Below are 117,482 nucleotides of genomic sequence, written 5' to 3'. Positions count from 1 at the left end.
TTGTAATGGTTGCATTAACTCCCTGCTAATTTACAGTTATTTCTATGCTAACAGACAAATCACGAATCTACAGCCACATCTAATGTGCTTCCTTGTGTCTATCATCAGGTACTTACATTTACTGTCTTTTTGTTCTACACTGAACAAAAATATTAACGCAACATGTGAAGTATTGGTCCCATGTTTCATGAGCTAAAATAAAAAATACCTGAAATATTCCATATGCACAAAAAGTTTATTTCTCTCAAATGTTGGACACAAATATGTTTACATCCCTGTTAGTGAGCATTTCTCCTTTGCCAAGATAATCCATCCACCTGACAGGTGTGGCATATCAAGAAGCTTATTAAACAGCATGGTTATTACACAGGTGCACCTTGTGCTGGGTACAATAAAAGGCCACTTTAAAATGTGCAGTTTTGTCACACAACACAATGCCACAGATGTCTTAAGGTTTGAGGGAGTGTGCAATTGGCATGCTGACTGTAGGAATGACCACTAGAGTTGTTGCCAGAGAATTGAATTATCATTTCTCTACTACAAGTCACCTCCCAACACCGTTTTAGAGAATTTGGTAGTACGCCCAACCCGTCTCACAACTGCAGGCCAGGTGTAACCATAACGCCCTTCGGTGGGGAAAAACTCATTCTGATTAGCTGGGACTGGCTCCCCAGTGGGTGGGCCTATGCCCTCCAAGGCCCACCCATAGCTGCATCCCTGCATGCCAATGATTGTTTTGAAGGACTAACACAGTTGGAAAGCCTTTAACCAAAAGTTAAAGAAAGGGCAGAACATGTCCCATCATGCTTCGCCCAATACTCACCATTGGGGAAGGCATTTCTTAATTCCATTCCTTTACTTTTGATGTTTGTGTATTGCTGTGAAATTGTTAGATATGACTGTTAGATATTACTGCACTGTTAAAGCTACAAACACAAGCATTTCTCTACACCCGCAATAAAATCTGCTAAACACGTGTATGTGACAAATAAAATTAGATTTGATTTGATTTCAGGACATTATCAGGAAGCACTGGTACGTTATTGATACTGACCCACAATTGAAACCCATTTTTAAATATCCCCCACCTATGGTCCCCAAACGTGAGAGACTTTGTGGTTAAATCTGATTACCCTCCAGAGAAAAAGCAAACTTTCTTGGACAAGGTTCAGGAGGGTAATTACAAATGTGGCCAATGTGCTCAATGCAGCTTCACGTACAAGTGCAACTCATTTACCCACCCCAGCACAGGACAAAGATGTAAGATCAAATGTCTGATTACCTGCATATCCACCAATGTTATTTACATGTTGAAATGTCCTTTTGGTCTGTCTTACATAGGGAAAACCCATAGAAGCCTTAATAAGACACGGATCAGTGAGCACCACAGCAATATACAGACAGGTGAGACAAAACATCTGGTTGCTGCTCATTTTGTATAAGCTGGACATCCTGTTAGTTCTCTGAGATATATTGGAATAGAAATGGTCAAGATGTCCCGCAGGGGAGGGGACATTGAGAGGAAACTTCTTCAAAGGGAATCTTTCTGGATCCACAGGCTGAACACACTGTCTCCTCATGGCCTTAACGAGGAGTTTGACTTGGAACCGTTTTTATGGTTTCAATATGTCCAAATTGTTCATGTTTTGATCCTAATTGAATATTGTATGTGTATGTATATTACTGTAAAGTTTGATCACATTTCTTCTGTATGATCATATATTTTGATACATTGAATGTTAATATTGTAAAAGTATGTTATAGATTTTTTTACCTCCTGTTTCAGGAAGGGATGTCACTGAGTACTGCCTCTATATATAGGACCTTCCACCCCCACCTGGGATATGGATGCCTGATGAAGACCTAAGAGTCTAAACGTTGAATCAATAAAATCCCCTGGGAGCCTGAAGAGCAGTGTGTGGCGTTTTCCTTTCTGTTTTGCATCCCTGCCCAGTCATGTGAAATCCATAGATCAGGGCCCAATGAATATATTTCAATTGACGGATTTCCTTATATGAACTGTAACTCTGTATAATCTCTGAAATTGTTGTATGTTGTGTTTATATTTTTGTTCAGTATATTTTTGTCATCGTGCCCAGTCTGATATTGACATGCAAGCGAAGAATCTCGAATCTACAGCCATCAACATACGTGCATACCTGCATACCTGCATATCTAATTTGCTTCCAATAATCACCAATCAACTGGGACCGCTGGCTGTACAGTCCTTTCTTTAAAAACAAAACACAAGAGTGTTAGGAAGTACAATCATGTCTGTTACAATGGTGCTGAGACCAGTCTTCTTCTCTTCCCGGGACATCTGTTACATGTGCTCCATTTGAAGTAGAAATTAAACCTTAGGAAATGAAACAAAACGTTGAATAATTTTGAGACTACAGGAGAAAGGTTCACTGCTATGTCAAACAACAGTAATGGTTATTTTGATTGTCAACAGCCTTTTGGCTATTGTAGTCTTCTGATTGTAGAAAAACAGGGATCTCAAGTTGTTCAGGCAGGCAGCATGCGAGGGAGGGGCCTTACCTGGTGGGTCTGGAACGCACCCTTTTCAGTACACATAAGGGAACAACTCCCAAAGAGCTCGTTGCTCACCGGTGTAAGTTAGGTCTGAATATCAAATACTGAAAAGTGCTTAATTCAAAGCGTGTAGGAAAGGCATACACTTCCTAAGTCTGAATCAGGCCAAATGTAAGCAGGAAGCTAGCTGCGGTAGTATTTTTTTCCCATGGTACCCTTGCAGAAGGCCTTCCCTGAGCTGGCAAGGTGGAGAAACCTGCTGTGGTGCCCTTAAGCAAGGGAGTTAACCGCCAACTGCTATGATGCTGAATAAGGCAGACCCTCCACTTCTCTGATTCAGAGGGGTTGGGTTATTTGTGGGAGGCACATTTTGTTTTCATGCATTCAGTTCAGTTGTGCAACTGACTAGGCATCCCCTATTTCTGTTGTAGGAGGGATGAAAAAAAGGTTTCTCACAGATTTTGTATTCCTCACAGGTTTTTTTGTAGTGTGTGTGTGTGTGTTCAACCTGTTGGTTTTTCATCCCTGCAGGCAGAATCTCGGCCACCTTCACACAGACTAAGTACATCCTGCTCCCTTAGGTGTGCCAGTTTGTGCTTGCTCGTGTCATCTCTTACACTGACAGTTGCAGTAGTGCATTCATAATGTCATATGATATATAAAAATGGTGTCATTTTTTTTATGACATTCAGATCATCATTATGAATATGGAATTCATACATGGTAGTTGTGCCCTCTCTCTCACAGCAAGTGAGGTTAATACAGAAACAATATGCACTCATATTCATTAATAATTGATGTAGCTAACACAGTTGTAAGCTCTTAGATCTCATTAGGATAGAGAAGCATCCTCTTTCTGTACTGGCCAGGAAGAAGCCCTTGACCCTCTTCTTCCCAAGCGTGTTGCACACTGCCGTCATGGATTTAACAATGGGCAAAACTCCCTCCAGCCAATGCTTACACCAATTCAGTGTTTATAAATCTACGACAGGGAGTGTGCAAGTTTGGGGGAAGTGTGAAAAATGTAGATGTGCCGCAAGTGTCTGTCTCACCTCAGAGGACACAGGAGAGTTCTGGATGAAACCAAACATCCAGGTTCCATCATGTTGTTACCCTCTTATCTCATTTGTGACACTATAAACAATTTGGCAACATAACATTTTAAGTCCGTACCCACATATTTAGCTGTTGACATTGCTGTGAGAATTTGTGTGTTGCACTTGAAGATAACAATGTTGGGGGTGTTCTGGTGGCTGGGTAGGCATGGACCAGTGACAGTGTTGATTGTTAACACTCTGCTGAACACAGAACACAGGCAGCACAGAGCTACTGCCCAGTTTGCAAAGCCCTTTTCTCACTCTTATAATAGGCTATATCTCACAATACAAGTATTTTTGTTTGAGTTCTCGTTTACAGCAGCCTAACCTTGACTCCTAATTTGCCACTATGTTGTCCAGTCATATTGTCTTTACCATTTGTCATGTTCCTAGCTTTCCACATTACATTGAATATCTGAGTTGGAATTGACTGTGCCAGGAGAGAACTGCTTCACCGTCTGTATTTGACTCCCGCTAAGGCTTCAGGCTAAAGAGTGGAGATCAATAACTGAGAGTGCTCAATGGTTCATGTTTGCACAAGTAGTTTATTTGGTCACAGACGTCTTAACCGCAGTAGAACGGACTCGATCCCAGGATCCAAGCAGCTTCCAGGCGGTCACATGGGGAGGGGTTCTCCGAGAATTCCGTCCCTATGCGCCACGCCCCCGCGCTTGGCGCTGTCCAACACGCCAGGGCTGAACGCTGCTGGTAGCGAGCAACCAGTAACTGCCTGCAGCGGTGGACTGACTGCACGTAGTGCTGCATGGAACAGCGACAGACAGTCGGCAGATCTCACCGGATACTAAGGTGAAAGTTCAGTAGACCCAGGTTTATTCATGGTGGAGACATCGGACAAATATGTGACAGCTTTTTGATTTTACCAGACGGGGGCATTTCATTTTTGCCTTTCATTGATTTGCTGTCACACATGAAACTCCTGAACCATTCGGTGGTACAACTTGTTACCACCATGATTTTGTATATTTTATTGACTTACTGTCTCTTTGTTTTTGGATATAAAACGGATGATCGACTGCCTTTCTTTCATGGACATGTATTTGAGAACTCGCCGAAGGCATCAAAAGTGAATGGACTAAGCATTCCTGTGAAGCGCATCAACGCGCAAAAATGGTGTCCAGAATCGGGAATGCACTTGAAACTCTATGGGAATGGCAGCGAGGATTTCCACGTCTTTGCCCACCACAAACGGGGAAATATATTACTTAAAACTTCCAGGATTTTGGACAGGGAAGAGCGCTTCGAATACCTACTGAGTGTAAGTTTGTGTTGCCAAACATGCGTATCAGCGGGCCATGTTGTCTTTCAGGTTGCGTCGGTGAAAGTGGATGTTTTGGACACCAATGACCACGAACCCACTTTTCGCAATGCAGACTTGAAATTAACTTTGAATGACGCGACTCCACTCCGGTCTGTGGTTTACACGATGGAAGCGCTTGATGCAGACAGTGGAAAGAACGCAGAGTTGACGTACTTCCCCGTTCCCAAAAACGGCAGTTTCTACGTGGTACCAAAAACTGGCGAAGTTTTGCTGATGGACTCCCTACTGGGCCTCCCATCTGTAATCAAGTTCTATGTTTTTGCTAAAGACCATGGTTGGCCCTGCAGAATCAGTAAGGGTGTTGAGTTCACGGTTACCCCACGACAGTGGTGCCCACTGCGCCCAGGCCAGACAGGGGAGTTGGGCAGCCTGGGCAGGGCAGGGCGGATGCATAGGGCATTGTTGGACTCTGGTAGCATGGTCTTCCTCAATGTCTCCGAAGATGCAAGCATCGGTTCTGTCGTTATGAGCCTGAGCCCAGCCAGGTTTCAGGCAGCCTCCTTTGAGCTGGTTTACCCGAAGACAGATATTACCCCAATCAACGTGGGCAAGGAGAGTGGAGATATCGTGATAGCCATGCGCCTGGACAGGGAGACTGAACCGTTCATCGAAATCACTGTCAAAATACAAGATGAACGAGGTGTGTACTATGTACTAAATCTGCACTTAACTGGGTGCATGTCTCCTGTGCGATATGTGCAGAGTGGTAATTCCTTCATTTAATGGAAAAACGGCTATTACGCATGCATTATATGGCGCTTAATAGCGCAGGATTTTACGACCATCTGGATAGCTGAATTACAAGTCTCCCTGCAGTCACCATCCCTCAGTAATGCCCCAAGAGAGCATAATATACATTAGGACACTTACACTGGTCAGAAAAAAAGCTTTTAGAGCCGACTAGCTACAATACATTCAACAGGTACACATGACAAGGTATGACATTACCTGCTTCAGTGTGAGGAATGTACACAGATTATTTGTCATTATGACATGCTCATACATTGATATTATGAACCTCATATTTATGTATAACTCTAACAGCTATATGAACTTTTAACAGCTATTTTAATTATGGCTAAATAACTGCTGGGTATAAGTGTCTTTTTCATTGATTTCTTAAATAGACTCCAGTCAGCAGAGAGTTATGGCCTCCATAGACATACTCTACGTAGACTCGGCTGTGAAGTTGTTTCCAACATTAATCCTTTTGGATTGGAGATCCAGTGTGATGTCTCTCTCTCGCTCCCTCTCTCTCTCTTTCTCTCTCTCTCCATCTCTCCATCCATCTCTCTCTCTCTCTCTCTCTCTCTCTCTCTCTCTCTCTCTCTCTCTCTCTTTCTCTCTCACTCTCACTCTCTCTTTCTCATCTGCTGGCATTTAATCCCCCTCTCATTCGCTCACTCCCTCGCAGGGATTTGGAGAGGCACTGCATGCCGCACTCAGGAAACAACCTCTGGCATTCTTGGAGGGAGAGAGAAATTATATGAAACCCTGCAGTGTAATTGTGTTGACAGTTGTTTTGTGGCCCCTAGTGTTAGGGCCCCTAGAGTTGGGGCCCTTACAGAGATGATGTTGGAACTTGGCACTGTGGCCAATGATTTGCTTTGGTTTTATAGTGCCAGTGTTTGATTGTGATGCACAGCAGCGTGTGAGAGTTGTTATTGCTTCCAGTGTTGGGACAGGGGCCAATAATAATATATTTTGGTTGTAGTGCCAGTTTTCCAGTGTGCCCAGTGTTCAATGATGTTCATGTGAAAAACTTGTAGGGATTTTGTTTGAATAGCCTATTGTTGTTCGATGCACAGCATGTGTTCATTGATGTGTAAGTGTCTGTATGTATGTATAGGATGGACGCATATTTGTACCAAAATCACAATTCTTTCTTGGGAATGAATAATGTTCATGCAACCCGATGTTTTCTGAGAAAATCAATTCACAATTCTTTCTTTCTTGAGAACATATGAATACTCTTATATATTGATGTTGTGAGGCGAGGACTATTCATTTGCCATCTTGTCTCTGCCTGATTAAAGATTAGCAATTTCTTATGACTAGCTTGCCAGACAGTTCTGTCTGCTTCTTTTGTGGGCTGGTCTTTTTATTTCTATCCTTTCAAAAGCAGACTACCCATCAAACATACCTCTTTTTGTGTTTAAACACATTTTCTGCTGTATTTTATTTGATGTGTGTTTTGCACCAACAGTCCTTCAACTTTATTATTCTGTACCGCATGTGGTTTGCTTTGGTTTGCTTTTTCCAATATGGCTGTGTGGTGAAACAAGTAGCTATAGCATGGAGGCCCATAGGGATATTAGGTGACCGGTGTGGCTGAAGTTAGCATGTGGCCCAGTGGCCTCTTGTCTACACCCCAGACAGCCCTATGAGATCCAGGAGAGAGTGAGCTGTCCATGGTACTGTAGTCTCTCTCTGTCACCTCTACACCAGCAGCTGTGGAATCAGCAGAGGGAGACTGCAGGAGAAGCCAGTGAATTAGGTCATCATGATAGACACTGGTAGGTGTCGTGTTGGATAGAGGCGAAGGGAACTCTGCATTAGTCCTGTCTAAAGATTTTGTTTCCACAAAGGCCATCGGCATTAGTAGCTTAGTTTCACAGAACAGAATGTATTAGCTGATTCTCTTTGACTAGGACTTGTTCCTGCCCCTGTGTTCGAATCTGTTTATCATATTGGAAGGGGCAGGAGATTTGAGAAATATTGAGCAAATTGGACTGGAGTGATTCCCCTGCATTTTTTATATTTGTGGGCAGGGTGGTAGTGGTTTGGAATGGAGACGTGGAGCTGTGTTTTAGCTCATAGTAATCACATGGGCTCCTATTTATCAAGCGTTTCAGAGTAGGAGTGCTGATTTAGGATCAGTAATTCCTTCTAGATCCCAATGAATAAAATTACATGGACAGCGAGGGACCTGATCTGAGATCAGCACTCCTTGATGCTTGATACACACGGCACCTGAGCTCAGCCTTTTTGTCAGAAAACTCGAGTTCTCTAGTTCTAGTCATCCTCTTCCCTAGTTGCCTCAGGCTGTATTTAATCCAATTTCCCATTTTCTCACTGCCTCTCCCCCAACTAAACATTAGCATATTCCCCCTGTGATGTGAAATGAATTGGAATGAGACCTGATCTTATTTCATGTGTAATTTGTGAATCTGGGGCTGTATATTTAATATGGAAAACAATTTCAGAATGCCATGCCATCTGCATTTATTCAATTTGTAAAGAAACTCCAGCTGTGGCTGGTGTGTGTTGTGTGTGCGTGCGCCGTGTGCGTGCGTGTGTGTGCGCATGACCGTGTGTGTTCGTGTTTATGTTCACCTATCTGTGGTGGGCCATAGTTTTCACATTCATACCTCCTTTCTGCTTCAAGTACATTGTCAATGCATTCATAAGATCCTGTCTATTGTTCAATTTGTCTAATGTTCTAGCTATTCATGAGAAAGACATTGCAGAGCCACAACCTCTATCTGTCATTCCAGAAATATCTTTGTTTACTGAGTTCAGTTTCGCCTCAGCGTCACCTAAACATAGTCCCTGTTGGCGTTTCCCCTGTAGCGTCACCTTAACATACTCCCTGTTGGCGTTTCCCCTGTAGGCTAGAATCGATTTGCTGCTATTGATTAAACAAGCATTCTTCTGTTATGTTCCAATCCCGAACATCGCTGTAGCCCTTTCCTGCAGTCAAATGACTAGTGGCCTCATGGGTGGAATGTTATTAATATAAAGGACTGGGGAGATTTTAAGGATAAAAAATAAACGGAATGGAGCTAAGCACAGGAAAAATTCTGGTGGAAAACCTGGTTCAGTTGGCTTTCCACCAGACACTGGTAGACAAATTCACCTTTCAGCAGGACAATAACTTTAAACACAAGGCCGAATATAAACTGGAGTTGCTTACCAAGAAGACATTGAATGTTCCGAGTGTCCTAGTTACAGTTATGACTTAAATCGTCTTGAAAATCAATGGCAAGACTTGAAAATGGCTGTCTAGCAACCAACTTGACAGCGCTTGAAGAATGAAAAAATGATCATGCGCAAATATTGTACAATCCAGGTGTGCAAAGCTCTTAGAGACTTACCCAGAAAAACTCACAGCTGTAGTCGCTGCCTAAGGTGCTTCTAAGATGTTTTGAGTCAGGGGATGTAATACTTACGTAATCAAGATATGTTAGGGCTTTATTTTTCATACATTTGTGAAAGAAGAAAAAAAGACAAGGGATGTGAATACTTTCTGAAGGTACTGTATCTACAGCATATTGTGCTGCGTTTTTCTACCTTTTGCACCATTAACTGACCCAATTAACTGAGGATAACAATGGTTGTGGCTCAACCTTCAGCCCCTGAGAAGAGCTGATAAAAAAACACGACACAGGGTATAGAAACAGCTCCGGAAGTTTTAGTGTTTGTGGACAAAGAGATGTTGCTGCAGAGAAATGGCTGACAGTTGCTGCATGAAAAGTTTTAATAGGAATTTCAGTAAGGGCAACAAAAATATATAATTGCAGTAATTGGGTAACGTGTTGTGTTGTAAGGGACTTCTGTCAGAAGATGAAATGGCAGTTTGATTGAAGATTGAAGGGAGATATTTGAAGCTGGCTCAAAGTCTGGCTGGTTATCAAAACAAAGCATCACTAGAAGCTATTGGCAGCACAATGAAGGTACTGGGAACTTGTCTCAGTTTGAATGAGAGGTTGTTAAAACCATGTCCATCAAAGGGTGTAGGCATTGATATTATCAGAGTAGGACATCAACGTTTATTGGTCACGTACACTGTTTAGCAGATGTTATAGTGGCTGCAGTAAAATGCTTGTGTTATCAGCTCATAGCAGTGCAATAAAATGTCACACAAATAATCAAATCATAAAAAACTATAGACAAGACATAAAAAATGTCAGAACGACTACAAATGTAATATATGCATAAGCAATAAGGCACGAGGGGGTTTGTGGTATATGGCCATATAATCCACAAACCCCTGAGGTGCCTTATTGCTTTTATAAACTGGTTACCAACGTAATTAGAGCAGTAAAAATAAATGTTTTGTCATACCTGTGGTATACGGTGCTGTAAATGTCCTGGACGGCAGGCAGCGTGCTCTGGGCTGACCGCACCAGCCTCTGGAGAGCCGTTCGGTTGAGGGCAGTGCAGTTGTCGTACCAGGTGGTGATCCAGCCCGACAGAATGCTCTCAATGGTGCAGCTGTAGGAGTTTGTTAGGGTTTTAAGAGCCATGCTGAATTTCTTCAGCCGCCATGCTGAATTTCTGAATTTCTTCAGCCGCCATGCTGAATTTCTTCAGCCGCCATGCTGAATTTCTTCAGCCGCCATGCTGAATTTCTTCAGCCGGCTGAGGTTGTAGAGACTGTTGCGCCTTCTTCACAACGGTGTCGGTGTGGTGGGACCATCTCAGGTCTTCACGGTTTCAGGTTTGCTATTGCTAGATATTGCTGCACTATTGAAGAAATAAACATTAGCATTTCGCTGCACCTGCGTTTTACTAAACTGTGTACATGACCAATAAACGGTGATTTGACGTGCACGCCAAGGAACTTGAAGCTTTTTACCCTCTCCACTACGGCCCTGTCAATGTGGATGGGGGCATGCTCCCTCTTCTCGCCATGGTTCCACTTGACACCGGAGGGCAGCAGAGACCATCCTAGAGATAATTATGACACTCAGGTATGTTCTATTACTCATTGTGATTTCCCCTTTAACCTCTTGCATCTAGACGTTCCGCTAGCGGAACCCCGTTCCGCCAGCGGAACCCCTAGCCAACAGCCAATGGCATCGCATGGCGCGAAATACAAAACCAACTAAAATACCACAATTCAATTTTCTCAAACAATCAACTATTTTACACCATTTTAAAGATAAGACTCTCGTTAATCTAACCACATTGTTCGATTTCAAAAAGGCTTTACAGCGAAAGCAAAACATTAGATTATGTCAGGAGAGTACCCAGCCAAAAATAGTCACACAGCCATTTTCAAAGCAAGCATATATGTCACAAAAACCCAAACCACAGCTAAATGCAGCACTAACCTTTGATGATCTTCATCAGATGACACTCCTAGGACATTATGTTATACAATACATGCATGTTTTGTTCAATCAAGTTCATATTTATATAAAAAAACAGCTTTTTATATTAGCATGTGATGTTCAGAACTAGCATACCCACCGAAAACGTCCGGTGAATTTACTAAATTACTCATGATAAACGTTGACAAAATACATAACAATTATTTTAAGAATTATAGATACAGAACTCCTTTATGCAATTGCTATGTCCGATTGTAAAATAGCTTTTCGGCGAAAGCACATTTTGCAATATTCTGAGTACATAGCTCGGCCATCAAGGCTAGCTATTCAGACCCGCCAACGTCGGGGCAGCCTAAACTTAGAATTACTATTAGAAAAATTGGATTACCTTTGCTGTTCTTCGTCAGAATGCACTCCCAGGACTTCTACTTCAACAACAAATGTTGTTTTGGTTCCAAATAATCCATAGTTATATCCAAATACCTCCGTTTTGTTCGTGCGTTCAGGTCACTATCCAAAGTGTAACGCGCGAGCGCATTTTGTGACAATTTTAAAAAAAATAATCCATTACCGTACTTAGAAGCATGTCAAACGCTGTTTAAAATCAATTTTTTTTTCTCGTAAAATAGCGATAATATTCCAACCGGGCAACGTTGTATTCATTCAAAGAGTGAAAGAAAAAAAATGGTGAGGTCTCGTGAACGCGCACAAACAGAGCTCCAATACTTTGCCCAGAGACAGCAGACACCCCAATCCACTTTCTGGCGGCTTTAGAGAGCCAATGGAAGCCTTAGAAAGTATCATGTAACAGCACAGATACTGTAATTTTGATAGAGAGGCAACAGAAGGACCACAAATTGCCAGACAGGGCACTTCCTGCTTGGAATCTTCTCAGGGTTTTGCCTGCCATATGAGTTCTGTTATACTCACAGACACCATTCAAACAGTTTTAGAAACTTTAGAGTGTTTTCTATCCAAATCTACTAATAATATGCATATTCTCGTTTCTGGGCAAGAGTAGTAACCAGTTTAAATCGGGTACGTTTTTTATCCGGCCGTGAAAATACTGCCCCCTATCCCAAACAGGTTAAAAGAGGTGTGTTCTATTACTCATTGTGATTTCCCCTTTAACTTCTCTTGGGTATGTGGGACGTGACTGTCCCACCTGCGGGACACACTCCCAACAGCCAGTGAAATAGCAGGGCGGCAAATTCAAAACAACCAAAATCTCATAATTCAAATTTCTTAAACATACGACTATTTTACACCATTTTAAAGATACACTTCTCCTTAATGCAACCCCATTGTCCGATTTCAAAAAGGCTTTACAGCGAAAGCAAAACATTAGATTATGTTAGCACACCACCTAAACAAGAAAAGCCACACAGCCATTTTCCTAGCAAGGAGGGGCGTCACAAAAACCAGAAATACAGCTAAAATTAAGCACTAACCTTTGACGATCTTCATCAGGTGACACTCATAGGACATCATGTTACAAAATACATGTATGTTTTGTTCGATCAAGTTCATATTTATTTCCAAAAACAGCATTTTACATTGGCGCGTGATGTTCAGAAAATGTTTGCCTCCCAAAACTTCCGGTGAATGTGCACATTAATTTACAGAAATACTCATCATAAACGTTGACAAAATATATAACAATTATTTAAAGAATTATAGATATACTACTCCAACCGCTGTGTCAGATTTTAAAATAGCTTTTCGGCGAAAGCACATTGTTCAATATTCTGAGTACAGAGCTCAACCATCAATGCAAGCTATACAGCTACCCAACAAGTCATGGCATCAATAAAACTCTAAATTAGTGTTATAAATCTTTCCTTACCTTTGCTGATCTTCGGCGGAATGCACTCGCAGGACTCCCACTTCCACAAGAAATGTTCATTTGTTCGATAAAGTCCATCATTTATGTCCAAATACCTCCGTTTTTTGTTGGCGCGTCCAGAACACTATTCCAAAGGCACGATGCGGGAGCGCAAATCAATAGACGAAAAGCTCAAAAATTCAATTTCCGTTTGTAGAAACATGTCAAACGATGTTTACAATCAATCCTTAGGGTGCTTTTAACATAAATAATCGATAATATTCCAACCGGACAATAGTGTATTCATTACAGAAGAAAAATAAAAAATGCTAGCCATGCGTGAATGCACATGAAGTAACTACATGACCTCAGACAGTCCACTGCTTGAACCGGCTGTTATTCCCTCAAAATTCACAATAGAAGCCTCAAACAACTTTCTAAAGCCTGTTGACATCTAGTGGAAGCCTTAGGAAGTGCAAAATGACCCCTAAGTCACTGTAGTTTGGAAAGGGTTTATTATTATTTTTTTAACTACAGCCTCAGATTTTCTACTTCCTGTTTGGATTTTTCTCAGGTTTTTGCCTGCTATATGAGTTCTGTTATACTCACAGACATCATTCAAACAGTTTTAGAAACTTCAGAGTGTTTTCTATCCAAATCTAATATTACTATGCATATTCTAGTTTCTGGGCCCGAGTAGTAGGCAGTTTAATTTGGGTACGTTTTTCATCCAGCCGTGAAAATACTGCCCTCTACCCAAGAGAGGTTGAAAGAGGTGTGTTCTATTACTCAATGTGATTTCCCCTTTTAAAAGAGGTATGTTCTATTACTCATTATGATTTCCCCTTTTAAAAGAGATGTGTTTTCAGTTTTTCTTTGCAGAAGCTTGAATTGTTTAGTGTGTGCGGTCGTTTCCTGAGTGAGTTGTCGAGACTTAGTGTTTGTTTTTTGATTTTTTCCGAAGTGTACTGTGATCCTGCGGCTAACGTTTCTTAGTAAAGTATTATGTTTATCTTTAACCACTGATTCCTCGTCTGGTCTCATCTCTGCCCCTGAGTCCAACCTCACCACGTCACACTTCTGTCTCCTGTAGTCCACCATCAGCTCCTGTAGTCCTTTTACGCTGAGGAACAGGTTATTTTCCTGGCACCGCTCCACCAGTGTGTGTGCGCATGTGTGCACAGAGAGAAGGAGAGAGAAGGGGAGAGACCATGGTGATGTAGCCTACCCACATGCAAGGCAGCTGTTTGAAAGACTATTTGTGTCTGCAGCTGACTGCTTAGCATTCCGTTTGTTGTATCGTCCCTGAAGTTGGAGCACATATTATATGCTTCTGTTATGGTTTCCGTGTCTGTGGTCCGACTACCTCCTCAGTGTGCTTTGATCCCAGTTTAACCGTGTGTCTCTGCAATGTTCTCATCACATGTGAACTTCTCTATGGAACTAATGGATGTGGTCCTCTCCCTATTGTCAGTGTGGGGGTACGGCTTAATGCTGTGGACTAATAAGGACACAGTCTGGTGCACTGAGAAGGAGGATGGGATAGTGATGATGCTGGAGTCATTAGTAATGCTAGAGGTCACACACACACACACACACACACACACACACACACACACACACACACACACACACACACACACACACACACACACACACACACACACACACACAGTACAACTAAGCTCAGGATAGAAACCATGAGAAGCCATTTAAATGTACTTTTCCTCTACGTCAACATTGTCGAGAGGTTGAAATTGTTTCGCATTGTGACTATTTCACAAGATGTGTAGCGTTTAATTATTGTGTCCTTTGTGCCCCAGGAAGCTAGAGCGATTGCATTTTAATCAACCGATCTGAATCATTAATTGCATGAATGCATGTTAAGTTGCTTATGATGGGTTTCTCGGGTGCGTAGCACTGACTGCATCAGTCAAATCCTTAATTTAGTTGGTAAACATTTTATGGTCCTTAATAAAATAATCATACGTGGTGATATTAAAAAGGGAATACCAGACACATTTAGATTTTAGTTCATTACACACCCCTGTTAGTGCATCAATATTGTACTATGAGATACAGGATAATCATAGATTTGGGGAATTAACTCACAATATTAATATTTACCATGTAAATAAGAGAATCATAGATTTCATTATTTTTTTTCAATGTCACACTAATGTAATCATACAAGTTAGTGATCAGGGGTGTTAAAAGTCGGTTGTTAATACTTCCTCCTCGCTCTCCCACTGTGTGATGAGCAATGATCTGGTTTAATCTCGCTGGCTTCCTGCTAATGCAGATTTGGATGTGTGAGAGGCAACGATGGTCCACAGCAGAGGCTGTTCACTGGATTACACTCAGAAAATGGAGAGGTTTATCCTCTCCTTTACCCATTAATAACGCTTCTACACATGCTGCTGTCTTAATGTGTGTGTGTGTGTGTGTGTGTGTGTGTGTGTGTGTGTGTGTGTGTGTGTGTGTGTGTGTGTGTGTGTGTGTGTGTGTGTGTGTGTGTGTGTGTGTGTGTGTGTGTGTGTGTGTGTGGGAGGGGGGTATAGATAGTGTGTGTGTCTGAGCTAAGTGAGGCATTGAAAGGGATGAGAGGACAACAGCATTATTTCGCAGCTCCGACACATTCTGGTTCTGTGTATACTCTTGCATACCAATCAATTCAATTGTGTAACGTCATTATATACTATGAAGTGTTACACTCAACACTGTTCCTTATATGCAGTACAACAACAGCAGGCCCAATAATGATTGGTCCTTAGAATCTCTCCTACTGTGGCACAGTCAACAACGTCAACCCAGATTCAGGTGTTGGTGATAGATTAACACTGTCTCAGGCCATACTCTTAGAGTTTTCCCATTAAGCCTGCATGGCTCTTCAGTGGCTCCTGCCTGGCCCTGTACACTCTGGGCTGGGGAGACGACTGGGCTTCCTAGACACCCCCATCAATCACCACCACGCTGGGAAATGGAGAGAGGGATAGAGGAGCAAGAGCTCTGGAGCTCTGATTGAGCTCCAGTAGTGTGTTATACACTGAGTAGACAAAACATTAAGAACACCTGCTCTTTCCATGATATAGACTGACCATGTGGATCCATGTGAAAGCTATGATCCCTTATCGATGTCACTTGTTAAATCAACTTCGATCAGTGTAGGTGAAGGGGAGGAGACAGGTTAAAGAAGAATTATTAAGGCATGAGACAATTGAGACATGGATTGTGTATGTGTGCCATTCAGAAGGGGAATGGGCAAAGTGCCTTTGAACAGGTATGGTGGTAGGTGCCAGGTGTAGGGCTGTGACGGTCATGAAATTTTGTCAGCCGGTGATTGTCAAGGAAATATCTGCCGGTCTCATGGTGATTGACCGTTAATTAACAAACTCATTTAGCATCTCCTGGCTTCCACACAAACCTTACAAGCTACTGATGCAGACCTTTGGAACAATTTAAAAAGTCCAATAAATCCATGTAATATAGCCTACACCTTCACAATAAATCAATTTATTTTAGACAGGTCTAAAGAAACATGATATGAAGAAAATGTAGTCTGTTTCAGAAGAACAGAATAGCATACTCTGAGTTGTCCTTATGTTAGGTCCTGATCTGGCTATGCCATATGGCTGTGGGCTACACTAGTTAATTTCGCAGCCAAGATTTGCTTAGAATTCCACATGAAGAATACAATTGAACAGAGCTGAATAAAATAAAAAGGATATTTTCTCCAAACGATTTCCAAGGGAGTGCGCACATGCAGCTATTCTGTGTTGAGTGGTTAGCAAAGAAACGGGTCCTCCTATATGCTTCATTTGGAGTTATTTATGCAACTTTAGTTGTGATACAGACTTTGGGCTATACACTGCCTTCGGGAAGTATTCAGACCCCTTGACTTTTCCCAAATGTTGTTACATTACAGCCTTGTTCTATAACGTATTAAATAGTTTTTTTCACTCATCAATCTACACACAATATTCCATAATGACAAATAATAATAAAAAAAGGCTTTTATACATTTGGTAATATATTTAAAATAAAAAAAATATATATTACATTTACATATGTATTCAGACCCTTTACTCAGAACTTTGTTGAAGCACCTTTGGCAGCGATTACAGCACTGAGTCTTCTTGGGTATGACGCTACAAGCTTGGCACACCTGTATTTGGGGAGTTTCTTCTCTGCAGATCCTCACAAGCTCTGTCAGGTTGGATGGGGAGCATTCATGCACAGCTATTTTCAGGTCTCTCCAGTCTTGGCTGTGTGTTTAGGGTTGTTGTCCTGTTGGAAGGTGAACCTTCGCCCCAGTCTGAGGTCCTGAGCACTCTGGAGCAGGTTTTCATCAAGGATCTCTCTGTACTTTGCTTTGTTAATCTTTTCCTCGATCCTGACTAGTCTCCCAGTCCCTGCCGCTGAAAAACATCCCAACAGCATGATGCTGCCACCACCATGCTTCACCGTAGGGATGGTGCCAGGTTTCCTCCAGATGTGATTCTTGGCATTCAGGCCAAAGAGTTCAATCTTGGTTTCATCAGACCAGAGAAGCTTGTTTCTCATGGTTTGAGAGTTTTAAGGTTCCTTTTGCCAAAATCCAAGCAGGCTGTCATGTGCCTTTTACTGAGGAGTGGCTTCGGTCTGGCCAATCAACTATAAAGGTCTAATTGGTGGAGTGCTGCAGGGATGGTTGTCCTTCTGGAAGGTTCTTCCATCTCCACAGAGGAACTCTAGAGCTCTGTCAGAGTGACCATCGTGTTCTTGGTCATTGACCAAGGCCATTCTCCCCAATTGCTCAGTTTGGATGGGCGGCCAGCTCTAGGAAGAGTCTTGGTGGTTCCAAACGTCTTCCATTTAAGAATGATGGATGCCACTGTGTTCTTGGGGACCTTCAGTGCTGCAGAAATGTTTTGGTACCCTGTCTGTCTCAGAGCTAGCCATAGGCCTATGGGCTAGGCTACATGAGGTGTGGGACTATGATTTAAAAAAATATATCATTCACAAGTGGTAGGCTAATTGTCACCCATCAGACTATTTAATATTGTCTTTACATATACTAAATAATATACACTGCTCAAAAAAAATAAAGGGAACACTTAAACAACACAATGTAACTCCAAGTCAGTCACACTTCTGTGAAATCAAACTGTCCACTTAGGAAGCAACACTGATTGACAATAAATTTCACATGCTGTTGTGCAAATGGAATAGACAACAGGTGGAAATTATAGGCAATTAGCAACACACCCCCAATAAAGGGGTGGTTCTGCAGGTGGGGACCACAGACCACTTCTCAGTTCCTATGCTTCCTGGCTGATGTTTTGGTCACTTTTGAATGCTGGCGGTGCTTTCACTCTAGTAGTAGCATGAGACGGAGTCTACAACCCACACAAGTGGCTCAGGTAGTGCAGCTCATCCAGGATGGCACATCAATGTGAGCTGTGGCAAGAAGGTTTGCTGTGTCTGTCAGCGTAGTGTCCAGAGCATGGAGGCGCTACCAGGAGACAGGCCAGTACATCAGGAGACGTGAAGGAGGCCGTAGGAGGGCAACAACCCAGCAGCAGGACCGCTACCTCCGCCTTTGTGCAAGGAGGAGCAGGAGAAGCACTGCCAGAGCCCTGCAAAATGACCTCCAGCAGGCCTTAAATGTGCATGTGTCTGCTCAAACGGTCAGAAACAGACTCCATGAGGGTGGTATGAGGGCCCGACGTCCACAGGTGGGGGTTGTGCTTACAGCCCAACACCGTGCAGGACGTTTGGCATTTGCCAGAGAACACCAAGATTGGCAAATTCGCCACTGGCGCCCTGTGCTCTTCACAGATGAAAGCAGGTTCACACTGAGCACGTGACAGACGTGACAGAGTCTGGAGACGCCGTGGAGAATGTTCTGCTGCCTGCAACATCCTCCAGCATGACCGGTTTGGCGGTGGGTCAGTCATGGTGTAGGGTGGCATTTCTTTGGGGGGCCACACAGCCCTCCATGTGCTCGCCAGAGGTAGCCTGACTGCCATTAGGTACCGAGATGAGATCCTCAGACCCCTTGTGAGACCATATGCTGGTGCGGTTGGCCCTGGGTTCCTCCTAATGCAAGACAATGCTAGACCTCATGTGGCTGGAGTGTGTCAGCAGTTCCTGCAAGAGGAAGGCATTGACGCTATGGACTGGCCCGCTCATTCCCCAGACCTGAATCCAATTGAGCACATCTGGGACATCATGTCTCGCTCCATCCACCAATGCCAGATTGCACCACAGACTGTCCAGGAGTTGGCGGATGCTTTAGTCCAGGTCTGGGAGGAGATCCCTCAGGAGACCATCCGCCACCTCGTCAGGAGCATGCCCAGGCATTGTAGGGAGGTCATACAGGCACGTGGAGGCCACACACACTACGGAGCCTCATTTTGACTTGTTTTAAGGACATTACATCAAAGTTGGATCAGCCTGCAGTGTGGTTTTCCACTTTAATTTTGAGTGTGACTCCAAATCCAGACCTCCATGGGTTGATAAATTGGATTTCCATTGATTATTTTTGTGTGATTTTGTTGTCAGCACATTCAACTATGTAAAGAAAAAAGTATTTAATAAGATTATTTCTTTCATTCAGATCTAGGATGTGTTGTTTAAGTGTTCCCTTTATTTTTTTGAGCAGTATATGTGTGGAATTTGTTTTGATTTAGAATGGACCATTATCATTATACCCGTCTCGAAACAGGGGCAGGGGAAAAAAAATATGTCATCTATGCACTTAAATACCTGTCACGTCCTGGCCAGTATAAGGTTAATTGGTATTGTAGTTTGGTCAGGACGTGGCAGAGGGTATTCGTTTTATGTGGTTCGGGGTGGTGTGTTTGTTGAAGGGGCATTTGATTTAAGTATTCCGGGGTTTTTGGGCACTGTTTGGTTTTCATGTATTCTATGTTGAGTCTAGTGTGTCTGTTTCTATGTTTGGTTAATTGGGGTTGGGACTCTCAGTTGAAGGCAGGTGTTGTCTACTTGCCTTTGATTGAGAGTCCCATATATTAGGGTGTGTTTGTCATTTGTGGGAGATTGTTCCGTGTTTAGTGTATGTCAACATTACAGGACTGTCAGTTTATCGTTCGTTCTCTTTTGTTATTTTTGTGTTCAGTTTGGAGTGAATAAATGTTCAAAATGAACAACCGCATGCCTGCTGCGTTTTGGTCCTCCTTCACTGTCGATAAGCGTGACAGAATCTCCCACCATTCCAGGACCAAGCAGCAGAGGAAGGAGCAGAGGGACTTCGAGTTGGACTGGCGGGAGAAATGGACCTGGGAGGAAGTTCTGGACGGGGCCGGACCTTGGCACCAGGCTGGGGATTATCGCCGCCCGCAGTGAGAAATTGAGGCAGCCAAGGCAGAGAGGCGGAGGTACGAGGCCAAGGACGCGCTGAGGGAGAAGCACGAGAGGCACCCCCAATAATTTTTTTGGGGGGGGCACACGGGTAGTTTGGCTAGGCCTAGGAAGAGCCGGAAGCCAGCTACCCGTGGTTATATGGAGGAGCGTATGGGGTGGAGAGCGCCATAGTGCGCTCCTCAGCGAAACATCTCACCCATACGCACGCACAGTCCGGTGCGCGTTATTCCAGCCCCTCACAGGTGCCGTGCTAGAGCGGGCATCCAGCCTGGTAGGAGGATGCCTGCGCAGCGCATCTGGTCGCCGGTACGCCTCCGAGGACCAGGCTACCCAACTCCCGCTCTACGCACGGCTACCATCAGGCCCCTGCACAGCCCAGTGTGCCCTGTACAAGCACCCCGCTCGTACAGGGCTACTAGTTCCATCCAGCCAAGACGGGTTGTGCAGGAGGTAAGATCAAGACCGACTGTGCGCCTCCATAGCCCTGGGTTTCCAGCTCCTGTCTCTCGTGCGGACCCGGAGGTGCGTCAACCCAGTCCGACTCGTCCTGTTCCCGTTCCCCGCACTAGCCTTCAAGTGCGTAAACCCAGCCTCGCCAGTCAACAGTCGTCGGAGCTGCCCCGCCAGTCAACAGTCGTTGGAGCCGCCCGCCAGTCAACAGTCGTCGGAGCCGCCCGCCAGTCAACAGTCGTCGGAGCCGCCCGCCAGTCAACAGTCGTCGGAGCCGCCCGCCAGTCAACAGTCGCCGGAGCCGCCCACCAGTCAACAGTCGCCGGAGCCGCCGGCCAGACTGCCCTGAACTGCCGGAGCGGCCAGACTGCCCTGAACTGCCGGAGCGGCCAGACTGCCCTGAACTGCCGGAGCAGCCAGACTGCCCTGAACTGCCGGTGCGGCCAGACTGCCCTAAACTGCCGGAGCGGCCAGACTGCCCTGAACTGCCGGAGCGGCCAGACTGCCCTGAACTGCCGGAGCAGCCAGACTGCCCTGAACTGCCGGAGCGGCCAGACTGCCCAGACTGTCCCGAGCCGCCAGACTGTCCCGAGCTGCCAGACTGCCCAGACTGTCCCGAGCTGCCAGACTGCCCCGACAGCCTGGAACGGCCAGAGCCGGAGCCACCTCCAGAGATAGGTGGGTTGGGGAGGGGGGGTGTAGCACAGTGCCATCGTTGACGGCAGCCACCCTCCCTTCCCTCCCTTTAGTAGGGGGTAATTTTTCTTTTGGTGTTGTTTGGGGTTAATTTTGTTAAGGTGCTTCCGGGGTTAGCACCTTTAAGGGGGGGGGTACTGTCACGTCCTGGCCAGTATAAGGTTAATTGGTATTGTAGTTTGGTCAGGACGTGGCAGAGGGTATTCGTTTTATGTGGTTCGGGGTGGTGTGTTTGTTGAAGGGGCATTTGATTTAAGTATTCCGGGGTTTTTGGGCACTGTTTGGTTTTCATGTATTCTATGTTGAGTCTAGTGTCTCTGTTTCTATGTTTGGTTAATTGGGGTTGGGACTCTCAGTTGAAGGCAGGTGTTGTCTACTTGCCTTTGATTGAGAGTCCCATATATTAGGGTGTGGTTGTGTTTGTCATTTGTGGGAGATTGTTCCGTGTTTAGTGTATGTCAACATTACAGGACTGTCAGTTTATCGTTCATTCTCTTTTGTTATTTTTGTGTTCATTTTGGAGTGAATAAATGTTCAAAATGAACAACCGCATGCCTGCTGCGTTTTGGTCCTCCTTCACCGTCGATAAGCGTGACAATACCGAATAGAGGACGCTTTTCCCCATGGTTCATTTTCTGTTGTAAAGCGAAGCATGTGCTTAATATTAGGAATGTTGAGAAATAAATATACTGAAGTAGACCTTGCCTATAGAAAGCTGATCCTTCTATTTTTAATAAAGGCCATCAAAACTCTTGTTTCTCACACAATTGCACAGCCTATAGAAATGTTGCTCAACATAAACTCATAGGCTCTCATGAAGTGCTTGATTAGATTTTCCATTACATTTGCTTTGATGTCAGAGTGATAAGAGGGACAACAGAGTGCTGAGTACCAGGCAGTTAGCAAGTTTGGTAGGCTACTAATGACCATCAGCAGCATCAGAGCTTGGAGAAGACTAATTACCGTGACTAAACGGTCCTGTGGAATTTGACTGCGGTCATGACTCGTGACTGCCGGTGTGGCGGTAATACGCTCACCTCACCATCCCTAGCCAGGCGCACCGGTTTGTGTAGAGAACTGCAATGCTGTTGGGTTTTTCACGCTCAACAGGTTCCTGTATGTGTCAAGAATGGTCCACCACCCAAAGGACATCGAGCCAACTTGACACAACTGTGGGAAGCATTGGAGAAAACATGGGACAGAATCCCTGTGGAACACTTTCAACACCTTGTAGAGTCCATGCCCTGACGAACTGAGGTTGTTATTTTTTTTGGGGGGGGGGCAACTCCATATCAGGAAGGTGTTCTTAATGTTTTGCACACTCAGCATATATTACCGAGTCAAAGATAAAGTTATAGTGTGCATCCGAAATGGCAGCCTATTCCCTATGTAGTGCACTACTTTTGGAGCACTGGTCAAAATGATTCTACTATATAGGGAACAGGGTGCCATTTGAGACACAGAGTGTTGCTCAGCCTCACTGTCTTCCTCAGTAGGGTTACAGTGGGCTTAATAATGAGCGTGTGTGAATGGGAAATTGAATTAATCCGCTGGCAGCCCCCATAAATGTGTAGCTATCATGCATTCCAAGTCATATAATGAGTAGAGCTGAAATAATTTCACACACCATTAAGGAGCACAGGAGGTTGGTGACACCTTAATTGGGGAGGACAGGCTCATGGTAATGGCTGGAGTGGAATGAGTGGAATGGTATCAAACATGGTGTTTGATGCCATTCCAATTTGCTCCGTTCCAGACATTATTATGAGTCGCCCTCCCCTCAGCAGCCCCCTGTGGTGAGGAGTGAGAAGATGAGTCTTTAAACAGTTTGACCTCATAGTCATCACTTGACTTAGTTTAATAGGATTCGAGGTAACCTGGTCCCAGATCTGTTGGTGCTCTTGCCAATGACAACTCCATTGTTTGGCATGACAATGAGTGACAAGGAGTTGGCATAATAGCACAAACAGAATCAGGATAGACTCTAAGTGATGTATCTATCTGATAGTCACCATGAAGATGCTCAGGGCCCGAATCCTAACTTGAGATAAGTGTGCGGAATTACAACCTCTGAGTAACAGAGGTCTTGCACTGATGTCAGTGGGAGATGTCTACGGAAATATTGAGTTAGGTGCGTAGCTCAAGTTAGCTACGAGCTAATAGTTAGCTACTTAGTCCTTGTTGGACTAAACAGCTCCTTTCTCTCTACCTGGCACAGTCCAAAGGTGTAGATATTAGCTAGCGATCCATTTTATTGGTTGTTGTGTTGGTTAGGTAGAAGCAGAACTACCCACTAGGCACAGATGTCAATTCAAAATCTATGTAATTTCACTGAGGGAGGCTATTCAACATCTATGTAATTTCATTGAGGGAGGCTATTCAACATCTATGTAATTTCACTGAGGGAGGCTATTCAACATCTATGTAATTTCACTGAGGGAGGCTATTCAACAGCTATGTAATTTCACTGAGGGAGGCTATTCAACATCTATGTAATTTCACTGAGGGAGGCTATTCAACATCTATGTAATTTCACTGAGGGAGGCTATTCAACATCTATGTAATTTCACTGAGGGAGGCTATTCAACATCTATGTAATTTCACTGAGGGAGGCTATTCAACATCTATGTAATTTCATTGAAATGATGTGGAAAGTCTCTCCCAACATCTGTGACCAGCTGATGCATTTACGGGATATTTTGGTTCTGGGTTTCCGAGATTAAGGCAGAACATGCTAGCTAGAGCCCGTTGTGTTGTGTTGGTTTGGTAGAGGCATAGCCTCCCTCAGTGACTCAGAGGTGAGAGAGTTCCAGAGAGTTCCAGATAGGCCACATCTGCTTTTAGAGCAACCCCATTACTCTCCAATATGATCCCATTCTGGGCCTGAGGACACTGCTGAGAGTGGCGCCTCCAAATCGGCCCCATACTCATCACTATCTTTCTGTAGCTACCACCACCATCATAACACAGAAATGACCCCTTCCTCCCTTCACCACAGCAGCACTACCACAGCACAGAGAGCGAGATCCTTCTGAAAGCCTCTAACACCAACTGACAGCAACAGATAGAGATGAATGGGTATATGAACAATACCCCTGGTTCTGGTTAGAAAGGGGAATAGCTAGCAGGAAATATGGAGAGAGAGAGCAAGAGAGAAGTGGAGAGAAACTAGAGCAAGAGAGAGAGAGAGAAAGGGAGAGAGAGAGAGAGACGGGAGTGGAGAGAAACTAGAGAGAGAGACAGAGAGAGAGCAAGAGAGAGAGTGAGAGAAGTGGAGAGAAACTAGAGAGAGAGAGAGAGAGAGAGAGAGAGAGAGCGAGAGGAGTGCAGAGAAACTAGAGCGAGAAAGAGAGATGACTCTCCTTATAGCCGCAATCCTCTGCTGGCTCTCTGTTGTGAAGTTGGGAAGTGGTTTTCAGAGTCTTTTCTTAGAGTTGAATAGTGCTTCTACGAACTCGCCATTGTTCCCAATCCACCTCAGGCCCAGTGTGGTGTTAACAGCTGGAGGGATGAGAGAGCCTGGGGAGTACTACTATCGCCTTACTGCTAGTGTCCATTCTCCTCTCAACATACTACAGTAAAGAGAGCCTACATAGAGAGAGCAGGATAAGCCTAAAGAATATTTATGACTTTACATTAGATTCTCTCATAGCGGATAGTGTAGTGATATATTCCATTTTTAACTAGGCAAGTCAGTTAAGAACAAATTCTTATTTACAATGACAGCCAAACCCAGACAACGCTGGGCCAATTGTGTGCCGCCCTATGGGACTCCCAATCACAGCCAGATGGGATGCAGCTTTGCTTTGAACCAGGTTCTGCAGTGACACCTCTTGCAATGAGATGCAGTGTCTTAGACCGCTGCACCACTCGGGAGCACAAGCGTGAAGCTATTTAGATTAACTTCCCTGCCACCTAGTCAGCAGTACATTGCATTTAATTGGTGTGTGTGTCTGTGTGTGCGTGCATACGTACGTGTGTTTTTGTTTGTGTGTGTGCATGGGTGCAATTGATTACGGTTAGTGAGTGTGTATGTGTCTGTGGATCTCTGTGTGTGTCCGAATCTCAGAAGCCTTGAGCCTCTACAGTACAGAGTGTGCAGAGGATGGATCTTCCAGTTAATAGATTTCAGTCGTCTCAGCTTTCAGTGTGTTGATCCTATGCTGACTCACCGTGCTTTAGGCTCACAGTGGGGGGATTTAAAATAGTGGCCCTTTAACACTGAAAACATTTGGTTAATGTCTTCATCATACTTCCCTGCTGCGCTGAAATCCATTTTATACCCATGGACTGCTAAAAGGCACGTCTCAAAGGTATGTTGTGCCATCGGGTATTTATATTCATTTGGTACCCAATTGAAATAGACTGAGTGACAAAACATTAGGAACACCTTCCTAATATTGCGTTTGCCCCCCTTTTGCCCTCAGAACAGCCTCAATTCGTCAGGGCATGGACTCTAGAAGGTGTCGATAGCATTTCACAGGGATGCTGGCCCATGTTGACCCCAATGCTTCCCACAGTTGTGACAAGCTGGCTGGATGTCCTTTGGGTGGTGGATCATTCTTGATACACACGGGAAACTGTTAAGCAGCATTGCAGTCTTTGACACACTCAAACTGGTGCGCCTGGCACCTACCTACCCCGTTCAAAGGCACTTTCTGAATGGCATACACACACAATCTATGTCTCAATTGAATCAAGGATTAAAAATCCTTCTTTAACCCGTCTCCTCCCCTTCATCTACACTGATTGAAGTGGATTTAACAAGTGACATCAATAAGGGATCATAGCGTTCACCTGGATCCACCTGGTCAGTGTCATGGATCACCTGGTCAGCTGGTCAGTTTTGTTAACTCAGTGTATTTGTTGCATGTCTTATTTTCCCACAATGGACTCGAAGAAACAGCAGGCAATTCCGCGTGGGATCCATATTATGTAAAGCCTTTTAAATGAATTAGATGTTATATCTCAATACAGTTCTCTCATTTGCTGTTCTGCATTGTGTACTATGCACAGATCCCTGGTGTGTGAAGGCTTTGTCATGCAGTATTTTGTTATGTGTAGTCACTGTAGTGCCATAGACTGCTTAGGCTGTACTGTTCCCCTTGTGCTGCTCTGTTCTCTTACGCTTCTCTGCCGTGCATTGCACATAATATGCACAACTGAACACACACATCAAGATACACACACACACACACACACACACACACACACACACACACACACACACACACACACACACACTCATTACCCCCCCCATGCTCTCGTACCGTGGGCAGTCTATGAGAAAAGCACTTGAGAAAACGTTTTATACCAGCAAGCCTTTATACTGTATAGCTACTACCCAAGGAGAGGATTACCAGCAGAAAGCGACAACAACATCCCTGCAGGGATACAGGGGAGGGAACAGCACACAATGACACTCCTTCTATCCAATGTATCACATTACATTTCATTACAGCCATTTAGCAGATGCTGTGTTAGATACTTAAGCAATAAGACCCGAGGGGGTGTGGTATATGTCAATATACCACGGCTAAGGGCTGTTCTTACGCACGACGCAACGCAGAGTGCCTAGATACAGGCCTTAGCTGTGGTATATTGGCCATATACCACACCCCCTCGGGACGTATTGCTTAAATATACCATATTCATCAAATGGACCTACAGTAAATATTTTGTATGGGCTTTTTAAATTCAGAGGAGGCTTAATTGATTCCTCTCACAGTCATTTGATCAAAGCACTTGGTGTCAGTCAGGTGTGACGCTGTCAGACCAGTTTCAGCCTGGGTGTTTTTATCAATGCCCCTTTGTAGCTCCATAGATCATAGGAGCCTCTCACACACACGTCGGCTTTGACAAGCTCTTCATTACCATTCTAGTCCTGATGGTCTGTAATCATGTGCCTTGGCTTTGATTAGATGCTCCATAACAAACTAATTAAACCGGCCTTGCAAAATCATCACCACCATTCCGCTAAGAGACATGACGGGGAAAGGCACAAACCTGCAAGAGCACAGCCTTTTCTCCCCTCGCTTGTCACAAAATAACACGGTTGAACTAAATGTTAAGTGATTTGTCCTTGACAGAGCGCCTCTTAGACCTTCTATAACAAATACATATCTGTGATCATTACTCAAAATAACTCCATTTTTTTATTTCTTTTTTACAGCGCTGCAGCTAGCGCAGACTGCCTCTGTCGACATTTCCACAGATACTTTCAAATGTTCATTAGTTACACCATTTTGATATTGAACGCTGCACTGTTTGGTAGGGCTCGCAAGTTAATCATGTCACTATTCTTGTGCATGCGCCAAATCAAACTTGAAATCTGAACGTTGATGAGTTTCTCTGCCCCCATGACACTGTCAACGGTTATCCAAATGAGCTATCGCCTGGTCCGCGATAACTTTCCCCCACAAACAGACTTCAAAGTGAGGCTAGCAAAGCCAGATGAATTCTCTCCTCTAGCCTCTGCCTCTGTTCTATTATACCTCTAACAATCCGTTTATGAGCTGTCACACAGGTTAGAGCTATTGTGTTTCAGTAGAGAACACTCCTCAGCTAGCTTCTCGGGATGCAGCGCATTCAGTTTTTTCACAGAACACAGGCCAGCTAAACCTAAGCCTGGTAAAGAAATGGGAAATTGGTTTTTTAAAACATTTTCAGCATTTATTTGGTTTGTGCAACCCCACAGATAAAACTGTATTGACTCTCATATGTCGAGGTGTATTACAATATGAGAAATATTGGTTATTTTTGGTGCACTGGAATTTGACATCATAGAATATAAATTGATCATACAGTAAAAAGAATTAGTTGAAATGTCATTATAGTGACATAACTAATATGTCACTACAAGGGACATATAACTAAGTGCACATGCACTGAGTGTACAAAACACCTTCCTACTATTGAGTTGCATTCCCCCGTTTTGCTCTCAGAACAGGCTCAATTCGTCGGTGGCATGGACTCTACAGAGTGCCGAAAGCGTTCCGCATGGATGCTGGCTCATGTTGACTCACAGATGTGTCAAGTTGGCTGGATGTCCATTGGGTGGTGGACCGTTCTTGATACACACAGGAAACTGTAGTTCTTGACACAAACCGGTGCACTCAGCACCGGTGCCCTTAAGTGACATCAATAAGGGATGATAGCTTTCACCTGGATTCACCTGGTCAGTCTGTCATGGAAAGAACAGGTGTTCTTAATGTTTTGTACTCTTAGTGTAACTACTATGGTTAATTGTCACTTTCACCAGTGATGGTGAAAGACAGTAGCTACTTCCTGTTTTATTAATGCATCAGTTGTTTAGATTGTCAAAGAGCAGGAGGCACGTTTATAGCCCGAAGTCAGACATACTGTAGGAGTGCAGTTAATAGGTTTTAGCCAAATCTTCTGTTGCCTTTGATGTCAAGGAAACTTGGGTGGGAATATAGCTACCTAACCTCGCTAAGGTGAAACACAGAACAACTGAGGAGACCGTCAATATGTCAATATCCTAGTCTTATATCTCAATATCTGTAAAAAGTGCTGAGCCTTCAAACAGTTTCATTTCCTGACAATGGCATAGCATCCTTGAGTCTATATTCAGCATACCCATTGTTTGAATGTGCTGGTCTGTCTAGTCTCAGTTTCAGCCCCCTTCACATCTGTATCTTGCTTCTCTCTCTCTCTCTCTCTCTCTCTCTCTCTCTCTCTCTCTCTCTCTCTCTTTCTGTCTCTGCCTGTCTCTTTGTCTCTCTCTGTCTCTCTCTTTCTCGCACGCGGTCTCTCGCTGTCTCTCTCTCTCGCTGTCTGTCTGTCTCTCTCTCTCGCTCTCTTTCTCTCTCTCTCTCTCTCTCTCTCTCTCTCTCTCTCTTTATCTCTCACTCACTCTCGTGGTATTCCTCCCTGCCGCGGTGAGAGAGCAGGTGATAATTGGATTGCAGGAATCTTCTTATTCACTACAGTGTGGCAGGAGCATGGCAGTAGCAGTGTGCAGGTGACAATGCGCATTTGGTTATGTGGCGTTATCTCCATGCTCCTGAGCAATCACAGAGGCTTTGCTGGGCCAGGGAAGATCATTTGTCGCCTGGCTGGGCTACTCTCCCAGGGGAGGCAGGGTGTCTGGAAGTATGCTGGGCTGGCATCTCTCCTGGCGTGGTAAAAAGCCTCCACACCCTGGTGGGATTGTGACATCTTGCAATCCCAGAAAAGCCTTCAGCCATGTAGGGCAAGAATCCCTTAGAGAATGGTATGAGTGATATTGTTGTTATTTAACCCTAATCAGACTGCGCTCATTTTGGTGAGATTTAGAATGATTGGAATGGGAATCCCCGTCAATTTCTCTATGATGGGTGGATTGGTGGCCGTTTTGAGTGTACCCATAATAAGGAAGTAAAGTAGGAAGTACAGTATTCCATTTCTATGGTCTAGTCTCTTCTATTGACTCACTATCTCTCTTCTTCCCAGGGCCTGACTGGTACCTGACCAAGGTGAAGCTGAGGGTGACAGATGTCAACGACAACGTCCCCGAGTGGGCCATGGAGCCTTACCCTACCTGGCAGTGGTGTCCCCCGAGGCCTCCCCTGGGGAGCTGGTGTACCCGCTCCACGCTCGCGACGGGGATGAAGGCAGTAGCGGCGAGGTGGAGTACTTCCTGGCTGATGGTAAGAAAGAGATGCGCGCACGTACGCACACAGCGGGTCAGCCAAAAGATCTGCTACATCTGTGGAGCCCCTGCTGAGGGGGAGTGTAGGGGGGGTCTGGTTTGTTGATATATCAGGGACTGGGGGGGGGGGGGTGGGCTAATCTTGTTCCATGGGATCACAATCCATCTGCGACTCTTCTATGACCTGCATTAACTCAGTGCACTACAACTGACGCAGATAAAACCCTAGTCCAGCAGTATTCAAACCCACTAGTACCACTTTTTGAGTGGATTGACCCCCTTCTCGTTCCTCATTCTCCTCAAACAGATGTTGAAGATGAATTGTAACTAAGCACCGACATCACATGAGCCCCAAGTGGTACAATCTAAATGGAAATCAACAACCACCTGCTAAGAATGCTTTTAATCAGAGCATTTGTATTTAATCCTTCAATGATTCCATAGGTTTAACTACATCTAAAGAGGATGATAGCCCGGGTCTTGGGCACCAGCGAGGTCTGCTAACTTACATTTGACCTCATTCTATAGAGTGGGGTGTTGGTAGACTTACTGTACTGTACTGTACGTGCCAGGGTTTACAGTTGGCGGACAAGACTAGGACCAGGATGTTGCTACTGTGAATACATTTAGATGGAAATATCATCTTCAGTCTATTCATCTAGTCATGTAAAATCAGGTCAAGTCAAATGTGCCTTTCACATCCATGACACAACACACTTTACAGAGAAAAAAAGACAAGGCAAGAATGTTGCTACTGTGTATTAATGGAAAGTTTAAAATAAATGATTTTCAGTCTCTCCTTCTGTCTCCCTTGCTTGACTGTTCTGTACTGTACTCTACTGTAGCGAAACTGTAGTGTAGAGGCTTCTATAACAATAAAGCTATACTCTACTGTACTCTACTCTACTCTACTCATACTGTACTATTGTACTGTACAGGTTACTCTAAATGCTCATTGGGATGTAAAAGTGGCTTTACAAATACATCTGATTGATTCATTGATTAATAAATGATAATACGTATTGACTGATTGATGGAACATACCTTACAGGTGGTAATGGCTGCTTTGCGGTGGACAAGAAGAGTGGTCACATCTTGACCACAGGTCTCCCCCTGCAGAGAGACAGGGAGTATCTGCTGAGTGTGGTGGCCTTTGACATGCTGGGCAGTCGCAGTGCTCCGGCCATGGTGTCGGTCATAGCAGGACCCAGAACACCACAGTTCACCAAGGCATCCTACGCCATTTCCATACCAGAGAACACCCCAGAGGGACAGCCGTGAGTACTGGGAATGTATCGTTGTAGACGCACACCACATGGATGTACACCCAGATCTGTTCGTGCTATCACGCAAACTCCTTGTTACTCATTGTCAAGGCAAACATGGCGTTGGCAAGACTACAAACAGATCTGTGGCAGGCTGGATGGACACACACTCAACATGTTAACACAAGTTAGAACACACACACACACACACACACACACACACACACACACACACACACACACACACACACACACACACACACACACACACACACACATGCTCATAGACATTCCATTTGTACTCTGTATGGGAATTAGGGATTTAATTTGAATATCCCACGTTCAGACATCAGAGAAAACAGCAACATCGGGAACAGCCTCAGTCACGCAGCAGCAGAACTTATGTTGGTCCAGAACTGGAGAACACATTTTTGTTGTTGAACTGTAGCATACTAAACTATTAGCATACTGTTAATGACATATTTCTGTCTCCTCTAGCTTCCTGGTGATGTTTGCCATCTCCTTCCAGAAGCAGCCAATCAGCTACAGCCTGCTGATCAACCCCAGCAGCCTGTTCAGAATGCAGCAGGAGACAGGGGAGATCAGCCTGACCCGCATGCTAGACTATGAGAATGACCAGAGACGTTACCTCCTTATGGTCAGGGCCAGCGAGGGGCTAGGGGGCCTCAGCAGTGCCATAGAGGTTAGTGATGGAGTGTGTGTGTGAGGGGGGTGTGTGTGGTGTCAGAGGAGGAACGTGTGTGTGTGTGTTTGTGTGTGTCTATGTTTGTGTATGTGTGTGTTGTGGTTGGTCTAGCTTCGATTTTCAGACTTCCTCACATTGGTTCCAGTAATGAACAAGACTTGGAAGGATGGCATTGTGAGACTATGGTCGGTCTGGGCAAATCTCCAATTTGTCACACTTATTTCTTATCTATGTCTCAGTGTTTTATGTGTAGTAAAGACTGGCACGTCAAAGATGTGTCTAGCAAAGCTAGAACAACCATGAAGTTGATTAAATCAGACAGCCATGCCCTTTATTTATTTCAACCCTCTAAATTATTTATTTAAAGATTTTGTCATCCAATTATCATGCCACACATTTATTTCACACTCCACGTTTCAACTAGAAAACAGACCTTTAGGACTGACTGAGTCTGCTGGGTGTAGTGTTAGCTTGATGGAAACCTATTCCTGCTATTTCAGTGCTATTACTTAGCTGTCACTTCACACTTTACACTCTGACGGTGACACAGGAGAGAGAGAGAGAGAGAGAGAGAGAGAGAGAGAGAGAGAGAGAGAGAGAGAGAGAGAGAGAGAGAGAGAGACAGAGAGAGAGAGAGAGAGACACAGAGAGAGACGGACAGAGAGAGACGGACAGAGAGAGACGGACAGACAGACAGACAGAGAGAGAGTGTGTGTTTCAGATGCAGGGCTAAGGGCCTTGCTCAGCCAAAAAGACAGGCCGGGAACATTTCTATTTTAAAAGCAGAACTCATGAGCTGGAAGATAAAGGAAATGTTGAGGTGGCAACTTTTAGAAACTACAGTGCAATTTAGCTCAAGTTTTTCTCCTACCAGTATGACATTTCAGCAACCCTTTACTTAAAGCCATGCAGTTATAATGCATTGTAAGACGTCATGAGTATGAAAAAAAACCTCCTAATGATTTATTATAATTTTATAATGATCCTGATGAAATACCAGTCATGGGATAATAATTGATATGTGTTGAAACTGTAATATACTGTATACCTCACATGCGACCCATAATAAGACTATGCAATTAATATGTTAACAAAGTCTGTTAAATTGATAATCTGACTCCATAAAGTTTATTTAGCTATATGCAAGATACTATAGTTGAGTTACAGTAACAGACACTCAAGAAATGTCTGAGAATAGAATTCTAAATACAAGTATATTTAATTACTTTGTAAAATGAATGGTTTCACATACAAGGCATAATGCTTAAGGTACAAAAGCATTAACAAGCATTGCAAGGCATTATTCTAGGCATGATCAGAGAGGGAGAGAGAGAGAAGGCATAGCCTGAAAGTCCATGCCCCAATAGTCCCTGAGGTAGAGAGAGAAAGAACGAGAGAGAGAGTGTATCAACAAAAAGGTTACAGAAAAAAAACAATGAAACTAAGACACTTTTATAAGCATCTGACCTGCTTGGATTCAAAATATTTGTTAACCAATAGCATTCCTGTTGAGTTAACTTCCAAGTATGGCCGCAGGATGTAAGGGTGCTGAAGGTGCTGCAGCACCTCCTGAAAAAAAATGAAAAAATGTAATAAAATGAACAAAAATACAAAAGAAATATTACAAAAATATATCTATCTATTTTCACAAAAGTAGTGCACTGGGCCTTTACTAGTCCTGTATTAGTGGACCGATATAGCCATCTGCAGCGCGGGCAAAAACACATTTTCAGCAGTCCCACTTCTGTCTCCTAGATGTCGAATGATTTGGGTTATGTCCCCTCTCCCCCTCTTCTCTCTTCCCCCCCCATCTCCTCTCCTTCTTCTCTCTCTCTCCTTTCCACCCTTGTCTCTCTCCTTTCCAACTTTCCCTGTTTTCTTTCCCTCCTCATCCCCTTCTTCTCTCTCCCCTTTCCCCTGAGCAGGTCCAGGTGGTGATAACGGACGAGAACGATTGTGTCCCAGAATTTCTCCAGTCCATTTACAGTGTTGATGGAGTCCCCGAGACAGTAACCACAGCAACCTCTCTCCTGCAGGGTGAGATGAGAATGCAGCTTTGTCTTCCTAGTGTGTGTGTGTGTGTGTGTGTGTGTGTGTGTGTGGGGGGGGGCATTCTGTGACCTCTTTATTCTCATTTAGATTGATTATACAGGGTCACAACGAGTCACAATTAATTGCGTAGCTGTTGAGTTCTTGGAACTGTTATTACAGTAATGAATATGTGCTAATATGCAGCTCTAGGACTTGTCAATTGTCTGTAATACCAACATAAAAAGATCCCCATCCCGACACATGCAAACAGATTCATCAGACTTATTGTTAGAGACCAGGGTCGTATTCATTAGGGCACACCATAGCAAAATGCTTTGCAATGGAAACTAGCTTCAGCTAGTTTTCTTTCATTTTTGGTGCCTAATGAATATGACATATGTGTTCATATCCTGTATCTCTCCCACAGTGTTAGCCAGTGACTGTGACTCGGGGTTGAATGCAGAACTCACATACTACACTCTAAGCCCAGACTTCAGCATTTCAGCCCACGGCACCATCTTCCCTGTGGGCCGTCTGGACTACGAGAGGCCCAACCACCTGTATGAGTTTGTGGTGATGGCGGTGGATAATGGGGAGGAGCCTCACTCTGGTACCGCCACCATCCGCCTCCGCATGGCCAATGTCAACGACCAGGCCCCCGAGTTCTCCCAGACTGTGTGAGTGGATCTACTGATGTAGACTATAACCCCGCCCTCGTACAACATCAGCATTCTAGTATCTACTACACTATTGAACTACAACCCCTCCATCAGTAATATAGTATCTACTATACTATTGAACTACAACCCCTCCATCAGTAATATAGTATCTACTACACTATTGAACTACAACCCCTCCATCAGTAATATAGTATCTACTATACTATTGAACTACAACCCCTCCATCAGTAATATAGTATCTACTATACTATTGAACTACAACCCCTCCATCAGTAATATAGTATCTACTATACTATTGAACTACAACCCCTCCATCAATAATATAGTATCTACTATACTATTGAACTACAACCCCTCCATCAGTAATATAGTATCTACTACACTATTGAACTACAACCCCTCCATCAGTAATATAGTATCTACTATACTATTGAACTACAACCCCTCCATCAGTAATATAGTATCTACTATACTATTGAACTACAACCCCTCCATCAGTAATATAGTATCTACTATACTATTGAACTACAACCCCTCCATCAGTAATATAGTATCTACTATACTATTGAACTACAACCCCTCCATCAGTAATATAGTATCTACTATACTATTGAACTACAACCCCTCCATCAATAATATAGTATCTACTATACTATTGAACTACAACCCCTCCATCAGTAATATAGTATCTACTATACTATTGAACTACAACCCCTCCATCAGTAATATAGTATCTACTATACTATTGAACTACAACCCCTCCATCAATAATATAGTATCTACTATACTATTGAACTACAACCCCTCCATCAGTAATATAGTATCTACTATACTATTGAACTACAACCCCTCCATCAGTAATATAGTATCTACTATATTATTGAACTACAACCCCTCCATCAGTAATATAGTATCTACTATACTATTGAACTACAACCCCTCCATCGGTAATATAGTATCTACTATACTATTGAACTACAACCCCTCCATCGGTAATATAGTATCTACTATACTATTGAACTACAACCCCTCCATCAGTAATATAGTATCTACTATACTATTGAACTACAACCCCTCCATCAGTAATATAGTATCTACTATACTATTGAACTACAACCCCTCCATCAGTAATATAGTATCTACTATACTATTGAACTACAACCCCTCCATCAGTAATATAGTATCTACTATACTATTGAACTACAACCCCTCCATCAGTAGTCTAGTATATACTATACTATTGAACTACAACCCCCTCCATCAGTAGCCTAGTATCTACTATACTATTGAACTACAACCCCCTCCATCAGTAGCCTAGTATCTACTATACTATTGAACTACAACCCCTCCATCAGTAATATAGTATTTACTACACTATTGAACTACAACCCCTCCATCAGTAATATAGTATCTACTACACTATTGAACTACAACCCCTCCATCAGTAATATAGTATCTACTATACTATTGAACTACAACCCCTCCATCGGTAATATAGTATCTACTATACTATTGAACTACAACCCCTCCATCAGTAGTCTAGTAACTACTATACTATTGAACTACAACCCCTCCATCAGTAATATAGTATCTACTATACTATTGAACTACAACCCCTCCATCAGTAATATAGTATCTACTATACTATTGAACTACAACCCCCTCCTGTGCAACTTCTGGCATGTGTTTACTGTGAACACTGAGGCAGTTACAAAAGAGGCCAAGTAGACTACTGTGGCTATTTGATCGTATGTAGGCCTATCAGAGTGGCCTACCATAAAAAACAAGGAGGTGACTGATAAAGTTGTGTTGTTTGATGCAAGAAACCACTTTACAAAAGAAAATTCCTTATTATTCCCATACCATTGGCTAGAAATGGCTAGAAATGCACACGTTTTGTGCTCTTACATTTACATTTACATTTAAGTCATTTAGCAGACGCTCTTATCCAGAGCGACTTACAAATTGGTGCATTCACCTTATAATATCCAGTGGAACAACCACTTTACAATAGTGCATCTAAATCTTTTAAGGGGGGGTTAGAAGGATTACTTTATCCTATCCCAGGTATTCCTTAAAGAGGTGGGGTTTCAGGTGTCTCCGGAAGGTGGTGATTGACTCCGCTGTCCTGGCGTCGTGAGGGAGCTTGTTCCACCATTGGGGTGCCAGAGCAGCGAACAGTTTTGACTGGGCTGAGCGGGAACTGTGCTTCCTCAGAGGTAGGGAGGCGAGCAGGCCAGAGGTGGATGAACGCAGTGCCCTTGTTTGGGTGTAGGGCCTGATCAGAGCCTGAAGGTACGGAGGTGCCGTTCCCCTCACAGCTCCATAGGCAAGCACCATGTTCTTGTAGCGGATGCGAGCTTCGACTGGAAGCCAGTTGAGAGAGCGGAGGAGCGGGGTGACGTGAGAGAACTTGGGAAGGTTGAACACCAGACGGGCTGCGGCGTTCTGGATGAGTTGTAGGGGTTTAATGGCACAAGCAGGGAGCCCAGCCAACAACGAGTTGCAGTAATCCAGACGGGAGATGACAAGTGCCTGGATTAGGACCTGCGCCGCTTCCTGTGTGAGGCAGGGTCGTACTCTGCGAATGTTGTAGAGCATGAACCTACAGGATCGGGTCACCGCCTTGATGTTAGTGGAGAACGACAGGGTGTTGTCCAGGGTCACGCCGAGGCTCTTAGCACTCTGGGAGGAGGACACAAGGGAGTTGTCAACCGTGATGGCGAGATCATGGAACGGGCAGTCCTTCCCCGGGAGGAAGAGCAGCTCCGTCTTGCCGAGGTTCAGCTTGAGGTGGTGATCCGTCATCCACACTGCTATGTCTGCCAGACATGCAGAGATGCGATTCGCCACCTGGTTGTCAGAAGGGGGAAATGAGAAGATTAATTGTGTGTCATCTGCATAGCAATGATATGAGAGACCATGTGAGGATATGACAGAGCCAAGTGACTTGGTGTATAGCGAGAATAGGAGAGGGCCTAGAACAGAGCCCTGGGGGACACCAGTGGTGAGAGCTCTTGCTATGATCTCAAAACAAGCGCATCTACTTGCGACCACTCATGCTGTAAACGCAGTCCAGTTCAAAGTGAATGGCACAGATCCATATATGGCAATGGTCTATTTGCATATACAGATACGGCATATAGGGATACGGAACATTGACAACAACCCCCTCCCCCAACACCAGTAGCCCAGTTTATATTATACTATTACTATACTTTTTATTATATATATATATATATATATAACCTTTATTTAACTAGGCAAGTCAATTCAATTTGCAATGACGGCCTACCCTGGCCAAACCCTTCCCTTACCCGGACGACGCTGGGCCAAATGTGCGCAGCCCAAGGGACTCCCGATCACAGCCAGTTGTGATACAGCCCGGGATCAAACCCAGGTCTGTAGTGACGCCTCTAGCACTGTGATGCAGTGCGTTAGACCTTTGCGCCACTCAGGATCCCCTATCCCCTAGTCCAGTATGTACTATACTATTGAGCTACAACCCCTCTCCCCTCCATCAGCAGTCCAGTTTAGTAGGATTATGATGAGGCTAAAATCCCTCTCACATCCCCCCATTTTAGCTGCATGGTGAAGTGTTATTCTGTAATGGTAGTAGTAGCAATGACAGATTTAAAAGATCAATTGATACACTTGACTAGATGTGTCACTAATATACCGCACATAATTACAGTGCATTCGGGAAAGTATTCAGACCCCTTCCCTTTTTCCACATTTTGTTACATTACAGCCTTATTCTAAAATTGATACAATTATTGTTTTCCTCATCTACACACAATACCCCATAATGACAAAGCGAAAACAGGTTTTATACATTTTAGCAAATTTATAAAAATGAAAATACATTATTACGTAAGTATTCAGACCCTTTGCTATGAGACTCGAAATTGAGCTCAGGTGCATCCTGTTTCCATTCATCATCCTTAAGATGTTTCTACTACCACCTGTGGTAAATTCAAATGATTAGACATGATTCAGAAAGGCACACACCTGTCTCTATAAAGTCACACAGTTGACAGCGCATGTCATTAAGAAGAATGGCGCCGGAGGGGGTGCCATTTCACAGGCTCCTAACCAATTGTGCTCTTTTGTGTGTTTTTTTGCATTGTTTGTAACTTATTTGGTACATAATGTTGATGCCACCGTCTCTTGTGACCGTAAAGAGCTTCTGGATATCAAAACAGTGATTATTCACCTCAAACCGGATAAAGATTTTTCTTTAATGAGTCTGGTAAGAATTTGTCAGCGAGTGGATAACCCACCTCTAACATCTGTTCTATTGGCCAACGTGCAATCACTAAAGAATAAGCAGGGTGAGCTCCGTTCCAGACTATCCTACCAACGGGACATTCAAAACTGTAATATCTTATGTTTCACCAAGGTTTTCTGTGCATCGTCAGGACAAAACAGCTACGTCCGGTAAGACGAGGGTGGGGGTGTGTGTCTATTTGTAAATAACAGCTGGTGCGTGATGTCTAATATTAAGGTAGTCTTGAGGTATTGCTCACCTGAGATAGAGTACCTCATGATAAGCTGTAGACCACACTATCTACCAAGATACAAGTTTTCATCTATATTTTTTAGCTGTCTATTTACCACCACAAACCAACGTTGGCACTAAGACCGCACTCAACGAGTTGTATAAGGCCATAAGCAAACAAGAAAATAGTCATCCAGAAGCGGCACTCCTAGTGGCCAGGGACTTTAATACAATTAAATCTGTTTTACCTCATTTCTACCAGCATGTCACATGTGCAACCAGAGGAAAAAAATCTCTAGACCACCTTTACTCCACACACAGAGACCCTTACAAAGCTCTCCCTCGCCCTCCATTTGGCAAGTCTGACCATAATTCTATCCTCCTAATTCCTGCGTACAAGCAGAAACTAAAGCAGGAAGTACCAGTGAATCACTCAATACGGAAGTGGTCAGATGACACGGATGCTATGCTACAGGACTGTTTTGTTGGCGCAGACTTGAATATGTTATGGGTTTAATCCAATGGGATTGAGAAGTATACCACCTCAGTCACAGGCTTCATCAATAAGTGAATCGATGACGTCGTCCCCACAGTGACCGTACGTACATATCCCAACCCGAAACAATGAATTAGAGGCAACATCCGCACCGAGTTAAAGGCTAGAGCGGCCGCTTTCAAGAAGCGGGACACTAATCCGGACAATTATAAGAAATCCCGTTATGACCTCAGATGAACCATCAAACAGCCAAACCGTCAATACAGGACTAAGATTGAATCCTACTACACCGGCTCTGACTCTCGTCAAATGTGGCAGGGCTTGCAAACTATTATAGACTACAAAGGGAAACCCAGTGACGTGAGCCTACCAGATGGACTAAATTACTTTTATGCTCGCTTCAAGGCAAGCAACACTGAAGCATGCATGAGAGCACCAGCTGTTCCGGACAACTGTAATCACGCTCTAATTAGCCAATGTGAGCAAGACCTTTAACCTCTCTGGGGTCGGTGGGACGAAATCGTCCCACCTACGTAACAGCCAGTGGAATCCTGTGGCGCGTTATTCAAATACCTTAGAAATGCTATTACTTCAATTTCTCAAACATATGACTATTTTGCACCATTTTAAAGACAAGACTCTCATTAATCTAACCACACTGTCCGATTTCAAAAAGGCTTTACAACGAAAGCAAAACAGATTATGTCAGCAGAGTACCCAGCCAGAAATAATCAGACACCCATTTTTCAAGCTAGCATATAATGTCACATAAACCCAAACCACAGCTAAATGCAGCACTAACCTTTGATGATCTTCATCAGATGACACACCTAGGACATTATGTTAGGCAATACATGCATGTTTTGTTCAATCAAGTTCATATTTATATCAAAAACCAGCTTTTTACATTAGCATGTGACGTTCAGAACTAGCATACCCCCCGCAAACTTCCGGTGAATTTACTAAATTACTCACGATAAACGTTCACAAAAACATAACAATTATTTTAAGAATTATAGATACAGAACTCCTCTATGCACTCGCTATGTCCGATTTTAAAATAGCTTTTCGGTGAAAGCACATTTTGCAATATTCTAAGTAGATAGCCCGGCATCACAGGGCTAGCTATTTACACACCCACCAAGTTTAGCCCTCATCAAAGTCAGATTTACTATAAGAAAAATGTTATTACCTTTGCTGTTCTTCGTCAGAATGCACTCCCAGGACTTCTACTTCAATAACAAATGTTGGTTTGGTCCCAAATAATCCATAGTTATATCCAAATAGCGGCGTTTTGTTCGTGCGTTCAAGACACTATCCGAAAGGGTAAATAAGGGTTACGCGCCCGACGCGTTTCGTGACAAAAAAATTCTAAATATTCCATTACCGTACTTCGAAGCATGTCAACCGCTGTTTAAAATCAATTTTTATGCCTTTTTTTTCGTAAAAAAGTGATAATATTCTGACCGGGAATCTGTGTTTTAGTACAAAGAGAGAGAAAATAAAAACATGGTGTCGCCCCGTGCACGCGCCTCAGCTCATTGTCCTCTGATAGACCACTTAACCAAAGGCGCTAAAGTTTTTCAGCCAGCGGCTGGAATTACATCATTCAGCTTTTTCACGGGTTCTGAGAGCCTATGGGAGCCGTAGGAAGTGTCACGTTACAGCAAAGATCCTAAGTTTTCAATAAACAGAGCCAAGAAGCCCAAGGAATGGTCAGAGAGGGCACTTCCTGTACAGAATCTTCTCAGGTTTTTGCCTGCCATATGAGTTCTGTTATACTCACAGACACCATTCAAACAGTTTTAGAAACTTTAGAGTGTTTTCTATCTAAAGCCAATAATTATATGCATATTCTAGTTACTGGGCAGGAGTAGTAACCAGATTAAATCAGGTTCGTTTTTTTATCCAGCCGTGCAAATACTGCCCCCTATCCCCAACAGGTTAAACAGGACGTGTACTCAGAGCATGCGAGGACCAACTGGCATGTGTCTTCACTGACCTTTTTACGCTCTCCCTGACCGAGTCTGTAATACCTATATGTTTCAAGCAGACCACCATAGTCACTGCCTAAATGACTTCCACCCCGTAGCACTAGTGTTGATAGCTATGAAGTGCTTTGAAAGGCTGGTCATAGTTCACATCAACACCAACCCTTGACCCACTCCAATTCGAATACCGCCCCAACAGATCCACAGATGATGCTATGTCAATCACACTCCACACTGCCCTTTCCCACCTGGACAAAAGGAACACCTATGTGAGAATGCTCTTCATTGACTACAGCTCAGCGTTCAACACCATGGTGCCCACAAAGCTCACAACGAAGCTAAGAACCCTGGGACTAAACACTTCCCTCTGCAACTGGATCCTGGACTTCCTGACGGGCCACCCCCAGGTGGTAAGGGTAGGCAATGACACATCTGCCAAGCTGCTTTGTACCCTCCTGTACCCCCTGTTCATCCACGACTGCGTGGCCAAGCACAACTCCAACAACATCATTAAGTTTGCTGATGACACAATGGTGGTTGGCCTAATCACAGACAACAATGAGACAGCCTATAGGGAGGAGGTCAGAGACCTGGCAGTGTGGTGCCAGGACCACAACCTCTCCCTCAACGTGAGCAAGACAAAGGAGATGATTGTTGACTACAGGAAAAGGAGGACTGAACAGGCCCCCATTGACATCGACGGATCTGTAGTGGAGCGGGTCAAGAGGTTCAAGTTCCTTGGTGTCCACATCACCAACAAACTATCATTGTCAAAACACTCCAAGATAAGATTTGGCATGGGTCCCCAGATACTCAAAACGTTCTACAGCTGCACCATCGAGAGCATCCTGACCGGTTGCATCACCACCTGGTATGGCAACTGCTCGGCATCTGACTGTAAGGTGCTACAGAGGGTAGTGCGTACGTCCCAGTACATCACTGGGGCCAAGTTTACTGCCATCCAGGACCTATATACTAGGCCCAAAAAATTGTCAAAGCCTCCAGTCACCAGTCACACGGCAAGTGGTACCGGAGTGCCAAGTCTGTGTCCAAATGACTCCTAAACAGCTTCTACCCCCCAAGCCATAAGACTGCTGAACAATTAATCAAATGGCCACCCGGACTATTTGCATTGACCCCTATCCACCCCTTTGTTTTCACACTGCTGCTACTCGCTGTTTATTATCTATGCATAGTCACTTTACCCGTACCTACATGTACAAATTACCTCGACTAACCTGTACACACAAATATTGACTCGGTACCGGTACCCCCTGTGTAATTTATTTTACTTAAATTTATTTAGTAAATCTTTTCTTAACTCTTTTTTCTTAAACCTGCATTGTTGGTTAAGGGCTTGTAAGTAAGCGGTAAAGTCTACACCTGTTGTATTCGGTGCATGTGACACATTCAATTTGATTTGATGTCAGATCAAAAACCAAGCCATGAGGTCGAAGGAATTGTCCATAGAGCTCTGAGACAGGATTGTGTCGAGGAAAATATCTGGGGAAAGGTACCAAAAAATATCTGCAGCATTGATGGTCCCCAAGAACACAATGGCCATCATTCTTAAATGGAATACGTTTAACCATCAAGACTCTTCCTAGAGCTGGCCGCCCGTCCAAACTGATTAATCGGGGTCACTCTGACAGAGTTCCAGAGTTCCTCTGTGGAGATGGGAGAATCTTCTAGAAGGACAAGCATCTCTGCAGCACTCCACCAATCAGGCCTTTATGGTAGAGTGGCCAGACAGAATCCACTTCTCAGTAAAAGGCACATGACAGCCCGCTTGGAGTTTGCCAAGGCACCTAAAGGACTCTCAGACCATGAGAAACAAGATTCTCTGGTCTGATGAAACCAAGATTGAACTCTTTGGCCTGAATGCCAATCGTCACGTCTGGAGGAAACCTGGCACCATCCCTACGGTGAAGCATGTTGGTGGCAGAATTATGCTATGGAGATGTTTTTCAGAGGCAGGGACTGGGAGACTAGTAAGGATCGAGGGAAAGATGAATTGAGCAAAGTACAGAAGATCCTTGATGAAAACCAGTTCCAGAGCACTTAGGACCTCAGACTGGGGTGAAGGTTCACCTTCCAACAGGACAACGACCCTAAGCACACAACCAAGACCACACAGGAGTGGCCTCGGGACAAGTCTCTGAATGCCCTTGTGTGGCCCAGCCAGAGCCCGGACTTGAACCCGATCGAACATCTCTGGAGAGACCTGAAAATAGCTGTGCAGCGACGCTCCCCATCCAATCTGACAGACCTTGAGAGGATATGCAGAGAAGGATGGGAGAAACTCCCCAAATACAGTTGTGCCAAACTTGTAGCGTCATACCCAAGAAGACTTGCAGCTGTAATCACTGCCAAAGGTGCTTCAACAGAGTACTGAGTAAAGGGCCTGAATACTTAAATGTTATATTTTTTTATTTGTATTTTATTATTAGTAATATTTTTCTCATTATAGGGTATATGTATTTGTATTTGTATTTGTTATGGATCCCCATTAGCTGCTGCCAAGGTGCATTTAACATGTCAATATCTCTCACAAATACAAGTAGTGATGAAGTCAATCTCTCCTCCACTTTGAGCCATGAGAGATTGACATGCATATTATTAATGTTAGCACTCTGGGTACATCCAAGGGTCAGCTGTGCTGCCCTGATTGAACAGTAATCTGGGTGCGACAAAACTATGGCCTGTAGGACCTGCCTTGATGATATTGTGTTAAGAATGCAGAGCAGCGCTTTATTATGGACAGACTTCTCCCCATCCTAGCTACTGTTGTTTAAACTGTTGTATGAGTTTAAAATCCACGGTTACTCCAAGCAATTTATTCACCTCAACTTGTTCAATTACCACATTATTCATTACATTTTGTTGCGGTTTAGGGTTCAGTGAATGATTTGTCCCAAAAACAATGCTTTTAGTTTTTCAAATATTTAGGATTAACTTATTCCTTTCCACCTATTCTGAAACTAACTGCAGCTCTTTGTTAAGTGTAGCAGTCATTTCAGTCACTGTGGTAGCTGGCGTGTATAGTGTTTAGTCATCCGCATACATATGGTGCCATCCGCATACAAAGCCAGTGGCATGTCGTTAGTAAAGATTGAAAAAAGTAAGGGGCCTAGACAGCTGCCCTGGAGAATTCCTGATTCTACCTGGATTTTGTTGAAGCGGCTTCCATTAAAGAACACTCTCTACGTTCTGTTAGACAGGTAACTCTTTATCCACAATATAGCAGAGGATGGAAAGCCATAACACCTACGTTTTGCCAGCAACAGACTATGTTCAATAATGTCAAAACCCACACTGAAATCTAACAAAACAGCCCCCACAATCTTTTTATCATCAATTTCTCTCAGCCAATCAACAGTAATTTCTGTAAGTGCTGTGCTTGTTGAATGTCCTTCCCTATAAGCGTGCTGAAAGTCTGTTGTCTGTTGGTAACAGGCTGATTGGTTGGCTATTTGAGCCAGTAAAGGGGGCTTTACTATCCTAGGCAGGGGAATGACTTTTGCTTCCCTTCAGGGCTGAAGGCACACACTTTCTAGTAGGCTTAAATTGAAGATATGGCAAATAGTAGTGGCAATATCATCTGCTATTATCCTCAGTAATTTTCCATCCAAGTTGTCAGACCCCGGTGGCTTGCCATTGTTGATAGACAACAATAGTTTTTTTCACCTGTTCCACACTTACTTTACAGAATCACAGCGCTTGTCTTTCACAATTTGGTCAGACATACTTGGATGTGTAGTGTCAGTGTTTGTTGCTGGCATTGCTGGCATGTCATGCCTAAGTTTGCTAATCTTGCCAATGAAAAAATCATTAAAGTAGTTGGCAATATCAGTGGGTTTTGTGATGAATGAGCCATCTGATTCAATGAATGATGGAGCTGAGTTTGCCTTTTTGACCAAAATTTCATTTAGGTGCTCCAAATCTTTTTACTATCATTCTTTATGTAATTTATCTTCGCCTCATAGTGTAGTTTCTTCTTTTTATTCAGTTTAGTGACATTATTTCTCAATTTGCAGTGCGTTTGCCAATCGGTTGTAGAGCCAAGAGACCTATTTGCCATTTCTTTTGCCTCATCCCTCTAAACCATACCATTTTTCAATTCCGTCTAGTTGCTCCTCATTACACACCATGGACCAACAAATATTATTTACATCAACAACATAGGAATCGCTACAAAACTTCTCGTATGACCTCTTTTACACTACATTAGGCCCAGCCTTTGGAACTTTGATAACCTGAACCAGGTTGCAGGCACTAGATACAGTTTGAAGCTTTCTCTTGAGGGGGCAGCCTGATGAAAGCCAATAATATTTAAATCATTAATTATCAAGCATTTCACACATGTTATCCAGATACGGACTGTTAGCACTTGGTGGTCTATAGCACCTTTCCACCCGAATGGGCTTCAGGTGAAGCATAATGAACCTGTAGCCATATTATTTCAACAGTATTTAACATTAGATCCTCTCTAAGCTTTACAGGAATGTGGTTCCGAATATAAACAGCCACACCTCCACTTTTGGCATTTCTGTCTTTTCAGTAGGTCTTATAACCATGTACTGCTACCACTGTATCATCGAAGGTATTATCTAAGTGAGTTTCAGACATTGTCAGAATATGAATGTCATCTGTTACTAGCAAATTATTGATTTCATGAACCTTGTTTCTTCCTGCTAGGGCACACCACCTCAGTGCTAACAGTATAACTCTGGTTCATAGGCATATGATTACTGCATACAATAGCTGTAGAATCCGCAGAGACATTCGGGGCAGTTAGAAGAACTTAAATTAGGTTACTTACATTGTGTCTTCCAACGCCCCTGGGATAATGTACATTTGCTGAAGCATTATGACAACTCAGGGACATAATGGTAAGGATTAACTGAGCTGGGTCATTGATAAGTCATTGTCTCAACGCAGCCTTATAATGCTGTGAAAGAATCCAGGAAGTCAAATGATTTGGGTGGATACCATCCTCCTTATAAAACGAGCTTTGTTTCCAGAAGGTATCAACATTGTCAATAAATGTTACACCCACATTGCTGCAATAGTCTCATAGCCAGTTATGGAGGGATAAAAGTCTGCTGAACTATTCAATGCCACGATTTAGGGAGGGCAAAGGGCCAGATATTATGGGGCGTTTGTTGGTGTTAAGTAGTGACCCATTCAGTTCTTTAAAATCCATCTTCAGCTGTTCTGAGCTGCCCTATGTGTAGATTGATGAGGGAAAAAAACAATTTAATCAATTTTAGAATAAGGCTGTAACGTAACAACATGTGGAAGAAGTCAAGGGGTCTAAATACTTTCCGAATGCACTGTATATAAAAAAAACATCACACAGATTACACCCTTCCCAATTAAGGGAATGGGAAAGGGGGATACCTAGTCAGTTGTACAACTGAATGCATTCAACTGAAATGTGTCTTCCGCATTTAACCCCTCTGATTCAGAGAGGTGCGGAGGGCTGCCTTACTCGACATCCACATCTTCTGCGCCCGGGGAACAGTGGGTTAACTGCCTTGCTCAGGGGCAGAACGACAATTAAGCTTTGCTCTATGGTGTAACACCATACAGATATCTATCAAAATGAATAAAAAATGTATAGAGGGTGTGGACTATTTGGAAAGCTGAGGGGAAGGTGGGGGACAGTTTTGAAAATGTTCACGTGGGCTGGCTGCGTTCATTCCTCTGAGTGACTCAGGCCTTTTACTGCCAGTCATGTGACAGAGACTTTCAATAGAGCGCCAGCACATCTAAGAGGCCCTGTCATTTCCAGGTGTTACCTCAGGGAACAGACGGACATGCATGCAGACATACAGACAGGCAGACAGACAAGATACGTTCTGTGTGGCCTCGTCTCGGTTACTTAGATCAGTGTGCGAGAGGAAGAGATACATTGAGGATAGCATGAGTGATACTCAGTGGAGAGATGCCTGAGTGGTCCCGTCTGGAGGCGCGTGAAGAACCTTTTGAGCCGGGTGACAGATTACAGGCCAGTCATGTTGCCACGGCGACTGCCACAACTGGCGGAGATGAATCACCCATCAGCGTTCTTCTGTAAACCACACGTACACAGCTGTATTCTGCTGACGAGTCTATCATTTCTCTCTCTCCCTCTCTCTCGCTCTCTCTCGTTCTGTCTCTCTATCCCCGTCTTTCTTCTACATGTCATTGACCGTGTCATTTCCCACTCCTCCTCCAGCATGTCTTGCCCACCAACCCCCCCCCCCCCACTGTCTTTCTCCCTTCCCCTCTCTCTCCAGCTTTCAATCCTCTCCCATCAAATTGAACAAGCCTTTCTACCCCATCATCCCACTCGACCAGTCTATTACTCTCTTGTTCCTGGCTGAGTATCCCAGTGCCCAGCACCACACAGCAAGCAAATCACTGTTGACATTTTAAAAGGCACTTGATCAAATGGCACAGAGTGGGCTGGCTATGTGAAGGCCCATTTGTTCAATGAGCTCAACATCCCAGCAGACATGAGCATTTGTCTTTGACCAGGCCGGCTCAGAGTAGTTAAATCAAAGTGGCAGGCAAAGCCAGGCTCATAACCATAATCAGTCTGCTGCTGCTTGGACTATGTGATTGATACAGTCACACACAGTGTGTGTGTGTGTGTGCGTGCACATGCGTGTCTACACACAAACATCTTTATATACGTGTGTGTCTGTGTTAATGTCTGTGTACACATAATGATTTTCTCCTATTCCTCCCAGCTATCGGACCTTTGTCTCCGAGGACGCTGGCCCCAACACACTAGTTGCCACGGTACTGGCTAAGGACCCGGACGGTGATGGAATAGTGTACTCATTTACAGCTGGCAACGAGGAGGGCAACTTTGTCATTGACAGCCAGAAAGGTGACCCTTTGTGGAATGCTTTGTACTTCATTTATGATATGTCAATACTAATTGACACCAAAGGTTTATGAAAAAGCAACAATTTCAAAAGATGCGCTGACTGTTTGTTATTGAAGTCATAAATACAAAGAACTACATTACTGTATATCCAGGGCTTTTCTTTTGTTCCCCTAACATAGTTTATTCTCTCATATAGAAAATAGTTCTGGCCTGTGTACTCTGTATTTTGTGGCTGTGCAATTTATCTTTTTTTATTTACCCTCTGATCCGTAACCAGCAGGACATTTGTCTGACAGGGTGACATTTGTCAACCAACCCTTTCAATTCAATTTCACATTAGTTTTTCCATCATAGCTCACAATCTACAGCTTCTACACTCCCAGCCTCCATCTTGAGTCTATTTTCCCCTCTCATCCGTCCTCCCTCGCATCTTAAAGATAAGGCAAACGCTGAGCCGGCCCCAGGGATAAGCAACATAAGCGGTCGCTAGGGAAACGTTTTTATTTTATATATTTTTTTACATTTTAGGAACGCAGTTGGGGTCTCAACTTACTATAGAGAGTTAGAATAGTGGAATACACCAGGTGCAATTTGGAAATTTGGTTGTGCATCAGCAGTTTTTCTCATGTTATGTCAGTCACTGACAGTCACTCAATTATCCATGTCAGTTAACAATGTTCAGATTGGTAGTTAGTCTAGCCAGCTATCTAAACCATCTAAACCATTGATTTTGTTAGTCATTCTAATTCAAATATCATATGAACATGGCATAAGTCATGGCAAAATGGGTAGAATTGCAGGTAGAAGAGTGAAAGAACTCAGAACCCTGCTTGTTGTCTTTAATCAGGAGGAGCAGTGAGAGATGAGTGATACAACAAGAGGAAAAAGTCCCTGTGCACGCTCTCTCTCTTTCACATCAATTACTTTCCCCCAGATCACACGTAGCTCATCCTGAACCCATTGATGTCGGTATTTACAGAGAGAACAGTTGACTCAGATGCTGTTCTCCTTTCGTTGATCCTTTTTTTCCTCCTTGTTATGCAAAGGCGAGACAAGGAGAAAACAAGTACATCTAACGTGCATGTATGTACCCTGGTTAACTTATAGCCCTTGTCACCTTCACATGGGAATGGGAACCTCTTCTCAGCTGAGCTGGGTGACAGTACAGTTGGGGACATAAAAAAATTAATCTGTACTAAACTGCAATAAAATACTGTAATGTAACTGCACCATCAGGGGCATATTTAAGAGATGTATTTAATTACATGGGTTATAGTTAGATAATTGCTAACGAACTTGGTGCTTGGCGTCACCCTGCGACATGGTAAGTCACATTAACAATGTAACTGGCTGCAGCAAAGGCATTTTGAAAAAGTAACGTTTTAATGTCTTCAACCGTAGATAGTGGTCCCTTGCTAAGGTTGTAATGGTCCTCTGGTCTCATCTTTTTAGGGTTGATCCGGCTGCGCTCCACCCCCCCTCCCAAGCTCCAGGGCCTGGAGTATGTCCTCAATGTGACGGCTACGGACGACAACGCTTCCGGAGGGCCACACCCACTCTCTGCAACGGCCCGGGTCATCGTGGGTGTTGATGATGTCAATAACAACAAACCCATCTTTGAGAAGGTGAGGGAAAAGTATTGTGGATGATGGCCCTTTATACACACAGTAGTACATTGGACTGTATACAGGAAAGTAGTGTTAAAATTGTCTTCTAGGTAGTCTTCTCTGTCAATGTCTTGCGCTGTCTGTCTGTCTGTCTGTCTGTCTGTCTGTCTGTCTGTCTGTCTGTCTGTCTGTCTGTCTGTCTGTCTGTCTGTCTGTCTGTCTGTCTGTCTGTCTGTCTGTCTGTCTGTCTGTCTGTCTGTCTGTCTGACCTTCCAACTCTCTCTCTCTCTTTTGCTCTCTCTCCTACTTCCCCTGTCTCTCTACAGTATCCCCCTTATGTTTCCCCCAGAGCTCTGATTAGTGCACATGCTATTTGAAGACTGGGATTTTAATGAATTGATGAAAAAAGTGACGTATCATCATGATATACTATACCTGGCTAACTAACGTCCTCCTTAATTAGGAATGACGTATACTTGGTCTGAGAAGTCTTCATAAAGTCCGTAAAGTCATGAGGTCCAGTGGATGGCTGGAAGGTGTCGAGGTGATACACTACATGACCAAACATCGTCAAACATCTCATTACAAAATCATGGGCATTAATATGGAGTTGGTCCCCCCTTTGCTGCTATAACAGCCTCCACTCTTCTGGGAAGGCTTTCCACTAGATGCTGGAACATTGCTGCAGGGACTTGCTTCCATTCAGCCACAAGAGCATTAGTATGGTCAGGCACTGATGTTAGGCAATTAGGCCTGGCTCGCAGTCGGTGTTCCAATTCATCCCAAAGGTGTTCGATGGGGTTGAGGTCAAGGCTCTGTGCAGGCCAGTCAAGTTCTTCCACACTGATCTCGACAAACCATTTCTGTATGGACCTCGCTTTGGCACGGGGGCATTGTCGTGAATCTTCTAGAATGTCATTGTATCCTGTAGCTTTAATATTTCACTTCACTGGAACTAAGGGACCTAGCCTGAACCATAAAAAACAGCCCCAGACCATTGTACCTCCTCCACCAAACTTTACAGTTGGCACTATGCATTGGGGCAGGTGGCGTTCTCCTGGCATCCACCAAACCCAGATTTGTCCATCAGCGTGTTTCATCACTCCAGTCCAATGGCGGCGAGCTTTACACGGAACCCAAACCAGCTGCGTGCGTGTGCCATCGTGCGCCATCGTGCATACATTTATTTTGTCCCCCCACACCAAGCGCGATCATGACACGCAGGTTAAAATATCAAAACAAACTGAACCAATTACATTAATTACATTTATGGCAATTTAGCCAGCTAGCTTGCACTTGCTAGCTAATGTGTCCTATTTAGCTAGCTTGCTGTTGCTAGCTAATTTGTCCTGGGATATAAACATTGAGTTGTTATTTTACCTGAAATGCACAAGGTCCTCTACTCCGACAATTAATCCACACATAAAACGGCCAACTGAATCGTTTCTAGCCATCTCTTCTCCTTCTAGACTTTTTCTTCTCTTGACTTTATATTGCAATGGGCAACTTTCATAAATTAGGTGCATTATCGCCACTGACCTCGTCTTTCAGTCACCCACGTGGGTATAACCAATGAGGAGATGGCACGAGGGTACCTGCTTCTATAAACCAATGAGGAGATGGGAGAGGCAGGACTTGCAGCGCGATCTGCGTCACAAATAGAACTGACTTCTAGTTTAGCCCTTGGCAACGCAGACGCTCGTTGGCGGGTGTGAGCAGTGTGGGTGCAATAATTGAATAATATAGATTTCTAAATTTATTTTGCAACGCTCGTGCATGCAACGCGAGCGGTGTAGTCAGCCTGTTACACGCTACACGTTTCAGCACTCAGTGGTCCCGTTCTGTGATCTTGTGTGGCCTAGATGTTTCCACTTCACATTTTTTTACATTTACATTTTAGTCATTTAGCAGACGCTCTTATCCAGAGCGACTTACAGTAGTGAATGCATACATTTCATTTTTTCTGTGCTGGCCCCCCGTGGGAATCGAACCCACAACCCTGGCGTTGCAAACACCATGCTCTACCAACTGAGCTACAGTTGACCGCGGCAGCTCTAGCAGGGCAGAAATTTGATGAACTGACTTGTTGGAAAGGTGGCATCCTAGGTACCATGCTGAAAGTCTCTGAGCTCTTCATTAAGGTCATTCTACTGTCAATGTTTGTCTATGGAGATTGCATGGCTGTGTGCTCAATTCTATACACGTGTCACCAACAGGTGTGGCTGAAATAGTCAAATCCACTAATTTGAAGGGTCCACATACTTTTGCATATATAGTGTATTTTTTGTACTTTGATATTCATATTGCTAATATGTATAGTTTCCTGTTGGGCATATTGTGATCTCTCTCTCTCTCTCTCTCTCTCTCTCTCTCTCTCTCTCTCTCTCTCTCTCTCTCTCTCTCTCTCTCTCTCTCTCTCTCTCTCTCTCTCTCTCTCTCTCTCTCTCTCTCTCTCTCTCTCTCTCTCTCTCTCTCTCTCTCTCTCTCTCTCTCTCCACAAACAGTATTTTACTTGTATGTGTATTAATTAAACAGAGCTCTAGTGAGTCACTGGAGGCTCTCTGTCTCTGGGGCAGACTCATCAAGGGATAAGGTAGACATGATACCAGGGAAAGACAGGGTGGGTGGTGCAATGTTGAGTTGTGGTTTGACGCGGTGGTGGACCTTCAAAGAAAGGAATGGCCTTGCTCTATTTTCAGTCCTATCACGTGTACTGTACAAATGTCTACATAGAGTACAATGAGTATTTTCTAACCTCATTTCTGGATTCAGTCTGAACCCACCCCATCTGCCCTTTCTTTTTTTCGTTATCTTTCTGTCTCTCTCTCCCTCTCTCTCCCACACCTTATTTTCCGTCCCTCTCTCAGTGTCAGCAGTACAGGGAGCAGGCGTCTGTGTTGGAGAACCAGCCCACAGGGACCTTCGTGCTGCAGGTGCACGCAGTAGATGCAGACGAGGGGGCCAATGGGAAGGTCAAGTATGGCCTGATGCACAGAGACAGAGCCATGCCTGCCTTCAGAGTCCACCCTGACACAGGTAGGTACAGAGGGCAAGGATCCCAGTTAGCTGTGGTGGTACTTGTTGAATTAGCCATAACCAAGCAGGATTTGTAGCATGGAAACAATAAGGATTTAAGACCAGGGGTAAATGTGTAACAGGTTTAACAATTCCCATGCAGTCTTGATAATCTTAATAATATATATTTTTAAATGGTATTGTCAGATAAATGCCCTTTACATACCTGTACAATTGAAATGAAGTATTACACCTCATACTTAACTTTGATTTATCGACCTATCGATCATGTTTTGCAGTATAACAATGTACTGTTTTAATCATAAATGGATCCAGGATAAATATAACAATATGTTCATCAATAATGTCATGACAAATACAGCTATCCTATTAACGAGGTGTGACTAAGTTCTTGACTTTTTCCTGACCACTCAGGACAAAACTCAGGAAACAAAATTATAGAACAAAACTAGGGCCCAGAGCTTTTCCTCGATTTCATGGTCACATAGTTACCTCATGAAAAACTCAGGGGCCCTAGTCATGACCTTAGGCGTCTGACCTCTGTGTCAGGTGTGATCGTGACGGCGCGGCGGTTCGACCGGGAGCGTCAGAGAGAGTACTCCATCACGGTGACGGCTACAGACTGGGCTGACGAGCCTCTCATAGGGATCTGTCAGCTCAACGTCCTCATCCAAGACCAGAATGACAACAGCCCCAAGTTTGAGAACCTGCGCTACGAGTGTGAGTGTCGTAGTATACATTATAATACATATGATAAAAGTATAATATAATACTAATACATATGATTGATGGCAAACTGACCATTCGTTATCATGATATAGATTATTAACCAAAGCTCTTAGAAAAGGTTTTATGTACTATGCGTTATGCATAGTAACTCTTTACTTAATTATCTGGTTAAAGTTGTCATCGTAATCCATTGTGTTTACATGTATTGCCATACGTAAAGATGTAAACATACATAAACATACATAAGCATGTAAACAATTGATTTGTGGTCTGTTGATTCAGTCTGGACTGTTCGCCAAAGTTGTGACAGACCGCTACCTTGCTCCAGAGTGAGGAGCATATTGTTTGGTCTATATTGTCTCTCACAGACTTTCTGAGAGAGGACACCATGATCGGCACCAGTTTCTTGCGTGTGGCGGCGCACGATGATGACTTTGGCACCAACGCCGTCGTCACCTACTCCATGTCCCAGGAGCAGCCTGAGTACCTGAGGGTCAACCCTGTTACCGGCTGGGTGTACGTCAACCAGCCCATATCACAGGTCTGTCACGTAACCAGTGTGGTGGAATTATTGTAATCAAAAGGAGAGACTTTTAGATTTCTTCAAAACCATCAAACTTTATTATTTAATTAGTGCAGTAATGGAGCTGGTCGGTAATCACCCCTGGAGGTGATCACTGAGAACTCAACCAGCTGGTTGGTAATCACCCCTGGAGGTGATCACTGAGAACTCAACCAGCTGGTCGGTAATCACCCCTGGAGGTGATTATTAAGAACTCAACCAGCTGGTCGGTAACCTCCCCTGGAGATGATCACTAAGAACTCAACCAGCTGGTCGGTAACCTCCCCTGGAGGTGATCACTGAGAACTCAACCAGCTGGTCGGTAATCACCCCTGGAGGTGATCACTGAGAACTCAACCAGCTGGTCGGTAATCACCCCTGGAGGTGATTATTAAGAACTCAACCAGCTGGTCGGTAACCTCCCCTGGAGGTGATCACTGAGAACTCAACCAGCTGGTCGGTAATCACCCCTGGAGGTGATCACTGAGAACTCAACCAGCTGGTCGGTAATCACCCCTGGAGGTGATTATTAAGAACTCAACCAGCTGGTCGGTAACCTCCCCTGGAGGTGATCACTGACAACTCAACCAGCTGGTTTGAGCCACAGCATTTTATAGCAAAGTCCATCCTCCTTCAGTCTACATGACACACAACAGATGCATGGAATGGGTCACAAGGTTAAGATTTGTATGAAAGATACTTATAACTCACAGCAGACAGTATGTCATTGTGTAGAGACCAGGGTCTGTCCCTGGAGTCATCTCTCCCTGGTAACTTATAGAACAGAAACATTAACTTATGCTCTGGAATGCGGTATCACCCAAAGACATCGTAAATCTTCTAGAGGCCCATCCTCAGTAGAACACACACAGATGAGCGTTCTAACAACCCCTTATTCTGTTGCATAAAACAACCATTTGATGCAATAACAGCATTATAACATCTTGTAATTTTCAGTCAGTCAATCAGCCCATCTCACAGGTCAGTCATTAAGTCAGTCAACCACCCAGTCAACCAGCCCATTTCACAGGTCAATTAACCAGACAGTCAGCCTGCCCATATCACAGGTCAGTCAACCAGTCAGTCAACCAGCCCAAATCACAGGTCAGTCAACCAGTTAGTCAACCAGCCCAAATCACAGGTCAGTCAACCAGTCAGTCAACCAGCCCAAATCACAGGTCAGTCAACCAGTTAGTCAACCAGCCAGTCAATGAGCCATTATCACAAGTTGGTTAATCAGCCATTCAACCAGCCTCTTGCTCAATCCCAGTAGAAATCATCAGTGCAGGGTGATAGAGCTGTATAAAATACAGTGTCATTAACTTACTGAACTATATCAGGCTTAAATGAACCATATTAGACAGAATCGTATTGGTCTTTGCTATCCGGGACTAACCTTGGGATGTCCCTACCCCATTGAGGTTGACATTTAAAATGGTTAAGGTAACGGGGGATGGGGGGAGGGTGTAGGGGTTAAGGTTAGGCTTAGGGTTAGCAGTAACCAGATCTTATTCTCTCGCAATTGTTTTGATGGCAGAGGTCCTACATCACACGGGAAGTAGTTGCCACGGACGGGGGGAATCGCAGCACATCTGTGGAGCTGTCTGTCACCATTACCAACGTGAAGAACCAGCCCCCGCAGTGGGAAAAGGACAGCTACAGCGTGGTCATCCCCGAGAACACAGCCAGGGACACTTCCATTGTGGTGCGTGGAACAGTCCGGCTACCAGCCTGGGTGGCATGGGAAGCCTATCCCATTATGGACTTTCGGGGTGTCTTTGTTTTGACCATTCGGTTTGCTGGCTGCACACACGTTACTCAAGTTGTTGGAAATTTTTTTATGAATTGTTAAGTTGCAGGCTCAGATTTAGTCAAGGAGCACTAATTGACTTGACTAACCTGCTGTAATTTGCTAATTAATTTACTCAACAACTGAATAAATGTAATATTATACAGAAAATCCCGTTGAATGTTTTTGTCGTAATTCCCTCGCAAAAATATTGTTTGCTCTCCATTTACATCAGACGATCAAAGCGACCTCGTTGCTAGGCGACCCCAGGGTGACTTATAACCTGGAGGAGGGCGTGGTCCCGGAGACTAACATGCCTGTGCGGTTCTACCTGTCGCCCAACCGCGAGGACGGCTCTGCCTCCATCCTGGTGTCGGAGCCGCTGGACTATGAGACCACACCCAGTTTCTCCCTGAGGGTGCGGGCTCAGAACGTGGCGGCAGTACCACTGGCTGCATTCACCACAATCTATGTCAACGTCACAGGTAGGTCTCAGCTCAGACACCCTGCAAACACCCCATCACAAGGGGGCAAATCCTAACTTCTACTTATGTCAAAATTTTTGCATGGATGTCAGTGGGAGACTTAGTGAACATTTGACTTAAGAGGAAGTTAGAGCCGCCCCCTGGGTGAACTGTAAGCATTCGCTATTGTCTTCAATGGACATTGATCCATGACTCATCTTTTTTTTCTTCTCAGCTTTATATATAGTATTCTTTGAAAGCTGAAATTTTATAAATCCAATAGCACAAAGTCAGTGAAAAAACTCCATACTGAACCTTTTTTTTAAAATCTTGAAATAGTCTCATAACAGTTTTGATTACAGGGGCAGAAAAACATGTTCAAATAATGATTTCTCATATGTTGGCCCTCAGACGTGAACGACAATGTTCCCTTCTTCACCTCCTCCATCTATGAGGCATCAGTGACTGAGGGTGCCAAGGTGGGGACCATGGTCCTCCAGGTGTCTGCTCACGACAAGGACCTAGGTCTCAACGGACAGGTTAGTGGCACATCCACAACATCTAACATAACACAACAAAATATCCATTGACCCATCCATAACTTAGCATCACATAGTTGTGGTGGTCAAGTGGTTGGGATTATGTGTTATTCTGCCTGTGGGGCTTTGACCGTACAACTGTGAAGGTATGCAACACTACAATGATAGTGTTGCAGTGACTAGAGTCTCTATGAACAGTCATGTGACTCATACATAGAACAATTACTCCCCCGCACTCAGGATAACTACAGCACCGTTTATCGTTGGTGATTCCATCTGTTATGGTGACCACATGGATATGATAGAAGGATCATGTACGGCATCCATATTAGGAAGTTGTACAATTTATGTAATGTGTTGACTTTCTAACATGGATGCCGTACAGAAGTCAGAAATCTCCTAATATGGATACCGTAATTAACTGTACTCTGTCCCTGTCCTATAGATCACCTACTCCCTCCTGAGTGACAGTAGTGGGGACCACCGTCTGTTTCGTGTGGATCCAGAGCTGGGCTCCATCTATACAGAGGCGGTGTTTGACCGCGAGGCACAGGGATCCTACCTACTGGAGGTGCAGTCTGAAGACGGCATGGAGTCAGCACGGCCCGGGAGGAACAAACAGCCCAACTTTGGTGAGGGCTGGGTTGTATATATTAGGGTACAACATAGCAAAAAGGTTTGCAGTGATGTTTTTCCGATTTGCAGTGATGTTTTTCCGATTTGCAGTGATGGTTTTCCGATTTGCAGTGAGGTTTTTTCCGATTTGCAGTGAGGTTTTTCCGATTTGCAGTGTTGTTTTTCCGATTTGCAGTGATGTTTTTTACGATTTGCAGTGATGTTTTTTACGATTTGCAGTGATGTTTTTTACGATTTGCAGTGAGGTTTTTTCTCATTTGCAGTGATGTTTGCAGTGATGTTTGGCATCTTATAAATATGACCCTGATTTGACTACTGCAGTCCTGTAAAAACAAAAAAGGCAGTGGCTGCGGAGCCGACTTTTCTCGGACCTGAAGCTTATACGCATATCACATTCTACACGTGTTTCTTTACCTCTATTTTCCACACAAATTTGTGTGGTCTCCTTCCCTTCACATTTCTCACTGTCAATCTTGAATGATTTTAATTCAAGTTTTCCCGGTGAAACGTCCATGCAGCGTCTGCATATGAACCATTTGATCTCAGGTTCATGAGGATATGTATTTAGAGCTTCTTGAGTTACACTGTGTTGTTTGGAAGTAGCCTACAGCGTTGTTTTAAATGATGTGCAGTGAGCGGATTTTAGAGCAGATGGTGTTAACAAAGTAGCATAGCATTCCTGTGTATTTTGCCTAGTGGCCTACCTGTGTATTTTGCCTGTTGAGTTTTGGCCACATGAGAGGTGTTTTTGTCGTACAGTAATGTTATACACTGCTCAAAAAAATAAAGGGAACACTTAAACAACACAATGTAACTCCAAGTCAATCACACTTCTGTGAAATCAAACTATCCACTTAGGAAGCAACACTGATTGACAATACATTTCACATGCTGTTGTGCAAATGGAATAGACAACAGGTGGAAATTATAGGCAATTAGCAAGACACCCCCAATAAAGGAGTGGTTCTGCAGGTGGTGACCACAGACCACTTCACAGTTCCTATGCTTCCTGGCTGATGTTTTGGTCACTTTTGAATGCTGGCGGTGCTTTCACTCTAGTGGTAGCATGAGACGGAGTCTACAACCCACACAAGTGGCTCAGGTAGTGCAGCTCATCCAGGATGGCACATCAATGCGAGCTGTGGCAAGAAGGTTTGCTGTGTCTGTCAGCGTAGTGTCCAGAGCATGGAGGCGCTACCAGGAGACAGGCCAGTACATCAGGAGACGTGGAGGAGGCCGTAGGAGGGCAACAACCCAGCAGCAGGACCGCTACCTCCGCCTTTGTGCAAGGAGGAGCAGGAGAAGCACTGCCAGAGCCCTGCAAAATGACCTCCAGCAGGCCACAAATGTGCATGTGTCTGCTCAAACGGTCAGAAACAGACTCCATGAGGGTGGTATGAGGGCCCGACGTCCACAGGTGGGGGTTGTGCTTACAGCCCAACACCGGGCAGGACGTTTGGCATTTGCCAGAGAACACCAAGATTGGCAAATTCGCCACTGGCGCCCTGTGCTCTTCACAGATGAAAGCAGGTTCACACTGAGCACATGTGACAGACGTGACAGAGTCTGGAGACGCCGTGGAGAACGTTCTGCTGCCTGCATCATCCTCCAGCATGACCGGTTTGGCGGTGGGTCAGTCATGGTGTGGGGTGGCATTTCTTTGGGGGGCCGCACAGCCCTCCATGTGCTGACCAGAGGCAGCCTGACTGCCATTAGGTACCGAGATGAGATCCTCAGACCCCTTGTGAGACCATATGCTGGTGCGGTTGGCCCTGGGTTCCCCCTAATGCAAGACAATGCTAGACCTCATGTGGTTGGAGTGTGTCAGCAGTTCCTGCAAGAGGAAGGCATTGATGCTATGGATTGGCCCGCCCGTTCCCCAGACCTGAATCCAATTGAGCACATCTGGGACATCATGTCTCGCTCCATCCACCAACACCACGTTGCACCACAGACTGTCCAGGAGTTGGCGGATGCTTTAGTCCAGGTCTGGGAGGAGATCCCTCAGGAGACCATCCGCCACCTCATCAGAAGCATGCCCAGGCATTGTAGGGAGGTCATACAGGCACGTGGAGGCCACACACACTACTGAGCCTCATTTTGACTTGTTTTAAGGACATTACATAAAAGTTGGATCAGCCTGTGTGGTTTTCCACTTTAATTTTGAGTGAAACTCCAAATCCAGACCTCCATGGGTTGTTAAATTGGATTTCCATTGATTATTTTTGTGTGATTTTGTTGTCAGCACATTCAACTATGTAAAGAAAAAAGTATTTAATAAGATTATTTCATTCATTCAGATCTAGGATGTGTTATTTTAGTGTTCCCTTTATTTTTTTGAGCAGTGTACTATGCTATTATATTCAGTTCTGTTATGTAGAATACTATCATTATGTGATTGTGCAGACATTGATTCAGCTTTGATCTAACTTGATTAAACGAGCACCATTCGCCAGAGTAGCCTGTTTTTTAGTTTTACAAGTAGAACAGAGACTGTGCGTAAAGTAGAGCATAAACACATGCGTAAGAAGCGTCGGGATCTTTAGTCCGGAGAAAAATAGGTCAGAAAAGTTGGATCCGCAGCCAAAAAATAAAACATTAAGTACTGTGATGTGTATATGTGTATAGCTAGGGCTGTTAAACCCAATGTGCTCATCTGAAACAAAGTACAAAAGGAATTCATACAGCGTGCACATTGTTTTACATAGACAATAAATGCCTATAGCATTCTATTCATTTGCCTCCTGCGAGGGCATATGAAAAGAGAATCTTTCATTTCATTCATTCTAACAGCGTTACCAGACAGCCTCTTGTCTCTTCCTTGTAGAGAAACTCTCTGAGGGTTGTGGTACATAATTTTACAAAAACATCTAATTTCGCAGTTTGCTGTTCAGAAATCTGAATTTTGTGTTTGGCTTGGTCCTTCATGATGGCAGAATTAACTCTGTTTCGGTATCACAGGTGATGTAATAGGAAGCTTTGCGTTACGAATGAGGGTTTTTTAACAAATGTTTATGGAGAAGGTATTAGAGGTAAGGGTGATGGTTTGGAACAGCAAAGCCTCCTCTCCGGGGGATGTGAGGGGGCTGCTTAGCATTTCCAATGAGCCTTAGCGCTGTGTTGGCGTTGTCTTCTGCCACATATCTGCACCAGCAGAAGGGCTCATCTCCTTAGCAAATACTACCTGTCTGTTGGGAGAGGGAGGAAAAAGAAAGAGAGGGGGGAGGGGTAGATGGGGATAGGGCCAGGGAGAGAGGGAGAGGGAGGGAGGAAGGGAGAGCGTGCAGAGAAAAGCAGAGAGATGTGGTGAAAATAGAAGCACATTTGTATACATGGCCATGTTACATGACCTTCTAAACATACCACTTACGACAAAAATGTCACCAACCTTTTTAGAAAAAGATAATCATGTTTGAGTTAAAAAATAAAGGTCTGAAAATGGACCCAGACAGACAGAGACGGAAACACTTGTCGACTCATAAATATTTTATCATCCCAGAGGAAAGGTGGATAGGTTCTTCATCTGTTTTCTTTTAGAAAAGTCAGTTCCTGAGAAGGTCTACCTAATCACTGTTGTTTGCTGCCAAAATGTAACCCGGCTAAAATCATGGTGGAATAATTTCTGTCATTTCAAACACCTAATCGAGAATAACACTATTTCTGATTTCCTTGTCAAGTGAGGCACATTACATTGGGTTAAGTGCTTCTCTCCCCTTCAAAAGTGTAGTTGGCTCACACTGTGACTGCCGACATCCTCTGATGTAAAGACGGATTGGATGGAAAGAGAAGTGTTAGGATGAGAGGAGAGAGAGAGCGGAGGATGACATACCGAGTTGTAGCTCCATGGCGTTTAATCTCCTTCCTCTTGTCATTCTTCTTGCAGACACAGCATATGTGCGGGTTTTCATCAGCGACGTGAACGATAACAAACCCGTCTTTGCTCAGCGTCTCTATGAAGTCGGCATTGACGAGGACGCAGATGTCGGCCTGGCTGTTGTCACCGTCGGTGCTAATGACGAAGATGAAGGTATGGAAGGAAGGATCAGATGGCAGGGGAAGAAAGAGAGAGGATAAAACCAGGGATGACACATTGGCACTCATGGCAGTGTTACACATTGATAACATTTATATTTTCTAGGGAAAGCAGGTTATGGCACTGGGGCAGTGAGGAAGGTAACCTGGCACAGGTTTAACATTTCATGGGGACTTTTGAAACCCGAGGGGAAAAGTCTGTTTTTCACATTTTGTGCCTGGCCAAAACTGTCCTTGGTGTGACACTACACCTTGATCAGGGGTGACTGTCAATCAAATAATTACATTTTCCCCAACCCCAGACTCTAGTAAATTGTCTAGTTTTTGAGACAGTGAGGGCAGTGAAGGGTTACAAATGTTCAAAAATTTGTCACGACTTCCACCGAAGTCGGTCCCTCTCCTTGTTCGGGCGGTGTTCGGCGGTCGACGTCACCAACCTTCTAGCCATCGCTGATCCATTTTTAATTTTCCATTAGTTTTGTCTTGTCTTACATCACACCTGGTTGCAATCTCATCAATTACATGTTGTGTATTTAACCCTCTGTTTCCCGTCATGTCCTTGTCGGAGATTGTTTGTTTGTATGTGATGTGCAAGTTATGTTCTGGTGCGCGACGGGTTTTGTACCCGCTTTTATTATTTTGGTTTTCGGAGTTTTGTTAGCACTTAATAAATGACTCCGTTTATACCAAGTTCGTTCTCCTGCGCCTGACTTCCCTGCCACCAGCACGCACCCATTACAAAATGACTCACCACAAGTGCAACATCTGGATTCAGTTCTGATTAAATCATGCTGAGACGAGATGAGTTGAGCCACCCTGTGCTACATTAGGACGCAGCAATTTAATCGTCAAGTAATGCAACACCACATGTTCTAAAAAGACAGACACACTCCTACACAGTAGGTGGGTGGGATTTGGTGTGATAAACCAGCTCATCCCTGATACAGCAGCAACACTCGGCGTAATATCCCTTTATCGGCCATGTTTTGGCTTGTTAATCAAGTATTTATCGCAAGCGGGTTGGTGAGGCTTAGCTTGTAGTGTATGTAGCACTAGCCTCAACCAAGCCATGATGAACAACCAGAAAACACCAGCCCCCAACATTGAAAGTTAGCAGTTCTGCTCGGGAGCCTAAGCCCAATCTGTCTTGTTTAAAAAATCCACACAAGGGCTCGACTGCAGTATAAGCTTATTGGAGAGCCCAGAGGGAGTGCTTTGTCTGCTGATTTGTGTTAATAGCAGAGATTAGACTAGCATTTACATTGGGCTTTAACACAACAGACTGATTGAAAGGGGAGCCATGAAACATACAGGGGATTAATTTATCTGGGTAACGTAAACCCACTGGATGGTGTCCATGGAGACACAGCAGAGAAGTTCAGATATCTACTTCCTCATTGGTCCATTTCTCAAACCCTCAAGGTGACATAAACAGGGGTTCAATTTGGCAGGTGTACCTTACACAGGAATGGAGTCCTATCACAGTCTGTCATTGTCTTGTTAAACAAGGTAACAATAACAGCAACTTGTTGAATGCAGGAACAGTCTGGCACATAATGCTAGCTAACAATGAGGTATGTCCAAAAAGGCCCTGAATTAGACTAGCGTCCTGTCCAGGGGGTGTACTTGTACAGTACATCAAGCTGCCTCACGCTACAGAAAAAGGAGATAGGCTCTTGCCAAAGCTACTTACTTATTTTTGTCCAAAATGGCACCCTATTTCCTATATAGTGCACTTTAGAGCACTATGCAGGGAATAGGGTGTAATTTCAGACTTGCCCTAACTCTAAGAACAGCATCTAGAACGTCACCCTCCAGAATGTCAATTTCTTCACTCCCTGGTCCCACCACAGGTGCCAACGCCAAGCTGCGTTACCAGATCACATCGGGCAACACCGGAGGGGTGTTTGACATGGAGCCTGAAGTGGGAACCATCTTCATCGCCCAGCCTCTGGACTACGAGCTGCAGAAGAGGTACAAGCTGCTGGTGCTGGCATCGGACGGGAAGTGGGAGGACTATGCTGCTGTGGTGGTCAACGTGGTCAACAAGAACGACGAGGCTCCAGTCTTCTCTATGAATGAGTACTACGGCTCAGTGACCGAGGAGCTAGACGGCTCGCCGGTCTTTGTGCTTCAGGTGTGTGTCTCAGAGTTCTTTCTCTAACCTGGGTGCCAGTCTGTTTCAGCTTGTGCAGTCAGGTACCGAGGCTCACACAACCAATGTAAATGTATGCTTCTGTATGTAATACTGTACATGTGCTAGATGTAGCTGACTACAATGGATATCACTCTACAAGATATTTCTGTCTCTAGCCTGAGTGCCTGTCTGTTTCTGCTTGAGTCAAGACATAGTTTTGTTGTTTGACAAGGCAGGGGTTCATTTTGAATGCACAAACAGTCAGGTACCCAGAATAATCTTTATCAAGCATAAATATCAAATCCATGCTTCTGTATGTATGCTTCTGTATAACTAGTCTACTTTCTACTTCATAACCAATGGCTGAGAAGATAGATTGATGGGATTTATGCTTATAAAGACAGGCACACACACACACACACACACACACACACACACATGTTGATGAGTTTTGTGTGTCTTTCCAGGTGACTGCCACAGACCCAGACAAGGATGCAGACCAAGTCGCCGTGCGCTACTCTCTTCATGGTCAGGGATCGCAGTCTAAGTTTGTGATCGACGAGATCACAGGGAAAATGTACGCCCAGAAGACACTGGACCGCGAGGAGCGGGCAGTGTGGCGCTTTGTGGTCCTGGCCACAGACGAGGAAGGGGAGGGGCTCACCGGCTTCACTGACGTAATCATCAACGTGTGGGACATCAATGACAACGCACCTTCCTTCGTCTGCGTGCCCGACAGCTGTCACGGCAACGTGGCCGAGAACTCGCCCCCAGGTACCTTTGTCATGGAGATGACGGCGACGGACCTTGATGACACGGCGGTGGGTCAGAACGCCATCCTCTCCTACCGTATCCTGGAGAACGCGCATGACGCGGGCGACGCCGACTTCTTCACCGTTGACGCCAGTACAGGCACCATCTCAGTGGCAACCGGTGGGTTGGACAGGGAGGTGGCAGAGCGGCACCAACTGGTGGTTGAAGCCAAGGATGGAGAGGGTAGGATGGGCACGGCTACCGCCACTATCATCATCACGGACCTGAACGACCATACCCCCCGGTTCAAAGACGAGTGGTGCGGGGCTCGTGTGTCTGAGAGCAGCCCTCCAGACTCAACCGTGCTGAAGCTGGACGCTGTGGACCCAGACTCAGGGCCTCACGGCCTGCTGGGCTTCAGTGTGGTGGCAGGGGACCAGGGGGAGAGGTTCTACATGGTGAGCCACAAAGCAGAGCAGTCTGGAACTCTGAGGCTGAGGAAGAGGCTGGATTACGAGAGGCCCGGCGAGCAACAATTCAACCTCACCATTCGTGTGGAGGACTCCGACTTCTCCAGCCTCATCCACTGCATCATCCAGGTGGTGGACGAGAATGACCATGCCCCACTGTTCGCCCCCACCTCCTACTCCCTTGCCCCTCTGCCAGAGGATGTTGCAGTGGGAACCAGCATCACCCAGGTGATGGCCAGCGACTCAGACTCTGACCTGAATGGGGAAATAATCTATAGCATCTCCCCAGAGTCAGACCCGTATGGTCATTTTACAGTGGACGGAAACGGCGTCATGACCGTGACCCGGCCGCTGGACAGAGAAATCGTGGCAGAGTACCAGCTGGTTGTCCTAGCGACAGACCGGGGTAGTCCAGCCTTGACGGGTAGCACCACGGTCCAGCTGAGCCTGCTGGATGTAAATGACAATGGGCCAGAGCTGGAGGTGACCTATAACCCTGTCCTCTGGGAGAACAGCCCTGCTCCACAGGTGGTGTGGCTCAACCAAACCTCCACCCTGCTCCATGTTATCGACCGGGACTCCCCTGAGAACGGGCCTCCCTTCTCCCTCTCCCTCCCTCGCCTCTACGCCACTGACTTCCACCTGCAAGACCATGGCGACGGCACGGCAACGCTTACAGCACTGCACCGCTTCGACCGCGAGCGGCAGAGGGAGTTCTTCCTGCCTGTGGTCATGACAGACAGCGGTCGTCCGCCAATGACGGTCACCAACACACTCACCGTCACCGTGGGCGACCAGAACGACAACGCCCACCAGGAGGGAGAGAAGGAGATTTACGTCCACAGCCGGAGGGGTGAGTTCCTCACTTTAAGACAAGTGTCAGACAACTTTCAGTCAACTTTTGGTATTCATGAGATGCCTAAGAGTAGGAGTGTCTGAGAGTAGGAGTGTCTGAGGTTTGGAGTGTCTGAGAGTAGGTGTGTCTGGGAGTAGGAGTGTCTAGGAGTAGGAGTGTCTAGGAGTAGGAGTGTCTGAGAGTAGGAGTGTCTGGGAGTAGGAGTGTCTGGGAGTAGGAGTGTCTAGGAGTAGGAGTGTCTAGGAGTAGGAGTGTCTGAGAGTAGGAGTGTCTGAGAGTAGGAGTGTCTGAGAGAAGGAGTGTCTAGGAGTAGAAGTGTGTGGGCGTGTCTGAGAGTAGGAGTGCCTGAGAGTAGGAGTGCCTGAGAGTAGGAGTGCCTGAGAGTAGGAGTGTCTGAGAGTAGGAGTGTCTAGGAGTAGGAGTGTCTAGGAGTGTCTGAGAGTAGGGGTGTCTAGGAGTGTCTAGGAGTAGGAGTGTCTGAGAGTAGGAGTGTCTAGGAGTGTCCGAGAGAAGGAGTGTCTGAGAGTAGGAGTGTCTGAGGTCTGAGAGTAGGAGTGTCTGAGAGTAAGAGTGTCTAGGAGTGTCTGAGAGTAGGAGTGTCTAGGAGTGTCTGAGAGAAGGAGTATCTGAGAGTAGGAGTGTCTGCGAGTAGGAGTGTCTGAGAGAAGGAGTGTCTGAGAGTAGGAGTGTCTAGGAGTGTCTGAGAGAAGGATTGTCTGAGAGTAGGAGTGTCTAGGAGTGTCTGAGAGAAGGAGTGTCTGAGAGTAGGAGTGTCTGAGGTCTGAGAGTAGGAGTGTCTGAGGTCTGAGAGTAGGAGTGTCTGAGGTCTGAGAGTAGTAGTGTCCGAGGTCTAAGAGTAGGAGTGTCTGAGAGTAGGAGTGTCTAGGAGTAGGAGTGTCTGAGAGTAGGAGTGTCTAGGTGTGTTTGAGAGTATGAGCGTCTAGGAGTAGGAGTGTCTGAGAGTAGGAGTGTCTGAGAGTAGGAGTGTCTGGGAGTAGGAGTGTCTGAGCGTAGGAGTCTGAGAGTAGGAGTCTGAGCGTAGGAGTCAGAGTAGGAGTGTCTGAGAGGAGTGTCTGATAGTAGGAGTGTCTGAGAGAAGGAGTGTCTGAAAGTAGGAGTGTCTGAGAGTAGGAGTCTGAGAGAAGGAGTGTCTGAAAGTAGGAGTGTCTGAGAGTAGGAGTCTGACAGTATGAGTGTCTGACAGTATGAGTGTTTGACAGTATGAGTGCCTGGGAGTAGGAGTGTCTGAGAGTAGGAGTCTGAGAGTAGGAGTGTCTGACAATATGAGTGTCTGATAGTAGGAGTGTCTGAGAGTAGGAGTGTCTAGGAGTAGGAGTGTTTAGGAGTAGGAGTGTCTAGGAGTAGGAGTGTCTGAGCGTAGGAGTGTCTGAAAGAAGGAGTGTCTGAGAGTAGGAGTCTGAGAGAAGTAGTCTGAGAGTAGGAGTGTCTGACAGTATGAGTGTCTGAGAGTAGGAGTGTCTGAGAGTAGGAGTGTCTAGGAGTAGGGGTGTCTGAGCGTAGGAGTGTCTGAAAGAAGGAGTGTCTGAGAGTAGGAGTCTGAGAGAAGGAGTGTCTGAGAGTAGGAGTGTCTGAGAGTAGGAGTCTGAGAGAAGGAGTGTCTGACAGTATGAGTGTCTGAGTGTAGGAGTCTGAGAGAAGGAGTGTCTGAGAGAAGGGGTGTCTGAGAGTAGGAGTGTCTGAGTGTAGGAGTCTGAGAGAAGGAGTGTCTGAGAGTATGAGTGTCTGAGAGTATGAGTGTCTGAGAGAAGGAGTGTCTGAGAGTAGGAGTGTCTGAGAGTAGGAGTCTGAGAGAAGGAGTGTCTGACAGTATGAGTGTCTGAGTGTAGGAGTCTGAGAGAAGGAGTGTCTGAGAGAAGGGGTGTCTGAGAGTAGGAGTGTCTGAGTGTAGGAGTCTGAGAGAAGGAGTGTCTGAGAGTATGAGTGTCTGAGAGTATGAGTGTCTGAGAGAAGGAGTGTCTGAGAGTAGGAGTGTCTGAGAGTAGGAGTCTGAGAGAAGGAGTGTCTGACAGTATGAGTGTCTGAGAGAAGGAGTGTCTGAGAGTAGGAGTCTGAGAGAAGGAGTGTCTGACAGTATGAGTGTCTGAGAGTAGGAGTCTGAGAGAAGGAGTGTCTGACAGTATGAGTGTCTGAGAGTAGGAGTCTGAGAGAAGGAGTGTCTGAGAGTAGGAGTGTCTGAGAGTAGGAGTCTGAGAGAAGGAGTGTCTGACAGTATGAGTGTCTGAGTGTAGGAGTCTGAGAGAAGGAGTGTCTGAGAGTAGGAGTCTGAGAGTAGGAGTGTCTGAGTGTAGGAGTCTGAGAGAAGGAGTGTCTGAGAGAAGGGGTGTCTGAGAGTAGGAGTCTGAGAGAAGGAGTGTCTGAGTGTATGAGTGTCTGAGAGTATGAGTGTCTGAGAGAAGGAGTGTCTGAGAGTAGGAGTGTCTGAGAGTAGGAGTCTGAGAGAAGGAGTGTCTGACAGTATGAGTGTCTGAGAGAAGGAGTGTCTGAGAGTAGGAGTCTGAGAGAAGGAGTGTCTGACAGTATGAGTGTCTGAGAGTAGGAGTCTGAGAGAAGGAGTGTCTGAGAGTAGGAGTGTCTGAGAGAAGGAGTGTCTGACAGTATGAGTGTCTGAGTGTAGGAGTCTGAGAGAAGGAGTGTCTGAGAGTAGGAGTGTCTGAGTGTAGGAGTCTGAGAGAAGGAGTGTCTGAGAGAAGGGGTGTCTGACAGTATGAGTGTCTGATAGGAGTGCTGATTTATGGTCAGATTTGTATTCCCCCTTTTATTCATTATGATTTAAAAGGTCAAATGTATCCAATGTTAGCACTCCAACTTTGAGATGCTTTGTGAATATGGGCCCAGGATTTTACCCAAGTTTGCACAGCAGGGAGGATGCGGACTAAGAGTTGACTAAGGTAGGAAATGATACCGCGTCCCTATTCTGTGTTGTCTGAATGCGTAATTGAAACACCTGCGGCTAATATTACAATTTCTTTTCAGCATTTCATGATTCTTGATTGCAAATCGTTCCTTCAGGTTTAACAACATTCTACCCCCCACCCACTCTCCACTCTACTAATTGTATCTGGCCCTAATGTTGACCTGAACATTACGAGATCTGTGGTGTTCCTCGGGGGGGATTGTTAGGCCAATTAACATTCTGATCATGGACCTGGCTGTTTCAGTTTAGTTTTCAGTAATTGTATGAAACACTGCAGCAACATGACACATACATTCATACAGGCTCCCATTGTTTACCCAGCTGCAGTACCCTGGCGCTGGGACTCGATAACAACATAATCCATACTGAGATAGCCCTGACTTCCTTAAGCCCTCAGCGCTCCTCGCAGCTCAAGAACTGGGAGTCTATTCAACCCAGACAGTGGGACTTCACACTCATGAACAGAATAGGAAGAACAGAAACAGCAGAATCACAGAACAGCAAATAAGAAAAGGGCTAAAGATAAGCGACATGGGGCCTCTATCACGTTGGGTTTGTTTTCAGACAAAATCAATGTCTTTGTGTGCGTTGTACAGGAAAGATGCAGACTACTTCGCTGGGCAAGGTCTATGCCCCTGATCCCGATGATTGGGACAACAAGACCTACACCTTAGACGCAAGAGGAATGAAGTAGGTGTTATGTTTGTCCATAATGAGAGTGAGTCATAAGTAAGAACAGACCGTTGACAACATGTTACAGGAGCTCTCTATGTACAGGACAGTTAATCAGTTAAACAGTTAACATATGAGGGATACAAATAGAGATGGAAGGGATTGGAGGATATCATATAAAATCAACACCGTGCTTATTCAACATGTACATCTGATCCGATGGCCTCGACCCCCAAAGAACGTTCCCTATGTGTTGAAATGATGAAGAAATATAAATCAACAGTGATTGCTACTATGCTGAACATTGCAATCATATTCAGAGCAATCAGAGGATGCATTTGTATCCTGTCAACTGGTGGAATTGTGGGGGGAAAAGGATCAAGAATGTTTTCTCCGCGATTGTTTACAATTTAGCATCTAACGCAGTCAGGGAGTAAAAGAAAAATCCCAAATGCATTTTTTACACATTCCTGTTTTATTCATATGGACTTGAACAAGGAGCAACTACTTGGTCTTGTCCAATAATAGATACTTATTTCCTTATTTATATATCTTTTTTGAGGTTTTCCATTGCATGCCCTAATGAATACTACCCAGTCATTCAAGTTTTCCACAACGTTCTTGCCCTACCAACAGGTATTTCACCTTAGACAAGAGTACAGGTGACCTGGCCATCAGACAGAATACCCTAGCGGGCAGCTACTATCTCAGAGTGGGCGTGTCGGATGGTGTGTGGCCGGACGTGGTGTCGGGGGTCACAGTTCACGTGCGGGAGCTGGAGGACAAGGCAATCCATTTGTCAGCCTCCCTGCGTCTCACAGGTAGGTTACAGCAGCGTGACAGTGTCGTTCTAATCTACAGTCTATGATAGGGCCTTGTGTTTTGGTTAATCATGGCAAGGTTTAACCTTTATTTAAAGCTTTTTCATTAAACTGTCCCCCTTTTCTTTTACGTCATAGCACCATCCTCAGACAATTTCATTCATTTTTGGTCTAATTCAAATTTCTGGGAAAAGGCTTACAATAATGGTTAAAATCCAGGTCATGTGACTTGATTAGCCAAAACACAGGGCCCTCATGATAAAGGCTGTGTCTGAAAAAATGACTAGCTGTCAAATCCTTGTTTCCTCTATCCTTATTGTTTCCTCAATTCCTCTCAAAGCGCATTGGAGGACAGGACTCAAGGTCTCCCTCTGGACCTCCTCATCCAATGAGCTTGGAGAGGAATTCAGGAAACAAGAACAGAAGAAGTAAGAATTTGGCAGCTAGTGAAGTTTTCAGACAGAGCCTACGGTCACTAGTTGTTTTTTTTACGACTACAGTACGTGACTTGACAGGAGAACGTTTGGGCCAAAAGTTTCTCCAGTCAGGTCACGGGATTAGTAAAATCTTCAGGCCCTAGTCAAGTCATGACCCACTCACAGTTCAGCAACTACATTGATGCTACTACTGCTGCTGTTACTCCACAGCAGGATTGCTCTATAGGAGAAGATGAACTAACAAAGTTTATGTTGATACGAGCTCTGGAGTCTGAGCCTGTCAACACGAGTTACTTTTTCCATTTGTTTTCCTTTCTCTCGCTCTCTGTCACTTGTCTTTCCACCCACACCAAGCATCTGTTTTTTAAACTTTCTTTCGTTCCTTTGTTGGAGAGATATAGAGTGTAGCTTGCAAGAAATGTGTTTGGTTTGAGAAAGACAATAGCTGCCAAGTTATTGTTATTATGATTGAATAAACTCAGACATTAAGTGGATGATTATGAGGTTGTCAAATGAATTAAGGTGGAATCAGCATCTGCTCAGTGAATTTAAACAGGAGAAAGAAGAAGAAATGAGTTATAAAGTCTCGGAATCTGTAACTGGTCCTCCTGAGGCTCCACTGTGAGCTAGCAAACCCAATGGATCCAGGTAGATTTTTAAGCTTTTCCTAAAGATCAAAGCATTTTACGTTGAATGTGGGTCTCACCATCTCCCTTACAAGCTGTAAGGCATGTACTTTACCACAAATCTAAACAACCAATAGTCCCTATGACTTCAAGTAGCAGTGTGTGTCAAACATGTGGTGCCTTTTTCACAAAATAAATGCGGTTTAATGTCTTAGTCTTGTGGCTCTCTCTGGGCATATCCCAATTGTAAAGGTCAATTTCAAACTGCCAGGTTAGTCCTTGACATTTGAAAATCCATTGTATGAATAGACTACAAGGCTATTAGGCATACTAGGGAATAATTTTCTCTTTGTATAGATTAAAGATGACTTTTTCCACCCTCTCCGATATTATTAGAAGAGACGCATAGCTAATGCTTTGACCTCTAAATGTATTTAATAGTGAGGCCGTCAAATGGTTTATACCGGAGCCAAAGAGTCAGGTCTCGCTGGAAATAATTCAATAACAGTAAGTAAAATAGTTTCACCTAATGGGTGAGTGAACTGACGTGTGGCCAGCGTATGTCAATCTAGAGGAATGTTGGAGATTACATTTGATAATAGAACCAAGACTGAGATAACTTTGATCCACTCCGCCTGTCAGTGAGTAGTGAACGTGTGTATGTGTGTCTCTCTCTTTCTGTGTGTGTGTTTTGTGTGTGTTTGTTTGTATTTCTCCCTTCTGCAGGCATCACTGCCAGGGATTTTATTGAGTCCCAGGTGGACAAGACGAGCCGACAGGATGTGTTCAGGGGCTTCCTGTCTGAACGCCTGTCCGTCAGATCAGGCGCCATCAACGTATTCAGCCTGACAGACGTAGGACTGAAGGCGCTGGACGTGCGCTTCTCTGTGCACAGCGACAGCTACCTTCGCCCAGAGAAACTACATGGATACCTTGCGGTGCATAAAAATAAGGTACGCCTCAAAGTTTTCCCTTCTTGAAGATAGAGATCTTAGCTCATACATCTCTAGGTGCATTGCAGAGCTTGGCGTTCTTGAGATCATTTCTTTATCAGCCAAGAGGTGCAGTGTGCATTCATATCTTTTTCATTCATGTTGTTCACACCAACTCTCCCCCTTGTGTGTTCATACCTGCTTCCTCCGTCTTCGTCTATCTCTCCCCAACTCCTTCCCTCTATCTTTTAAATCAAAGCAAATGAAATGTCATTTGTCACGTGCGCCGAATACAACAGGTGTAGACTTTACCGTGAAATGCTTACTTACGAACCCTTTCCCAACAACCCCCCCATCCAGGTCTCTGATCACTACCTTGTTTCTTTTTCTGTCGACCTCTCCTCCAACCCTAGCCACTCAGCCCCTACCCAGATGGTCATGCGTCGTCGCAATCTTCGCTCTCTCTCTCCCACGACTCTCTCCTCTTCTATCCTATCATCTCTCCCTCCTGTCTCCTGATTCTGCCTCTTCGACCCTACTCTCCTCCCTTTCCGCATCCTATGACTCACACCGTCCCCTTTCCTCCCAGCCAGCTTGGCCCTCCCCTCCTGCTCCGTGGATGAGGGACTCATTGCGAACATACAGAACAGGGCTGCAGGCAGCTGAGCGAAAATGGAGGAAAACTAAACGTCTGGATGACCTATCATCCTTTTACTCTCTCCTCTCTACCTTCTCTTCTTCTGTATACGCTGCTAAAGCCACTTTCAATCACTCTAAATCTCAAACTTCAGCTTCTAACCCACCTTCTCCTCCCTCCTTAATCCCCCCTCCTCCTCCCGCTCTGCAGACAACATTGTCAACCACTTTGAAAAGAAGGTTGACGACATCCGCTCCTCATTCACTCAACCTTTTAAATCCACTGGTCCCACTCAAACAGAACTACCCTACTCCTTGACCTCTCTCTCCCCTCTCTCTCCAGATGAAATCCTGCAACTAGTGGAGGTCCAGCCGCCCGACAACCTGCCCGCTCGACCCAATCCCCTCTTCCCTTCTCTGGAGACCTTCTCCCATTCCTCACTACTCTCATCAACTCATCCCTGACCACTGTTTGTGCCCCCTCTGACCTCAAACGGACCTGAGTCACACCCCTCCTCAAGAAACCAACACTTGAAAACTACAGACCAGTATCCCTTCTTTCTTTTCTTTCCAAAACACTTGAGTGTGCTGTCTCTGACCAACCCCCTCACTATCTCTCTCAAAACAATATTCTTGACCCTAAGTAGTCAGGATTCAAGACAGGTCACTCAACCGAGACTGCTCTTGTCTATGCCACAGAAGCTCTCTGCACAGCCAAAGCTGACTCTCTCTCCTCTGTTCACATCCTCCTAGATCTATCCACTGCCTTTGACACAGTGAACCATCAGATTCTCCTCTTCACCCTCTCAGGGCTGGGCGTCTCAGGCTCTGCACGCTCTTGGATTGCATCCTACCTGGCAGGTCGCTCTTACTGTACCAAGCGACGTGGAGAGGATCTGTGTTTTCACAACACTCACTACTGGTGTCCCCTAGGGCTCGGTTCTAGGCCATCTCCTCATCTTTCAATGCATCAGGTCACTAGGCTCCGTCATATCCACACATGGTCTCTCCTATCATTGCTATGTGGATGACACTCAACCCCCTCTGACACTCTGGTCGTGACACGCATCTCTGTGTGCTTAGCAGATATCTCGGGCCTAGCACCTCAAGCTCAACCTAGACAAGACAGAGCTGCCCTTCCTCCCCAGGGAAGGCCTGGCCGCTCCAAGACATCTCCATCACAGTTGAGAACTCCACAGTGTCCCCCTCCCAAAGTACAAAGAACCTTGGTGTGACCCTGGAAACACCCTGTTGTTCTCTGCAAACATCAAAGCAGTGACTCGCTCCTGCAGGTTCATGCTCTACAACAATGGTATTCAATCGTTTTCAGCAGGGACCCAATTTTTTTTCGACAGAATTTCTGAGGTCTACATTTTTTCACCAAGAATTTCTTGCAACCCTACCACACCACAAATCTAATGTCACAACCTTAAAATCTGTAACTTTTGATTTTTACATTGAAAGGTTGCTGGATCGAATCCCCGAGCTGACGAGGTAAAAATCTGTCGTTCTGCCCCTGAACAAGGCAGTAACCCACTGTTCCCCGGTAGACCGTCATTGTAAATAAGAATTTGTTCTTAACTGACTTGTCTAGCTAAATAAAGGTTAAAAATAAATAAAATGTTTATATATTGTCCCATGCAATAATCTGTACTCTGATTTATATATTACATTTTTTATGTTTTGCGACCCCACTGCAGTTCCACGACTTTGAATACCACTCCTCTACAACATCTGTGGAGTGCGACCCTACCTCACAGAGGAAGTGGCGCAGATCCTAATCCAGGCACTAATCCAGGCAAAATGTCAAATGTAAAAAAATAATACAAATTTGCTAAAAATCACAAAAGGAAACAGTAACACAATGGAAAAAATAACGAGACTATATACAAGGAGTGCCCATATTGAGTCAATGTGCAGAGGTAGTTAGGTAATATGTACATGTAGGTAGGGGTGACTAGGCAATCAGGATAAATAATAAACAGAGTAGCAGCAGTGTATATGAAGAGTGTGAAAGTGTGTCTATGTGTAAGTGTGTGTATGTGTGTGCGGCGTCAATATGTGTGTGAGCCTGTGTAGTCATAGGTAGTCTACAGTATATATGTGTGTGTTGGAGTGTTAGTGTATTATGTGTGAGTGTGTGGGTAGAGTCCAGTGAGTGTGCATTGAGCTGGTGCAAAATAGTAAAATAAAAGTGTAAATAAAAAGAGGGTCGGATGCCAGGCAGTTGCCATACCAAGCGGGGATGCAGCCAGTCAAGATGCTCTCAATGGTGCAGATCTATAACTTTTTGAGGATGAGGGCCCATGCCAAATCTTTTCAGCCTCCTGAGGGGAAGAGGCGTTGTCGTGCCCTCTTCACGACTGTGTTGGTGTGTTTGGACCATGATAATTCCTTACTGATGTGGACACAGAGGAACTTGAAGCTCTTGACCTGCTCCACTACAGCCCTGTCGATGTGAATGAGGCTGTGCTCGGTCTTCCGTTTCCTGTAGTCCACGATCAGCTCCTTTGTCTTGCTGACGTTGAGCGAGAGGTTGTTGTCCTGGAATCACACTGCCAGGTCGCTGACCTCCTCCCTATAGGCTGTCTCGTCGTCGGTAATCAGGCCTACCACCGTTGTGTTGTCGGCAAACATTATGATGGTGTTGGAGTCATGAGCGGCCACACAGTCGTGGGTGAACAGGGAATACAGGATGGGACTAAGCATGCACCCCTGAATGGTGTTGAGGGTCAGCATGGCGGTCCTGAGCTTAGTGATGAGCTTGAATGGGCACTATGGTGTTGAATGCTGAGCTGTAGTCAATGAACAGCATTGTCACTTTGGTGTTCCTTTTCTCCAGGTGGGAAAGGGCAGTGTGGACTGCAGCAGAGATTGCGTCTTCTGTGGTTGGGGTGGTGGATAAATTGGAGTGGGTCCAGGGTGTCTGGGATGATGGTGTTGATGTGAGCCATGACCAGCCTTTCAAATAATTTCATGGCTACAGACATGAGTGCTACGGGGCAATGGTCATTTAGACAGGTTACCTTGACGTTCTTGGGCACAGGGATGGTGGTCTACTTGAAACATGTAGGTATTACAGAATGGGTCAAGGAGAGGTTGAAAATGTCAGTGAAGACACTTGACAGCTGGTCAGCGTTCTGAGTACGCGTTCTGGTAATGCTTCTGAACGTGCGGCCTTGTGAATGTTAACCTGTTTAAAGGTCTTGCAGCGGCTACAGAGAGCATGATCACACAGTTGTCCAGAACAGCTGGTGCTCTCACAAATGGTTCAGTGTTGCTAGCCTCGAAGTGAGCATAGAAGGCATTTAGCTCGTCTGGTAGACTTGCGTCGCTGGGCAGCTCGCACCTGGGTTTCACGTTGTAATTTGTGATAATTTGCAAGCCCTGCCACATCCGACGAGCATCAGAGCCGGTGTAGTAGGATTTGATTTTAGTCCTGTATTGATGCTTTGGCTGCTTGATGGTTCGTTGGAGGGCGTATTAGTGTCTCGCGTATTAGATTAGTGTCCCACTCCTTGAAAGCGTCAGCTCAAGCCTTTAGCTCAGTGTGGATGTTGCCTGTAATGGCTTCTGTTTGGGACATGTACGTACGATCACTGTGGAGACGACGTCGTCAATGCACGATTTTTATTTATTTAACCTTTATCAAAGCAGTCACCGGCTGATAATTATAATTATGTGGCGCATAATTGGCCCAGCGTCGTCCGGGTTTGGCCGGAGTAGGCCATCATTGTAAATAAGAATTTGTTCTTAACTGAATTGCCTAGTTAAATAAACTTCTCAATGCCATCAAATGAATCCCGGAACATACTCCAGTCTGTATCTTAGCATCCGCTTCTTCCCTCCATCCCTCACTCATTCCATCTCCTACCCTCTTTTCTCTGTTTTTCTCAGAACTCAGTCATTTATTGAAAATAAATCTGCCATTTTTCACCCTTGGTTATTTGAATGTAAGTATGTCTATGTGCAAGGAGTATCAGCTTGCCTCATCACACTCCTTCCTTCCTTCTCTCCCTCTCTCTCGTTTTCTTTCTCTCTCTTTCCTTAGCTGCAGTCTCTGCTGCGGGTGAATGTGTCCCAGGTACAGGTGGATGAGTGTGTGTACACAGACTGCAGGGCGGGTGGGGGTTGCTCAACATACCTCAGCGTCAGTGACACACCCACCCTGGTGGATGCTGGCAACATGGCCCTGGTGTCTGTGACAGTGACTTCCTCAGCCGTGTGTGGCTGCACCGCCAGAGACCGTGTCCACCAGGCCTGTTCCTCCTACCCCACAAACCCCTGCTTCAATGGAGGCACCTGCATGGACACCCTCAGCGGGTACAGGTGAGCAGAGAGCAAGGACTACAGCAACACACCTCACCTGAGGACCATGTAAACTGGGTTGTGTTTATTAAGGCACATCATAGCTGAAAACAAGATATAGGACTATACTTATTGGACAAGTGTAGATAATACCTCCCTTTTTTACTCAATTTCTGACCATTTTCTTCCAATTTAACTCTACTGAACACGATTGTATCCTGTCTTCATTGTATTTAATTTATTACGCAAGATAAAATATACTTTAATAGGACACAACTAAGAGATGACTGAGACAAGGTGATATAAATAGTCAGGAGGAAATCTACACACAGATGGTGATGTGGAGAAAATTAGATCCGAATCAGAAATGACACTAGAGCTACCTGGGCAAAAAAGGATTTCACACTAGAATGACATTAAATTAAGGGCAACATTTTTTTTACAGTTCAATGATGAATTACCTCCTAATTATATGCTAGAGCCTTGAACGCTAAGCATATACAGCAGTCAGAAATCCATAAAAACCCTGTACAATTGCCTCATGTGGGCGCATCACAGAGGAAACAGGATGGAGCTAGTTTGACGATGAGGATTAATGGTAGGATTTAAGAAATATAGGCCAGTGAGATTACAACAATAACTACCCACCCCTCTCTTGTAAGTGCTGACAACTCTTCACAATCCCACTTAATACCATTTACATGAACATGTAAAGTGAAGTTAGCCAGACAGACGTGCATACAGAAGAACACGTCCGCCTTAAAACCTTGAGGCTGTGTCCCAAATGGCATCCTTTTACTTATATAGTGCACTACTTCTGACCAGAGCCCTATGGGCCTTAGGGTGCCATTTGGTGCACTGCCATGCATTCTGTGTTTTTTATCTGCCACATCAGCTGCAGTCTGCAGTCCTAGCCCTTGTCAGAATATTGATGCTGCTATATAACCCAAGGTGTATTCAGTATGTGCGTAAAAAATCCAATTTCGGCACCATCCCATGTAGAGAGGGCTTAATAGCCAGTCTGAGACATTGCCTTATCAGATAGTGTCAGTCAAAAGGGAGAAACAGAGGAAGAAACATGCTCTGGAGTCTGGATTGGATTGGCATTGCTCTCTGGAGTCACATGGAAAATGCCTGGGAAGGTATGTGCGTGTGTGTGTGTCTGTAGTGTGTTCTTTCGTCCATGTGTGTGTATGCTTAAGCACAAACGTGCATGCACTCTTTCTTCCGTATCTGTCTGTGTGTGTACACACAGTCTTTCCTAGAACCATCCCCCTGTCTCTCTCCAAATGGATCAGTATTCCTGACATGTGTTGGCCCTCTGCAGAATAAACAGAGTTGGAGACGAAGAGAAAAGAGAAAACAGACCCTAACAGTGCACAGCAGAGCCATATGCTCAGAGACGCCACATGGAAATAGATGGCTGTGACATTCTCTACCAAGCCCAGTTCGTCTCAAATCACTTTTCACCTTCTCCCCTGTTTGGATCGAAAGTGTTGTTTTTCTCACTGCATGTATTGAATATCAAGTCATTTCTTTGATAAAGATTTATGACTCGTAGACATGCAGATGCACTAGTGAACGCATGCCATGAAGAAGTGGAGGCATGCCATGAAGAAGTGGAGGCATGCCATGAAGAATTGGAGGCATGTCATGAAGAATTGGAGGCATGTCATGAAGAATTGGAGGCATGTCATGAAGAATTGGAGGCATGTCATGAAGAAGTGGAGGCATGTCATGAAGAAGTGGAGACATGTCATGAAGAAGTGGAGGCATGCCATGAAGAAGTGGAGGCATGTCATGAAGAAGTGGAGGCATGTCATGAAGAAGTGGAGGCATGTCATGAAGAAGTGGAGGCATGTCATGAAGAAGTGGAGGCATGTCATGAAGAAGTGGAGGCATGTCATGAAGAAGTGGAGGCATGTCATGAAGAAGTGGAGGCATGTCATGAAGAAGTGGAGGCATGTCATGAAGAAGTGGAGGCATGTCATGAAGAAGTGGAGACATTCCATGAAGAAGTGGAGACATTCCATGAAGAAGTGGAGACATTCCATGAAGAAGTGGAGGCATGTCATGAAGAAGTGGAGGCATGTCATGAAGAAGTGGAGACATTCCATGAAGAAGTGGAGACATTCCATGAAGAAGTGGAGACATTCCATGAAGAAGTGGAGGCATGTCATGAAGAAGTGGAGACATTCCATGAAGAAGTGGAGGCATGTCATGAAGAAGTGGAGGCATGTCATGAAGAAGTGGAGACATTCCATGAAGAAGTGGAGGCATGTCATGAAGAAGTGGAGACATTCCATGAAGAAGTGGAGGCATGTCATGAAGACGATCATTTCATTCTGCTTAATTTTTTCTTTATTCAGTGTTACCAATGGTCCATAGAAGCACTATACGCTGTAATCAAGGCAAAGAAAGGGAAAGGAGAGGTAATCACAAAGAGTGCTTCTGCCTGCATAACACACATGCACACACCCATGCGTGCGTGCGCACACACACACACAAGACACTCTTGCACACACATATACTATACTTAAAGGGGTACAAACTCTTGTCTTTGTAGTGGTACCCTGCAAGGTGCAAAATAATAACTGAGAGCCACGCCCACACTAAGCCACCCCTCCAATGATTGGGTACAAAAATGTACCATTATACTACATGTCCCCTAAAAGGTACCGGACAGTATCATGTGAGATCTAATGTGTACCTCTGAAGGTACATTATGTATATTTAGATCTTTGTGTACTCCAGGGAAAAATACTGTACCCTAACCGTACCCTTTTTCTGAAAGAGTCCGTACACTACACCATGCCACGGAATCTGCACAGCAGAGTAATGGGACTGAAACAAGGAGAGATTGAGAATCAGTGATACTGTAGGCGGCCGAGAAAAGTAGGAATCATGTTCTTAATCATGCTCGAACAAAGGGATCTGATGTGCTGCTGAGCAGTTGTAAGTTAGAGGAGTTCCACAGCCCCTAAACAAACCTGTGTTTCGGCTCACAGGCTAAACAATGTTATAAGGATAATAAAATGAATAGAAAGATTGAGGGACTTGTGTTTCTATGTAATGTTTTCAATGCATTATTTAATATGTACTTGATGTGTTTCATGCCTAATGCACAAGTAGCTACTGTATGTAGATGAAAGCCCTGCCCGTCATTTATAAAGATACGTTGCACTGCACTTTACACACACACAAAGATATGACAATATAGCCAGTCCCGTCATAATGTTTCAATATGGAAAAAGAATTGTTAATGTTCTTTGGGGTGCTTTTTTCCCATGCCACCGCAGATGCCAGTGCCCACCGCAGTACGAGGGTCCTGAGTGCCAGCAGACAAGGCGAAGTTTCTTTGGCAACGGCTATGCCTGGTTCCCTCCCATAAGGCCGTGCTTTGATAGCCATCTCTCCCTGGAGTTCATCACAGGGGCTGAGGATGGGCTGCTGCTCTACAGCGGGCCCCTGGCCACCCTGCTTCCCGGAGACCCAGAGGACTACATGGCCATAGGTAGGGTAATGTGTTACCCACTTAGGATTTGAACCCAGGTCATGGAGATCACGTAAGCCCTCTGAGCTAAAGCCTAGGCATTAACTGGGAGCTAACTCAAGTCTTTAGGTCTCAGGCAAGGTTAATCAGCCCTCTAGCGTGGTTTACCAAACAAACTCTGTTACACAAAGGCAAGTTTACTGCATCTACCTTCCAGTCCAACCGAGGTGCATGATTTGAATAACAAATGGAATGTGTGGGATATATCCAGCGTTATTTGGATTAATTAGGTTGCTTAGTCATACAGCCCAGACAGAGACAAAACACTCAAACTAAAGCAGTGTAACCTTGTTAATGGGTTCACTTCACTTGTTAATAAAAAGTAGATAATGGTCCGTACCTTTGGGATGAACTGTCCGTTACATATGTACATTCAATATACAGTTTCATGTAAAGTATATATGTGTGCACTGACTATTTGACACTGAACAGCATCCCTCCAAGTGCATCCTACACCACAGTTGAACTTTGACCCTTTAAGTCTGTAGGTGGAATGTCATGGTGATGCTGGTACGGATGACCTCTCTTCTCCTCAGAGCTGATTGGTGGAACACCTAGCCTGAAAATCAACCATGGGTCTGGAACCCTGGTCCTGCAGTTGCCGGGAAATGTGGTTGTGTCCGACAGACGCTGGCACCGTCTGGATGTTAGGAGCAACAGTAAAGTAAGCGAACCATTAAATGGCTATATTCGCATCCTGAAAACACACATTCTTCCATGTTCTTACCTGTATATGTATGTTTGTGTGTGTGCAGAGATTGTTACCTTCCTCTTCATCTCTTGGGTTTTCAGGAAGTACGTTTCACCCTGGATCGCTGCTCCAGTGCCATTGTCATGGAGACGGAGGGCGTGGACAGCTGGGCCATGACCGAGGACCGCTCTTCTTGTGAAGTCAGAGGAGTCACGCCCAATAGGGACAGGTACTGTCCTGCTCAGAATCCCACCCCTCTGACATCACACCAATCACACCTGCCAGCCAGTCAAGGCATTGCCGATGGCCAAAATAGTTCCTCTGAAAGGCATTAAAAGATCTACGAACATATATCCATCTACCATGCATACTCCAATTCTTGTAGCAGCCACTGTGTCATCCAGTGGTGGTTACAATTAAGATAAGGTACTACACAGATGAGTTGACATGAGTGAGTGGTGTGATTCTGGAAGGATGGATGGATGGATGAAACAAAGAAATGGACAGACAGATTAATGGTTTTAATGGACAGGCATTGACAATGACGTGTCTCCTCTTTTCCACAGGTACCTGAATGGGAGTCAGGTGTTGCAGCTGGGTGGTGTCAACGAAAACGTGTCCTATGAGTATCCCCAGCTACAGCACAAGCACTTCACCGGATGTCTGCGCAACCTGGTTGTGGATAGTGCGGTAAGACACAAAAGTCTAGCACTCTCCCCTAACACCCCAACAACAACAAGTTTACCTCTCTAACTCAATCTCGGCTCTGGACACTGCATTTTATTTCTTACATTTTCTCACTCCTTGACCTGTCTAGTTGACTCGCTAGGTTTCATTAAGACATGAGCTCAAGAGGAATATCAATTTGAGCTCAAGGCTAAGCTGGGAGTATCTTCTAAATGCTGACGTCTTTCACTCATCATATTCCCCTTTAAATCAAATCAAATCAACTTGTATTAGTCACATGCGCCGAATACAACAGTTTCACCTTACAGTGAAATGCTTACTTACGAGCCCCTAACCAACAATGCAGTTTAAAAAAATATATATATATACATAAAGAAAAATAAGTCAGGTTCTCTTAGTGCCTTAATGTCAGACAGGTTATATGTACTGGCGGGATGTATTCTCCTTTGTTATTTATCTCCTTTATGCCTATGACCTTCTCTCATCTTTACTTTATGCTTCAGAAAGGGATGTATTGTGCATTATTGAGGTTAGACTGAAAACCTCAGGCCATCACTCTCTCTCTCTTATTCATTTCTCTCTCGCCTTAATTTTTTTACTTTCTTTCTCTTTCTTCCTCTCTCTTCTCTCTCCCCCCACATCTCTCTTTCTCCCTCTCTCTCTCTCTCTCTCCCACTCACCCTCCTTCTGTCTCTCCCTCATTCCTTCACCCCCCCTGCCTCTCTTCCCTCTCTGCTCCAGCTCTATGACCTTGGTTATCCCTCTGAGTCCTCCAGCAGTGCCCCAGGCTGCTCTCTGACTGATGGGAACTGTGTGAACATGGGTGTACCAGTCTGTGGGGCCAGGGGGCGCTGTAACGGGCAGTGGGACTCCTTCCGCTGCCAGTGTGGGCCCGGTTACACAGGGATCCACTGTGAAGACGGTACGTCCTTAGAGAATATACAGTCGGGTTAGGACAGGTGTTGTCTGTGGGTATCAAAAGGTGTAGAGTGGACTGTATTACATAGTAGAAACCTAATATGGGATGTAATTTTTTCCCCAACAAGATCAAAATGCCATGGCTTTGCATTATAGGCTTAACCTATAATAACATTAAACTTTTTTTTTATTGCTCTTGTGGAATGGAAATTTGTCTTAAGGCTTTCAATGCATGGCTCACACACAATATAACTATGTTTGGCTTCTGTCACATATGTGAATTGTCTTGAATTGGCTACTGAGTCCACACAGTAGACGGTACAGTATAAATAATACATCATGAATAATATACTGTAGTTGAAGCCCTCATGGCAGCTCTATGTTTTTCTCTCTTCAACTGACAGAAGTCCCAGAGTTCTCCTTCGATGGGAGGAGCCATGTCCAGTACCAGGTGGGCTGGTCTCTCCCGGCCCGTCACACCAGCGTGCAGCTCCAGGTGCGAACCCACGTCCCCAGCGGTGTCCTCCTCAGCCTCCTCTCCCAGGAGCAGAATGAATACTTGAGTCTGGAGGTGAGTCATCGACACTCTGCCTGCAGAGAGGCACTTTAATTGGCTCCTGCTGTAGCCTGCTCCTCAACGTTGTTATTACGTTGCCTGAATGACTGTCATGATGGGTCGACATTTTCGACAATGATGGAGTGAGTAATGGCGGGCTTGGAAGACAGGAAGTGGGTACTGAGTGGGCCTCTGAGTGACTGAGTTCTGTATGTGTGTTCGGAGTGTACTTGTATTGCCTTTGGGTTGTTTTGAGATGCGCCTATGGAACATCGCAGCACAGTATTCAGGATTATTTTACTGTCTGTCTAGTTTTAAGCACATCCTTCCTTCAGTATTAGGGTCTAGGGAAGTGGGTAGCTGTTATTAGTTGGATGTAAGAGCTTTCTTAAGTGGAAAGGTCCAATTCTGTCTTTTCTTCTTCAAGCTCTTATAGGAGACTTTTTCAGCGTATTGCTAGACTTGTGTACCCAATTTGAACTGGAAAATATGAAGTGGCATATACAATCAACCTAGATTACCTAGAGTATTTGCTACTTCACAAGGCTCTTCTCTGTCTGGCTTAACCAGGAAAATAGAACACCATTTCTGAGTGTGAATACCATTTCTGTAGAAATAGGATGTTAGGGTTAAAGGAGCCTTCGGCCTCTTTGAGTGACAGTGTGTCCACAGCACCAGCTAGAGACTGCTCGGCTAGCGTCTGTCATTCAAGAACACCTACCCACACAGGTCAGCTGTTTCCACTCTCATCCTACTGTAGCTTCCTCATGACAAACCAGGTTGACAGAGCAAGTGTCAGAGAGAGCACCAGCATGCAGTCACACTGCTATAGCTCCCTTCTGAGTGTCTGAGTCAGTGAAGTAGCAACCCCCCTCTAGCCTTTTCTCCTCACCAGCCCCATACATACCAGTACAAATAAACTGAGGAAAGGATTGGGGCTCTGTAAGATCTCAGCAGCAAATGTAAGTAGGTTATATAAGGTACCTCTGTGAACAATCTCTCAGAATTGAGTAGTATAAAACGCTTGTTTTTTGTCCGAAAGCAAGCTACTCTGTCTGAAGCTGTCTCAGACCCCCCCGAGAGACACTTGAGTGTGGATCCAGACAACAAGTCTCTCAGAACCTCAGCCTCTCTTGTTTGTTCTGATGGGTAGGAAGGGATGGAGAGGGAGGAGGGATCTGAATGAATAACAAGACATTCACAAGGTTACTGGGGGCTGCTGCAGAAAAGTGTGAGAGTTAGGCCTCGGAAACCTTTTTCACCTCTTGTTTTTTATTTCACCTTTATTTAACTAGATAGGCCAGTTGAGAACAAGTTCTCATTTGCAACTGCGACCTGGCCAAGATAAAGCAAAGCAGTGCGACAAAAACAACAACACGGAGTTACACATGGGATAAACAAACGTACAGTCAATAACACAATAGAAAAATCTATATACAGTGTGTGCAAGTGTCATAAGATTAGGGAGGTAAGGCAATAAATAGGCCATAGTGGCGAAATAATTACAATTTATAGTGGCTTAGTTGGTAGAGCATGGTGTTTGCAACGCCAGGGTTGTGGGTTCGATTCCCACGGGGGACCAGTATGAAAAAATAAAATAAAAATAAAAATTTATGAAATGTATTCACTACTGTAAGTCGCTCTGGATAAGAGCGTCTGCTAAATGACTTAAATGTAATTAACACTGGAGTGATAGATGTGCAGATGATGATGTGCAAGTAGAGATACTGGGGTGCAAAAGAGCAAAAATAAATAACAGTATGGGGATGAGGTAGTTGGGTGGGCTATTTACAGATGGGCTGTGTACAGGTGCAGTGATCGGTAAGCTGCTCTGACAGCTGATGCTTAAAGTTAGTGAAGGAGATATGTCTCCAGCTTCAGTGATTTTTCCAATCCGTTCCAGTCATTGGCAGCAGAGAACTAGAAGGAAAGGCGGCCAGAGGAGGAATTGGCTTTGGGGGTGACCAGTGAAATATACCTGCTGGAGCGCGTGCTACAGGTGGGTGTTGCTATGGTTACCAGTGAGCTGAGATAAGACGGGGCTTTACCTAGCAAAGACTTATAGATGACCTGGAGCCAGTGGGTTTGGCGACGAATATGAAGTGAGGGCCAGCCAACAAGAGCATACAGGCCGCAGTGGTGCGTAGTATATGGGGCTTTGGTGGCAAAACGGATTGCACTGTGATAGACTACATCCAATTTGCTGAGTAGAGTGTTGGAGGCTATTTTGTAAATGACATCACCGAAGTCAAGGATCGGGAAGATAGTCAGTTTTACGAGAGTGTGTTTGGCAGCATGAGTGAAGGAGGCTTTGTTGCAAAATAGGAAACCGATTCTAGATTTAATTTTGGATTGGAGATGATTAATGTGAGTCTGGAAGGAGAGTTTACAGTCTAAGCAGACACCTAGGTATTTGTAGTTGTCCACATATTCTAAGTCAGAACCATCCAGAGTAGTGATGCTGGTCGGGCGGGCGAGTGCGGGCAGCGATCGGTTAAAGAGCATGCATTTAGTTTTACTAGCATTTAAGAGCAGTTGGAGGCCACGGAAGGAGTGTTGTATGCCATTGAAGCTCGTCTGGAGGTTTGTTAACGCAGTGTCCGAAGAAGGGCCAGAAGTATACAGAATGGTGTCGTCTGCGTAGAGGTGGATCAGAGAATCACCAGCAGCAAGAGCGACATCATTGACGTATACAGAGAAAAGAGTCGGCCCGAGAATTGAACCCTGTGGCACCCCCATAGGTCCGGACAACAGGCCCTCCGATTTGACACACTGAACTCTATCTGAGAAGTAGTTAGTGAACCAGGCAAGGCAGTCATTTGAGAAACCAAGGCTGTTGAGTCTGCCGAAAAGAATGCGGTGATTGACGAAAGCCTTGGCACAGTACTGTCTTTTATCGATGGCGGTTATGATATTGTTTAGGACCTTGAGCGTGGCTGAGATGCACCCATGACCAGCTCGGAAACCAGATTGCATTGTGGAGAAGGTACGGTGGGATTCGAAATGGTCGGTGATCTGTTTGTTAACTTGGCTTTCGAAGACTTTAGAAAGGCAGGGCAGGATAGATATAGGTCTGTAACAGTTTGGGTTTAGATTGTCTCCCCCTTCGAAGACGGGAATGACCTCGGCAGCTTTCCAATCTTTAGGGATCTCAGACGATACGAAAGAGAGGTTGAACAGGCTAGTAATAGTGGTTGAAACAATTGCGGCGGAAACTTTTAGAAAGAGAGGGTCCAGATTGTCTAGCCCAGCTGATTTGTAGGGGTCCAGATTTTGCAGCTCTTCCAGAACATCAGCTATCTGGATTTGTGTGAAGGAGAAGCAGGGGGGGTCTTGGGAAAGTTGCTGTGGGGTGGGTGGGGGGGTGCAGAGCTGTTGGCCAGGGTAGGGGTAGCCAAGTGGAAAGCATGACCAGCCGTAGAAAAATGCTTATTGAAATTCGCGATTATCGTAGATTTATCGGTGGTGACAGTGTTTCCTAGCCTCAGTGCAGTGGGCAGCTTGGTGGAGGTGCTCTTATTCTCCATGGACTTTACAGTGTCCCATAACTTTTTAGAATTTGTGCTACAGGATGCAAATTTCTGTTTGAAAAAGCTAGCCTTTGCTTTCCTAACTGACTGTGTATATTTGTTCCTAAGTTCCTTGAAAAGTTGCATATCGCGGGGGCTATTCGATGCAAATGGAGTACGCCACAGGAAGTTTTTGTGCTGGTCAAGGGCAGTCAAGTCTGGAGTGAACCAAGGACTATATCTGTTCTTAGTTCTACATTTTTGGAATCTGGCATGCTTTTTTAAGATGGTGAGGAAAGCACTTTTAAAGAATAACCAGGCATCCTCTACTGACGGGATGAGGTCAATATCCTTCCAGGATACCCGGGCCAGGTCGATTAGAAAGGCCTGCTCGCTGAAGTGTTTTAGGGAGCATTTGACAGTGATGAGGGATGGTCATTTGACGGCGGACCCATTACGGAGGCAGGCAATGAGGCAGTGATCGCTGACATCCTGGTTGTAGACAGCAGAGGTGTATTTAGAGGGCAGGTTGGTCAGGATGATATCTATGAGGGTGCCCGTATTTACGTATTTAGGGTTGTACCTGGTTGTACCTTGTACCTAAGCATCTAGCTTAGATTGTAGGACGGCCGGGGTGATAAGCATTTACCAGTTTAGGTCACCTAACAGTACGAACTCTGAAGATAAATGGGGGGCAATCAATTCACATATGGTATCCAGGGCACAGCTGGGGGCTGAGGGGGGTCTATAACAAGCAGCAACAGTGAGAGACTTATTTCTGGAAAGGTGGATTTTTAAAAGTAGAAGCTCAAATTGTTTGGGCACAGACCTGGATAGCATGACAGAACACTGAAAACTATCTCTGCAGTAGATTGCAACTCCACCCCCTTTGGCAGTTCTATCTTGCCGTAAAATGTTCTAGTTGTGGATGGAAATTTCAGAATTTTTGGTGGCCTTCCTAAGCCAGGGTTCAGACACGGCTAGGACATCAGGGTTGGCTGAGTGTGATAAAGCAGTGAATGAAACAAACTTAGGGAGGAGGCTTCTGATGTTAACATGCATGACACCGAGGCTTTTACGGTTATAGAAGTCAACAAATGATAGTGCCTGGGGAATAGGTGTGGTACTGGGGGCTACAGGGCCTGGGTTAACTTCTACATCACCAGATGAACATGGGAGGAGTTGGATAAGGGTACGGCTAAAGGCTATAAGAACTGGTCGTCTAGTGCGTAGGGAACAGAGAGTAAAAGGAGCAGATTTCTGGGCGTGGTAGAATAGATTCAGGGCATAATGTACAGACAAGGGTATGGTAGGATGTGAGTACAGTGGAGGTAAACCTAGGTGTTGAGTGACGATGAGAGAGGTTTCGTCTCTGGAGGCACCAGTTAAGCCATTTGAGGTCTCCGCATGTGTGTGGGGTGGGACAAAGAGCTATCTAAGGCATTTTGAGCAGGACTGAGGGCTCTACAGTGAAATAAAACAATAAGAACTAGCCAAGACCGCAGTAGACAAGGCATATTGACATTAGTGAGAGGCATAAAGCAATCACAGGTGTTGATATGGAGAGCTAAGACAACAACGGGTAAATGGCGATGAATGGGCAGAGCGGGTCAGTTAGGTACATACAGGACCTGAGTTCGAGGCTGGGGCCAACAGATAAACAAAATGAGGTACCGTATTATTGAAAATGTCCATAGGGCATAAGCTGTGTAGCCTAGTGATCATAGGGTCCAATGAGCAGTAATAGGTGAGTCAGGGAGCCGTATTCGATGACAAAAACATGTTATTTTATGTTCACATAATGGAACCCTTGAAAGTGTTTTCCAACCCACCGGGTTGCATTATTCTGTTGAGTGTTAGCGAAAAGGTGGAAACCAATGCTTATAACCCTCATCGCTTATTGAGATGCTTTTTATTTATCTCCCTATGAAGGGTTTTAAAATTAAAATAGAAAAAGGTTTACTTGTGAAAACATTGACAGTTTTTACTTTGTAGTAAAGTGTTTGTACTGCTTAGCGATGCTGAAAATGTATTGCTAGTGTTCTCATGGTCGGATTCTGTATAACGTTGGGATTAATTGGGCTCATTGTCATATGGTTGCCTAGGCTGCAAGCAATTAGATGCATTGTTGGGAGCCTATATATCTGCTGACAGGGGGGGTGGAAGGGGCTTGATAGATGGGGGGGTTAATCGGTTCGTAGTGTGGCAGGGGGGAATAGAATGTTGGCATTATGCTCTTATGACCATGCTGAGGGAGCAATAGTTCAAACATTCTGAGCTGTCATGCTGCATACATTAAAACACAGTATTTAATTATCTCAGCCCCACGGTTTCCAATTAAGGGATGGACACACAAGTACAAGCTGCAGTTATAGCAGGCAGCAGCCCCTCCCAGCCCCATCTCCAGCCCAGTATGTTTGTTCAGGCTTAGCTGCTGTGGATAATTGTTGTCTGTGAGATTCTCCTTCTGGGCTGAGTTAAGTAATGTCCGTGTCAGTTTTGTAAAGTTTAAATATTAAGTACAATGGTCTTAATTGAATGTTTGACATTTTAATGGTGCGATCTGTGATTTTTACAGCAGTTTTGGTTCATTTCAATTGATTGATATGCACTGTATATTTCAGGTGTTTCAGGGGCTACTGGCTGTCTTTTACAACCTGGGTGACAGACGCTACAACCTCACGCTGCCCTTCCAACGCCTTGACAACGGAGAATGGCACGAGGTGGAGCTGGATCGTCATGGCAAAGAGTTCACCCTTCGATTGGATGGTGGCGGCGGGAGGCAAGAGGTCACAGCCGCTCCTGGGACTAGTCAGGAGATAGTCATCGATCAAACAGTGGTGATGCTGGGAAACACTTTCCCTTCAGGAAACAACCACAGCTTCTTAGGTATGGTGCTGGTACTGCCATCTGGTACTGCCCCCTGGTACTGACCACTAATATTATCCACCTAATTTCACACTGGCATTTCCCACTAGTTGTTACTGCCAGAGGACCACGAGGGAAGATAAATGCTTGGACAAATGAACAAACAAATTAAAGTGGTATAAAATCATGTATTATCTGTGTGTGATTGGCAGCACAAGACTGATGCACCATTGTGTTTCACCAATCTAAATCACTGAGGTGAATGATTCCTTAGCTACCCCCGCCTTCCTATCGCAAATGGTTTTAGATCTAGACTCTGAGGAGGTCGGCTATGGATTTGGGGCTGAGGCAGATGAAGTGTGAAGGACTTGATTCAGGAGCAGGGATGTGTCTGTATAAATGATTCAGAAGCAGGGAGGTGTCTGTATAAATGATTCAGGAGCAGGGATGTGTCTGCATAAATGATTCAGGAGCAGGAATGTGTTTGTATAAATGATTCAGGAGCAGGGATGTGTCAGTATAAATTATTAAGGAGCAGGGATGTGTCTGTATAAATGATGTGTTACACATCCTTCCCAGAGGATGGCGAGACAACCAAACAAAGTAAATATCCTTTGAAACAAAGGGCTGCACTGACAGCTAAGCCCCGGGCTATATATGTGTGTGTGTGTGTGTGTGTGTGTGTGTGTGTGTGTGTGTGTGTGTGTGTGTGTGTGTGTGTGTGTGTGTGTGTGTGTGTGCGTTTCCGTCGCTTCATGAAACTTACTTTAAAGGTTTTGCCTCAGGCATAGTGTGTATGTCTCTGAATGTCACTATGTTGCTGTGTCTCATCTCTCTTTCCCTCTCTGTGTTTTTCCACCAGGGTGTCTGCGAGATCTGAGGCTGAACGGGAGGCCCATGCCCATGGCAAAGCAGCCCTCCATGGGGTCCAAGGGCCTCCAGGTGGTCACATCCCAGGGGGTATCCCCAGGTTGCCCCTCAGACGCCTGCAGGAAACACCAGTGCTCTCCCCCCTTCATATGTGTGGACCTCTGGAGGAAACACGAGTGCAGGTACTAAATTACGGCTGGAAATCTTGTCAGGAAAAACTCTGGGCCCTAGGCTATAAGCTATAATGGCGCTGTAGTGGAGCTGGAGGGAGTAGCGGCTGTTGTATGGGCTCCTGACCAATTCTGCTATTTTGTGTCTTTTTTTGCACTGATCTTAACTTTTTTGGTACATAATGTTTCCACCATCGTTTCCTATGACTGAAAAAAGCTTCTGGACATCAGCTGTCAATAACCTCGATTTGGACAAGGACTTCTACTTCAATGAGTTGGAGGCGAAAGACATATTGATTATCCTGAACCAGGCTGAAATCCCTGACACTCAAAGAAGAAGGAGACGGTGCTATAGAGGCCGGCGTGCAGGACACCTGACAAGACTGAAATCCGTTTGACCTCATTTCTACCAGCATGTCACCTGTGCCACTAGAGGCGAAAAAACTCTAGATCACCTTTACTCCACACACAGAGATGCGTACAAAGCTCTCCCTCACCATCCATTTGGCAAATCTGACCATAGCTCTATCCTCCTGATTCCTGTTTACAAGTAAAAACTTTAACAGGAAATACCAGTGACGCGCTCAACATGGAAGTGGTCCGATGACCAGACTGGAATATGTTCCGGGATTCATAGGATTCATCCGATGGCATTGAAGAGTTTAACACATCAGTCACCGGCTTCATTAAAAAGGGCATCGACAACATCGATCATACGTACAAACTCCAACCAGAAGCTATGGATTACAGGCAACATCCTCACTGAACTAAAGACTAGAGATGCCACTTTCAAGGAGCGGGACACTAATCAGGACGCTTATAAGACATCCCCTATGCCCTCCGACAAAACATCCAACAGGCAAGAAGTCAATACAGGACCAAGATCGAATCCTACTACACCAGCTCTGATGCTTGTCAGATGTGTCAGGGCTTGCAAACTATCATGGATTACAACGGGAAACCCAACCGTGACTTGTCCTGTGACGCTGGCCTACCAGAAGAGCTAAATAGCTCCTATGCTTGCTTTGAGGGTAGCAACACTGAAGCATGCATGAGAGCACCAGCTGTTCTGGATAACTGTTTGATCAAGCTCTCTGTAGCCGATGTGAGTAAGACATAAACACAGGTTAACATAACATTCACAACGCCGCAGGGCCAGATGGATTACCGGGATGCGTACTCAGAGCAGGCGCTGACCAGCTGGCAAGAGTCTTCACTGACATTTTCAACCACTCCCTGACCCAGTCTGTAATACCTGTTTCAAGCAGACCACTATAGTCCCTGCGCCCAAGAACGCCAAGGTAACCTGTCTAAATGACTATCGTCCCGTAGCACTCACGTCTGTAGCCATGAAATGCTTTGAAATGCTGATCAGCGGTCATGGCTCATATCAACAGCATCATTCCAGATACCCTGGACACACTTCAATTCGCATACTGCCCCAAGAGATCCACAGGTGACGCAATCTCTGTTACACGCCACGGTGTCCTTTCCCATGTGGACAAAAGGAAGACCTACGTGAGAATGTTGTTCATTTATTAGAGCTCACTGTTCAAAACCATAGTCCTCTCCAAGCTCAACACTAAACTAAGGACCCTGGGATGAAACAGAGGACCCTCTCTCTGGATTCAGATTCAGGACTTCCTGACGGGCCGCCCCAGGTGGTGTGGATAGGCAACAACACATCCACCACGCTGACCCTCAAACATGGGGGACCATCAGGGGTGCGTGCTTAGTCCCCTCCTGTACTCCCTTTTCACCCATGACTGCGTGGCCACATACCACTCCAACACCATTATTAAGTTTGCTGACAACACAACGGTGGTAGGCCTGATTACCGATGACTATGAGACAGCCTACAAGGAGGAGGTCAGAGAACTGGAAGCGTGGTGCCAGGACAACAACCTCTCCCACAACGTCGGCAAGACAAAGGAGCTGATCATGGACTACAGGAAATGGAGGGACGAGCACAGCCCCATCCACATCAACGGGGCTGTAGTGGGGCAGGTCAAGCTTCAAGTTCCTCTGTGTCCACATCAGTAAGGAAATATCATGGTCCAAACACACCAACACAGTCGTGAAGAGGGCACGACAATGCACATTACCCCCCATGAGGCTGCACCATTGAGAGCATCTTGACTGGCTGCACCACCACTTGGTATGGCAACTACTTGGCATCCGACCATAAAACGCTACAGGGGATAGTGTGTACGCCCCAGTACATCACTGGGGTCGAGCTCCTTGCCATCCAGGACTTCTATACCAGGCGGTGTCAGAGGAAGTCCCTAAAAATTGTCAAAGCCACCCAAGTCTCTGTTCTCTCTGCTACAGCATGGCAAGAGGTACCGATGCACAGAGTCTGGAACCAACATGACCCTGAACAGCTAGGTATTAACTATCTGCATTGACCCTTTTCGCCCTAACTAATTTGACTTATCACATACGCTTCTGTTGCTGTTTATTATCTATCCTGTTGCCTAGTCACTTTATCCCTACCTATATATACATACACTACAAGACTAAAAGTATGTGGACACCTCTTCGTTGAACATCTCATTCCAAAATCATGGGCATTAATATGGCGTTGGTCCCCCTTTTGCTGCTATAACAGCCTTCACTCTTCTGGAAAGGCTTTCCACTAGATGTTGGAACATTGCTGCGGGGACTTGCGTTCATTCAGTCACGAGCATTACTGAGGTCGGGCACTGATGTTTGGCGATTAGGCATGGCTCGCAGTCGGCATTCTAATTCATCCCAAAGGTGTTTGATGGGGTTGAGGTCAGGGCTCTGTGCAGGCCAATCAAGTTCTTCTTCGCCGATCTCGACAAACCATTTTTGTATGGACCTTGCTTTGTGCACGGGAGCATTGTCATGCTGAAACAGGAAAGGGGCCTTCCCCAAACTGTTACCACAAAGTTGGAAGCACAGAATTGTCTAGAATGTCATTGTATGCTGTAGCGTTAAGATTTCCCTTCACTGGAACTAAGGGGCCTAGCCCAAACCATGAAAAACAGCCCCAGACCATTATTCCTCCTCCACCAAACTTTACAGTTGGCACTATGCATTCGGGCAGGTAGCGTTCTCCTGGTATTCGCCAAACCCAGATTAGTCCGTCGGACTGCCAGATGGTGAAGCATGAGTCATCACTCCAGATAACGCATTTCCACTGCTCCTAAGTACAATGGCGGCAAGCTTTACACCACTCCAGCCGACACTTGGCATTGTGCATGGTGATCTCAGGCTTGTGTACGGCTGCTCGGCCATGGAAACCCATTTCATGAAGCTCCTGATGAATAGCTGATGCTGCTTCCAGAGGCAGTTCGGAACTCGTAGTGAGTGTTGTAACTGAAGACAGACGATTTTTATGCACTACACACTTCAGCCCTAGGCGGTCATGTTCTGTGTGCTTGTGTGGCCTACCACTTCGTGGCTGAGCCGTTGTTGATCCTAGATATTTCCACTTCAAAATAACAGATGACGGGTAGCTCTAGCAGGGAAGAAATTTGACAAACTGACTTGTTGGAAAGTTGGCATCCTATGACGGTACCACGTTGAAAGTCACTGAGCTCTTAAGTAAGACCATTCTACTGCCAATGTTGATGAATGGAGATTGCATGGCTGTGTGCTCGATTTTATACACCTGTCAGCAAGGGGTGTGGCTGAAATAGCCGAATCCACTAATTTGAAAGGGTGTCCATGTAAGGGTGTCAATATACTATATAGCCAAGTTATCATTACTCTGTGTATTTAATCTCTGCATTGTTGGGAAGGGCCCGTAAGTAAGCAATTCACTGTTAGTCTACACCTGTTGTTTCAGAATTCTATGACAAATACAATTTCCAAAGCTTTCGCAGCATTAAGATTATCGTCATAACCTTAACTCAGAATGAAGTTAACTAAAAATAAAAAGTTACCTAAGTGTTTGCAATTGTTACAAACAAGTGAAGGATTAAAATGTCTGTAATGTTTGCCTCAATGTGTTTCATGATGTGTGACAACATGTGCGCAATGATGTGCCCAATCTATGATTTTGTGCATAATTATTGGGTAAGAGTAATAAGCTGCCTCAATAGCCTATTTGCAGCCGTAGGTGGTAATATCTCGCCTGATCCGTCATCAGTACTGTGGAATAATTCTAATGTTAAGGTAAGATTTGAATGGAGAAAGCTGATTCAAGAACAGGGCTGCTTTTCTTTAGATCCTATCAGTATCGACACATGGCTTAACGACGCACTTAGAGAACCCCCCCCCTGCAATGACTCAGCTCTTTTGAGAATCCTAGCGGTGTGTCAACCTGAGGAAATAAAGCTAACCGTAGTGACAGGGAGTGTCTAAGCTGCCAGCGTCTTTAAACTCCCCTGGACTCCAGTGTTTCCTGTCGTCCCTAGCTGGGATCAGAGCATGTGAAACATCTCTGAGGCCTTTCATCACCATGGGATGTCCACTCGGGGGTACTTAGTAGCCAGTTTCCACATCATCTCCCGATGTCCTCAGACATAGTTGAAAGTCGAATACTGACTTGTATCACGGGTGACCTGGCTGAGATTTTCACAGTGCCAGGACGGCTATTCCTATCCCTTATAATTAAAAGTTATTTCCATCCAGTTCAGGTGAATGAATCACACTCTCCACAACCTCGTCCTTATTTGCATCTCCACAGGTGCCCCCCTGGTTACATGACGAAGGAGAATGACTCGAGTAAGGTGTGCGTCTACACGCTGTGCGTCAGCAGGCCCTGTCGCCACGGCACCTGTGTGGCCCACTCGCCTGCCAAGTACTCGTGTCACTGCTCGGAGGGCTACCGTGGGCGCCACTGTGAGGTCTCTCTGACGCTCTACCACAACAACGACAACAACACTCTGAGCCTCAGCTCTGCGTTTGCCATCAGTATCTGTGTCCTGGCCTTCCTAGGTAACTATATGGACTACGTTGTCTACTACCTGTGGTGAAAATGCCATCTTTCATCTTTATTCTCTGATTTGGTTTCATCTGGTTTTGGTTGTGGGTGGGTTTTCACAAATGTTCACTGAGTGTACAAGACATTAGAAACAACATTTCCATGACATGACCAGGTGAATCCAGGTAAAAGCTATGATCCCTTATTGATGGTAACTGGTAAATTCACTTAAATCAGTGTAGATGAAGGGGAGGTGACAGTTTAAAGAAGGATTTTTAAGTCTTGACACAATTGACACATGGATTGTGTTTGTGTGCCATTCAGAGGGTGAATGGTCAAGACAAAATATTTAAGTGCCCTCGAACAGGGTATCGTAGTAGGTGCCAGGTGCACTGGTTTGAGTGTGTCAAGAACTGCAACGCTGCTGGGCAGCATCCCTATGGGATTTTTAGGGAGAGTTTGAAATTGGGATAATTTGCTCTGGACATTGGCATTTCATGGCTTATGACGTATTGATATGCTATCTGGGGGGCCGTCCTCCAAACATGTTTTTATTTTTGAGGGGTTGGGGGACCCCAAAGCTTGTGCCCCCCCCCCCCATTGCGTGGGCTTGTGAGCTACGCCAGAGATTTTAACCCAATAATGGTTGAATTGAAGAAGTTTATGATGCCTATCAATCATTGTTTTTGCAACCAGTGGACAGCCAGTGAAAAATGCACTCTTGCAACAGCTATATAGTGCGGATCCCAGCCTATGTAATAAAGGTTTGAGGCAGTTACTCCCTTCTAAACTCTATGGTATTGTGTGGTATACTCCATACTGTCAAAAAGGAGTTTGATTTAAGGCCACGAGTGGTGTTTTTAAGCTCAATCTAATTCATGGTGATTAAAAAATATGTATCCATATGCCTAACCTCATGCACCATAGACTTATACGGCTGAAAAGTATCAACATTTTAAAGTGTCACCAACAAAAAGGTAAACAATAGGCCAATAACTAATGCAGCATATAACAGACATTTTTTAGATGCAAACAGTACTTTTCAGTAGTGCTCAAAGCATGCCATTCCATGAGAGCAACATTTATTTTTCAACTCAAAGCAATTAGCCCAACCAGTCCTCCATGACAACAAAATCATAATCAGTAATAAGTCCTTCGTTTTGGGGTTATTCTCAGGTAAAACAATTTGGCTAATCTATATTCCCATATTTCCATTTATTTTTCTTGAAGATCAAGAGCTATTAAATGAATTGTAATGACTGGAAATCTGACAGACTGGTTTTTAATGTAAAGATAGAGCCTAATCATATTATTATTTGTAGTAGAAAGCAATGGGCTAGAACAAGCCTACATAACCAACCCATAAAGTAAAATGCAACATTCATTTATGGGTAATTCAAAAGTGATGTTACTGATTACAATTTTGGACGGGTAACTAGTAACTTTAATGATTATATTTAGAAAGTAACCTACCCAACCTTGCTGGATACGCAGATTTCTAGTTCTAAAAACTGGAAGCTTCAATCGGTGAGGTGTGTCTACCAGAGGAGGCTGGTGGGAGGAGCTATAAGAGGACAGGCTCATTGTAATGGCTGGAATAGAATTAATGTAACGGTATAAAACACAACAAAGATCTGGAAACCACATGTTTGACTCCGTTCCATTTATTCCATTCCAGCCATTACAGTGAGCCCATCCTCCTATAGCTCTTCCCACCAGCCTCCTCTGGTGTCTACCTGGTAATAGGTTCTTGCAGTACCCAAAACCATCTGTGATTTTATTTGGCCATAGGGAAAAGAGCTACTGCGTAAATACTGCAATGTGGATTTGGTGGAATTGAGCCCCAAGTGTTCTTAGTATGGATCTCAGGAGCTGTGAGTGGCCTCAGTCAGTGGGGCTGCATGGGTCCTGGCTAGAAACATTAATTTTGATAACTCTATGAGCCACAATAAAACCCCCAAAGCTTTCGCTGAGTTACAGTTCAAAAAAGTTTGGGGGCCCCTCAGTCATGCCCTCCTTTATTTTGTCTTTCTTGAATTCAGACTTTTATTTGTCATCCTCCTTTCCCTTACTTTTTTATCTCGTCTGTTTGTCATTCCAGTCCTGTTACGTCCGTTTATGTCAGATTTGATCTCTCTCTTCTATTTCTTTGTCATTTACTTTCTCCTACCGTTTTCATCTAAATGTGTCCATGTTTGCTGCTGACACATAGTAAGCTGTGTTGGTGTGTCCAGTGCAGCGGGCTATCTCTCCATAGAGCTACTTGTATACAGTTTATGAGTCTCTCTATCAAAAACAGAGTTATAAATTGGTCTGACGATTCAACACACAGTCTCTGCTACCTCTATAACTGATTCAACAGCACAATACCTCCCCGGGGCATGTAGCTGGTGTATTGCAACAGCCACATGAGGTACAGATCAAATGCTATACTTCAATATTTGATATGATAATTACAAAGATAACAAACGGAGGCCTTGGCATCATTCACGGACATTCATGTGTTGAATATGTAAATGAAACTGCATGTTGCAGTCATCTAAGCTACCTAGTAGTTACTCTAGTTCCTGGAATTTATAATCTGCACTCAAACCTTTGACCTTTTGAATTAGGCGAATTCCTGAATATATCAAAATGGAAATGGGAGGTCACCAAGAGTTTATATGAACTTTTCTTGAATCATCTCTGTGATGGGAAATACAGTTCAGTAGCTAGCAACACCTTCTGTCTCTAACATGACTCAGGCTACAGTTCTTAGACCGGGCTGTCTGTAACCGGATACTGCGGTTGGAGGTCCTTTGATAACTGTTAAAGTTTTAAGTTGTTCTCCTACTTGAAGTCATAACTGAGGGAGCGAGTCAGCATCAGACAAGGCTTGTTGGAGATGACAGAGGTGTCTGTGTGTGTGTGTGTGTGTGTGTGTGTGTGTGTGTGTGTGTGTGTGTGTGTGTGTGTGTGTGTGTGTGTGTGTGTGTGTGTGTGTGTGTGTGTGTGTGCGCAAGTGACAAACAAACGCCTGGACAAAAAGTCACAGACAACACACATCCCCCACAACACACTGAGGCGGGCTGACGGCCTGCTGCTAAATTCAACTGGAACTCTCCGTCTTTTCTCCTCTGCCTCAAACTCCAATAAAAGTTTAAGTGATCATCCATAATTCAGATTTACATAACCCATCACAGACTGGCTGATTGCCAAGTTCAACATTTGCCACTGACAGAACCAGAGACAGGCAAAATTTGCCATCTAAGTATGCTTCATTAGCCATACTTAGGCATACTTACCCACTTGTTGAATGGGTTTCAAATTCAGCAATGAACAACTTTATTGTCCATTACATTGACATTTTTACTGTATGTGTCATTGGATTTGATATTCAATGAAGAGGACATTTCCTTTCCATATAGAATGGATGTAAATAGTTGTTAAAGTGACTGTGTTTTTGTACTAGAACATACTTTTCTTAATAAAACCTCACAACATTTCCCTTCTCTCATCTGTCTTTGTCTTGTCCTTTGTTTCTCCTTTCATATTTTCACTCCATGTTATATGTTGTGTAATATCATTTACTTTCTGACATGTCATCATACATTTTTCCATCTAGCTATACACTGAGTGTACAAAACATAAAAAAACGCCTTCCTAATATTGAGTTGCACCCCCTTTTGCCCTCAGAACAGCCTTAATTTGGCAGGGCATGGACTCTACAAGATGTTGAAAGCATTCCACAGGGATGCTGGCCCATGTTGACTCCAATGCTTCCCACAGGTGTGTCAAGTTGGCTGGATGTCCTTTAGGTTATGGACCATTCTTGGAAATTGTCGAGCGTGAAAAACCCAGAGGCGTTGCAGTTCTTGACACAAACCAGTGCACCTGGCAGCTACTACCATACCCCGTTCAAAGGCTCTTAAATCTTTTGTCTGTAGCCATGAAATGCTTTGAAATGCTCATGTCTGTAGCCATGAAATGCTTTGAAATGTTCACGTCTGTAGCCATGAAATGCTTTGAAAGGCTTGTCATGGCTCACATCAGCACCATTATCCCAGAAACCCTAGACTCACTCCAATTTGCATACCGCACCAACAGAGCCACAGATTTTGCAATCTCTATTGCACTCCACACTGCCCTTTCCCACCTGGACAAAAGGAACACCTATGTGAGAATGCTGTTCATTGACTACAGCTCAGCGTTCAACACCATAGTGCCCTCAAAGCTCATCACTGAGCTAAGGACCCTGGGACTAAACACCTCCCTCTGCAACTGGATCCTGGACTTCCTGAAGGGCCGCCACCAGGTGGTAAGGGTCCACCACGCTGATCCTCAACACTGGGGGCCCTCAGTGGTGCGTGCTCAGTCCCCTCCTGTACTCCCTGTTCACTCATGACTGCACGGCCAGGCACGACTCCAACACCATCATAAAGTTTGCTGATGACACAACGGTGGTAGGCCTGATCACCGACAACAATGAGACAGCATATAGGGAGGAGGTCAGAGGCCTGGCCGTGTGGTGCAAGGACAACAACCTCTCCCTCAATGTGAGCAAGACAAAGGAGATGATTGTGGACTACAGGAAAAAGTACGCCCCCAAAGTACGCCCCCATTCTCATCGATGGGGCTGCAGTGGAGCAGGTTGAGAGTTTCAAGTTCCTTGGCGTCCACATCACCAACAAACTAACACACAATGACATATTGACTCTGTACCAGTACCCCTTATATATAGCCCCGCTATTGTTTTTTACTGCTACTCTTTAATTATTTGTCGTTCTATCTCTTACTTCTTTTGGGGGTATTTTCTTAAAACTGCATTGTTGGTTAAGGGCTTGTAAGTAAGCATTTCACTGTAAGGTCTACACCTGTTGTATTCGGCGCATGTGACAAATAACATTTGATTTGATTTGAAAGGCACACATACCAAATCCATGTCTCAAGGCTTAAAAATCCTTCTTTAAACATTAAACCTAACATCCCAAGACCCCCATGTTTGGTGGCTAACCTCAAAGCAGCATCATGGAAAATGGATAGGAGCTGTGTTTGTTCTCCAGCCTGAGTTAATATATTTAGAGATGTAACAACACCAGCACTGCCACTGATCGTCGTGTGTGTGTGTGTGTGTGTGTGTGTGTGTGTGTGTGTGTGTGTGTGTGTGTTTGTTTGTGGACACTTGTCTGTCATGTCCTTGTCTGTCATGTCCTTGTCCTTATCTGTCCGTGTCTGTATCTGTGAATCGTCAAGCGTGTGTGTGTCACAGGAGGCTGCTGAGGGGAGGAGGGGGCATAATAATGTTGGGAATAGAGTGAATGCTATCGAACACGTTTTTGATACCATTCCATGTATTCCGTTCCAGCCATTACTATGAGCCATCCTCCCCAATTCAGGTGCCACTGGCCGCCTGTGGTGTGTGTGTGTTCGTCCTTCTGTGTGCATGTTTGTGTGTGTGTGTGTTCGTCTGACTCTGTGTGTGTGATAAAGCACCACTGCTGGGCGTGTTGACTAATTGGCCCGTAGAGGTGTGTTTGTGTGTTTGATGTGAGGTTCAGGTGATTGGAGGTGTGTGTGGATAAAAAGGAAAATGGTAAGCACTGTGGAGGTGGTAATATTGTGGCTGAGGGGGAGTTCTGAGACCTGCTGGGATCCCAGCTCATCTGGATTCCATCGTGTTTCTCTGGGTCTGTACGGCACAGTGGAGGGCATGCAGCAAGGTTAGCTGATCAATAGAACCTGACAATAAACCTACCTCCAGCACACACCGAGTAGGCATAGCTGGAGGTCTACCTTTCCACTTGTTGCAGTCAGTGTTAGCTGGTTCCAGATCTGTTTGTGCTCTCTTGCCAACTCCTATGATCCTGTGGCCATTGTCATGCTACAATTACCATAGAAGTTGGCAAGAGAGCACAAAATGATCTGGAACCAGGCTAAAATCAATGTTAGGAAGAGTCCGATAACTTTCTGGTGCATCATGATGGCCCTGGATGATAGAGATATAATCATATAGAATATAAATATTTAACGACTTATGGGTGCCTTGAGTAGAGACAAATAATTAAAAGTCAAATTCCAGCCACAGACAGTGAGTAATATTCAAACCCCAATTATATGAAATGTATTTTTGCTGATTTTGAAAACCTATTCAGTTGAGTGACCTTGATGAGTGTCATATGTGTTCAGTAAACCATTACTTAATTCCAGTGTAACTGCTGCAATGTACCCCTCAATTATTAAATGGATGAACCGATGCGTCCAAACCAAAACGCGATAGAAAACGTACCCGTTCTGATGCATCACCTTTAGTGTGAGAGATAAAAGCCGTACAGAGTCAAAAGAGACATGGAGAATGAAGGAAAGAAACACAAAGAGACTAACAAGAATGAGCGAAAGATGGAGAGAATGAGACAGATAAAGAAAGGAGAAAGGAAGCGAGAGGGAGATGGCAGACAGTAGAAGAAATATTGGTAGAGATTAATGGATTTTAAAGGTCAGCGCAGCATACTGTATAATTCAACACATAGATGTGATTGATGTCAGTGCTCTAGCAGCATTCACACAATGCTATTACAACATTCCTACAACGCTCTCTCGATATTCCTGGGAGCTCTGGCCACAGTGGCTTTGGCTTGGACATGCAGATTGTTGGTTTTGTGAAGAGAAGTGTAAAGGTTGTCGTCTTTGAAATAGGATAGAAAATACAGGAGAACGTGGTGTCTCAGTCTCTGTTGCTTTGTCCTATAGCTCCAGGTCCTCATCGATGTTGATAAGGACAGACTGACTGGATTATTGCATAGAACAATGTGGTGGCAATTTACTCTGCCTATCCACAAGGATCATACGTCTTTACTGTTTTTTTTACAAAGAAAGACCGGTTTAGAGGTATTGGGTATCCGAGTTACTGTATGGGTGGATGTATGGTGGCCATTTTGGTGTCAGAAATATTTTCTAGAGCCTGGGGCTGGTCTAGTGGGTTGTGCTGCTGCAGCACATATAACATACGTGTCGGCATGATATTGAATGCCACTGCCCCCAGTCTGTCCATCTATCTATATATCTTTTTCCACCTCGCTCGAGGCCTATAAGTGGACTACAATGGATTTTTTTTACACAGGCAGCCCAATTCTTTTCCCACTAGTCTTTTGACTAGTCAGATTGACTAATAGTGCTGCATGTGTCAACGCAGCCAATGTGGTGCACAAAATGTGGGTATCTGGTTCTCTCCCCTCCAATCCAAGCTTCACTATCCGTTTCATTTAATATCATTGCACACTCTGTCTAGGACACTGCAATTTTTTCTGTACATTGTTAACTGATAGAACATTGGGTGAAACCTTCTACCCCTCTCCCCCGGTCCGCTGTCCACCTCCCAACGTGCTCTCTGTCCCCCCCCCAGTGCTGATGCTGGGCCTGTCCCTCTACTCCTGCTGGAGGAGACACAAGGGCCTGAAGGAGGGCGTCTACCACGTCTCCGCACACCACGGAGAATGGGAGGACATCCGAGAGAACGTGCTCAACTATGACGAGGAGGGTGGAGGGGAGCAGGACCAGGTACAGATACAGACTCTGAATCCCAGTATGTCCTTCAACACAACTACCATTATCTCTCCATAACCACTACAATACAGAATATAGTAGAATACAACTTGATCGATTCCCTTAGGGAAATTAGGATCACAACTCACAGGCACAGGAGAAACCATACAAACCATAGATAAACAAACTGTTTATAAACCAAGCAAGGCGTGGGAAGATTCACAGAGTCACAGTTTACATAGTGAGTGTTCGTCTGGCAGCTCTACCAAACCAGGTGGACTGGTGTTGGTAGAGGCTTGGAAATTAACACCGAAAGAACCACCCTAGCAGAATCATTAGGAAAATGATGTCAGAGACCAATACTCCTTAATAATGCCTCTATTTGCTTTAATAGCACTTTTTTCCCACTGCAATTAGATAATTAATTACAAGGCCAATCAATGGGACTGTTGCTGCCAACGTTGCCACTTAGGCCTCATGCTTTTTTCTTAGGTAGAATAAAAAATCCTCTCCAGTCAAAAGCACAGCAGACTGGAATATTTCATAGTCAAATATTATTATAAATTCAGGTCCTGCTGTTGAGTGTTTTCTTTGTCTATTAATCTCTTCGTTTTTATAAGCAGCTCATCTCTAAACAACTCTCTCTAATCTTCTTCATCTCTCTTTCTCTCTCCCTCTCTGTCTTTGTCTCTCCCTTTCTATCTCTTTCCCTCTCTCACTCTCCAGAATGCCTTCAACATGGTGGAGTTACAGAGGTCTCTGCGGCCCAGTCCAGCCCAGTCACTGTGGTACAGCTACCCACAATGCATCATCTCCTACCCTCAGACGACCAAGCCGCCAGACACGAAGAATGGGACCAAACCAAAAGGACCAAATGGACCCAAAAACGGCAGCACAGCAATCGCCCTGCGCCTGGCCCACCCTCCGTCCGGGTCAGCCACCCTCACCTCTCCCATTGCAATGCGGCGTTCCCACAAGTCCCTGTCCTTCTCCAGTCAGGACCTGGCCCGCTACCTGTGTGAGGTCATCAGGGACACGGACCGCTCCCCGGGGGACAACCCCGGCTACATGACCTCACTGCGTCCCCTGTCCAATAAGGCGCAGCGTGGTAGGCTGGCCGTGCGCTCGCTCAGCTCCCTCAGCGATGAAGGTCAGGGGTCAGAGGTTAGGGTTCAGGGGGGTCAGGAGAGCCTGGAGCGTCAGAGATCCCAGAGCCCACGGCTGGACAGGCTCAAAGCCCTGCGAGCTGTTGCCAGTGAACTCAGAGTGGACGGTGCTGTGGACTCTGCTGCCGCCAAGAGCACAGAGGGACAGAAGGACAAAGTGAAGGATAGAGAGTGCAGGGCGCAGCCCAACTGTGAGAAGAGCGGATGAGACTGGAGTCAGAATACAAAAGATTGGAATTCACACTTGGATACTGAGTTCAAGGATATAAAGGAGAGGACGTTCAAAGGCAGCATCTCAAAAATTGGAAGTTGTGAAATGTTTATATCGATTGATCCAATGATGGTGTTGGGGGAAAAACCAAAGGAGAAGAAATATTTAAGAAATGTACATTTCTGATTTGTGACCCCTTTGAAAAGTATTATATGGGCGGATTGTGGCAAAAATGTGACGCTTTAACTTGATATTATATATTTTACAAACAATCTGGAAAAGTAGAACCTTTTTCTTGGCAATGCCCTGTATATACTCCATATGGAAAGCACCTTTTGACCCTTTGGTAACACCAAAATTGCATTCATTTTGAACAGAAAGCCTCACAAAAACATATGTAAAAGAAGGCAAAAGTATTTGTTGATCATTATCGTAATATAAATTCTGTGAAGAAAAAAAATATTTGTTTGTTTTGATTTGATTCTATTTAAATAAATATCTTTGATAATATTTTAGTTATGAAATTGTTTCCTTAAAGAAATACCAACATATTTTGGAATTTATGTTAGTGATAATATAAGCCAATTACTATCTTCTTTTTTTGATCAAATTTATTTTTTTCACCATCCGATTTTCTTTATCAAAAGCTATGCTGGGTAAATGCATGCCTGTATTCCTCAGCAAGTTAAGTACCTCAATACAGACTTGTTATGCTCTACCTCTTATTTATTGATTCATAACGGCGTCTAAATATTATATGCTACTAAAACCCACTTGTCTAGACTGGAAAGCGTTTGGGTTGAGAACCAGGACCAGTATGTCCCAATATCTTGACTGTGACTACCTCAATCCCCTGCTTATTGTCTCTCAAACTCATCATCAACCATGAACAGGGGCTGTTGACCTGGGTTACAACTCTGAAATTCAGCTGAAAAAGATGCTAGCATTGCTATAAAAGGAAGCATAGAGTCCAACACAACATGGATAAAGTAAGAACCCAGCAAACACAACCACCACACAACGTCACCTTCAACGTTGTGGGACTTAATGTGCCATTGCCCCAAGGGTTTGAAAAGGAATCCAATGTCCAACATGTGACTCTAGCAGCTAGCAACAAGCTACAGTATATTAAAATATGATGATGATTATGATAATAGGGCGGCAGGTAGCCTGGTAGTTAGAGTGTTGCGCCAGTTACCAAAAGGTTACTAGATCGAATCCCCGAGCTGACAAGGTAAAAATCTGTTGTTCTGCCCCTGAACAAGGCAGTTAAGCCACTGTTCCTAGGCCGTCATTGTAAATAAGAATTTGTTCTTAAGTGGCTTGCCTAGTTAAATACATTTAAAAAAAATTAAAATGATAACGATGAGCTCATTTCTGCTCCATAATTAATCCTTCATGTCCTGTACCCAAACCTTGTTGACCCTTTGGAATTCTCTGAGATGCACTTAAAAAGTATGTAGCTCCCGGCGAACTGACCTCTTCAATCCTCAATTGCCCTGCAGGACTTGAGTTAAAGGCGGTGACAGTGGGGCTCATCATAGGGGAAGGAAGCAGTGCTGCTCTCATAGAAATATAATTACTAAAATGGACCAAAGCCCCTCAGACCACAGCAATTTGCCTGCATCCTCAGAAGTAACTCTAATTCTCTTACTTTTGTGCTGCTCTTGATAAGTGTACCAACCTGCTTAAAACAACAGGTTGTTTAGGGATGCATGAGCTCTAGAGGAGGCCTTTCATCTGCCGTCTAGACATGGAACAAGTGCTTAGCCATGTCAGTGATGTCACACGTAATGAATGGCCTTGCTTTGAAGCACGCATAGACCCATAAGCCTTGGAGCCAGACCAATTATAAAAGCAGAATTCAGACGGAAATAGCGCCTTCAAGTTCAAACATCCCCAAGACTTACGTAGCTACAACATAAGCCTTGCTACTGTAACACATTGTAACCTCTATTTCTTTACCAAGCAGCCTGTCTTGAGCTGACTTGAACATGCCTCTTACCATACCCCCATCTAGTGGTAACTTCTTAGAATGAAATTTCCTCATCATTTGTTCTTCAACGCATGCAGTTCTCCAATTGACCATTACATGGCAGTGCTAGTCCATAAACCAGACAGCCGGATCAGGAGCGAGCCTGTAAAAGTAACAAAATATGTCTCCCCAAATGTTGAAATGATGTATGTACAGAAAGACATGGCTAGGCGAAAGTATATTTTTATATTTAAAGCCATCGTACCAAATCCAAATGGTTTCATTCCAAATGTTTACGTCAACATAAATCCGTGGCGTTCCCAACTGTAGGCCTCTAGATGCATGCTGGGATATCTCTTAAAACAGTTGAACTGATCCATCAGAAAGGGGCAATATCTTGGTCGCTCAGGTGATGTGCTGCAGCCAGACTATCAAGCTGATGAGATCTCAGTAAAAAATGGATAGGGAGAAGAGAGAAACGTGTGAGGGGAAGTGGGTAGGGAGGAAGTGGAGGAGGGGGAGGGCTGCTGCTTGATGTGACAGCTGGAGATTGTGTGAATGAGGGGTGACCTAGCCAGAGCCCCAGCCAGTCAGTCAATAGACACTCCCACAGACTGTGTGCCCCCTACTCACCCCTGTGTCATCACAGGGGTGAGTAGTGTGTGTGTGTGTGTGTGTGTGTGTGTGTGTGTGTGTGTGTGTGTGTGCTTGCATGTTTGTGCCTGTGAATGTTTACATATATCCCCAGGCCATGGATCCAGGGATGTGACATTACGAAGGCCCCCTGTGTCAGTCGTGCAAAAAAGTGGGATGCGTGTCAGCTCTACTGACAAATGCACTCGTCCTCCTGCCTGCTAACGCCGGCTGCAAATGCGGGACATGTCTTCTGACACAGCGACAAGGCCTACACGACAACACAGTGACAGTCAGACAAAACACAAGCAGTCAGGTTTGATATGAGGGGCTCACAGACAAGACACAAGGGTTGGTGGACATGCTGGGAGGGTGAGTGAAAGCCACTCTGATGTCAACACATCTGGAGACACAGTGCTGTACACTGGCCCACAGTGCTGTACACTGGCCCAGCTGCACTTTACTGACATCCCTTTGTTCTCATAGGAAAGGTCCACTATCAAGAGGTTTTCATAAGAATTTAGGCTACTTGCTTTGTATGGAATGTACGGAAGAGGACCGATAAAGGTAATCTGAGCTGCAGATCTACAGTGTGTAAGGGATTTTTACAGTCATGTCATACTGTATCTCTGTGTGTATGTCTGGCAATACGTCTACAGATGGCAGTCTAATCCACATCTGAGTGTCACACAACGGCTCTGTGCTTCCCTAGATGTCCTCAATTTTCTTCACGCTCGGAAACTGAGCTCTAACATTCCCTCTGCTCTGCAGTGTTGTACCAACGATGTTATTGGGATTGTCTAATGACACAAGCCTGATTGATTCTAGAAGCAGCTTATATTCATTATACAGTATCTCCTCAGGCTAGCTGTGAATATCCAAAGAGTTAGCTTCACCTCTGTAGTAAACCACCGTTGGATATCCCCCTCATTTCTCAGAAGAGTTTTGCATTTTATCCTTTTCCGACGCTTCTTGATTACTTCAGATTCATTCATTATTATGAGAGTGGTGTTGTCGATAAGCTCCATGTCTGTCTGTCGATGTCGAATGTGAGACATTCTGTTGCCAAGTTCAGTAACAACACATTGGTGTCGAAAGTGAAACATTCTGTTGTCTCACGTAACATACCATTTTGTGGTTACGCAGCACAGCCATCGGTCATGGAGGAAGAGGAGGGAGGAGAGGAGGAGAGGAGGAGAGGACAGGCGGTTGGGCCTGACAGATGGGCTTAGTGAGTGAATCATTGACAGGTTCCTGCTAACGGATGCTGGGGCCATCAATAGCTCAAAGCCCCCATGATGAATTACTGTAGAAAAACAATGCTGACCGAGCAAATGCGCTTTTACTGTTTTCTTTATCGCTTTGGTGCAATTTTCACAAGTATGTGGTACATTTTCACAACTCTTAGTACAAAACTCAAACCAGACCATTTTATAACACTAAGCACATTTTCAATTGACACTAAGTACAACACACAAAATCATACAGTCACTTTTTCACCAAACTTTCACAAAAAAAGTGTTTCATCTAGAAATACATTGCATTTTTTACATTTTAGTAATTTAGCAGATGCTCTTATCCAGAGCGATTTACAGTAGTGAATGCATACATTTCATACAATTTCATTTCATACAATTTCATTTCATGCATTTTTTTTTTTTGTACTGGCCCCCCGTGGGAATCGAACCCACAACCCTGGCGTTGCACACACCATGCTGGCATTGCAAACACCATGCTCTACCAACTGAGCCACATTGCAATACACATTCATAAAAAATAAGACTTTCACAATACAATACAATGCTCAAATAACTTTTGAGAATATTATTTTCTCTTCCGTTAAAACACATTTTACTATTACTTTATCCAATTGCTCTTGATTGATGATCACTTAAACATTTTGTCAACAAGGTAACCTGCCTAAATGACTATCGCTATGTAGCACTCACATCTGTAATTATGTAGTGCTTTGAAAGTCTGGTCACGACACACAACACCATCATCCCAGACACCCTGGACCCACTCCAATTCAAATACCGCCCCAAAAGATCCGCAGATGGCACAATCTCAATTGCACTTCACACTGCCCTCTCGCACCTGGACAAGAGGGGAAATAACTATGTGAGAATGCTGTTCGTAGACTACAGGTCAGTGTTCAACACCATAGTCCCCTCCAAGCTCATCACCAAGCTAGGGAAATAAAACCCTGGACTTCCTGACGGGCCAGCCCCAGGTGATTGAGTTCAGGCGACAACACCTCCGCCACGCTAACCCTCAACACTAGGGCCCCTCAAAAGTGTGTGCTTAGTCCCCTCCTGTACTCCCTGTTCACCCACGACTGCGTGGCCATGTACGACTTTTACACCATCATCAAGTTTGCTGACGACACGGTGGTAGGCCTGATCACCGACGGCGATTACTCAGCCTACAGGGAGGAGGTCAGAGACTTACCAGCGTGGTGCCAGGACAACATCCTCTACCTCAACGTCAGTAATACCAATGAGCTGATCATGGACTATATGAGAAAGAGGGGAAAGAACGCCCCCGTCCACATCGATGGAGCCGTTGTAGAACTGGTCAAGTTCCTTGGCATACACATTACTAAGGACTTAACATGGTCCACACACACCTGCACAGTCGTGGGGAGGGCACTGCAGCGCCTCTTCCCCCTAAGGAGGCTGAAAAGATTTGGCATGGGTGCTCAGATCCTCAAAAAGTTCCACAGCTGCACAATCGACAGCATCTTGATTGGCTGCATTACCGCTTGGTATGGCAAATGCACCGCCCTTGACCGCAAAGCGCTACTGAAGGTGATGCGGACAGACCAGTACATAACTGGGGTCGAGCTCCCTGCCATCCAAGACCTCTATATCAGACGTGTCAGAGGAAGGCCCGAAAAATTGCCAAAGACTCCAACCACCCAAGCCATAGACTGTTCGCTCTGATACCGTCTAGCAAAAGACTTGGAGACAGCTTCTACCCCCAAGCCATAAGGCTGCTAAGTAGCCAGACGCTAAAGAGTCAATTAATGGTACCCAAACTATCTGCACTGACTCTATCTTGCACTGACCCGACGTACACTCTCTAGACTATACTGTATATACAAACCATATACACACACTCACACACACTACATTGACAATCTCACACAAAACCCAAACATATTCACAAACACTACACACTGCTGCTACTCTGTTCTTTATTTTAACTCGTATTATTATCTATCCTGATGCCTCGTCACTTCATCCTGCCTTCATGTATATTGAACAAAAATTTTAAAACGCAAAACGTAACAATTTAGACTATTTCACTGAGTTAAAACTCATACAGTATATGGAAATCAGTCAATTGAAATCAATTCATTAGGCATAATCTATGGATTTCACATGACTGGGCAGGGTCACAGCCACTTGGGAGCCAGGCCCAGCCAATCAGAATGAGTTTCCCCCCACAAAAGGGCATTATTACAGACTTAAATACTCCTCAGTTTCACCAGCTGCCTGGTTGGCCGGTCACAGATGATCCCGCCGGTGAAGAAGCTGGATGTGGAGGTCCTGGGATGGCGTGGTTACACGTGGTGTGCGGTTTTGAGGCCGGTTGGACGTACTTTCAAATTCTTGAAAATGAATTTGGAGGCAGCTTATAGTAGAGAAATTAACATTAAATTCTCTGGCAACAGCTCTGGTGGACATTCCTGCAGTCAGCATGCTAATTGCACGCTCCCTCAAAACTTGAGACATCTGTGGCATTGTGTTGTGTGACAAAACTGCAAATTTTAGAGTGGCCTTTTATTGTCCCCATCACGTGCACCTGTATAATGATCATGCTGTTTAATTAATCAGCTTCTTGATATGCCACACCTGTCATGTGGATGGATTATCTTGGCAAAGGACAAATCCTCACTAACAAGGATGCAAACAAATTTGTACAGAACATTTGAAAGAAATAAGCTTTTTGTGCGTATGAAACATTTCGGGGATCTTTTATTTCAGCTCATGAAACATGGGACCAACACTTTACATGTTGCGTTTATATTTTTTGTTCCATATAGTTTCTAGTGTCTAGCTTGTGGAGTAAAGTCATATATTTTTGGAACAAAAACTAAATGGGATGTTTTAAGTGTGCGTGTTTGTGCACGTGCGTGTGCATGTGTGTGGGCGCACATGCATTAGAGAGCATAATTAATTCATAACTAATGAAATGGGAGGAAACAGCACAATCCTAATTTGTGCTGGAGAGAGTTATGTTCTGTGTGTTCCTAAAAGGAGAGGGAGAAAACCCCATCTACTTAATCTCTCTTAGCTTCCTGACCTCTCTCTCTCCTGTTTCCTTTTCCTTCAGAGACTGTTCTGCACATTGTTTCCTCTGTCGCATAACAAACCAGTGCTACACCAGGTGCAGGGCTAAACAAAGGCTCTGACCCTACAGGGATCCATGCCAGTTCACTCAGAGCGACCGTCTCATTCCTTCAAGAGGTGACTTAGATAAATGACATGGCCCATATGTCTCAGTAGCATTCTCTCTCCAGACTACTGCAGAGGGAGCCCTGCCCAGCCTGCCTGCAGCCTCTTTTGTCTCAACATCAAGAGGGAGTTACACAGTGAAATAAACACAATAACACACCCGTAGCTGAAGTCCCAACAATATGTATGTGACAAACTGTATTATTGTGTTTCATGAATATTTTAAATTGCTCAAAATGATTCATTGTAAATGTTTAATCAATGTCTCTGCTTCCTCATCTCACTGAACTTTGACTGAGTATGTTCCTTTTGGAAATGCTGAGACACTCAGCTCTTTCTCTCTCTCTCTGCCCCTCACTCCCCACCCTCTCTCTCTGTCTTGCAGACAACAGTAAATCCTGGTGTCTACCTGTGTCTGTGGGTTGGCCCTGCCATGTCCCAGGCGTCTTGTCGCCTGTCATAGACAGCCGGCTGCAGACAGGGATGGCATGACCAGGGCAGTGGAGGGAGGGTCAGCAGCCATCATTGTTATAGACAGACAGACAGACAGACAGACAGACAGACAGACAGACAGACAGACAGACAGACAGACAGACAGACAGACAGACAGACAGACAGACAGACAGACAGACAGACAGACATGTGTGACAGGGATCTCCCAGTCTGGCTGTCTGTCTGTCTGCCCACCTCATCTGTCTACAGGGGGCCACCTCTGCATTTATGCTAAAAATGATTGTTTCACTTTACGAATGGCACCCCATAGCGTTATACCAATATAGCTTGAAATGTTCATTATAGTATCTTCAATTGATCTGTGTGGATTTGCTTCACCCTCTCCTCCTGAAAATATTGGCTACACAGGTCTTCTTTCAACATGAGATAAAATGGATCTCACTGTCAACATGGTGTGTGTTACAGCTATTGTTTCAAACATAGCCCTGTACCGTTAAGGTCATACGTGTGTCTAGTTATCCCTAAACCACCCCCTGCCCACACACCATGTCCGGTTTGACAGGTGACATTTTGAGTTCCACAGGAGATGTGTGTTGCCATTTGTATTGCTGGCAGGGTCACAGACTGCAGTATGACCTGTTGGAGGGAGGGACACAGAGAGATACTAATCTCCTATCAAATCAATACAGGACACAAAGATCTACAGAGATAGGTCATTGACTTCTGTCAATCCATTGTGTTTGTCATGTGGTAATTACCTGCCCCTCGCAGTGTGTGTATGTGATAAAAAAAACACAAGGAGTGAAAGGCTGAGGCTGGAGGTTTGTAAACACAATTTTCATGAAAGTGACTCAGTTCAATCAAACCTACAATGTGTACTATTAGAAAAAAAGGCGCTAGGGGAAAGTGGGGTAAATTGAGCAAAAAGGGTAAGTTGAGCCAAAGGGTTAGTTGAGCCACCCCTTGTTTCTAGGAAACCATACACAAAAATAATATTTTGACTAAATATTTAGGAATAGGTCATAATGTCATGGAGTCTGTGAAGGAAGAAACTACATGGAAAAAGTGGTAAGTTAGGTCCAAAAAACACATTTTGTTAGATGTTTCATGAAGCTTGTATCTAAACCAAAGTAGATACTTTTAAGATTGTTCTATAGTTTTGGTCTATGAGCTTCAATATGATGACCTAAACATAGCATGAAAGTGCATCCTTGTAGCTGTGTTGGCTTCTTTCTTGGACAAGCAATATTTTCAAAACTGTAATGTTTACATGAATTCAGATTATTTCCAGGGGTAAACAAAATCCAGAAATATATGTAGATAACTTTGTTAGATGAATAATATATTTCCCTTGAGGAAGTGATGCTGAATGTAAAAAATGGCTCAACTTACCCCACTCTCCTCTACCGAGAATCATAAAAAAAAATATTTGTCTCTCTCTGTAGTAGAAGCAGGTTGACGTTAATTTGGATGAATCTTGTCCTGGAGGCAGAGCTAAGCGATTTCCACTAGATGGGCCCAGCTGCAAAGTCAGATTTGGCTATACTGTATATCGTAAAAATTCATGATTTTGTTTTGCTTTTTTGCCTTAATTTAAGGTTAGGGTTAGGCATAAGGTTAGCAGAGTGGTTAAGGTTAGGAATACGATTAGCAGTGTGGTTAAGGTTAGGGTTAGGCATAAGATTAGCAGTGTGGTTAAGGTTAGGGTTAGGCATAAGGTTAGCAGTGTGGTTAAGGTTAGGGTTAGGCATAAGGTTAGCAGTGTGGTTAAGGTTAGGGTTAGGCATAAGGTTAGCAGTGTGGTTAAGGTTAAGGTTAGGCATAAGGTTAGCAGTGTGGTTAAGGTTAGGGTTAGGCATAAGGTTAGCAGTGTGGTTAAGGTTAGGCATAAGGTTAGCAGTGTGGTTAAGGTTAGGGTTAGGCATAAGGTTAGCAGTGTGGTTAAGGTTAGGCATAAGGTCAGCAGTGTGGTTAAGGTTAGGATTAGTTATAAGGTTAGCAGTGTGGTTAAGGTTAAGGTTAGGCATAAGGTTAGTAGTGTGGTTAAGGTTAGGCATAAGGTTAGTAGTGTGGTTAAGGTTAAGGTTAGGCATAAGGTTAGCAGTGTGGTTAAGGTTAAGGTTAGGCATAAGGTTAGCAGTGTGGTTAAGGTTAGGGTTAGTCATAAGGTTAGCAGTGTGGTTAAGGTTAGGGTTAGGCATAAGGTTAGCAGTGTGGTTAAGGTTAAGGTTAGGCATACGTTTAGCAGTGTGGTTAAGGTTAGGGTTAGTCATAAGGCTAGCAGTGTGGTTAAGGTTAAGGTTAGGCATAAGGTTAGCAGTGTGGTTAAGGTTAGGCATAAGGTTAGCAGTGTGGTTAAGGTTAGGGTTAGGCATAAGGTTAGCAGTGCGGTTAAGGTTAGGGTTAGGCATAAGGTTAGCAGTGTGGTTAAGGTTAAGGTTAGGCATAAGGTTAGCAGTGTGGTTAAGGTTAGGGTTAGGCATAAGGTTAGCAGTGTGGTTAAGGTTAAGGTTAGGCATAAGGTTAGCAGTGTGGTTAAGGTTAGGTTTAGGCATAAGGTTAGCAGTGTGGTTAAGGTTAGGGTTAGGCATAAGGTTAGCAGTGTGGTTAAGGTTAGGCATAAGATTAGCAGTGTGGTTAATAAGGTTAGGGTAAGGCATAAGGTTAGCAGTGTGGTTAAGGTTAAGGTTAGGCATAAGGTTAGCAGTGTGGTTAAGGTTAGGGGATAGGCATAAGGTTAGCAGTGTGGTTAAGGTTAGGCATAAGGTTAGCAGTGTGGTTAAGGTTAAGGTTAGGCATAAGCTTAGCAGTGTGGTTAAGGTTAGGGTTAGGCATAGGGTTAGCAGTGTGGTTAAGGTTAGGGTTAGGCATAAGGTTAGCAGTGTGGTTAAGGTTAGGGTTAGGCATAAGGTTAGCAGTGTGGTTAAGGTTAGGGTTAGGCATAAGGTTAGCAGTGTGGTTAAGGTTAGGGTTAGGCATAAGGTTAGCAGTGTGGTTAAGGTTAGGGTAAGGCATAAGGTTAGCAGTGTGGTTAAGGTTAGGCATAAGGTTAGCAGTGTGGTTAAGGTTAGAGTTAGGCATAAGGTTAGCAGTGTGGTTAAGGTTAGGGTTAGGCATAAGGTTAGCAGTGTGGTTAAGGTTAGGGTTAGGCATAAGGTTAGCAGTGTGGTTAAGGTTAGGGTAAGGCATAAGGTTAGCAGTGTGGTTAAGGTTAGGGTTAGGCATAAGGTTAGCATTGTGGTTAAGGTTAGGGTTAGGCATAAGGTTAGCAGTGTGGTTAAGGTTAGGGGATAGCACTTTATAATAACTCCACCTAATGAATAATTTATAATGGATTAGTAAATAGTTTATTCATTATTTATTAATCATTACTCCCACATTTGTAAACGTCAGTAACCTATTTATTCATACATTGATAAACAATCTTTTAAGTATTTAATAATGATTCATAAGATCATTCATAAGATGTTTATTAAAGGACCTAATAAACCATTAACTAATCATTAGTTAAGTCTTTTTGCGTGGCCTCATCTAAAGTGTGGGCTATTTATACTTTAGAAATACTTTCTAAATGTTTTGTCATCAGTGTAATTTCTCACAAAAAGATGGACTTGCAATTGGTAGACATGCCAGCAGTAGCCTAGAGTACCTGATTCTCCATAAAGAAAAACTCCACCCAAAAACAATCGTTTGGTATTTGTTTTATTAGTCCATTGTTGACATAGTCCAAAATGCATCATACGGAGATGATTTATGTATTTTGAGAGTTACATATCTTGAAAACTTGATTGCTGACAACAATGGACAAATGAAACAAATACCAAAAGATCGAGTTTTCCCCTAGAACATATCAATGGTTAAACAATAAGCACGCAATACAGAGGATGTTAAAAATATAGCCATTTATTCCAAAACAGTCACACTGTTGTAATAGTGTAATCTGTAAATTAAGACACTCTATGCTGATTAAAATAACGTTTTTAGTCTAAAAATGCAAAGATAAGCGTTTCTTGGCAGTGACTTTTCTACCAAAACCAAAGTGTGGATTCCAGTCACTCCTTAGACCAGTCTAATCTCGGTTAACCCAGAACAAAAATCTTGCATAATTTGGTCAGCTGCAAAATTAAGTTCTGGGTCCATATGTTTTATAAATTGGGAGTTCCTGGTTGCGAAGTTCATGCCGTGTTCATGTGCTAGTCGGAACTTGAAAACTCTGAAATGTTTGACTTGCTAACTGGTTGAACGCAGCATGTGTATAACTACAAACAGTTAGCAAGTCGTACATTTCTGATTACCAATTAGCATTTGCTAACTAAACACCACCTTCACCCAATCCTGGTAAATCCAAAATAATCAGTGACGAAAAGCCAAACACCGGCACTATTGCTGATGGTTTTCCTATGCATTCCATCCCGTTGTGACAGATTCTTTGGTTTACTGAAATCAAATCTGTCCACAAGAGATAGACGCTAGTCGGAACTCTGACATTTCAGACTTCCTAACTGATTGTAGTTATACATGTGCCGTGTTCAACCAGTTAGCAAGTTGGACATTTCCAAGTTTCCTAGTTCCGACTAGCATGTGAATGTGGCATAAGAGCAGTCCATAGACAGCTTAGGAAAGGAAACAAATATCTGAATACATGATTTCGCTGAACTATCCTATAATGTTTAAAGAGTTAACACCTTTAAAGCCTCAGTAGAGGCGCAACCAAACAAAGCCATGTGTGAAAATAGTCTGTGGTTAAAAGACTGGTTGCATTTGAAGGTTACATATTGTCTGTACAATTTCT

At 44.5% G+C, this 117,482-nt stretch overlaps 1 protein-coding gene across 1 annotated transcript; it reads left to right on the top strand.

Moving 5' to 3' along the window:
- Positions 1-5,076: 5,076 nt before the first annotated feature.
- LOC106573283 (neural-cadherin) lies at positions 5,077-105,612 on the top strand. Its single transcript, XM_045697139.1, has 33 exons — positions 5,077-5,611; positions 29,835-30,020; positions 31,074-31,299; positions 31,786-31,990; positions 33,919-34,030; positions 34,452-34,701; positions 48,433-48,575; positions 50,028-50,200; positions 53,050-53,218; positions 53,768-53,938; positions 54,316-54,488; positions 56,047-56,214; positions 56,534-56,783; positions 57,174-57,301; positions 57,747-57,933; positions 61,821-61,964; positions 63,823-64,106; positions 64,574-66,182; positions 69,717-69,810; positions 70,429-70,613; positions 72,403-72,629; positions 77,296-77,573; positions 80,852-81,066; positions 81,642-81,769; positions 81,898-82,025; positions 82,363-82,486; positions 83,225-83,405; positions 83,806-83,972; positions 90,091-90,355; positions 91,197-91,386; positions 96,035-96,285; positions 103,650-103,804; positions 104,516-105,612. Exons 1-33 carry the CDS (start codon positions 5,077-5,079, stop codon positions 105,161-105,163), a joined length of 8,349 nt encoding a protein of 2,782 aa, XP_045553095.1. The 3' UTR covers positions 105,164-105,612.
- The last annotated feature ends 11,870 nt before the right edge of the window (positions 105,613-117,482 follow it).

The sequence above is a fragment of the Salmo salar genome, chromosome ssa16 (genome assembly GCF_905237065.1).
Source record: "Salmo salar chromosome ssa16, Ssal_v3.1, whole genome shotgun sequence".
Lineage (NCBI taxonomy): Eukaryota > Metazoa > Chordata > Actinopteri > Salmoniformes > Salmonidae > Salmo > Salmo salar.
Note: the sequence above shows the minus strand (reverse complement) of the source record. Positions and strands in the feature narration are given on the sequence as shown.

Coding starts and splice junctions, on each gene's coding strand:
- LOC106573283 (XM_045697139.1), top strand. CDS start 5,077: ATGGAAGCGCTTGATGCAGACAGTGGAAAGAACGCAGAGTTGACGTAC. Junction 72,630..77,295: donor TTGCGGTGCATAAAAATAAG/GTACGCCTCAAA, acceptor CTCTTTCCTTAG/CTGCAGTCTCTGCTGCGGGT. Junction 77,574..80,851: donor GACACCCTCAGCGGGTACAG/GTGAGCAGAGAG, acceptor ATGCCACCGCAG/ATGCCAGTGCCCACCGCAGT.